The following is a 144,179-nucleotide window of genomic DNA, read 5'->3' on the forward strand; positions in this document are numbered from 1 at the left end:
AAAATTACATGAAGAAATCCCGTTTCCAACGAAGGCCTCAAAGAGGTCCATATATCCACTTGCAGACTTTACAAAGAGAGTGTTTCCAAACTGCTCTATGAAAAGAAAGGTTAAACTCTGTGAGCTGAACGCACATATCACAATGTAGTTTCTGAGAATGATTCTGTCTAGTTTTTATACGAAGATATTTCCTTTTCTACCAATGGCCTCAAATCGCTTGAAATCTCCAGTTGCAAATTCCACAAAAAGAGAGTTTCAAATCTGCTCTGTCCAAAGGAAGGTTCCACTCTGTGAGTTGAATACACACAACACAAATAAGTTATTGGGAATTCTTCTGTCCAGCATTCTATGAAGAAACCCCGTTTCCAACGAAGGCCTCAAAGAGATCCAAATATCCACTTGCAGACTTTACAAACAGAGTGTTTCCAAACTGCTCTATGAAAAGAAAGGTTAAACTCTGTGAGCTGAACGCACATATCACAATGCAGTTTCTGAGAATGATTCTGTCTGGTTTTTATATGAAGATATTTGCTTTTCTACCAATGGCCTCAAATCGCTTGAAATCTCCAATTGCAAATTCCACAAAAAGAGTGTTTCAAATCTACACTGTCTAAAGGATGGTTTAATTCTGTGAGGTGAATACACACAACACAAAGAAGTTACTGAGAATTCTTCTGTCTAGCATTCTATGAAGAAAACCCGTTTCCAACGAAGGACTCAAAGAGGTCCAAATATCCACTTGCAGACTTTTCAAACAGAGTGTTTCCAAACTGTTCTATGAAAACAAAGGATAAACTCTGTGAGCTGAATGCACACATCACAAAGCAGTTTCTGAGAATGATTCTGTCTAGTTTTTATATGAAGATATTTCCTTTTCTACCATTGGCCTCAAATCGCTTGAAATCTTCAATTGCAAATTCCACAAAAAGAGAGTTTCAAATCTGCTCTGTCCAAAGAAAGGTTCAATTCTGTGAGTTGAATACACACAACACAGAGAAGTTACTGGGAATTCTTCTGTCTAGCATTACATGAAGAAATCCCGTTTCCAACGAAGGCCTCAAAGAGGTCCAAATATCCACTTGCAGACTTTACAAACAGAGTGTTTCCAAACTGTTCTATGAAAAGAAAGATTAAACTCTGTGAGGTGAACGCACATATCACAATGCAGTTTCTGAGAATGATTCTGTCTAGTTTTTATACGAAGATGTTTTCTTTTCCATCATTGACCTCAAATCGCCTGAAATCTCCAGTTGCAAATTCCACAAAAAAGAGTTTCAAATCTGCTCGTTCCAAAGAAAGGTTCAACTCTGTGAGTTGAATACACACAACACAGAGAAGTTACTGGGAATTCTTCTGTCTAGCATTACATGAAGAAATCCCGTTTCCAACGAAGGCCTCAAAGAGGTCCAAATATCCACTTGCAGACTTTACAAAGAGAGTGTTTCCAAACTGCTCTATGAAAAGAAAGGTTAAACTCTGTGAGCTGAACGCACATATCACAATGTAGTTCCTGAGAATGATTCTGTCTAGTTTTTATACGAAGATATTTCCTTTTCTACCAATGGCCTCAAATCGCTTGAAATCTCCAGTTGCAAATTCCACAAAAAGAGAGTTTCAAATCTGCTCTGTCCAAAGGAAGGTTCAACTCTGTGAGTTGAATACACACAACACAAAGAAGTTACTGAGAATTCTTCTGTCTAGCATTCTATGAAGAAAACCCGTTTCCAACGAAGGACTCAAAGAGGTCCAAATATCCACTTGCAGACTTTTCAAACAGAGTGTTTCCAAACTGTTCTATGAAAACAAAGGATAAACTCTGTGAGCTGAATGCACACATCACAAAGCAGTTTCTGAGAATGATTCTGTCTAGTTTTTATATGAAGATATTTCCTTTTCTACCATTGGCCTCAAATCGCTTGAAATCTTCAATTGCAAATTCCACAAAAAGAGAGTTTCAAATCTGCTCTGTCCAAAGAAAGTTTAACTCTGTGAGTTGAATACACACAACACAGAGAAGTTACTGGGAATTCTTCTGTCTAGCATTACATGAAGAAATCCCGTTTCCAACGAAGGCCTCAAAGAGGTCCAAATATCCACTTGCAGACTTTACAAAGAGAGTGTTTCCAAACTGCTCTATGAAAAGAAAGGTTAAACTCTGTGAGCTGAACGCACATATCACAATGTAGTTTCTGAGAATGATTCTGTCTAGTTTTTATACGAAGATATTTCCTTTTCTACCAATGGCCTCAAATCGCTTGAAATCTCCAGTTGCAAATTCCACAAAAAGAGAGTTTCAAATCTGCTCTGTCCAAAGGAAGGTTCAACTCTGTGAGTTGAATACACACAACACAAATAAGTTATTGGGAATTCTTCTGTCTAGCATTCTATGAAGAAATCCCGTTTCCAACGAAGGACTCAAAGAGGTCCAAATATCCACTTGCAGACTTTTCAAACAGAGTGTTTCCAAACTGTTCTATGAAAACAAAGGATAAACTCTGTGAGCTGAATGCACACATCACAAAGCAGTTTCTGAGAATGATTCTGTCTAGTTTTTATATGAAGATATTTCCTTTTCTACCATTGGCCTCAAATCGCTTGAAATCTTCAATTGCAAATTCCACAAAAAGAGAGTTTCAAATCTGCTCTGTCCAAAGAAAGGTTCAATTCTGTGAGTTGAATACACACAACACAGAGAAGTTACTGGGAATTCTTCTGTCTAGCATTACATGAAGAAATCCCGTTTCCAACGAAGGCCTCAAAGAGGTCCAAATATCCACTTGCAGACTTTACAAACAGAGTGTTTCCAAACTGTTCTATGAAAAGAAAGATTAAACTCTGTGAGGTGAACGCACATATCACAATGCAGTTTCTGAGAATGATTCTGTCTAGTTTTTATACGAAGATGTTTTCTTTTCCATCATTGACCTCAAATCGCCTGAAATCTCCAGTTGCAAATTCCACAAAAAGAGAGTTTCAAATCTGCTCGTTCCAAAGAAAGGTTCAACTCTGTGAGTTGAATACACACAACACAGAGAAGTTACTGGGAATTCTTCTGTCTAGCATTACATGAAGAAATCCCGTTTCCAACGAAGGCCTCAAAGAGGTCCAAATATCCACTTGCAGACTTTACAAAGAGAGTGTTTCCAAACTGCTCTATGAAAAGAAAGGTAAAACTCTGTGAGCTGAACGCACATATCACAATGTAGTTCCTGAGAATGATTCTGTCTAGTTTTTATACGAAGATATTTCCTTTTCTACCAATGGCCTCAAATCGCTTGAAATCTCCAGTTGCAAATTCCACAAAAAGAGAGTTTCAAATCTGCTCTGTCCAAAGGAAGGTTCAACTCTGTGAGTTGAATACACACAACACAAAGAAGTTACTGAGAATTCTTCTGTCTAGCATTCTATGAAGAAATCCCATTTCCAACGAAGGACTCAAAGAGGTCCAAATATCCACTTGCAGACTTTTCAAACAGAGTGTTTCCAAACTGTTCTATGAAAACAAAGGATAAACTCTGTGAGCTGAATGCACACATCACAAAGCAGTTTCTGAGAATGATTCTGTCTAGTTTTTATACGAAGATATTTCCTTTTCTAACAACGGCCTCAAATCGCTTGAAATCTCCACATGCAAATTCCACAAAAAGAGTGTTTCAAATCTACTCTGTCTAAAGGATGATTCAACTCTGTGAGTTGAATACACACAACACAAAGAATTTACAGAGAATTCTTCTGTCTAGCATTCTATGAAGAAATCCCGTTTCCAACGAAGGCCTCAAAGAGGTCCAAATATCCACTTGCAGACTTTACAAACAGAGTGTTTCCAAACTGTTCTATGAAAAGAAAGGTTAAACTCTGTGAGCTGAACGCACACATCACAAAGCAGTTTCTGAGAATGATTCTGTCTAGTTTTTATACGAAGATGTTTTCTTTTCCACCATTGGCCTCAAATCGCCTGAAATCTCCAGTTGCAAATTCCACAAAAAGAGAGTTTCAAATCTGCTCTGTCCAAAGAAAGGTTCAACTCTGTGAGTTGAATACACACAACACAGAGAAGTTACTGGGAATTCTTCTGTCTAAAATTACATGAAGAAATCCCGTTTCCAACGAAGGCCTCAAAGAGGTCCATATATCCACTTGCAGACTTTACAAAGAGAGTGTTTCCAAACTGCTCTATGAAAAGAAAGGTTAAACTCTGTGAGCTGAACGCACATATCACAATGTAGTTTCTGAGAATGATTCTGTCTAGTTTTTATACGAAGATATTTCCTTTTCTACCAATGGCCTCAAATCGCTTGAAATCTCCAGTTGCAAATTCCACAAAAAGAGAGTTTCAAATCTGCTCTGTCCAAAGGAAGGTTCCACTCTGTGAGTTGAATACACACAACACAAATAAGTTATTGGGAATTCTTCTGTCCAGCATTCTATGAAGAAACCCCGTTTCCAACGAAGGCCTCAAAGAGATCCAAATATCCACTTGCAGACTTTACAAACAGAGTGTTTCCAAACTGCTCTATGAAAAGAAAGGTTAAACTCTGTGAGCTGAACGCACATATCACAATGCAGTTTCTGAGAATGATTCTGTCTAGTTTTTATATGAAGATATTTGCTTTTCTACCAATGGCCTCAAATCGCTTGAAATCTCCAATTGCAAATTCCACAAAAAGAGTGTTTCAAATCTACACTGTCTAAAGGATGGTTTAATTCTGTGAGGTGAATACACACAACACAAAGAAGTTACTGAGAATTCTTCTGTCTAGCATTCTATGAAGAAAACCCGTTTCCAACGAAGGACTCAAAGAGGTCCAAATATCCACTTGCAGACTTTTCAAACAGAGTGTTTCCAAACTGTTCTATGAAAACAAAGGATAAACTCTGTGAGCTGAATGCACACATCACAAAGCAGTTTCTGAGAATGATTCTGTCTAGTTTTTATATGAAGATATTTCCTTTTCTACCATTGGCCTCAAATCGCTTGAAATCTTCAATTGCAAATTCCACAAAAAGAGAGTTTCAAATCTGCTCTGTCCAAAGAAAGGTTCAATTCTGTGAGTTGAATACACACAACACAGAGAAGTTACTGGGAATTCTTCTGTCTAGCATTACATGAAGAAATCCCGTTTCCAACGAAGGCCTCAAAGAGGTCCAAATATCCACTTGCAGACTTTACAAACAGAGTGTTTCCAAACTGTTCTATGAAAAGAAAGATTAAACTCTGTGAGGTGAACGCACATATCACAATGCAGTTTCTGAGAATGATTCTGTCTAGTTTTTATACGAAGATGTTTTCTTTTCCATCATTGACCTCAAATCGCCTGAAATCTCCAGTTGCAAATTCCACAAAAAAGAGTTTCAAATCTGCTCGTTCCAAAGAAAGGTTCAACTCTGTGAGTTGAATACACACAACACAGAGAAGTTACTGGGAATTCTTCTGTCTAGCATTACATGAAGAAATCCCGTTTCCAACGAAGGCCTCAAAGAGGTCCAAATATCCACTTGCAGACTTTACAAAGAGAGTGTTTCCAAACTGCTCTATGAAAAGAAAGGTTAAACTCTGTGAGCTGAACGCACATATCACAATGTAGTTCCTGAGAATGATTCTGTCTAGTTTTTATACGAAGATATTTCCTTTTCTACCAATGGCCTCAAATCGCTTGAAATCTCCAGTTGCAAATTCCACAAAAAGAGAGTTTCAAATCTGCTCTGTCCAAAGGAAGGTTCAACTCTGTGAGTTGAATACACACAACACAAAGAAGTTACTGAGAATTCTTCTGTCTAGCATTCTATGAAGAAAACCCGTTTCCAACGAAGGACTCAAAGAGGTCCAAATATCCACTTGCAGACTTTTCAAACAGAGTGTTTCCAAACTGTTCTATGAAAACAAAGGATAAACTCTGTGAGCTGAATGCACACATCACAAAGCAGTTTCTGAGAATGATTCTGTCTAGTTTTTATATGAAGATATTTCCTTTTCTACCATTGGCCTCAAATCGCTTGAAATCTTCAATTGCAAATTCCACAAAAAGAGAGTTTCAAATCTGCTCTGTCCAAAGAAAGGTTTAACTCTGTGAGTTGAATACACACAACACAGAGAAGTTACTGGGAATTCTTCTGTCTAGCATTACATGAAGAAATCCCGTTTCCAACGAAGGCCTCAAAGAGGTCCAAATATCCACTTGCAGACTTTACAAAGAGAGTGTTTCCAAACTGCTCTATGAAAAGAAAGGTTAAACTCTGTGAGCTGAGCGCACATATCACAATGTAGTTTCTGAGAATGATTCTGTCTAGTTTTTATACGAAGATATTTCCTTTTCTACCAATGGCCTCAAATCGATTGAAATCTCCAGTTGCAAATTCCACAAAAAGAGAGTTTCAAATCTGCTCTGTCCAAAGGAAGGTTCAACTCTGTGAGTTGAATACACACAACACAAATAAGTTATTGGGAATTCTTCTGTCTAGCATTCTATGAAGAAATCCCGTTTCCAACGAAGGACTCAAAGAGGTCCAAATATCCACTTGCAGACTTTTCAAACAGAGTGTTTCCAAACTGTTCTATGAAAACAAAGGATAAACTCTGTGAGCTGAATGCACACATCACAAAGCAGTTTCTGAGAATGATTCTGTCTAGTTTTTATATGAAGATATTTCCTTTTCTACCATTGGCCTCAAATCGCTTGAAATCTTCAATTGCAAATTCCACAAAAAGAGAGTTTCAAATCTGCTCTGTCCAAAGAAAGGTTCAATTCTGTGAGTTGAATACACACAACACAGAGAAGTTACTGGGAATTCTTCTGTCTAGCATTACATGAAGAAATCCCGTTTCCAACGAAGGCCTCAAAGAGGTCCAAATATCCACTTGCAGACTTTACAAACAGAGTGTTTCCAAACTGTTCTATGAAAAGAAAGATTAAACTCTGTGAGGTGAACGCACATATCACAATGCAGTTTCTGAGAATGATTCTGTCTAGTTTTTATACGAAGATGTTTTCTTTTCCATCATTGACCTCAAATCGCCTGAAATCTCCAGTTGCAAATTCCACAAAAAGAGAGTTTCAAATCTGCTCGTTCCAAAGAAAGGTTCAACTCTGTGAGTTGAATACACACAACACAGAGAAGTTACTGGGAATTCTTCTGTCTAGCATTACATGAAGAAATCCCGTTTCCAACGAAGGCCTCAAAGAGGTCCAAATATCCACTTGCAGACTTTACAAAGAGAGTGTTTCCAAACTGCTCTATGAAAAGAAAGGTTAAACTCTGTGAGCTGAACGCACATATCACAATGTAGTTCCTGAGAATGATTCTGTCTAGTTTTTATACGAAGATATTTCCTTTTCTACCAATGGCCTCAAATCGCTTGAAATCTCCAGTTGCAAATTCCACAAAAAGAGAGTTTCAAATCTGCTCTGTCCAAAGGAAGGTTCAACTCTGTGAGTTGAATACACACAACACAAAGAAGTTACTGAGAATTCTTCTGTCTAGCATTCTATGAAGAAATCCCATTTCCAACGAAGGACTCAAAGAGGTCCAAATATCCACTTGCAGACTTTTCAAACAGAGTGTTTCCAAACTGTTCTATGAAAACAAAGGATAAACTCTGTGAGCTGAATGCACACATCACAAAGCAGTTTCTGAGAATGATTCTGTCTAGTTTTTATATGAAGATATTTCCTTTTCTACCATTGGCCTCAAATCGCTTGAAATCTTCAATTGCAAATTCCACAAAAAGAGAGTTTCAAATCTGCTCTGTCCAAAGAAAGGTTCAATTCTGTGAGTTGAATACACACAACACAGAGAAGTTACTGGGAATTCTTCTGTCTAGCATTACATGAAGAAATCCCGTTTCCAACGAAGGCCTCAAAGAGGTCCAAATATCCACTTGCAGACTTTACAAACAGAGTGTTTCCAAACTGTTCTATGAAAAGAAAGATTAAACTCTGTGAGGTGAACGCACATATCACAATGCAGTTTCTGAGAATGATTCTGTCTAGTTTTTATACGAAGATGTTTTCTTTTCCATCATTGACCTCAAATCGCCTGAAATCTCCAGTTGCAAATTCCACAAAAAAGAGTTTCAAATCTGCTCGTTCCAAAGAAAGGTTCAACTCTGTGAGTTGAATACACACAACACAGAGAAGTTACTGGGAATTCTTCTGTCTAGCATTACATGAAGAAATCCCGTTTCCAACGAAGGCCTCAAAGAGGTCCAAATATCCACTTGCAGACTTTACAAAGAGAGTGTTTCCAAACTGCTCTATGAAAAGAAAGGTTAAACTCTGTGAGCTGAACGCACATATCACAATGTAGTTCCTGAGAATGATTCTGTCTAGTTTTTATACGAAGATATTTCCTTTTCTACCAATGGCCTCAAATCGCTTGAAATCTCCAGTTGCAAATTCCACAAAAAGAGAGTTTCAAATCTGCTCTGTCCAAAGGAAGGTTCAACTCTGTGAGTTGAATACACACAACACAAAGAAGTTACTGAGAATTCTTCTGTCTAGCATTCTATGAAGAAAACCCGTTTCCAACGAAGGACTCAAAGAGGTCCAAATATCCACTTGCAGACTTTTCAAACAGAGTGTTTCCAAACTGTTCTATGAAAACAAAGGATAAACTCTGTGAGCTGAATGCACACATCACAAAGCAGTTTCTGAGAATGATTCTGTCTAGTTTTTATATGAAGATATTTCCTTTTCTACCATTGGCCTCAAATCGCTTGAAATCTTCAATTGCAAATTCCACAAAAAGAGAGTTTCAAATCTGCTCTGTCCAAAGAAAGTTTAACTCTGTGAGTTGAATACACACAACACAGAGAAGTTACTGGGAATTCTTCTGTCTAGCATTACATGAAGAAATCCCGTTTCCAACGAAGGCCTCAAAGAGGTCCAAATATCCACTTGCAGACTTTACAAAGAGAGTGTTTCCAAACTGCTCTATGAAAAGAAAGGTTAAACTCTGTGAGCTGAACGCACATATCACAATGTAGTTTCTGAGAATGATTCTGTCTAGTTTTTATACGAAGATATTTCCTTTTCTACCAATGGCCTCAAATCGCTTGAAATCTCCAGTTGCAAATTCCACAAAAAGAGAGTTTCAAATCTGCTCTGTCCAAAGGAAGGTTCAACTCTGTGAGTTGAATACACACAACACAAATAAGTTATTGGGAATTCTTCTGTCTAGCATTCTATGAAGAAATCCCGTTTCCAACGAAGGACTCAAAGAGGTCCAAATATCCACTTGCAGACTTTTCAAACAGAGTGTTTCCAAACTGTTCTATGAAAACAAAGGATAAACTCTGTGAGCTGAATGCACACATCACAAAGCAGTTTCTGAGAATGATTCTGTCTAGTTTTTATATGAAGATATTTCCTTTTCTACCATTGGCCTCAAATCGCTTGAAATCTTCAATTGCAAATTCCACAAAAAGAGAGTTTCAAATCTGCTCTGTCCAAAGAAAGGTTCAATTCTGTGAGTTGAATACACACAACACAGAGAAGTTACTGGGAATTCTTCTGTCTAGCATTACATGAAGAAATCCCGTTTCCAACGAAGGCCTCAAAGAGGTCCAAATATCCACTTGCAGACTTTACAAACAGAGTGTTTCCAAACTGTTCTATGAAAAGAAAGATTAAACTCTGTGAGGTGAACGCACATATCACAATGCAGTTTCTGAGAATGATTCTGTCTAGTTTTTATACGAAGATGTTTTCTTTTCCATCATTGACCTCAAATCGCCTGAAATCTCCAGTTGCAAATTCCACAAAAAGAGAGTTTCAAATCTGCTCGTTCCAAAGAAAGGTTCAACTCTGTGAGTTGAATACACACAACACAGAGAAGTTACTGGGAATTCTTCTGTCTAGCATTACATGAAGAAATCCCGTTTCCAACGAAGGCCTCAAAGAGGTCCAAATATCCACTTGCAGACTTTACAAAGAGAGTGTTTCCAAACTGCTCTATGAAAAGAAAGGTAAAACTCTGTGAGCTGAACGCACATATCACAATGTAGTTCCTGAGAATGATTCTGTCTAGTTTTTATACGAAGATATTTCCTTTTCTACCAATGGCCTCAAATCGCTTGAAATCTCCAGTTGCAAATTCCACAAAAAGAGAGTTTCAAATCTGCTCTGTCCAAAGGAAGGTTCAACTCTGTGAGTTGAATACACACAACACAAAGAAGTTACTGAGAATTCTTCTGTCTAGCATTCTATGAAGAAATCCCATTTCCAACGAAGGACTCAAAGAGGTCCAAATATCCACTTGCAGACTTTTCAAACAGAGTGTTTCCAAACTGTTCTATGAAAACAAAGGATAAACTCTGTGAGCTGAATGCACACATCACAAAGCAGTTTCTGAGAATGATTCTGTCTAGTTTTTATACGAAGATATTTCCTTTTCTAACAACGGCCTCAAATCGCTTGAAATCTCCACATGCAAATTCCACAAAAAGAGTGTTTCAAATCTACTCTGTCTAAAGGATGATTCAACTCTGTGAGTTGAATACACACAACACAAAGAATTTACAGAGAATTCTTCTGTCTAGCATTCTATGAAGAAATCCCGTTTCCAACGAAGGCCTCAAAGAGGTCCAAATATCCACTTGCAGACTTTACAAACAGAGTGTTTCCAAACTGTTCTATGAAAAGAAAGGTTAAACTCTGTGAGCTGAACGCACACATCACAAAGCAGTTTCTGAGAATGATTCTGTCTAGTTTTTATACGAAGATGTTTTCTTTTCCACCATTGGCCTCAAATCGCCTGAAATCTCCAGTTGCAAATTCCACAAAAAGAGAGTTTCAAATCTGCTCTGTCCAAAGAAAGGTTCAACTCTGTGAGTTGAATACACACAACACAGAGAAGTTACTGGGAATTCTTCTGTCTAAAATTACATGAAGAAATCCCGTTTCCAACGAAGGCCTCAAAGAGGTCCATATATCCACTTGCAGACTTTACAAAGAGAGTGTTTCCAAACTGCTCTATGAAAAGAAAGGTTAAACTCTGTGAGCTGAACGCACATATCACAATGTAGTTTCTGAGAATGATTCTGTCTAGTTTTTATACGAAGATATTTCCTTTTCTACCAATGGCCTCAAATCGCTTGAAATCTCCAGTTGCAAATTCCACAAAAAGAGAGTTTCAAATCTGCTCTGTCCAAAGGAAGGTTCCACTCTGTGAGTTGAATACACACAACACAAATAAGTTATTGGGAATTCTTCTGTCCAGCATTCTATGAAGAAACCCCGTTTCCAACGAAGGCCTCAAAGAGATCCAAATATCCACTTGCAGACTTTACAAACAGAGTGTTTCCAAACTGCTCTATGAAAAGAAAGGTTAAACTCTGTGAGCTGAACGCACATATCACAATGCAGTTTCTGAGAATGATTCTGTCTAGTTTTTATATGAAGATATTTGCTTTTCTACCAATGGCCTCAAATCGCTTGAAATCTCCAATTGCAAATTCCACAAAAAGAGTGTTTCAAATCTACACTGTCTAAAGGATGGTTTAATTCTGTGAGGTGAATACACACAACACAAAGAAGTTACTGAGAATTCTTCTGTCTAGCATTCTATGAAGAAAACCCGTTTCCAACGAAGGACTCAAAGAGGTCCAAATATCCACTTGCAGACTTTTCAAACAGAGTGTTTCCAAACTGTTCTATGAAAACAAAGGATAAACTCTGTGAGCTGAATGCACACATCACAAAGCAGTTTCTGAGAATGATTCTGTCTAGTTTTTATATGAAGATATTTCCTTTTCTACCATTGGCCTCAAATCGCTTGAAATCTTCAATTGCAAATTCCACAAAAAGAGAGTTTCAAATCTGCTCTGTCCAAAGAAAGGTTCAATTCTGTGAGTTGAATACACACAACACAGAGAAGTTACTGGGAATTCTTCTGTCTAGCATTACATGAAGAAATCCCGTTTCCAACGAAGGCCTCAAAGAGGTCCAAATATCCACTTGCAGACTTTACAAACAGAGTGTTTCCAAACTGTTCTATGAAAAGAAAGATTAAACTCTGTGAGGTGAACGCACATATCACAATGCAGTTTCTGAGAATGATTCTGTCTAGTTTTTATACGAAGATGTTTTCTTTTCCATCATTGACCTCAAATCGCCTGAAATCTCCAGTTGCAAATTCCACAAAAAAGAGTTTCAAATCTGCTCGTTCCAAAGAAAGGTTCAACTCTGTGAGTTGAATACACACAACACAGAGAAGTTACTGGGAATTCTTCTGTCTAGCATTACATGAAGAAATCCCGTTTCCAACGAAGGCCTCAAAGAGGTCCAAATATCCACTTGCAGACTTTACAAAGAGAGTGTTTCCAAACTGCTCTATGAAAAGAAAGGTTAAACTCTGTGAGCTGAACGCACATATCACAATGTAGTTCCTGAGAATGATTCTGTCTAGTTTTTATACGAAGATATTTCCTTTTCTACCAATGGCCTCAAATCGCTTGAAATCTCCAGTTGCAAATTCCACAAAAAGAGAGTTTCAAATCTGCTCTGTCCAAAGGAAGGTTCAACTCTGTGAGTTGAATACACACAACACAAATAAGTTATTGGGAATTCTTCTGTCTAGCATTCTATGAAGAAATCCCGTTTCCAACGAAGGACTCAAAGAGGTCCAAATATCCACTTGCAGACTTTTCAAACAGAGTGTTTCCAAACTGTTCTATGAAAACAAAGGATAAACTCTGTGAGCTGAATGCACACATCACAAAGCAGTTTCTGAGAATGATTCTGTCTAGTTTTTATATGAAGATATTTCCTTTTCTACCATTGGCCTCAAATCGCTTGAAATCTTCAATTGCAAATTCCACAAAAAGAGAGTTTCAAATCTGCTCTGTCCAAAGAAAGGTTCAATTCTGTGAGTTGAATACACACAACACAGAGAAGTTACTGGGAATTCTTCTGTCTAGCATTACATGAAGAAATCCCGTTTCCAACGAAGGCCTCAAAGAGGTCCAAATATCCACTTGCAGACTTTACAAACAGAGTGTTTCCAAACTGTTCTATGAAAAGAAAGATTAAACTCTGTGAGGTGAACGCACATATCACAATGCAGTTTCTGAGAATGATTCTGTCTAGTTTTTATACGAAGATGTTTTCTTTTCCATCATTGACCTCAAATCGCCTGAAATCTCCAGTTGCAAATTCCACAAAAAGAGAGTTTCAAATCTGCTCGTTCCAAAGAAAGGTTCAACTCTGTGAGTTGAATACACACAACACAGAGAAGTTACTGGGAATTCTTCTGTCTAGCATTACATGAAGAAATCCCGTTTCCAACGAAGGCCTCAAAGAGGTCCAAATATCCACTTGCAGACTTTACAAAGAGAGTGTTTCCAAACTGCTCTATGAAAAGAAAGGTTAAACTCTGTGAGCTGAACGCACATATCACAATGTAGTTCCTGAGAATGATTCTGTCTAGTTTTTATACGAAGATATTTCCTTTTCTACCAATGGCCTCAAATCGCTTGAAATCTCCAGTTGCAAATTCCACAAAAAGAGAGTTTCAAATCTGCTCTGTCCAAAGGAAGGTTCAACTCTGTGAGTTGAATACACACAACACAAAGAAGTTACTGAGAATTCTTCTGTCTAGCATTCTATGAAGAAATCCCATTTCCAACGAAGGACTCAAAGAGGTCCAAATATCCACTTGCAGACTTTTCAAACAGAGTGTTTCCAAACTGTTCTATGAAAACAAAGGATAAACTCTGTGAGCTGAATGCACACATCACAAAGCAGTTTCTGAGAATGATTCTGTCTAGTTTTTATATGAAGATATTTCCTTTTCTACCATTGGCCTCAAATCGCTTGAAATCTTCAATTGCAAATTCCACAAAAAGAGAGTTTCAAATCTGCTCTGTCCAAAGAAAGGTTCAATTCTGTGAGTTGAATACACACAACACAGAGAAGTTACTGGGAATTCTTCTGTCTAGCATTACATGAAGAAATCCCGTTTCCAACGAAGGCCTCAAAGAGGTCCAAATATCCACTTGCAGACTTTACAAACAGAGTGTTTCCAAAAAGAAAGATTAAACTCTGTGAGGTGAACGCACATATCACAATGCAGTTTCTGAGAATGATTCTGTCTAGTTTTTATACGAAGATGTTTTCTTTTCCATCATTGACCTCAAATCGCCTGAAATCTCCAGTTGCAAATTCCACAAAAAAGAGTTTCAAATCTGCTCGTTCCAAAGAAAGGTTCAACTCTGTGAGTTGAATACACACAACACAGAGAAGTTACTGGGAATTCTTCTGTCTAGCATTACATGAAGAAATCCCGTTTCCAACGAAGGCCTCAAAGAGGTCCAAATATCCACTTGCAGACTTTACAAAGAGAGTGTTTCCAAACTGCTCTATGAAAAGAAAGGTTAAACTCTGTGAGCTGAACGCACATATCACAATGTAGTTCCTGAGAATGATTCTGTCTAGTTTTTATACGAAGATATTTCCTTTTCTACCAATGGCCTCAAATCGCTTGAAATCTCCAGTTGCAAATTCCACAAAAAGAGAGTTTCAAATCTGCTCTGTCCAAAGGAAGGTTCAACTCTGTGAGTTGAATACACACAACACAAAGAAGTTACTGAGAATTCTTCTGTCTAGCATTCTATGAAGAAAACCCGTTTCCAACGAAGGACTCAAAGAGGTCCAAATATCCACTTGCAGACTTTTCAAACAGAGTGTTTCCAAACTGTTCTATGAAAACAAAGGATAAACTCTGTGAGCTGAATGCACACATCACAAAGCAGTTTCTGAGAATGATTCTGTCTAGTTTTTATATGAAGATATTTCCTTTTCTACCATTGGCCTCAAATCGCTTGAAATCTTCAATTGCAAATTCCACAAAAAGAGAGTTTCAAATCTGCTCTGTCCAAAGAAAGGTTTAACTCTGTGAGTTGAATACACACAACACAGAGAAGTTACTGGGAATTCTTCTGTCTAGCATTACATGAAGAAATCCCGTTTCCAACGAAGGCCTCAAAGAGGTCCAAATATCCACTTGCAGACTTTACAAAGAGAGTGTTTCCAAACTGCTCTATGAAAAGAAAGGTTAAACTCTGTGAGCTGAACGCACATATCACAATGTAGTTTCTGAGAATGATTCTGTCTAGTTTTTATACGAAGATATTTCCTTTTCTACCAATGGCCTCAAATCGATTGAAATCTCCAGTTGCAAATTCCACAAAAAGAGAGTTTCAAATCTGCTCTGTCCAAAGGAAGGTTCAACTCTGTGAGTTGAATACACACAACACAAATAAGTTATTGGGAATTCTTCTGTCTAGCATTCTATGAAGAAATCCCGTTTCCAACGAAGGACTCAAAGAGGTCCAAATATCCACTTGCAGACTTTTCAAACAGAGTGTTTCCAAACTGTTCTATGAAAACAAAGGATAAACTCTGTGAGCTGAATGCACACATCACAAAGCAGTTTCTGAGAATGATTCTGTCTAGTTTTTATATGAAGATATTTCCTTTTCTACCATTGGCCTCAAATCGCTTGAAATCTTCAATTGCAAATTCCACAAAAAGAGAGTTTCAAATCTGCTCTGTCCAAAGAAAGGTTCAATTCTGTGAGTTGAATACACACAACACAGAGAAGTTACTGGGAATTCTTCTGTCTAGCATTACATGAAGAAATCCCGTTTCCAACGAAGGCCTCAAAGAGGTCCAAATATCCACTTGCAGACTTTACAAACAGAGTGTTTCCAAACTGTTCTATGAAAAGAAAGATTAAACTCTGTGAGGTGAACGCACATATCACAATGCAGTTTCTGAGAATGATTCTGTCTAGTTTTTATACGAAGATGTTTTCTTTTCCATCATTGACCTCAAATCGCCTGAAATCTCCAGTTGCAAATTCCACAAAAAGAGAGTTTCAAATCTGCTCGTTCCAAAGAAAGGTTCAACTCTGTGAGTTGAATACACACAACACAGAGAAGTTACTGGGAATTCTTCTGTCTAGCATTACATGAAGAAATCCCGTTTCCAACGAAGGCCTCAAAGAGGTCCAAATATCCACTTGCAGACTTTACAAAGAGAGTGTTTCCAAACTGCTCTATGAAAAGAAAGGTAAAACTCTGTGAGCTGAACGCACATATCACAATGTAGTTCCTGAGAATGATTCTGTCTAGTTTTTATACGAAGATATTTCCTTTTCTACCAATGGCCTCAAATCGCTTGAAATCTCCAGTTGCAAATTCCACAAAAAGAGAGTTTCAAATCTGCTCTGTCCAAAGGAAGGTTCAACTCTGTGAGTTGAATACACACAACACAGAGAAGTTACTGAGAATTCTTCTGTCTAGCATTCTATGAAGAAATCCCATTTCCAACGAAGGACTCAAAGAGGTCCAAATATCCACTTGCAGACTTTTCAAACAGAGTGTTTCCAAACTGTTCTATGAAAACAAAGGATAAACTCTGTGAGCTGAATGCACACATCACAAAGCAGTTTCTGAGAATGATTCTGTCTAGTTTTTATACGAAGATATTTCCTTTTCTAACAACGGCCTCAAATCGCTTGAAATCTCCACATGCAAATTCCACAAAAAGAGTGTTTCAAATCTACTCTGTCTAAAGGATGATTCAACTCTGTGAGTTGAATACACACAACACAAAGAATTTACAGAGAATTCTTCTGTCTAGCATTCTATGAAGAAATCCCGTTTCCAACGAAGGCCTCAAAGAGGTCCAAATATCCACTTGCAGACTTTACAAACAGAGTGTTTCCAAACTGTTCTATGAAAAGAAAGGTTAAACTCTGTGAGCTGAACGCACATATCACAACGCAGTTTCTGAGAATGATTCTGTCTAGTTTTTATATGAAGATATTTGCTTTTCTACCAATGGCCTCAAATCGCTTGAAATCTCCAATTGCAAATTCCACAAAAAGAGTGTTTCAAATCTACACTGTCTAAAGGATGGTTTAATTCTGTGAGGTGAATACACACAACACAAAGAAGCTACTGAGAATTCTTCTGTCTAGCATTCTATGAAGAAATCCCGTTTCCAACGAAGGATTCAAAGAGGTCCAAATATCCACTTGCAGACTTTTCAAACGGAGTGTTTCCAAACTGTTCTATGAAAACAAAGGATAAACTCTGTGAGCTGAATGCAGACATCACAAAGCAGTTTCTGAGAATGATTCTGTCTAGTTTTTATATGAAGATATTTCCTTTTCTACCATTGGCCTCAAATCGCTTGAAATCTTCAATTGCAAATTCCACAAAAAGAGAGTTTCAAATCTGCTCTGTCCAAAGAAAGGTTGAACTCTGTGAGTTGAATACACACAACACAGAGAAGTTACTGGGAATTCTTCTGTCTAGCATTACATGAAGAAATCCCGTTTCCAACGAAGGCCTCAAAGAGGTCCAAATATCCACTTGCAGACTTTACAAAGAGAGTGTTTCCAAACTGATCTATGAAAAGAAAGGTTAAACTCTGTGAGCTGAACGCACATATCACAATGTAGTTTCTGAGAATGATTCTGTCTAGTTTTTATACGAAGATATTACCTTTTCTAACAACGGCCTCAAATCGCTTGAAATCTCCACATGCAAATTCCACAAAAAGAGTGTTTCAAATCTACTCTCTCTAAAGGATGATTCAACTCTGTGAGTTGAATACACACAACACAAAGAATTTACAGAGAATTCTTCTGTCTAGCATTATATGAAGAAATCCCGTTTCCAACGAAGGCCTCAAAGAGGTCCAAATATCCACTTGCAGACTTTAAAAACAGAGTGTTTCCCAACTGTTCTATGAAAAGAAAGGTTAAACTCTGTGAGCTGAATGCACACATCACAAAGCAGTTTCAGAGAATGATTCTGTCTAGTTTTTATATGAAGAGATTCCCTTTTCTACCATTGGCGTCAAATCGCTTGAAATCTTCAATTGCAAATTCTACAAAAAGAGTGTTTCAAATCTACTCTGTCTAAAGGATGATTCAACTCTGTGAGTTGAATACACACAACACAAAGAATTTACAGAGAATTCTTCTGTCTAGCATTACATGAAGAAATCCCGTTTCCAACGAAGGCCTCAAAGAGGTCCAAATATCCACTTGCAGACTTTACAAACAGAGTGTTTCCAAACTGTTCTATGAAAAGAAAGGTTAAACTCTGTGAGGTGAACGCACATATCACAATGCAGTTTCTGAGAATGATTCTGTCTAGTTTTTATACGAAGATGTTTTCTTTTCCATCATTGGCCTCAAATGGCCTGAAATCTCCAGTTGCAAATTCCACAAAAAGAGAGTTTCAAATCTGCTCGGTCCAAAGAAAGGTTCAACTCTGTGAGTTGAATACACACAACACAGAGAAGTTACTGGGAATTCTTCTGTCTAGCATTACATGAAGAAATCCCGTTTCCAACGAAGGCCTCAAAGAGGTCCAAATATCCACTTGCAGACTTTACAAAGAGAGTGTTTCCAAACTGCTCTATGAAAAGAAAGGTTAAACTCTGTGAGCTGAACGCACATATCACAATGTAGTTTCTGAGAATGATTCTGTCTAGTTTTTATACGAAGATATTTCCTTTTCTACCAACGGCCTCAAATCGCTTGAAATCTCCACATGCAAATTCCACAAAAAGAGTGTTTCAAATCTACTCTCTCTAAAGGATGATTCAACTCTGTGAGTTGAATACACACAACACAAAGAATTTACAGAGAATTCTTCTGTCTAGCATTATATGAAGAAATCCCGTTTCCAACGAAGGCCTCAAAGAGGTCCAAATATCCACTTGCAGACTTTACAAACAGAGTGTTTCCCAACTGTTCTATGAAAAGAAAGGTTAAACTCTGTGAGCTGAATGCACACATCACAAAGTAGTTTCTGAGAATGATTCTGTCTGGTTTTTATATGAAGATATTTCCTTTTCTACCATGGGCCTCAAATCGCTTGAAATCTCCAATTGCAAATTCCACAAAAAGAGTGTTTCAAATCTACACTGTCTAAAGGATGGTTTAATTCTGTGAGTTGAATACACACAACACAAAGAATTTACAGAGAATTCTTCTGTCTAGCATTCTATGAAGAAATCCCGTTTCCAACGAAGGCCTCAAAGAGGTCCAAATATCCACTTGCAGAATTTACAAACAGAGTGTTTCCAAACTGCTCTACGAAAACAAAGGATTAACTCTGTGAGCTGAATGCACACATCACAAAGCAGTTTCTGAGAATGATTCTGTCTAGTTTTTATATGAAGATATTTCCTTTTCTACCATTGGCCTCAAATCGCTTGAAATCTTCAATTGCAAATTCTACAAAAAGAGTGTTTCAAATCTACTCTGTCTAAAGGATGATTCAACTCTGTGAGTTGAATACACACAACACAAAGAATTTACAGAGAATTCTTCTGTCTAGCATTATATGAAGAAATCCCGTTTCCAACGAAGGCCTCAAAGAGGTCCAAATATCCACTTGCAGACTTTACAAACAGAGTGTTTCCAAACTGTTCTATGAAAAGAAAGGTTAAACTCTGTGAGCTGAACGCACACATCACAAAGCAGTTTCTGAGAATGATTCTGTCTAGTTTTTATACGAAGATGTTTTCTTTTCCACCATTGGCCTCAAATCGCCTGAAATCTCCAGTTGCAAATTCCACAAAAAGAGAGTTTCAAATCTGCTCTGTCCAAAGAAAGGTTCAACTCTGTGAGTTGAATACACACAACACAGAGAAGTTACTGGGAATTCTTCTGTCTAACATTACATGAAGAAATCCCGTTTCCAACGAAGGCCTCAAAGAGGTCCATATATCCACTTGCAGACTTTACAAAGAGAGGGTTTCCAAACTGCTCTATGAAAAGAAAGGTTAAACTCTGTGAGCTGAACGCACATATCACAATGCAGTTTCTGAGAATGATTCTGTCTAGTTTTTATATGAAGATATTTGCTTTTCTACCAATGGCCTCAAATCGCTTGAAATCTCCAATTGCAAATTCCACAAAAAGAGTGTTTCAAATCTACACTGTCTAAAGGATGGTTTAATTCTGTGAGGTGAATACACACAACACAAAGAAGTTACTGAGAATTCTTCTGTCTAGCATTCTATGAAGAAATCCCGTTTCCAACGAAGGACTCAAAGAGGTCCAAATATCCACTTGCAGACTTTTCAAACAGAGTGTTTCCAAACTGTTCTATGAAAACAAAGGATAAACTCTGTGAGCTGAATGCACACATCACAAAGCAGTTTCTGAGAATGATTCTGTCTAGTTTTTATATGAAGATATTTCCTTTTCTACCATTGGCCTCAAATCGTTGAAATCTTCAATTGCAAATTCCACAAAAAGAGAGTTTCAAATCTGCTCTGTCCAAAGAAAGGTTCAACTCTGTGAGTTGAATACACACAACACAGAGAAGTTACTGGGAATTCTTCTGTCTAGCATTACATGAAGAAATCCCGTTTCCAACGAAGGCCTCAAAGAGGTCCAAATATCCACTTGCAGACTTTACAAAGAGAGTGTTTCCAAACTGTTCTATGAAAAGAAAGGTTAAACTCTGTGAGCTGAACGCACATATCACAATGTAGTTTCTGAGAATGATTCTGTCTAGTTTTTATACGAAGATATTTCCTTTTCTACCAACGGCCTCAAATCGCTTGAAATCTCCACATGCAAATTCCACAAAAAGAGTGTTTCAAATCTACTCTCTCTAAAGGATGATTCAACTCTGTGAGTTGAATACACACAACACAAAGAATTTACAGAGAATTCTTCTGTCTAGCATTCTATGAAGAAATCCCGTTTCCAACGAAGGCCTCAAAGAGGTCCAAATATCCACTTGCAGACTTTACAAACAGAGTGTTTCCCAACTGTTCTATGAAAAGAAAGGTTAAACTCTGTGAGCTGAATGCACACATCACAAAGTAGTTTCTGAGAATGATTCTGTCTGGTTTTTATATGAAGATATTTCCTTTTCTACCATGGGCCTCAAATCGCTTGAAATCTCCAATTGCAAATTCCACAAAAAGAGTGTTTCAAATCTACACTGTCTAAAGGATGGTTTAATTCTGTGAGTTGAATACACACAACACAAAGAATTTACAGAGAATTCTTCTGTCTAGCATTCTATGAAGAAATCCCGTTTCCAACGAAGGCCTCAAAGAGGTCCAAATATCCACTTGCAGAATTTACAAACAGAGTGTTTCCAAACTGCTCTACGAAAACAAAGGATTAACTCTGTGAGCTGAATGCACACATCACAAAGCAGTTTCTGAGAATGATTCTGTCTAGTTTTTATATGAAGATATTTCCTTTTCTACCATTGGCCTCAAATCGCTTGAAATCTTGAATTGCAAATTCTACAAAAAGAGTGTTTCAAATCTACTCTGTCTAAAGGATGATTCAACTCTGTGAGTTGAATACACACAACACAAAGAATTTACAGAGAATTCTTCTGTCTAGCATTCTATGAAGAAATCCCGTTTCCAACGAAGGCCTCAAAGAGGTCCAAATATCCACTTGCAGACTTTACAAACAGAGTGTTTCCAAACTGTTCTATGAAAAGAAAGGTTAAACTCTGTGAGCTGAACGCACATATCACAATGCAGTTTCTGAGAATGATTCTGTCTAGTTTTTATATGAAGATATTTGCTTTTCTACCAATGGCCTCAAATCGCTTGAAATCTCCAATTGCAAATTCCACAAAAAGAGTGTTTCAAATCTACACTGTCTACAGGATGGTTTAATTCTGTGAGGTGAATACACACAACACAAAGAAGTTACTGAGAATTCTTCTGTCTAGCATTCTATGAAGAAATCCCGTTTCCAACGAAGGATTCAAAGAGGTCCAAATATCCACTTGCAGACTTTTCAAACGGAGTGTTTCCAAACTGTTCTATGAAAACAAAGGATAAACTCTGTGAGCTGAATGCAGACATCACAAAGCAGTTTCTGAGAATGATTCTGTCTAGTTTTTATATGAAGATATTTCCTTTTCTACCATTGGCCTCAAATCGCTTGAAATCTTCAATTGCAAATTCCACAAAAAGAGAGTTTCAAATCTGCTCTGTCCAAAGAAAGGTTGAACTCTGTGAGTTGAATACACACAACACAGAGAAGTTACTGGGAATTCTTCTGTCTAGCATTACATGAAGAAATCCCGTTTCCAACGAAGGCCTCAAAGAGGTCCAAATATCCACTTGCAGACTTTACAAAGAGAGTGTTTCCAAACTGATCTATGAAAAGAAAGGTTAAACTCTGTGAGCTGAACGCACATATCACAATGTAGTTTCTGAGAATGATTCTGTCTAGTTTTTATACGAAGATATTACCTTTTCTAACAACGGCCTCAAATCGCTTGAAATCTCCACATGCAAATTCCACAAAAAGAGTGTTTCAAATCTACTCTCTCTAAAGGATGATTCAACTCTGTGAGTTGAATACACACAACACAAAGAATTTACAGAGAATTCTTCTGTCTAGCATTATATGAAGAAATCCCGTTTCCAACGAAGGCCTCAAAGAGGTCCAAATATCCACTTGCAGACTTTAAAAACAGAGTGTTTCCCAACTGTTCTATGAAAAGAAAGGTTAAACTCTGTGAGCTGAATGCACACATCACAAAGCAGTTTCAGAGAATGATTCTGTCTAGTTTTTATATGAAGAGATTCCCTTTTCTACCATTGGCGTCAAATCGCTTGAAATCTTCAATTGCAAATTCTACAAAAAGAGTGTTTCAAATCTACTCTGTCTAAAGGATGATTCAACTCTGTGAGTTGAATACACACAACACAAAGAATTTACAGAGAATTCTTCTGTCTAGCATTACATGAAGAAATCCCGTTTCCAACGAAGGCCTCAAAGAGGTCCAAATATCCACTTGCAGACTTTACAAACAGAGTGTTTCCAAACTGTTCTATGAAAAGAAAGGTTAAACTCTGTGAGGTGAACGCACATATCACAATGCAGTTTCTGAGAATGATTCTGTCTAGTTTTTATACGAAGATGTTTTCTTTTCCATCATTGGCCTCAAATGGCCTGAAATCTCCAGTTGCAAATTCCACAAAAAGAGAGTTTCAAATCTGCTCGGTCCAAAGAAAGGTTCAACTCTGTGAGTTGAATACACACAACACAGAGAAGTTACTGGGAATTCTTCTGTCTAGCATTACATGAAGAAATCCCGTTTCCAACGAAGGCCTCAAAGAGGTCCAAATATCCACTTGCAGACTTTACAAAGAGAGTGTTTCCAAACTGCTCTATGAAAAGAAAGGTTAAACTCTGTGAGCTGAACGCACATATCACAATGTAGTTTCTGAGAATGATTCTGTCTAGTTTTTATACGAAGATATTTCCTTTTCTACCAACGGCCTCAAATCGCTTGAAATCTCCACATGCAAATTCCACAAAAAGAGTGTTTCAAATCTACTCTCTCTAAAGGATGATTCAACTCTGTGAGTTGAATACACACAACACAAAGAATTTACAGAGAATTCTTCTGTCTAGCATTATATGAAGAAATCCCGTTTCCAACGAAGGCCTCAAAGAGGTCCAAATATCCACTTGCAGACTTTACAAACAGAGTGTTTCCCAACTGTTCTATGAAAAGAAAGGTTAAACTCTGTGAGCTGAATGCACACATCACAAAGCAGTTTCTGAGAATGATTCTGTCTGGTTTTTATATGAAGATATTTCCTTTTCTACCATGGGCCTCAAATCGCTTGAAATCTCCAATTGCAAATTCCACAAAAAGAGTGTTTCAAATCTACACTGTCTAAAGGATGGTTTAATTCTGTGAGTTGAATACACACAACACAAAGAATTTACAGAGAATTCTTCTGTCTAGCATTCTATGAAGAAATCCCGTTTCCAACGAAGGCCTCAAAGAGGTCCAAATATCCACTTGCAGAATTTACAAACAGAGTGTTTCCAAACTGCTCTACGAAAACAAAGGATTAACTCTGTGAGCTGAATGCACACATCACAAAGCAGTTTCTGAGAATGATTCTGTCTAGTTTTTATATGAAGATATTTCCTTTTCTACCATTGGCCTCAAATCGCTTGAAATCTTCAATTGCAAATTCTACAAAAAGAGTGTTTCAAATCTACTCTGTCTAAAGGATGATTCAACTCTGTGAGTTGAATACACACAACACAAAGAATTTACAGAGAATTCTTCTGTCTAGCATTCTATGAAGAAATCCCGTTTCCAACGAAGGCCTCAAAGAGGTCCAAATATCCACTTGCAGACTTTACAAACAGAGTGTTTCCAAACTGTTCTATGAAAAGAAAGGTTAAACTCTGTGAGCTGAACGCACACATCACAAAGCAGTTTCTGAGAATGATTCTGTCTAGTTTTTATACGAAGATGTTTTCTTTTCCACCATTGGCCTCAAATCGCCTGAAATCTCCAGTTGCAAATTCCACAAAAAGAGAGTTTCAAATCTGCTCTGTCCAAAGAAAGGTTCAACTCTGTGAGTTGAATACACACAACACAGAGAAGTTACTGGGAATTCTTCTGTCTAACATTACATGAAGAAATCCCGTTTCCAACGAAGGCCTCAAAGAGGTCCATATATCCACTTGCAGACTTTACAAAGAGAGGGTTTCCAAACTGCTCTATGAAAAGAAAGGTTAAACTCTGTGAGCTGAACGCACATATCACAATGCAGTTTCTGAGAATGATTCTGTCTAGTTTTTATATGAAGATATTTGCTTTTCTACCAATGGCCTCAAATCGCTTGAAATCTCCAATTGCAAATTCCACAAAAAGAGTGTTTCAAATCTACACTGTCTAAAGGATGGTTTAATTCTGTGAGGTGAATACACACAACACAAAGAAGTTACTGAGAATTCTTCTGTCTAGCATTCTATGAAGAAATCCCGTTTCCAACGAAGGACTCAAAGAGGTCCAAATATCCACTTGCAGACTTTTCAAACAGAGTGTTTCCAAACTGTTCTATGAAAACAAAGGATAAACTCTGTGAGCTGAATGCACACATCACAAAGCAGTTTCTGAGAATGATTCTGTCTAGTTTTTATATGAAGATATTTCCTTTTCTACCATTGGCCTCAAATCGTTGAAATCTTCAATTGCAAATTCCACAAAAAGAGAGTTTCAAATCTGCTCTGTCCAAAGAAAGGTTCAACTCTGTGAGTTGAATACACACAACACAGAGAAGTTACTGGGAATTCTTCTGTCTAGCATTACATGAAGAAATCCCGTTTCCAACGAAGGCCTCAAAGAGGTCCAAATATCCACTTGCAGACTTTACAAAGAGAGTGTTTCCAAACTGTTCTATGAAAAGAAAGGTTAAACTCTGTGAGCTGAACGCACATATCACAATGTAGTTTCTGAGAATGATTCTGTCTAGTTTTTATACGAAGATATTTCCTTTTCTACCAACGGCCTCAAATCGCTTGAAATCTCCACATGCAAATTCCACAAAAAGAGTGTTTCAAATCTACTCTCTCTAAAGGATGATTCAACTCTGTGAGTTGAATACACACAACACAAAGAATTTACAGAGAATTCTTCTGTCTAGCATTCTATGAAGAAATCCCGTTTCCAACGAAGGCCTCAAAGAGGTCCAAATATCCACTTGCAGACTTTACAAACAGAGTGTTTCCCAACTGTTCTATGAAAAGAAAGGTTAAACTCTGTGAGCTGAATGCACACATCACAAAGTAGTTTCTGAGAATGATTCTGTCTGGTTTTTATATGAAGATATTTCCTTTTCTACCATGGGCCTCAAATCGCTTGAAATCTCCAATTGCAAATTCCACAAAAAGAGTGTTTCAAATCTACACTGTCTAAAGGATGGTTTAATTCTGTGAGTTGAATACACACAACACAAAGAATTTACAGAGAATTCTTCTGTCTAGCATTCTATGAAGAAATCCCGTTTCCAACGAAGGCCTCAAAGAGGTCCAAATATCCACTTGCAGAATTTACAAACAGAGTGTTTCCAAACTGCTCTACGAAAACAAAGGATTAACTCTGTGAGCTGAATGCACACATCACAAAGCAGTTTCTGAGAATGATTCTGTCTAGTTTTTATATGAAGATATTTCCTTTTCTACCATTGGCCTCAAATCGCTTGAAATCTTGAATTGCAAATTCTACAAAAAGAGTGTTTCAAATCTACTCTATCTAAAGGATGATTCAACTCTGTGAGTTGAATACACACAACACAAAGAATTTACAGAGAATTCTTCTGTCTAGCATTCTATGAAGAAATCCCGTTTCCAACGAAGGCCTCAAAGAGGTCCAAATATCCACTTGCAGACTTTACAAACAGAGTGTTTCCAAACTGTTCTATGAAAAGAAAGGTTAAACTCTGTGAGCTGAACGCACATATCACAATGCAGTTTCTGAGAATGATTCTGTCTAGTTTTTATATGAAGATATTTGCTTTTCTACCAATGGCCTCAAATCGCTTGAAATCTCCAATTGCAAATTCCACAAAAAGAGTGTTTCAAATCTACACTGTCTACAGGATGGTTTAATTCTGTGAGGTGAATACACACAACACAAAGAAGTTACTGAGAATTCTTCTGTCTAGCATTCTATGAAGAAATCCCGTTTCCAACGAAGGATTCAAAGAGGTCCAAATATCCACTTGCAGACTTTTCAAACGGAGTGTTTCCAAACTGTTCTATGAAAACAAAGGATAAACTCTGTGAGCTGAATGCAGACATCACAAAGCAGTTTCTGAGAATGATTCTGTCTAGTTTTTATATGAAGATATTTCCTTTTCTACCATTGGCCTCAAATCGCTTGAAATCTTCAATTGCAAATTCCACAAAAAGAGAGTTTCAAATCTGCTCTGTCCAAAGAAAGGTTGAACTCTGTGAGTTGAATACACACAACACAGAGAAGTTACTGGGAATTCTTCTGTCTAGCATTACATGAAGAAATCCCGTTTCCAACGAAGGCCTCAAAGAGGTCCAAATATCCACTTGCAGACTTTACAAAGAGAGTGTTTCCAAACTGATCTATGAAAAGAAAGGTTAAACTCTGTGAGCTGAACGCACATATCACAATGTAGTTTCTGAGAATGATTCTGTCTAGTTTTTATACGAAGATATTACCTTTTCTAACAACGGCCTCAAATCGCTTGAAATCTCCACATGCAAATTCCACAAAAAGAGTGTTTCAAATCTACTCTCTCTAAAGGATGATTCAACTCTGTGAGTTGAATACACACAACACAAAGAATTTACAGAGAATTCTTCTGTCTAGCATTATATGAAGAAATCCCGTTTCCAACGAAGGCCTCAAAGAGGTCCAAATATCCACTTGCAGACTTTAAAAACAGAGTGTTTCCCAACTGTTCTATGAAAAGAAAGGTTAAACTCTGTGAGCTGAATGCACACATCACAAAGCAGTTTCAGAGAATGATTCTGTCTAGTTTTTATATGAAGAGATTCCCTTTTCTACCATTGGCGTCAAATCGCTTGAAATCTTCAATTGCAAATTCTACAAAAAGAGTGTTTCAAATCTACTCTGTCTAAAGGATGATTCAACTCTGTGAGTTGAATACACACAACACAAAGAATTTACAGAGAATTCTTCTGTCTAGCATTACATGAAGAAATCCCGTTTCCAACGAAGGCCTCAAAGAGGTCCAAATATCCACTTGCAGACTTTACAAACAGAGTGTTTCCAAACTGTTCTATGAAAAGAAAGGTTAAACTCTGTGAGGTGAACGCACATATCACAATGCAGTTTCTGAGAATGATTCTGTCTAGTTTTTATACGAAGATGTTTTCTTTTCCATCATTGGCCTCAAATGGCCTGAAATCTCCAGTTGCAAATTCCACAAAAAGAGAGTTTCAAATCTGCTCGGTCCAAAGAAAGGTTCAACTCTGTGAGTTGAATACACACAACACAGAGAAGTTACTGGGAATTCTTCTGTCTAGCATTACATGAAGAAATCCCGTTTCCAACGAAGGCCTCAAAGAGGTCCAAATATCCACTTGCAGACTTTACAAAGAGAGTGTTTCCAAACTGCTCTATGAAAAGAAAGGTTAAACTCTGTGAGCTGAACGCACATATCACAATGTAGTTTCTGAGAATGATTCTGTCTAGTTTTTATACGAAGATATTTCCTTTTCTACCAACGGCCTCAAATCGCTTGAAATCTCCACATGCAAATTCCACAAAAAGAGTGTTTCAAATCTACTCTCTCTAAAGGATGATTCAACTCTGTGAGTTGAATACACACAACACAAATAATTTACAGAGAATTCTTCTGTCTAGCATTATATGAAGAAATCCCGTTTCCAACGAAGGCCTCAAAGAGGTCCAAATATCCACTTGCAGACTTTACAAACAGAGTGTTTCCCAACTGTTCTATGAAAAGAAAGGTTAAACTCTGTGAGCTGAATGCACACATCACAAAGTAGTTTCTGAGAATGATTCTGTCTGGTTTTTATATGAAGATATTTCCTTTTCTACCATGGGCCTCAAATCGCTTGAAATCTCCAATTGCAAATTCCACAAAAAGAGTGTTTCAAATCTACACTGTCTAAAGGATGGTTTAATTCTGTGAGTTGAATACACACAACACAAAGAATTTACAGAGAATTCTTCTGTCTAGCATTCTATGAAGAAATCCCGTTTCCAACGAAGGCCTCAAAGAGGTCCAAATATCCACTTGCAGAATTTACAAACAGAGTGTTTCCAAACTGCTCTACGAAAACAAAGGATTAACTCTGTGAGCTGAATGCACACATCACAAAGCAGTTTCTGAGAATGATTCTGTCTAGTTTTTATATGAAGATATTTCCTTTTCTACCATTGGCCTCAAATCGCTTGAAATCTTGAATTGCAAATTCTACAAAAAGAGTGTTTCAAATCTACTCTGTCTAAAGGATGATTCAACTCTGTGAGTTGAATACACACAACACAAAGAATTTACAGAGAATTCTTCTGTCTAGCATTATATGAAGAAATCCCGTTTCCAACGAAGGCCTCAAAGAGGTCCAAATATCCACTTGCAGACTTTACAAACAGAGTGTTTCCAAACTGTTCTATGAAAAGAAAGGTTAAACTCTGTGAGCTGAACGCACACATCACAAAGCAGTTTCTGAGAATGATTCTGTCTAGTTTTTATACGATGTTTTCTTTTCCACCATTGGCCTCAAATCGCCTGAAATCTCCAGTTGCAAATTCCACAAAAAGAGAGTTTCAAATCTGCTCTGTCCAAAGAAAGGTTCAACTCTGTGAGTTGAATACACACAACACAGAGAAGTTACTGGGAATTCTTCTGTCTAACATTACATGAAGAAATCCCGTTTCCAACGAAGGCCTCAAAGAGGTCCATATATCCACTTGCAGACTTTACAAAGAGAGTGTTTCCAAACTGCTCTATGAAAAGAAAGGTTAAACTCTGTGAGCTGAACGCACATATCACAATGTAGTTTCTGAGAATGATTCTGTCTAGTTTTTATACGAAGATATTTCCTTTTCTACCAATGGCCTCAAATCGCTTGAAATCTCCAGTTGCAAATTCCACAAAAAGAGAGTTTCAAATCTGCTCTGTCCAAAGGAAGGTTCAACTCTGTGAGTTGAATACACACAACACAAAGAAGTTATTGGGAATTCTTCTGTCTAGCATTCTATGAAGAAATCCCGTTTCCAACGAAGGCCTCAAAGAGATCCAAATATCCACTTGCAGACTTTACAAACAGAGTGTTTCCAAACTGCTCTATGAAAAGAAAGTTTAAACTCTGTGAGCTGAACGCACATATCACAATGCAGTTTCTGAGAATGATTCTGTCTAGTTTTTATATGAAGATATTTGCTTTTCTACCAATGGCCTCAAATCGCTTGAAATCTCCAATTGCAAATTCCACAAAAAGAGCGTTTCAAATCTACACTGTCTAAAGGATGGTTTAATTCTGTGAGGTGAATACACACAACACAAAGAAGTTACTGAGAATTCTTCTGTCTAGCATTCTATGAAGAAATCCCGTTTCCAACGAAGGATTCAAAGAGGTCCAAATATCCACTTGCAGACTTTTCAAACGGAGTGTTTCCAAACTGTTCTATGAAAACAAAGGATAAACTCTGTGAGCTGAATGCAGACATCACAAAGCAGTTTCTGAGAATGATTCTGTCTAGTTTTTATATGAAGATATTTCCTTTTCTACCATTGGCCTCAAATCGCTTGAAATCTTCAATTGCAAATTCCACAAAAAGAGAGTTTCAAATCTGCTCTGTCCAAAGAAAGGTTGAACTCTGTGAGTTGAATACACACAACACAGAGAAGTTACTGGGAATTCTTCTGTCTAGCATTACATGAAGAAATCCCGTTTCCAACGAAGGCCTCAAAGAGGTCCAAATATCCACTTGCAGACTTTACAAAGAGAGTGTTTCCAAACTGATCTATGAAAAGAAAGGTTAAACTCTGTGAGCTGAACGCACATATCACAATGTAGTTTCTGAGAATGATTCTGTCTAGTTTTTATACGAAGATATTACCTTTTCTAACAACGGCCTCAAATCGCTTGAAATCTCCACATGCAAATTCCACAAAAAGAGTGTTTCAAATCTACTCTCTCTAAAGGATGATTCAACTCTGTGAGTTGAATACACACAACACAAAGAATTTACAGAGAATTCTTCTGTCTAGCATTATATGAAGAAATCCCGTTTCCAACGAAGGCCTCAAAGAGGTCCAAATATCCACTTGCAGACTTTAAAAACAGAGTGTTTCCCAAATGTTCTATGAAAAGAAAGGTTAAACTCTGTGAGCTGAATGCACACATCACAAAGCAGTTTCAGAGAATGATTCTGTCTAGTTTTTATATGAAGAGATTCCCTTTTCTACCATTGGCGTCAAATCGTTTGAAATCTTCAATTGCAAATTCTACAAAAAGAGTGTTTCAAATCTACTCTGTCTAAAGGATGATTCAGCTCTGTGAGTTGAATACACACAACACAAAGAATTTACAGAGAATTCTTCTGTCTAGCATTACATGAAGAAATCCCGTTTCCAACGAAGGCCTCAAAGAGGTCCAAATATCCACTTGCAGACTTTACAAACAGAGTGTTTCCAAACTGTTCTATGAAAAGAAAGGTTAAACTCTGTGAGGTGAACGCACATATCACAATGCAGTTTCTGAGAATGATTCTGTCTAGTTTTTATACGAAGATGTTTTCTTTTCCATCATTGGCCTCAAATGGCCTGAAATCTCCAGTTGCAAATTCCACAAAAAGAGAGTTTCAAATCTGCTCGGTCCAAAGAAAGGTTCAACTCTGTGAGTTGAATACACACAACACAGAGAAGTTACTGGGAATTCTTCTGTCTAGCATTACATGAAGAAATCCCGTTTCCAACGAAGGCCTCAAAGAGGTCCAAATATCCACTTGCAGACTTTACAAAGAGAGTGTTTCCAAACTGCTCTATGAAAAGAAAGGTTAAACTCTGTGAGCTGAACGCACATATCACAATGTAGTTTCTGAGAATGATTCTGTCTAGTTTTTATACGAAGATATTTCCTTTTCTACCAACGGCCTCAAATCGCTTGAAATCTCCACATGCAAATTCCACAAAAAGAGTGTTTCAAATCTACTCTCTCTAAAGGATGATTCAACTCTGTGAGTTGAATACACACAACACAAATAATTTACAGAGAATTCTTCTGTCTAGCATTATATGAAGAAATCCCGTTTCCAACGAAGGCCTCAAAGAGGTCCAAATATCCACTTGCAGACTTTACAAACAGAGTGTTTCCCAACTGTTCTATGAAAAGAAAGGTTAAACTCTGTGAGCTGAATGCACACATCACAAAGTAGTTTCTGAGAATGATTCTGTCTGGTTTTTATATGAAGATATTTCCTTTTCTACCATGGGCCTCAAATCGCTTGAAATCTCCAATTGCAAATTCCACAAAAAGAGTGTTTCAAATCTACACTGTCTAAAGGATGGTTTAATTCTGTGAGTTGAATACACACAACACAAAGAATTTACAGAGAATTCTTCTGTCTAGCATTCTATGAAGAAATCCCGTTTCCAACGAAGGCCTCAAAGAGGTCCAAATATCCACTTGCAGAATTTACAAACAGAGTGTTTCCAAACTGCTCTACGAAAACAAAGGATTAACTCTGTGAGCTGAATGCACACATCACAAAGCAGTTTCTGAGAATGATTCTGTCTAGTTTTTATATGAAGATATTTCCTTTTCTACCATTGGCCTCAAATCGCTTGAAATCTTGAATTGCAAATTCTACAAAAAGAGTGTTTCAAATCTACTCTGTCTAAAGGATGATTCAACTCTGTGAGTTGAATACACACAACACAAAGAATTTACAGAGAATTCTTCTGTCTAGCATTCTATGAAGAAATCCCGTTTCCAACGAAGGCCTCAAAGAGGTCCAAATATCCACTTGCAGACTTTACAAACAGAGTGTTTCCAAACTGTTCTATGAAAAGAAAGGTTAAACTCTGTGAGCTGAACGCACACATCACAAAGCAGTTTCTGAGAATGATTCTGTCTAGTTTTTATACGATGTTTTCTTTTCCACCATTGGCCTCAAATCGCCTGAAATCTCCAGTTGCAAATTCCACAAAAAGAGAGTTTCAAATCTGCTCTGTCCAAAGAAAGGTTCAACTCTGTGAGTTGAATACACACAACACAGAGAAGTTACTGGGAATTCTTCTGTCTAACATTACATGAAGAAATCCCGTTTCCAACGAAGGCCTCAAAGAGGTCCATATATCCACTTGCAGACTTTACAAAGAGAGTGTTTCCAAACTGCTCTATGAAAAGAAAGGTTAAACTCTGTGAGCTGAACGCACATATCACAATGTAGTTTCTGAGAATGATTCTGTCTAGTTTTTATACGAAGATATTTCCTTTTCTACCAATGGCCTCAAATCGCTTGAAATCTCCAGTTGCAAATTCCACAAAAAGAGAGTTTCAAATCTGCTCTGTCCAAAGGAAGGTTCAACTCTGTGAGTTGAATACACACAACACAAAGAAGTTATTGGGAATTCTTCTGTCTAGCATTCTATGAAGAAATCCCGTTTCCAACGAAGGCCTCAAAGAGATCCAAATATCCACTTGCAGACTTTACAAACAGAGTGTTTCCAAACTGCTCTATGAAAAGAAAGGTTAAACTCTGTGAGCTGAACGCACATATCACAATGCAGTTTCTGAGAATGATTCTCTCTAGTTTTTATATGAAGATATTTGCTTTTCTACCAATGGCCTCAAATCGCTTGAAATCTCCAATTGCAAATTCCACAAAAAGAGTGTTTCAAATCTACTCTGTCTAAAGGATGGTTTAATTCTGTGAGGTGAATACACACAACACAAAGAAGTTACTGAGAATTCTTCTGTCTAGCATTACATGAAGAAATCCCGTTTCCAACGAAGGCCTCAAAGAGGTCCAAATATCCACTTGCAGACTTTACAAAGAGAGTGTTTCCAAACTGTTCTATGAAAAGAAAGGTTAAACTCTGTGAGCTGAACGCACATATCACAATGTAGTTTCTGAGAATGATTCTGTCTAGTTTTTATACGAAGATATTTCCTTTTCTACCAACGGCCTCAAATCGCTTGAAATCTCCACATGCAAATTCCACAAAAAGAGTGTTTCAAATCTACTCTCTCTAAAGGATGATTCAACTCTGTGAGTTGAATACACACAACACAAAGAATTTACAGAGAATTCTTCTGTCTAGCATTCTATGAAGAAATCCCGTTTCCAACGAAGGCCTCAAAGAGGTCCAAATATCCACTTGCAGACTTTACAAACAGAGTGTTTCCCAACTGTTCTATGAAAAGAAAGGTTAAACTCTGTGAGCTGAATGCACACATCACAAAGTAGTTTCTGAGAATGATTCTGTCTGGTTTTTATATGAAGATATTTCCTTTTCTACCATGGGCCTCAAATCGCTTGAAATCTCCAATTGCAAATTCCACAAAAAGAGTGTTTCAAATCTACACTGTCTAAAGGATGGTTTAATTCTGTGAGTTGAATACACACAACACAAAGAATTTACAGAGAATTCTTCTGTCTAGCATTCTATGAAGAAATCCCGTTTCCAACGAAGGCCTCAAAGAGGTCCAAATATCCACTTGCAGAATTTACAAACAGAGTGTTTCCAAACTGCTCTACGAAAACAAAGGATTAACTCTGTGAGCTGAATGCACACATCACAAAGCAGTTTCTGATAATGATTCTGTCTAGTTTTTATATGAAGATATTTCCTTTTCTACCATTGGCCTCAAATCGCTTGAAATCTTCAATTGCAAATTCTACAAAAAGAGTGTTTTAAATCTACTCTGTCTAAAGGATGATTCAACTCTGTGAGTTGAATACACACAACACAAAGAATTTACAGAGAATTCTTCTGTCTAGCATTATATGAAGAAATCCCGTTTCCAACGAAGGCCTCAAAGAGGTCCAAATATCCACTTGCAGACTTTACAAACAGAGTGTTTCCAAACTGTTCTATGAAAAGAAAGGTTAAACTCTGTGAGCTGAACGCACACATCACAAAGAAGTTTCTGAGAATGATTCTGTCTAGTTTTTATACGAAGATGTTTTCTTTTCCACCATTGGCCTCAAATCGCCTGAAATCTCCAGTTGCAAATTCCACAAAAAGAGAGTTTCAAATCTGCTCTGTCCAAAGAAAGGTTCAACTCTGTGAGTTGAATACACACAACACAGAGAAGTTACTGGGAATTCTTCTATCTAACATTACATGAAGAAATCCCGTTTCCAACGAAGGCCTCAAAGAGGTCCATATATCCACTTGCAGACTTTACAAAGAGAGTGTTTCCAAACTGCTCTATGAAAAGAAAGGTTAAACTCTGTGAGCTGAACGCACATATCACAATGCAGTTTCTGAGAATGATTCTGTCTAGTTTTTATATGAAGATATTTGCTTTTCTACCAATGGCCTCAAATCGCTTGAAATCTCCAATTGCAAATTCCACAAAAAGAGTGTTTCAAATCTACACTGTCTAAAGGATGGTTTAATTCTGTGAGGTGAATACACACAACACAAAGAAGTTACTGAGAATTCTTCTGTCTAGCATTCTATGAAGAAATCCCGTTTCCAACGAAGGACTCAAAGAGGTCCAAATATCCACTTGCAGACTTTTCAAACAGAGTGTTTCCAAACTGTTCTATGAAAACAAAGGATAAACTCTGTGAGCTGAATGCACACATCACAAAGCAGTTTCTGAGAATGATTCTGTCTAGTTTTTATATGAAGATATTTCCTTTTCTACCATTGGCCTCAAATCGTTGAAATCTTCAATTGCAAATTCCACAAAAAGAGAGTTTCAAATCTGCTCTGTCCAAAGAAAGGTTCAACTCTGTGAGTTGAATACACACAACACAGAGAAGTTACTGGGAATTCTTCTGTCTAGCATTACATGAAGAAATCCCGTTTCCAACGAAGGCCTCAAAGAGGTCCAAATATCCACTTGCAGACTTTACAAAGAGAGTGTTTCCAAACTGTTCTATGAAAAGAAAGGTTAAACTCTGTGAGCTGAACGCACATATCACAATGTAGTTTCTGAGAATGATTCTGTCTAGTTTTTATACGAAGATATTTCCTTTTCTACCAACGGCCTCAAATCGCTTGAAATCTCCACATGCAAATTCCACAAAAAGAGTGTTTCAAATCTACTCTCTCTAAAGGATGATTCAACTCTGTGAGTTGAATACACACAACACAAAGAATTTACAGAGAATTCTTCTGTCTAGCATTCTATGAAGAAATCCCGTTTCCAACGAAGGCCTCAAAGAGGTCCAAATATCCACTTGCAGACTTTACAAACAGAGTGTTTCCCAACTGTTCTATGAAAAGAAAGGTTAAACTCTGTGAGCTGAATGCACACATCACAAAGTAGTTTCTGAGAATGATTCTGTCTGGTTTTTATATGAAGATATTTCCTTTTCTACCATGGGCCTCAAATCGCTTGAAATCTCCAATTGCAAATTCCACAAAAAGAGTGTTTCAAATCTACACTGTCTAAAGGATGGTTTAATTCTGTGAGTTGAATACACACAACACAAAGAATTTACAGAGAATTCTTCTGTCTAGCATTCTATGAAGAAATCCCGTTTCCAACGAAGGCCTCAAAGAGGTCCAAATATCCACTTGCAGAATTTACAAACAGAGTGTTTCCAAACTGCTCTACGAAAACAAAGGATTAACTCTGTGAGCTGAATGCACACATCACAAAGCAGTTTCTGATAATGATTCTGTCTAGTTTTTATATGAAGATATTTCCTTTTCTACCATTGGCCTCAAATCGCTTGAAATCTTCAATTGCAAATTCTACAAAAAGAGTGTTTTAAATCTACTCTGTCTAAAGGATGATTCAACTCTGTGAGTTGAATACACACAACACAAAGAATTTACAGAGAATTCTTCTGTCTAGCATTATATGAAGAAATCCCGTTTCCAACGAAGGCCTCAAAGAGGTCCAAATATCCACTTGCAGACTTTACAAACAGAGTGTTTCCAAACTGTTCTATGAAAAGAAAGGTTAAACTCTGTGAGCTGAACGCACACATCACAAAGAAGTTTCTGAGAATGATTCTGTCTAGTTTTTATACGAAGATGTTTTCTTTTCCACCATTGGCCTCAAATCGCCTGAAATCTCCAGTTGCAAATTCCACAAAAAGAGAGTTTCAAATCTGCTCTGTCCAAAGAAAGGTTCAACTCTGTGAGTTGAATACACACAACACAGAGAAGTTACTGGGAATTCTTCTATCTAACATTACATGAAGAAATCCCGTTTCCAACGAAGGCCTCAAAGAGGTCCATATATCCACTTGCAGACTTTACAAAGAGAGGGTTTCCAAACTGCTCTATGAAAAGAAAGGTTAAACTCTGTGAGCTGAACGCACATATCACAATGCAGTTTCTGAGAATGATTCTGTCTAGTTTTTATATGAAGATATTTGCTTTTCTACCAATGGCCTCAAATCGCTTGAAATCTCCAATTGCAAATTCCACAAAAAGAGTGTTTCAAATCTACACTGTCTAAAGGATGGTTTAATTCTGTGAGGTGAATACACACAACACAAAGAAGTTACTGAGAATTCTTCTGTCTAGCATTCTATGAAGAAATCCCGTTTCCAACGAAGGACTCAAAGAGGTCCAAATATCCACTTGCAGACTTTTCAAACAGAGTGTTTCCAAACTGTTCTATGAAAACAAAGGATAAACTCTGTGAGCTGAATGCACACATCACAAAGCAGTTTCTGAGAATGATTCTGTCTAGTTTTTATATGAAGATATTTCCTTTTCTACCATTGGCCTCAAATCGTTGAAATCTTCAATTGCAAATTCCACAAAAAGAGAGTTTCAAATCTGCTCTGTCCAAAGAAAGGTTCAACTCTGTGAGTTGAATACACACAACACAGAGAAGTTACTGGGAATTCTTCTGTCTAGCATTACATGAAGAAATCCCGTTTCCAACGAAGGCCTCAAAGAGGTCCAAATATCCACTTGCAGACTTTACAAAGAGAGTGTTTCCAAACTGTTCTATGAAAAGAAAGGTTAAACTCTGTGAGCTGAACGCACATATCACAATGTAGTTTCTGAGAATGATTCTGTCTAGTTTTTATACGAAGATATTTCCTTTTCTACCAACGGCCTCAAATCGCTTGAAATCTCCACATGCAAATTCCACAAAAAGAGTGTTTCAAATCTACTCTCTCTAAAGGATGATTCAACTCTGTGAGTTGAATACACACAACACAAAGAATTTACAGAGAATTCTTCTGTCTAGCATTATATGAAGAAATCCCGTTTCCAACGAAGGCCTCAAAGAGGTCCAAATATCCACTTGCAGACTTTACAAACAGAGTGTTTCCCAACTGTTCTATGAAAAGAAAGGTTAAACTCTGTGAGCTGAATGCACACATCACAAAGTAGTTTCTGAGAATGATTCTGTCTGGTTTTTATATGAAGATATTTCCTTTTCTACCATGGGCCTCAAATCGCTTGAAATCTCCAATTGCAAATTCCACAAAAAGAGTGTTTCAAATCTACACTGTCTAAAGGATGGTTTAATTCTGTGAGTTGAATACACACAACACAAAGAATTTACAGAGAATTCTTCTGTCTAGCATTCTATGAAGAAATCCCGTTTCCAACGAAGGCCTCAAAGAGGTCCAAATATCCACTTGCAGAATTTACAAACAGAGTGTTTCCAAACTGCTCTACGAAAACAAAGGATTAACTCTGTGAGCTGAATGCACACATCACAAAGCAGTTTCTGAGAATGATTCTGTCTAGTTTTTATAAGAAGATATTTCCTTTTCTACCATTGGCCTCAAATCGCTTGAAATCTTCAATTGCAAATTCTACAAAAAGAGTGTTTCAAATCTACTCTGTCTAAAGGATGATTCAACTCTGTGAGTTGAATACACACAACACAAAGAATTTACAGAGAATTCTTCTGTCTAGCATTCTATGAAGAAATCCCGTTTCCAACGAAGGCCTCAAAGAGGTCCAAATATCCACTTGCAGACTTTACAAACAGAGTGTTTCCAAACTGTTCTATGAAAAGAAAGGTTAAACTCTGTGAGCTGAACGCACACAAAACAAAGAAGTTTCTGAGAATGATTCTGTCTAGTTTTTATACGAAGATGTTTTCTTTTCCACCATTGGCCTCAAATCGCCTGAAATCTCCAGTTGCAAATTCCACAAAAAGAGAGTTTCAAATCTGCTCTGTCCAAAGAAAGGTTCAACTCTGTGAGTTGAATACACACAACACAGAGAAGTTACTGGGAATTCTTCTGTCTAACATTACATGAAGAAATCCCGTTTCCAACGAAGGCCTCAAAGAGGTCCATATATCCACTTGCAGACTTTACAAAGAGAGGGTTTCCAAACTGTTCTATGAAAAGAAAGGTTAAACTCTGTGAGCTGAACGCACATATCACAATGCAGTTTCTGAGAATGATTCTGTCTAGTTTTTATATGAAGATATTTGCTTTTCTACCAATGGCCTCAAATCGCTTGAAATCTCCAATTGCAAATTCCACAAAAAGAGTGTTTCAAATCTACACTGTCTAAAGGATGGTTTAATTCTGTGAGGTGAATACACACAACACAAAGAAGTTACTGAGAATTCTTCTGTCTAGCATTCTATGAAGAAATCCCGTTTCCAACGAAGGACTCAAAGAGGTCCAAATATCCACTTGCAGACTTTTCAAACAGAGTGTTTCCAAACTGTTCTATGAAAACAAAGGATAAACTCTGTGAGCTGAATGCACACATCACAAAGCAGTTTCTGAGAATGATTCTGTCTAGTTTTTATATGAAGATATTTCCTTTTCTACCATTGGCCTCAAATCGTTGAAATCTTCAATTGCAAATTCCACAAAAAGAGAGTTTCAAATCTGCTCTGTCCAAAGAAAGGTTCAACTCTGTGAGTTGAATACACACAACACAGAGAAGTTACTGGGAATTCTTCTGTCTAGCATTACATGAAGAAATCCCGTTTCCAACGAAGGCCTCAAAGAGGTCCAAATATCCACTTGCAGACTTTACAAAGAGAGTGTTTCCAAACTGTTCTATGAAAAGAAAGGTTAAACTCTGTGAGCTGAACGCACATATCACAATGTAGTTTCTGAGAATGATTCTGTCTAGTTTTTATACGAAGATATTTCCTTTTCTACCAACGGCCTCAAATCGCTTGAAATCTCCACATGCAAATTCCACAAAAAGAGTGTTTCAAATCTACTCTCTCTAAAGGATGATTCAACTCTGTGAGTTGAATACACACAACACAAAGAATTTACAGAGAATTCTTCTGTCTAGCATTCTATGAAGAAATCCCGTTTCCAACGAAGGCCTCAAAGAGGTCCAAATATCCACTTGCAGACTTTACAAACAGAGTGTTTCCCAACTGTTCTATGAAAAGAAAGGTTAAACTCTGTGAGCTGAATGCACACATCACAAAGTAGTTTCTGAGAATGATTCTGTCTGGTTTTTATATGAAGATATTTCCTTTTCTACCATGGGCCTCAAATCGCTTGAAATCTCCAATTGCAAATTCCACAAAAAGAGTGTTTCAAATCTACACTGTCTAAAGGATGGTTTAATTCTGTGAGTTGAATACACACAACACAAAGAATTTACAGAGAATTCTTCTGTCTAGCATTCTATGAAGAAATCCCGTTTCCAACGAAGGCCTCAAAGAGGTCCAAATATCCACTTGCAGAATTTACAAACAGAGTGTTTCCAAACTGCTCTACGAAAACAAAGGATTAACTCTGTGAGCTGAATGCACACATCACAAAGCAGTTTCTGAGAATGATTCTGTCTAGTTTTTATATGAAGATATTTCCTTTTCTACCATTGGCCTCAAATCGCTTGAAATCTTCAATTGCAAATTCTACAAAAAGAGTGTTTTAAATCTACTCTGTCTAAAGGATGATTCAACTCTGTGAGTTGAATACACACAACACAAAGAATTTACAGAGAATTCTTCTGTCTAGCATTATATGAAGAAATCCCGTTTCCAACGAAGGCCTCAAAGAGGTCCAAATATCCACTTGCAGACTTTACAAACAGAGTGTTTCCAAACTGTTCTATGAAAAGAAAGGTTAAACTCTGTGAGCTGAACGCACACATCACAAAGAAGTTTCTGAGAATGATTCTGTCTAGTTTTTATACGAAGATGTTTTCTTTTCCACCATTGGCCTCAAATCGCCTGAAATCTCCAGTTGCAAATTCCACAAAAAGAGAGTTTCAAATCTGCTCTGTCCAAAGAAAGGTTCAACTCTGTGAGTTGAATACACACAACACAGAGAAGTTACTGGGAATTCTTCTATCTAACATTACATGAAGAAATCCCGTTTCCAACGAAGGCCTCAAAGAGGTCCATATATCCACTTGCAGACTTTACAAAGAGAGGGTTTCCAAACTGCTCTATGAAAAGAAAGGTTAAACTCTGTGAGCTGAACGCACATATCACAATGCAGTTTCTGAGAATGATTCTGTCTAGTTTTTATATGAAGATATTTGCTTTTCTACCAATGGCCTCAAATCGCTTGAAATCTCCAATTGCAAATTCCACAAAAAGAGTGTTTCAAATCTACACTGTCTAAAGGATGGTTTAATTCTGTGAGGTGAATACACACAACACAAAGAAGTTACTGAGAATTCTTCTGTCTAGCATTCTATGAAGAAATCCCGTTTCCAACGAAGGACTCAAAGAGGTCCAAATATCCACTTGCAGACTTTTCAAACAGAGTGTTTCCAAACTGTTCTATGAAAACAAAGGATAAACTCTGTGAGCTGAATGCACACATCACAAAGCAGTTTCTGAGAATGATTCTGTCTAGTTTTTATATGAAGATATTTCCTTTTCTACCATTGGCCTCAAATCGTTGAAATCTTCAATTGCAAATTCCACAAAAAGAGAGTTTCAAATCTGCTCTGTCCAAAGAAAGGTTCAACTCTGTGAGTTGAATACACACAACACAGAGAAGTTACTGGGAATTCTTCTGTCTAGCATTACATGAAGAAATCCCGTTTCCAACGAAGGCCTCAAAGAGGTCCAAATATCCACTTGCAGACTTTACAAAGAGAGTGTTTCCAAACTGTTCTATGAAAAGAAAGGTTAAACTCTGTGAGCTGAACGCACATATCACAATGTAGTTTCTGAGAATGATTCTGTCTAGTTTTTATACGAAGATATTTCCTTTTCTACCAACGGCCTCAAATCGCTTGAAATCTCCACATGCAAATTCCACAAAAAGAGTGTTTCAAATCTACTCTCTCTAAAGGATGATTCAACTCTGTGAGTTGAATACACACAACACAAAGAATTTACAGAGAATTCTTCTGTCTAGCATTCTATGAAGAAATCCCGTTTCCAACGAAGGCCTCAAAGAGGTCCAAATATCCACTTGCAGACTTTACAAACAGAGTGTTTCCCAACTGTTCTATGAAAAGAAAGGTTAAACTCTGTGAGCTGAATGCACACATCACAAAGTAGTTTCTGAGAATGATTCTGTCTGGTTTTTATATGAAGATATTTCCTTTTCTACCATGGGCCTCAAATCGCTTGAAATCTCCAATTGCAAATTCCACAAAAAGAGTGTTTCAAATCTACACTGTCTAAAGGATGGTTTAATTCTGTGAGTTGAATACACACAACACAAAGAATTTACAGAGAATTCTTCTGTCTAGCATTCTATGAAGAAATCCCGTTTCCAACGAAGGCCTCAAAGAGGTCCAAATATCCACTTGCAGAATTTACAAACAGAGTGTTTCCAAACTGCTCTACGAAAACAAAGGATTAACTCTGTGAGCTGAATGCACACATCACAAAGCAGTTTCTGAGAATGATTCTGTCTAGTTTTTATAAGAAGATATTTCCTTTTCTACCATTGGCCTCAAATCGCTTGAAATCTTCAATTGCAAATTCTACAAAAAGAGTGTTTCAAATCTACTCTGTCTAAAGGATGATTCAACTCTGTGAGTTGAATACACACAACACAAAGAATTTACAGAGAATTCTTCTGTCTAGCATTCTATGAAGAAATCCCGTTTCCAACGAAGGCCTCAAAGAGGTCCAAATATCCACTTGCAGACTTTACAAACAGAGTGTTTCCAAACTGTTCTATGAAAAGAAAGGTTAAACTCTGTGAGCTGAACGCACACAAAACAAAGAAGTTTCTGAGAATGATTCTGTCTAGTTTTTATACGAAGATGTTTTCTTTTCCACCATTGGCCTCAAATCGCCTGAAATCTCCAGTTGCAAATTCCACAAAAAGAGAGTTTCAAATCTGCTCTGTCCAAAGAAAGGTTCAACTCTGTGAGTTGAATACACACAACACAGAGAAGTTACTGGGAATTCTTCTGTCTAACATTACATGAAGAAATCCCGTTTCCAACGAAGGCCTCAAAGAGGTCCATATATCCACTTGCAGACTTTACAAAGAGAGGGTTTCCAAACTGTTCTATGAAAAGAAAGGTTAAACTCTGTGAGCTGAATGCACACATCACAAAGCAGTTTCTGAGAATGATTCTGTCTAGTTTTTATATGAAGATATTTCCTTTTCTACCATTGGCTTCAAATCGCTTGAAATCTTCAATTGCAAATTCTACAAAAAGAGTGTTTCAAATCTACTCTGTCTAAAGGATGATTCAACTCTGTGAGTTGAATACACACAACACAAGGAATTTACAGAGAATTCTTCTGTCTAGCATTCTATGAAGAAATCCCGTTTCCAACGAAGGCCTCAAAGAGGTCCAAATATCCACTTGCAGACTTTACAAACAGAGTGTTTCCAAACTGTTCTATGAAAAGAAAGGTTAAACTCTGTGAGCTGAACGCACATATCACAATGCAGTTTCTGAGAATGATTCTGTCTAGTTTTTATATGAAGATATTTGCTTTTCTACCAATGGCCTCAAATCGCTTGAAATCTCCAATTGCAAATTCCACAAAAAGAGTGTTTCAAATCTACACTGTCTAAAGGATGGTTTAATTCTGTGAGGTGAATACACACAACACAAAGAAGTTACTGAGAATTCTTCTGTCTAGCATTCTATGAAGAAATCCCGTTTCCAACGAAGGCCTCAAAGAGGTCCAAATATCCACTTGCAGACTTTTCAAAAAGAGTGTTTCCAAACTGTTCCATGAAAACAAAGGATAAACTCTGTGAGCTGAATGCAGACATCACAAAGCAGTTTCTGAGAATGATTCTGTCTAGTTTTTATATGAAGATATTTCCTTTTCTACCATTGGCCTCAAAACGCTTGAAATCTTCAATTGCAAATTCCACAAAAAGAGAGTTTCAAATCTGCTCTGTCCAAAGAATGGTTCAATTCTGTGAGTTGAATACACACAACACAGAGAAGTTACTGGGAATTCTTCTGTCTAGCATTACATGAAGAAATCCCGTTTCCAACGAAGGCCTCAAAGAGGTCCAAATATCCACTTGCAGACTTTACAAAGAGAGTGTTTCCAAACTGCTCTATGAAAAGAAAGGTTAAACTCTGTGAGCTGAACGCACATATCACAATGTAGTTTCTGAGAATGATTCTGTCTAGTTTTTATACGAAGATATTTCCTTTTCTAACAACGTCCTCAAATCGCTTGAAATCTCCACATGCAAATTCCACAAAAAGAGTGTTTCAAATCTACTCTCTCTAAAGGATGATTCAACTCTGTGAGTTGAATACACACAACACAAAGAATTTACAGAGAATTCTTCTGTCTAGCATTATATGAAGAAATCTCGTTTCCAACGAAGGCCTCAAAGAGGTCCAAATATCCACTTGCAGACTTTACAAACAGAGTGTTTCCCAACTGTTCTATGAAAAGAAAGGTTAAACTCTGTGAGCTGAATGAACACATCACAAAGTAGTTTCTGAGAATGATTCTGTCTGGTTTTTATATGAAGATATTTCTTTTTCTACCATGGGCCTCAAATCGCTTGAAATCTCCAATTGCAAATTCCACAAAAAGAGTGTTTCAAATCTACACTGTCTAAAGGATGGTTTAATTCTGTGAGTTGAATACACACAACACAAAGAATTTACAGAGAATTCTTCTGTCTAGCATTCTATGAAGAAATCCCGTTTCCAACGAAGGCCTCAAAGAGGTCCAAATATCCACTTGCAGAATTTACAAACAGAGTGTTTCCAAACTGCTCTACGAAAACAAAGGATTAACTCTGTGAGCTGAATGCACACATCACAAAGCAGTTTCTGAGAATGATTCTGTCTAGTTTTTATATGAAGATATTTCCTTTTCTACCATTGGCCTCAAATCGCTTGAAATCTCCAATTGCAAATTCTACAAAAAGAGTGTTTCAAATCTACTCTGTCTAAAGGATGATTCAACTCTGTGAGTTGAATACACACAACACAAAGAATTTACAGAGAATTCTTCTGTCTAGCATTATATGAAGAAATCCCGTTTCCAACGAAGGCCTCAAAGAGATCCAAATATCCACTTGCAGACTTTACAAACAGAGTGTTTCCAAACTGCTCTATGAAAAGAAAGGTTAAACTCTGTGAGCTGAACGAACACATCACAATGAAGTTTCTGAGAATGATTCTGTCTAGTTTTTATACGAAGATGTTTTCTTTTCCACCATTGGCCTCAAATCGCCTGAAATCTCCAGTTGCAAATTCCACAAAAAGAGAATTTCAAATCTGCTCTGTCCAAAGAAAGGTTCAACTCTGTGAGTTGAATACACACTACACAGAGAAGTTACTGGGAATTCTTCTGTCTAACATTACATGAAGAAATCCCGTTTCCAACGAAGGCCTCAAAGAGGTCCATATATCCACTTGCAGACTTTACAAAGAGAGGGTTTCCAAACTGCTCTATGAAAAGAAAGGTTAAACTCTGTGAGCTGAACGCACATATCACAATGCAGTTTCTGAGAATGATTCTGTCTAGTTTTTATATGAAGATATTTGCTTTTCTACCAATGGCCTCAAATCGCTTGAAATCTCCAATTGAAAATTCCACAAAAAGAGTGTTTCAAATCTACACTGTCTAAAGGATGGTTTAATTCTGTGAGGTGAATACACACAACACAAAGAAGTTACTGAGAATTCTTCTGTCTAGCATTCTATGAAGAAATCCCGTTTCCAACGAAGGACTCAAAGAGGTCCAAATATCCACTTGCAGACTTTTCAAACAGAGTGTTTCCAAACTGTTCTATGAAAACAAAGGATAAACTCTTTGAGCTGAATGCACACATCACAAAGCAGTTTCTGAGAATGATTCTGTCTAGTTTTTATATGAAGATATTTCCTTTTCTACCATTGGCCTCAAATCGTTGAAATCTTCAATTGCAAATTCCACAAAAAGAGAGTTTCAAATCTGCTCTGTCCAAAGAAAGGTTTAACTCTGTGAGTTGAATACACACAACACAGAGAAGTTACTGGGAATTCTTCTGTCTAGCATTACATGAAGAAATCCCATTTCCAACGAAGGCCTCAAAGAGGTCCAAATATCCACTTGCAGACTTTACAAAGAGAGTGTTTCCAAACTGCTCTATGAAAAGAAAGGTTAAACTCTGTGAGCTGAACGCACATATCACAATGTAGTTTCTGAGAATGATTCTGTCTAGTTTTTATACGAAGATATTTCCTTTTCTACCAACGGCCTCAAATCGCTTGAAATCTCCACATGCAAATTCCACAAAAAGAGTGTTTCAAATCTACTCTCTCTAAAGGATGATTCAACTCTGTGAGTTGAATACACACAACACAAAGAATTTACAGAGAATTCTTCTGTCTAGCATTATATGAAGAAATCCCGTTTCCAACGAAGGCCTCAAAGAGGTCCAAATATCCACTTGCAGACTTTACAAACAGAGTTTTTCCAAACTGCTCTATGAAAAGAAAGGTTAAACTCTGTGAGCTGAATGCACACATCACAAAGTAGTTTCTGAGAATGATTCTGTCTGGTTTTTATATGAAGATATTTCCTTTTCTACCATGGGCCTCAAATCGCTTGAAATCTCCAATTGCAAATTCCACAAAAAGAGTGTTTCAAATCTACACTGTCTAAAGGATGGTTTAATTCTGTGAGTTGAATACACACAACACAAAGAATTTACAGAGAATTCTTCTGTCTAGCATTCTATGAAGAAATCCCGTTTCCAACGAAGGCCTCAAAGAGGTCCAAATATCCACTTGCAGACTTTACAAAGAGAGTGTTTCCAAACTGCTCTATGAAAAGAAAGGTTAAATTCTGTGAGCTGAACGCACATATCACAATGTAGTTTCTGAGAATGATTCTGTCTAGTTTTTATACGAAGATATTTCCTTTTCTAACAACGTCCTCAAATCGCTTGAAATCTCCACATGCAAATTCCACAAAAAGAGTGTTTCAAATCTACTCTCTCTAAAGGATGATTCAACTCTGTGAGTTGAATACACACAACACAAACAATTTACAGAGAATTCTTCTGTCTAGCATTATATGAAGAAATCCCGTTTCCAACGAAGGCCTCAAAGAGGTCCAAATATCCACTTGCAGAATTTACAAACAGAGTGTTTCCAAACTGCTCTACGAAAACAAAGGATTAACTCTGTGAGCTGAATGCACACATCACAAAGCAGTTTCTGTGAATGATTCTGTCTAGTTTTTATACGAAGATGTTTTCTTTTCTACCATTGGCCTCAAATCGCTTGAAATCTTCAATTGCAAATTCTACAAAAAGAGTGTTTCAAATCTACTCTGTCTAAAGGATGATTCAACTCTGTGAGTTGAATACACACAACACAAAGAATTTACAGAGAATTCTTCTGTCTAGCATTATATGAAGAAATCCCGTTTCCAACGAAGGCCTCAAAGAGGTCCAAATATCCACTTGCAGACTTTACAAACAGAGTGTTTCCAAACTGTTCTATGAAAAGAAAGGTTAAACTCTGTGAGCTGAACGCACACATCACAAAGCAGTTTCTGAGAATGATTCTGTCTAGTTTTTATACGAAGATGTTTTCTTTTCCACCATTGGCCTCAAATCGCCTGAAATCTCCAGTTGCAAATTCCACAAAAAGAGAGTTTCAAATCTGCTCTGTCCAAAGAAAGGTTCAACTCTGTGAGTTGAATACACACAACACAGAGAAGTTACTGGGAATTCTTCTGTCTAACATTACATGAAGAAATCCCGTTTCCAAAGAAGGCCTCATAGAGGTCCATATATCCACTTGCAGACTTTACAAAGAGAGTGTTTCCAAACTGCTCTATGAAAAGAAAGGTTAAACTCTGTGAGCTGAACGCACATATCACAATGTAGTTTCTGAGAATGATTCTGTCTAGTTTTTATACGAAGATATTTCCTTTTCTACCAATGGCCTCAAATCGCTTGAAATCTCCAGTTGCAAATTCCACAAAAAGAGAGTTTCAAATCTGCTCTGTCCAAAGGAAGGTTCAACTCTGTGAGTTGAATACACACAACACAAAGAAGTTATTGGGAATTCTTCTGTCTAGCATTCTATGAAGAAATCCCGTTTCCAACGAAGGCCTCAAAGAGATCCAAATATCCACTTGCAGACTTTACAAACAGAGTGTTTCCAAACTGCTCTATGAAAAGAAAGGTTAAACTCTGTGAGCTGAACGCACATATCACAATGCAGTTTCTGAGAATGATTCTCTCTAGTTTTTATATGAAGATATTTGCTTTTCTACCAATGGCCTCAAATCGCTTGAAATCTCCAATTGCAAATTCCACAAAAAGAGTGTTTCAAATCTACACTGTCTAAAGGATGGTTTAATTCTGTGAGGTGAATACACACAACACAAAGAAGTTACTGAGAATTCTTCTGTCTAGCATTCTATGAAGAAATCCCGTTTCCAACGAAGGACTCAAAGAGGTCCAAATATCCACTTGCAGACTTTTCAAACAGAGTGTTTCCAAACTGTTCTATGAAAACAAAGGATAAACTCTGTGAGCTGAATGCACACATCACAAAGCAGTTTCTGAGAATGATTCTGTCTAGTTTTTATATGAAGATATTTCCTTTTCTACCATTGGCCTCAAATCGCTTGAAATCTTCAATTGCAAATTCCACAAAAAGAGAGTTTCAAATCTGCTCTGTCCAAAGAAAGGTTCAATTCTGTGAGTTGAATACACACAACACAGAGAAGTTACTGGGAATTCTTCTGTCTAGCATTACATGAAGAAATCCCGTTTCCAACGAAGGCCTCAAAGAGATCGAAATATCCACTTGCAGACTTTACAAACAGAGTGTTTCCAAACTGCTCTATGAAAAGAAAGGTTAAACTCTGTGAGCTGAACGCACACATCACAAAGCAGTTTCTGAGAATGATTCTGTCTAGTTTTTATACGAAGATGTTTTCTTTTCCACCTTTGGCCTCAAATCGCCGGAAATCTCCAGTTGCAAATTCCACAAAAAGAGAGTTTCAAATCTGCTCTGTCCAAAGAAAGGTTCAACTCTGTGAGTTGAATACACACAACACAGAGAAGTTACTGGGAATTCTTCTGTCTAGCATTACATGAAGAAATCCCGTTTCCAACGAAGGCCTCAAAGAGGTCCAAATATCCACTTGCAGACTTTACAAAGAGAGTGTTTCAAAACTGCTCTATGAAAAGAAAGGTTAAACTCTGTGAGCTGAACGCACATATCACAATGTAGTTCCTGAGAATGATTCTGTCTAGTTTTTATACGAAGATATTTCCTTTTCTACCAATGGCCTCAAATCGCTTGAAATCTCCAGTTGCAAATTCCACAAAAAGAGAGTTTCAAATCTGCTCTGTCCAAAGGAAGGTTCAACTCTGTGAGTTGAATACACACAACACAAAGAAGTTACTGAGAATTCTTCTGTCTAGCATTACATCAAGAAATCCCGTTTCCAACGAAGGACTCAAAGAGGTCCAAATATCCACTTGCAGACTTTTCAAACAGAGTGTTTCCAAACTGTTCTATGAAAACAAAGGAGAAACTCTGTGAGCTGAATGCACACATCACAAAGCAGTTTCTGAGAATGATTCTGTCTAGTTTTTATATGAAGATATTTCCTTTTCTACCATTGGCCTCAAATCGTTGAAATCTTCAATTGCAAATTCCACAAAAAGAGAGTTTCAAATCTGCTCTGTCCAAAGAAAGGTTTAACTCTGTGAGTTGAATACACACAACACAGAGAAGTTACTGGGAATTCTTCTGTCTAGCATTACATGAAGAAATCCCGTTTCCAACGAAGGCCTCAAAGAGGTCCAAATATCCACTTGCAGACTTTACAAAGAGAGTGTTTCCAAACTGCTCTATGAAAAGAAAGGTTAAACTCTGTGAGCTGAACGCACATATCACAATGTAGTTTCTGAGAATGATTCTGTCTAGTTTTTATACGAAGATATATCCTTTTCTACCAACGGCCTCAAATCGCTTGAAATCTCCACATGCAAATTCCACAAAAAGAGTGTTTCAAATCTACTCTCTCTAAAGGATGATTCAACTCTGTGAGTTGAATACACACAACACAAAGAATTTACAGAGAATTCTTCTGTCTAGCATTATATGAAGAAATCCCGTTTCCAACGAAGGCCTCAAAGAGGTCCAAATATCCACTTGCAGACTTTACAAACAGAGTGTTTCCCAACTGTTCTATGAAAAGAAAGGTTAAACTCTGTGAGCTGAATGCACACATCACAAAGTAGTTTCTGAGAATGATTCTGTCTGGTTTTTATATGAAGATATTTCCTTTTCTACCATGGGCCTCAAATCGCTTGAAATCTCCAATTGCAAATTCCACAAAAAGAGTGTTTCAAATCTACACTGTCTAAAGGATGGTTTAATTCTGTGTGTTGAATACACACAACACAAAGAATTTACAGAGAATTCTTCTGTCTAGCATTCTATGAAGAAATCCCGTTTCCAACGAAGGCCTCAAAGAGGTCCAAATATCCACTTGCAGAATTTACAAACAGAGTGTTTCCAAACTGCTCTACGAAAACAAAGGATTAACTCTGTGAGCTGAATGCACACATCACAAAGCAGTTTCTGAGAATGATTCTGTCTAGTTTTTATATGCAGATATTTCCTATTCTACCAATGGCCTCAAATCGCTTGAAATCTCCACATGCAAATTCCACAAAAAGAGTGTTTCAAATCTACTCTCTCTAAAGGATGATTCAACTCTGTGAGTTGAATACACACAACACAAAGAATTTACAGAGAATTCTTCTGTCTAGCATTATATGAAGAAATCCCGTTTCCAACGAAGGCCTCAAAGAGGTCCAAATATCCACTTGCAGACTTTACAAACAGAGTGTTTCCAAACTGTTCTATGAAAAGAAAGGTTAAACTCTGTGAGCTGAACGCACATATCACAATGCAGTTTCTGAGAATGATTCTGTCTAGTTTTTATATGAAGATATTTGCTTTTCTACCAATGGCCTCAAATCGCTTGAAATCTCCAATTGCAAATTCCACAAAAAGAGTGTTTCAAATCTACACTGTCTAAAGGATGGTTTAATTCTGTGAGGTGAATACACACAACACAAAGAAGTTACTGAGAATTCTTCTGTCTAGCATTCTATGAAGAAATCCCGTTTCCAACGAAGGACTCAAAGAGGTCCAAATATCCACTTGCAGACTTTTCAAACAGAGTGTTTCCAAACTGTTCTATGAAAACAAAGGAGAAACTCTGTGAGCTGAATGCAAACATCACAAAGCAGTTTCTGAGAATGATCCTGTCTAGTTTTTATATGAAGATATTTCCTTTTCTACCATTGGCCTCAAATCGCTTGAAATCTTCAATTGCAAATTCTACAAAAAGAGAGTTTCAAATCTGCTCTGTCCAAAGGAAGGTTCAACTCTGTGAGTTGAATACACACAACACAAAGAACTTACTGGGAATTCTTCTGTCTAGCATTCTATGAAGAAATCCCCTTTCCAACGAAGGCCTCAAAGAGGTCCAAATATCCACTTGCAGACTTTACAAACAGAGTGTTTCCAAACTGCTCTATGAAAAGAAAGGTTAAACTCTGTGAGCTGAACGCACATATCACAATGCAGTTTCTGAGAATGATTCTGTCTAGTTTTTATAAACTCTGTGAGGTGAACGCACATATCACAATGCAGTTTCTGAGAATGATTCTGTCTAGTTTTTATACGAAGATGTTTTCTTTTCCATCATTGACCTCAAATCGCCTGAAATCTCCAGTTGCAAATTCCACAAAAAGAGAGTTTCAAATCTGCTCGGTCCAAAGAAAGGTTCAACTCTGTGAGTTGAATACACACAACACAGAGAAGTTACTGGGAATTCTTCTGTCTAGCATTACATGAAGAAATCCCGTTTCCAACGAAGGCCTCAAAGAGGTCCAAATATCCACTTGCAGACTTTACAAAGAGAGTGTTTCCAAACTGCTCTATGAAAAGAAAGGTTAAACTCTGTGAGCTGAACGCACATATCACAATGTAGTTCCTGAGAATGATTCTGTCTAGTTTTTATACGAAGATATTTCCTTTTCTACCAATGGCCTCAAATCGCTTGAAATCTCCAGTTGCAAATTCCACAAAAAGAGAGTTTCAAATCTGCTCTGTCCAAAGGAAGGTTCAACTCTGTGAGTTGAATACACACAACACAAAGAAGTTACTGAGAATTCTTCTGTCTAGCATTCTATGAAGAAATCCCGTTTCCAACGAAGAACTCAAAGAGGTCCAAATATCCACTTGCAGACTTTTCAAACAGAGTGTTTCCAAACTGTTCTATGAAAACAAAGGATAAACTCTGTGAGCTGAATGCACACATCACAAAGCAGTTTCTGAGAATGATTCTGTCTAGTTTTTATATGAAGATATTTCCTTTTCTACCATTGGCCTCAAATCGCTTGAAATCTTCAATTGCAAATTCCACAAAAAGAGAGTTTCAGATCTGCTCTGTCCAAAGAAAGGTTCAATTCTGTGAGTTGAATACACACAACACAGAGCAGTTACTGGGAATTCTTCTGTCTAGCATTACATGAAGAAAACCCGTTTCCAACGAAGGCCTCAAAGAGGTCCAAATATCCACTTGCAGACTTTACAAACAGAGTGTTTCCAAACTGTTCTATGAAAAGAAAGATTAAACTCTGTGAGGTGAACGCACATATCACAATGCAGTTTCTGAGAATGATTCTGTCTAGTTTTTATACGAAGATGTTTTCTTTTCCATCATTGACCTCAAATCGCCTGTAATCTCCAGTTGCAAATTCCACAAAAAGAGAGTTTCAAATCTGCTCGGTCCAAAGAAAGGTTCAACTCTGTGAGTTGAATACACACAACACAGAGAAGTTACTGGGAATTCTTCTGTCTAGCATTACATGAAGAAATCCCGTTTCCAACGAAGGCCTCAAAGAGGTCCAAATATCCACTTGCAGACTTTACAAAGAGAGTGTTTCCAAACTGCTCTATGAAAAGAAAGGTTAAACTCTGTGAGCTGAACGCACATATCACAATGTAGTTCCTGAGAATGATTCTGTCTAGTTTTTATACGAAGATATTTCCTTTTCTACCAATGGCCTCAAATCGCTTGAAATCTCCAGTTGCAAATTCCACAAAAAGAGAGTTTCAAATCTGCTCTGTCCAAAGGAAGGTTCAACTCTGTGAGTTGAATACACACAACACAAAGAAGTTACTGAGAATTCTTCTGTCTAGCATTCTATGAAGAAATCCCGTTTCCAACGAAGAACTCAAAGAGGTCCAAATATCCACTTGCAGACTTTTCAAACAGAGTGTTTCCAAACTGTTCTATGAAAACAAAGGATAAACTCTGTGAGCTGAATGCACACATCACAAAGCAGTTTCTGAGAATGATTCTGTCTAGTTTTTATATGAAGATATTTCCTTTTCTACCATTGGCCTCAAATCGCTTGAAATCTTCAATTGCAAATTCCACAAAAAGAGAGTTTCAGATCTGCCCTGTCCAAAGAAAGGTTCAATTCTGTGAGTTGAATACACACAACACAGAGCAGTTACTGGGAATTCTTCTGTCTAGCATTACATGAAGAAATCCCGTTTCCAACGAAGGCCTCAAAGAGGTCCAAATATCCACTTGCAGACTTTACAAACAGAGTGTTTCCAAACTGTTCTATGAAAAGAAAGATTAAACTCTGTGAGGTGAACGCACATATCACAATGCAGTTTCTGAGAATGATTCTGTCTAGTTTTTATACGAAGATGTTTTCTTTTCCATCATTGACCTCAAATCGCCTGAAATCTCCAGTTGCAAATTCCACAAAAAGAGAGTTTCAAATCTGCTCTGTCCAAAGGAAGGTTCAGCTCTGTGAGTTGCATACACACAACACAAAGAAGTTATTGGGAATTCTTCTGTCTAGCATTCTATGAAGAAATCCCGTTTCCAACGAAGGCCTCAAAGAGATCGAAATATCCACTTGCAGACTTTACAAACAGAGTGTTTCCAAACTGCTCTATGAAAAGAAAGGTTAAACTCTGTGAGCTGAACGCACATATCACAATGCAGTTTCTGAGAATGATTCTGTCTAGTTTTTTATGAAGATATTTGCTTTTCTACCAATGGCCTCAAATCGCTTGAAATCTCCAATTGCAAATTCCACAAAAAGAGTGTTTCAAATCTACACTGTCTAAAGGATGGTTTAATTCTGTGAGGTGAATACACACAACACAAAGAAGTTACTGAGAATTCTTCTGTCTAGCATTCTATGAAGAAATCCCGTTTCCAACGAAGGCCTCAAAGAGGTCCAAATATAAACTTGCAGACTTTTCAAACAGAGTGTTTCCAAACTGTTCTATGAAAACAAAGGATAAACTCTGTGAGCTGAATGCACACATCACAAAGCAGTTTCTGAGAATGATTCTGTCTAGTTTTTATATGAAGATATTTCCTTTTCTACCATTGGCCTCAAATCGCTTGAAATCTTCAATTGCAAATTCCACAAAAAGAGAGTTTCAAATCTGCTCTGTCCAAAGAAAGGTTGAACTCTGTGAGTTGAATACACACAACACAGAGAAGTTACTGGGAATTCTTCTGTCTAGCATTACATGAAGAAATCCCGTTTCCAACGAAGGCCTCAAAGAGGTCCAAATATCCACTTGCAGACTTTACAAAGAGAGTGTTTCCAAACTGCTCTATGAAAAGAAAGCTTAAACTCTGTGAGCTGAACGCACATATCACAATGTAGTTCCTGAGAATGATTCTGTCTAGTTTTTATACGAAGATATTTCCTTTTCTACCAATGGCCTCAAATCGCTTGAAATCTCCAGTTGCAAATTCCACAAAAAGAGAGTTTCAAATCTGCTCTGTCCAAAGGAAGGTTCAACTCTGTGAGTTGAATACACACAACACAAAGAAGTTACTGAGAATTCTTCTGTCTAGCATTCTATGAAGAAATCCCGTTTCCAACGAAGAACTCAAAGAGGTCCAAATATCCACTTGCAGACTTTTCAAACAGAGTGTTTCCAAACTGTTCTATGAAAACAAAGGATAAACTCTGTGAGCTGAATGCACACATCACAAAGCAGTTTCTGAGAATGATTCTGTCTAGTTTTTATATGAAGATATTTCCTTTTCTACCATTGGCCTCAAATCGCTTGAAATCTTCAATTGCAAATTCCACAAAAAGAGAGTTTCAGATCTGCTCTGTCCAAAGAAAGGTTCAATTCTGTGAGTTGAATACACACAACACAGAGCAGTTACTGGGAATTCTTCTGTCTAGCATTACATGAAGAAAACCCGTTTCCAACGAAGGCCTCAAAGAGGTCCAAATATCCACTTGCAGACTTTACAAACAGAGTGTTTCCAAACTGTTCTATGAAAAGAAAGATTAAACTCTGTGAGGTGAACGCACATATCACAATGCAGTTTCTGAGAATGATTCTGTCTAGTTTTTATACGAAGATGTTTTCTTTTCCATCATTGACCTCAAATCGCCTGTAATCTCCAGTTGCAAATTCCACAAAAAGAGAGTTTCAAATCTGCTCGGTCCAAAGAAAGGTTCAACTCTGTGAGTTGAATACACACAACACAGAGAAGTTACTGGGAATTCTTCTGTCTAGCATTACATGAAGAAATCCCGTTTCCAACGAAGGCCTCAAAGAGGTCCAAATATCCACTTGCAGACTTTACAAAGAGAGTGTTTCCAAACTGCTCTATGAAAAGAAAGGTTAAACTCTGTGAGCTGAACGCACATATCACAATGTAGTTCCTGAGAATGATTCTGTCTAGTTTTTATACGAAGATATTTCCTTTTCTACCAATGGCCTCAAATCGCTTGAAATCTCCAGTTGCAAATTCCACAAAAAGAGAGTTTCAAATCTGCTCTGTCCAAAGGAAGGTTCAACTCTGTGAGTTGAATACACACAACACAAAGAAGTTACTGAGAATTCTTCTGTCTAGCATTCTATGAAGAAATCCCGTTTCCAACGAAGAACTCAAAGAGGTCCAAATATCCACTTGCAGACTTTTCAAACAGAGTGTTTCCAAACTGTTCTATGAAAACAAAGGATAAACTCTGTGAGCTGAATGCACACATCACAAAGCAGTTTCTGAGAATGATTCTGTCTAGTTTTTATATGAAGATATTTCCTTTTCTACCATTGGCCTCAAATCGCTTGAAATCTTCAATTGCAAATTCCACAAAAAGAGAGTTTCAGATCTGCCCTGTCCAAAGAAAGGTTCAATTCTGTGAGTTGAATACACACAACACAGAGCAGTTACTGGGAATTCTTCTGTCTAGCATTACATGAAGAAATCCCGTTTCCAACGAAGGCCTCAAAGAGGTCCAAATATCCACTTGCAGACTTTACAAACAGAGTGTTTCCAAACTGTTCTATGAAAAGAAAGATTAAACTCTGTGAGGTGAACGCACATATCACAATGCAGTTTCTGAGAATGATTCTGTCTAGTTTTTATACGAAGATGTTTTCTTTTCCATCATTGACCTCAAATCGCCTGAAATCTCCAGTTGCAAATTCCACAAAAAGAGAGTTTCAAATCTGCTCTGTCCAAAGGAAGGTTCAGCTCTGTGAGTTGCATACACACAACACAAAGAAGTTATTGGGAATTCTTCTGTCTAGCATTCTATGAAGAAATCCCGTTTCCAACGAAGGCCTCAAAGAGATCGAAATATCCACTTGCAGACTTTACAAACAGAGTGTTTCCAAACTGCTCTATGAAAAGAAAGGTTAAACTCTGTGAGCTGAACGCACATATCACAATGCAGTTTCTGAGAATGATTCTGTCTAGTTTTTTATGAAGATATTTGCTTTTCTACCAATGGCCTCAAATCGCTTGAAATCTCCAATTGCAAATTCCACAAAAAGAGTGTTTCAAATCTACACTGTCTAAAGGATGGTTTAATTCTGTGAGGTGAATACACACAACACAAAGAAGTTACTGAGAATTCTTCTGTCTAGCATTCTATGAAGAAATCCCGTTTCCAACGAAGGCCTCAAAGAGGTCCAAATATAAACTTGCAGACTTTTCAAACAGAGTGTTTCCAAACTGTTCTATGAAAACAAAGGATAAACTCTGTGAGCTGAATGCACACATCACAAAGCAGTTTCTGAGAATGATTCTGTCTAGTTTTTATATGAAGATATTTCCTTTTCTACCATTGGCCTCAAATCGCTTGAAATCTTCAATTGCAAATTCCACAAAAAGAGAGTTTCAAATCTGCTCTGTCCAAAGAAAGGTTGAACTCTGTGAGTTGAATACACACAACACAGAGAAGTTACTGGGAATTCTTCTGTCTAGCATTACATGAAGAAATCCCGTTTCCAACGAAGGCCTCAAAGAGGTCCAAATATCCACTTGCAGACTTTACAAAGAGAGTGTTTCCAAACTGCTCTATGAAAAGAAAGCTTAAACTCTGTGAGCTGAACGCACATATCACAATGTAGTTTCTGAGAATGATTCTGTCTAGTTTTTATACGAAGATATTTCCTTTTCTACCAATGGCCTCAAATCGCTTGAAATCTCCAGTTGCAAATTCCACAAAAAGAGAGTTTCAAATCTGCTCTGTCCAAAGGAAGGTTCAACTCTGTGAGTTGAATACACACAACACAAATAAGTTATTGGGAATTCTTCTGTCTAGCATTCTATGAAGAAATCCCGTTTCCAACGAAGGCCTCAAAGAGATCCAAATATCCACTTGCAGACTTTACAAACAGAGTGTTTCCAAACTGCTCTATGAAAAGAAAGGTTAAACTGTGTGAGCTGAACGCACATATCACAATGCAGTTTCTGAGAATGATTCTCTCTAGTTTTTATATGAAGATATTTGCTTTTCTACCAATGGCCTCAAATCGCTTGAAATCTCCAATTGCAAATTCCACAAAAAGAGTGTTTCAAATCTACACTGTCTAAAGGATGGTTTAATTCTGTGAGGTGAATACACACAACACAAAGAAGTTACTGAGAATTCTTCTGTCTAGCATTCTATGAAGAAATCCCGTTTCCAACGAAGGACTCAAAGAGGTCCAAATATCCACTTGCAGACTTTTCAAACAGAGTGTTTCCAAACTGTTCTATGAAAACAAAGGATAAACTCTGTGAGCTGAATGCACACATCACAAAGCAGTTTCTGAGAATGATTCTGTCTAGTTTTTATATGAAGATATTTCCTTTTCTACCATTGGCCTCAAATCGCTTGAAATCTTCAATTGCAAATTCCACAAAAAGAGAGTTTCAGATCTGCTCTGTCCAAAGAAAGGTTCAATTCTGTGAGTTGAATACACACAACACAGAGCAGTTACTGGGAATTCTTCTGTCTAGCATTACATGAAGAAAACCCGTTTCCAACGAAGGCCTCAAAGAGGTCCAAATATCCACTTGCAGACTTTACAAACAGAGTGTTTCCAAACTGTTCTATGAAAAGAAAGATTAAACTCTGTGAGGTGAACGCACATATCACAATGCAGTTTCTGAGAATGATTCTGTCTAGTTTTTATACGAAGATGTTTTCTTTTCCATCATTGACTTCAAATCGCCTGAAATCTCCAGTTGCAAATTCCACAAAAAGAGAGTTTCAAATCTGCTCGGTCCAAAGAAAGGTTCAACTCTGTGAGTTGAATACACACAACACAGAGAAGTTACTGGGAATTCTTCTGTCTAGCATTACATGAAGAAATCCCGTTTCCAACGAAGGCCTCAAAGAGGTCCAAATATCCACTTGCAGACTTTACAAAGAGAGTGTTTCCAAACTGCTCTATGAAAAGAAAGGTTAAACTCTGTGAGCTGAACGCACATATCACAATGTAGTTCCTGAGAATGATTCTGTCTAGTTTTTATACGAAGATATTTCCTTTTCTACCAATGGCCTCAAATCGCTTGAAATCTCCAGTTGCAAATTCCACAAAAAGAGAGTTTCAAATCTGCTCTGTCCAAAGGAAGGTTCAACTCTGTGAGTTGAATACACACAACACAAAGAAGTTACTGAGAATTCTTCTGTCTAGCATTCTATGAAGAATTCCCGTTTCCAACGAAGAACTCAAAGAGGTCCAAATATCCACTTGCAGACTTTTCAAACAGAGTGTTTCCAAACTGTTCTATGAAAACAAAGGATAAACTCTGTGAGCTGAACGCACATATCACAATGTAGTTTCTGAGAATGATTCTGTCTAATTTTTACAAGAAGATATTTCCTTTTCTACCAATGGCCTCAAATCGGTTGAAATCTCCAGTTGCAAATTCCACAAAAAGAGTGTTTCAAATCTACACTGTCTAAAGGATGGTTTAATTCTGTGAGGTGAATACACACAACACAAAGAAGTTACTGAGAATTCTTCTGTCTAGCATTCTATGAAGAAATCCCGTTTCCAACGAAGGCCTCAAAGAGGTCCAAATATAAACTTGCAGACTTTTCAAACAGAGTGTTTCCAAACTGTTCTATGAAAACAAAGGATAAACTCTGTGAGCTGAATGCACACATCACAAAGCAGTTTCTGAGAATGATTCTGTCTAGTTTTTATATGAAGATGTTTCCTTTTCTACCATTGGCCTCAAATCGCTTGAAATCTTCAATTGCAAATTCCACAAAAAGAGAGTTTCAAATCTGCTCTGTCCAAAGAAAGGTTGAACTCTGTGAGTTGAATACACACAACACAGAGAAGTTACTGGGAATTCTTCTGTCTAGCATTACATGAAGAAATCCCGTTTCCAACGAAGGCCTCAAAGAGGTCCAAATATCCACTTGCAGACTTTACAAAGAGAGTGTTTCCAAACTGCTCTATGAAAAGAAAGGTTAAACTCTGTGAGCTGAACGCACATATCACAATGTAGTTTCTGAGAATGATTCTGTGTAGTTTTTATACGAAGATATTTCCTTTTCTACCAATGGCCTCAAATCGCTTGAAATCTCCAGTTGCAAATTCCACAAAAAGAGAGTTTCAAATCTGCTCTGTCCAAAGGAAGGTTCCACTCTGTGAGTTGAATACACACAACACAAATAAGTTATTGGGAATTCTTCTGTCCAGCATTCTATGAAGAAACCCCGTTTCCAACGAAGGCCTCAAAGAGATCCAAATATCCACTTGCAGACTTTACAAACAGAGTGTTTCCAAACTGCTCTATGAAAAGAAAGGTTAAACTCTGTGAGCTGAACGCACATATCACAATGCAGTTTCTGAGAATGATTCTGTCTAGTTTTTATATGAAGATATTTGCTTTTCTACCAATGGCCTCAAATCGCTTGAAATCTCCAATTGCAAATTCCACAAAAAGAGTGTTTCAAATCTACACTGTCTAAAGGATGGTTTAATTCTGTGAGGTGAATACACACAACACAAAGAAGTTACTGAGAATTCTTCTGTCTAGCATTCTATGAAGAAATCCCGTTTCCAACGAAGGACTCAAAGAGGTCCAAATATCCACTTGCAGACTTTTCAAACAGAGTGTTTCCAAACTGTTCTATGAAAACAAAGGATAAACTCTGTGAGCTGAATGCACACATCACAAAGCAGTTTCTGAGAATGATTCTGTCTAGTTTTTATATGAAGATATTTCCTTTTCTACCATTGGCCTCAAATCGCTTGAAATCTTCAATTGCAAATTCCACAAAAAGAGAGTTTCAGATCTGCTCTGTCCAAAGAAAGGTTCAATTCTGTGAGTTGAATACACACAACACAGAGCAGTTACTGGGAATTCTTCTGTCTAGCATTACATGAAGAAAACCCGTTTCCAACGAAGGCCTCAAAGAGGTCCAAATATCCACTTGCAGACTTTACAAACAGAGTGTTTCCAAACTGTTCTATGAAAAGAAAGATTAAACTCTGTGAGGTGAACGCACATATCACAATGCAGTTTCTGAGAATGATTCTGTCTAGTTTTTATACGAAGATGTTTTCTTTTCCATCATTGACCTCAAATCGCCTGAAATCTCCAGTTGCAAATTCCACAAAAAGGGAGTTTCAAATCTGCTCGGTCCAAAGAAAGGTTCAACTCTGTGAGTTGAATACACACAACACAGAGAAGTTACTGGGAATTCTTCTGTCTAGCATTACATGAAGAAATCCCGTTTCCAACGAAGGCCTCAAAGAGGTCCAAATATCCACTTGCAGACTTTACAAAGAGAGTGTTTCCAAACTGCTCTATGAAAAGAAAGGTTAAACTCTGTGAGCTGAACGCACATATCACAATGTAGTTCCTGAGAATGATTCTGTCTAGTTTTTATACGAAGATATTTCCTTTTCTACCAATGGCCTCAAATCGCTTGAAATCTCCAGTTGCAAATTCCACAAAAAGAGAGTTTCAAATCTGCTCTGTCCAAAGGAAGGATCAACTCTGTGAGTTGAATACACACAACACAAAGAAGTTACTGAGAATTCTTCTGTCTAGCATTCTATGAAGAATTCCCGTTTCCAACGAAGAACTCAAAGAGGTCCAAATATCCACTTGCAGACTTTTCAAACAGAGTGTTTCCAAACTGTTCTATGAAAACAAAGGATAAACACTGTGAGCTGAATGCAAACATCACAAAGCAGTTTCTGAGAATGATTCTGTCTAGTTTTTATATGAAGATATTTCCTTTCTTACCATTGGCCTCAAATCGCTTGAAATCTTCAATGGCAAATTCCACAAAAAGAGAGTTTCAAATCTGCTCTGTCCAAAGAAAGGTTGAACTCTGTGAGTTGAATACACACAACACAGAGAAGTTACTGGGAATTCTTCTGTCTAGCATTACATGAAGAAATCCCGTTTCCAACGAAGGACTCAAAGAGGTCCAAATATCCACTTGCAGACTTTACAAAGAGAGTGTTTCCAAACTGCTCTATGAAAAGAAAGCTTAAACTCTGTGAGCTGAACGCACATATCACAATGTAGTTTCTGAGAATGATTCTGTCTAATTTTTACAAGAAGATATTTCCTTTTCTACCAATGGCCTCAAATCGGTTGAAATCTCCAGTTGCAAATTCCACAAAAAGAGTGTTTCAAATCTACACTGTCTAAAGGATGGTTTAATTCTGTGAGGTGAATACACACAACACAAAGAAGTTACTGAGAATTCTTCTGTCTAGCATTCTATGAAGAAATCCCGTTTCCAACGAAGGCCTCAAAGAGGTCCAAATATAAACTTGCAGACTTTTCAAACAGAGTGTTTCCAAACTGTTCTATGAAAACAAAGGATAAACTCTGTGAGCTGAATGCACACATCACAAAGCAGTTTCTGAGAATGATTCTGTCTAGTTTTTATATGAAGATATTTCCTTTTCTACCATTGGCCTCAAATCGCTTGAAATCTTCAATTGCAAATTCCACAAAAAGAGAGTTTCAAATCTGCTCTGTCCAAAGAAAGGTTGAACTCTGTGAGTTGAATACACACAACACAGAGAAGTTACTGGGAATTCTTCTGTCTAGCATTACATGAAGAAATCCCGTTTCCAACGAAGGCCTCAAAGAGGTCCAAATATCCACTTGCAGACTTTACAAAGAGAGTGTTTCCAAACTGCTCTATGAAAAGAAAGGTTAAACTCTGTGAGCTGAACGCACATATCACAATGTAGTTTCTGAGAATGATTCTGTCTAGTTTTTATACGAAGATATTTCCTTTTCTACCAATGGCCTCAAATCGCTTGAAATCTCCAGTTGCAAATTCCACAAAAAGAGAGTTTCAAATCTGCTCTGTCCAAAGGAAGGTTCAACTCTGTGAGTTGAATACACACAACACAAATAAGTTATTGGGAATTCTTCTGTCTAGCATTCTATGAAGAAATCCCGTTTCCAACGAAGGCCTCAAAGAGGTCCAAATATCCACTTGCAGACTTTACAAACAGAGTGTTTCCAAACTGCTCTATGAAAAGAAAGGTTAAACTGTGTGAGCTGAACGCACATATCACAATGCAGTTTCTGAGAATGATTCTGTCTAGTTTTTATATGAAGATATTTGCTTTTCTACCAATGGCCTCAAATCGCTTGAAATCTCCAATTGCAAATTCCACAAAAAGAGTGTTTCAAATCTACACTGTCTAAAGGATGGTTTAATTCTGTGAGGTGAATACACACAACACAAAGAAGTTACTGAGAATTCTTCTGTCTAGCATTCTATGAAGAAATCCCGTTTCCAACGAAGGACTCAAAGAGGTCCAAATATCCACTTGCAGACTTTTCAAACAGAGTGTTTCCAAACTGTTCTATGAAAACAAAGGATAAACTCTGTGAGCTGAATGCACACATCACAAAGCAGTTTCTGAGAATGATTCTGTCTAGTTTTTATATGAAGATATTTCCTTTTCTACCATTGGCCTCAAATCGCTTGAAATCTTCAATTGCAAATTCCACAAAAAGAGAGTTTCAGATCTGCTCTGTCCAAAGAAAGGTTCAATTCTGTGAGTTGAATACACACAACACAGAGAAGTTACTGGGAATTCTTCTGTCTAGCATTACATGAAGAAAACCCGTTTCCAACGAAGGCCTCAAAGAGGTCCAAATATCCACTTGCAGACTTTACAAACAGAGTGTTTCCAAACTGTTCTATGAAAAGAAAGATTAAACTCTGTGAGGTGAACGCACATATCACAATGCAGTTTCTGAGAATGATTCTGTCTAGTTTTTATACGAAGATGTTTTCTTTTCCATCATTGACCTCAAATCGCCTGAAATCTCCAGTTGCAAATTCCACAAAAAGAGAGTTTCAAATCTGCTCGGTCCAAAGAAAGGTTCAACTCTGTGAGTTGAATACACACAACACAGAGAAGTTACTGGGAATTCTTCTGTCTAGCATTACATGAAGAAATCCCGTTTCCAACGAAGGCCTCAAAGAGGTCCAAATATCCACTTGCAGACTTTACAAAGAGAGTGTTTCCAAACTGCTCTATGAAAAGAAAGGTTAAACTCTGTGAGCTGAACGCACATATCACAATGTAGTTCCTGAGAATGATTCTGTCTAGTTTTTATACGAAGATATTTCCTTTTCTACCAATGGCCTCAAATCGCTTGAAATCTCCAGTTGCAAATTCCACAAAAAGAGAGTTTCAAATCTGCTCTGTCCAAAGGAAGGTTCAACTCTGTGAGTTGAATACACACAACACAAAGAAGTTACTGAGAATTCTTCTGTCTAGCATTCTATGAAGAAATCCCGTTTCCAACGAAGAACTCAAAGAGGTCCAAATATCCACTTGCAGACTTTTCAAACAGAGTGTTTCCAAACTGTTCTATGAAAACAAAGGATAAACTCTGTGAGCTGAATGCACACATCACAAAGCAGTTTCTGAGAATGATTCTGTCTAGTTTTTATATGAAGATATTTCCTTTTCTACCATTGGCCTCAAATCGCTTGAAATCTTCAATTGCAAATTCCACAAAAAGAGAGTTTCAGATCTGCTCTGTCCAAAGAAAGGTTCAATTCTGTGAGTTGAATACACACAACACAGAGCAGTTACTGGGAATTCTTCTGTCTAGCATTACATGAAGAAAACCCGTTTCCAACGAAGGCCTCAAAGAGGTCCAAATATCCACTTGCAGACTTTACAAACAGAGTGTTTCCAAACTGTTCTATGAAAAGAAAGATTAAACTCTGTGAGGTGAACGCACATATCACAATGCAGTTTCTGAGAATGATTCTGTCTAGTTTTTATACGAAGATGTTTTCTTTTCCATCATTGACCTCAAATCGCCTGAAATCTCCAGTTGCAAATTCCACAAAAAGAGAGTTTCAAATCTGCTCTGTCCAAAGGAAGGTTCAGCTCTGTGAGTTGCATACACACAACACAAAGAAGTTATTGGGAATTCTTCTGTCTAGCATTCTATGAAGAAATCCCGTTTCCAACGAAGGCCTCAAAGAGATCGAAATATCCACTTGCAGACTTTACAAACAGAGTGTTTCCAAACTGCTCTATGAAAAGAAAGGTTAAACTCTGTGAGCTGAACGCACATATCACAATGCAGTTTCTGAGAATGATTCTGTCTAGTTTTTATATGAAGATATTTGCTTTTCTACCAATGGCCTCAAATCGCTTGAAATCTCCAATTGCAAATTCCACAAAAAGAGTGTTTCAAATCGACACTGTCTAAAGGATGGTTTAATTCTGTGAGGTGAATACACACAACACAAAGAAGTTACTGAGAATTCTTCTGTCTAGCATTCTATGAAGAAATCCCGTTTCCAACGAAGGCCTCAAAGAGGTCCAAATATAAACTTGCAGACTTTTCAAACAGAGTGTTTCCAAACTGTTCTATGAAAACAAAGGATAAACTCTGTGAGCTGAATGCACACATCACAAAGCAGTTTCTGAGAATGATTCTGTCTAGTTTTTATATGAAGATATTTCCTTTTCTACCATTGGCCTCAAATCGCTTGAAATCTTCAATTGCAAATTCCACAAAAAGAGAGTTTCAAATCTGCTCTGTCCAAAGAAAGGTTGAACTCTGTGAGTTGAATACACACAACACAGAGAAGTTACTGGGAATTCTTCTGTCTAGCATTACATGAAGAAATCCCGTTTCCAACGAAGGCCTCAAAGAGGTCCAAATATCCACTTGCAGACTTTACAAAGAGAGTGTTTCCAAACTGCTCTATGAAAAGAAAGGTTAAACTCTGTGAGCTGAACGCACATATCACAATGTAGTTTCTGAGAATGATTCTGTCTAGTTTTTATACGAAGATATTTCCTTTTCTACCAATGGCCTCAAATCGCTTGAAATCTCCAGTTGCAAATTCCACAAAAAGAGAGTTTCAAATCTGCTCTGTCCAAAGGAAGGTTCAACTCTGTGAGTTGAATACACACAACACAAATAAGTTATTGGGAATTCTTCTGTCTAGCATTCTATGAAGAAATCCCGTTTCCAACGAAGGCCTCAAAGAGATCCAAATATCCACTTGCAGACTTTACAAACAGAGTGTTTCCAAACTGCTCTATGAAAAGAAAGGTTAAACTGTGTGAGCTGAACGCACATATCACAATGCAGTTTCTGAGAATGATTCTCTCTAGTTTTTATATGAAGATATTTGCTTTTCTACCAATGGACTCAAATCGCTTGAAATCTCCAATTGCAAATTCCACAAAAAGAGTGTTTCAAATCTACACTGTCTAAAGGATGGTTTAATTCTGTGAGGTGAATACACACAACACAAAGAAGTTACTGAGAATTCTTCTGTCTAGCATTCTATGAAGAAATCCCGTTTCCAACGAAGGACTCAAAGAGGTCCAAATATCCACTTGCAGACTTTTCAAACAGAGTGTTTCCAAACTGTTCTATGAAAACAAAGGATAAACTCTGTGAGCTGAATGCACACATCACAAAGCAGTTTCTGAGAATGATTCTGTCTAGTTTTTATATGAAGATATTTCCTTTTCTACCATTGGCCTCAAATCGCTTGAAATCTTCAATTGCAAATTCCACAAAAAGAGAGTTTCAGATCTGCTCTGTCCAAAGAAAGGTTCAATTCTGTGAGTTGAATACACACAACACAGAGAAGTTACTGGGAATTCTTCTGTCTAGCATTACATGAAGAAAACCCGTTTCCAACGAAGGCCTCAAAGAGGTCCAAATATCCACTTGCAGACTTTACAAACAGAGTGTTTCCAAACTGTTCTATGAAAAGAAAGATTAAACTCTGTGAGGTGAACGCACATATCACAATGCAGTTTCTGAGAATGATTCTGTCTAGTTTTTATACGAAGATGTTTTCTTTTCCATCATTGACCTCAAATCGCCTGAAATCTCCAGTTGCAAATTCCACAAAAAGGGAGTTTCAAATCTGCTCGGTCCAAAGAAAGGTTCAACTCTGTGAGTTGAATACACACAACACAGAGAAGTTACTGGGAATTCTTCTGTCTAGCATTACATGAAGAAATCCCGTTTCCAACGAAGGCCTCAAAGAGGTCCAAATATCCACTTGCAGACTTTACAAAGAGAGTGTTTCCAAACTGCTCTATGAAAAGAAAGGTTAAACTCTGTGAGCTGAACGCACATATCACAATGTAGTTCCTGAGAATGATTCTGTCTAGTTTTTATACGAAGATATTTCCTTTTCTACCAATGGCCTCAAATCGCTTGAAATCTCCAGTTGCAAATTCCACAAAAAGAGAGTTTCAAATCTGCTCTGTCCAAAGGAAGGTTCAACTCTGTGAGTTGAATACACACAACACAAAGAAGTTACTGAGAATTCTTCTGTCTAGCATTCTATGAAGAAATCCCGTTTCCAACGAAGAACTCAAAGAGGTCCAAATATCCACTTGCAGACTTTTCAAACAGAGTGTTTCCAAACTGTTCTATGAAAACAAAGGATAAACTCTGTGAGCTGAATGCACACATCACAAAGCAGTTTCTGAGAATGATTCTGTCTAGTTTTTATATGAAGATATTTCCTTTTCTACCATTGGCCTCAAATCGCTTGAAATCTTCAATTGCAAATTCCACAAAAAGAGAGTTTCAGATCTGCTCTGTCCAAAGAAAGGTTCAATTCTGTGAGTTGAATACACACAACACAGAGCAGTTACTGGGAATTCTTCTGTCTAGCATTACATGAAGAAAACCCGTTTCCAACGAAGGCCTCAAAGAGGTCCAAATATCCACTTGCAGACTTTACAAACAGAGTGTTTCCAAACTGTTCTATGAAAAGAAAGATTAAACTCTGTGAGGTGAACGCACATATCACAATGCAGTTTCTGAGAATGATTCTGTCTAGTTTTTATACGAAGATGTTTTCTTTTCCATCATTGACCTCAAATCGCCTGAAATCTCCAGTTGCAAATTCCACAAAAAGAGAGTTTCAAATCTGCTCTGTCCAAAGGAAGGTTCAGCTCTGTGAGTTGCATACACACAACACAAAGAAGTTATTGGGAATTCTTCTGTCTAGCATTCTATGAAGAAATCCCGTTTCCAACGAAGGCCTCAAAGAGATCGAAATATCCACTTGCAGACTTTACAAACAGAGTGTTTCCAAACTGCTCTATGAAAAGAAAGGTTAAACTCTGTGAGCTGAACGCACATATCACAATGCAGTTTCTGAGAATGATTCTGTCTAGTTTTTATATGAAGATATTTGCTTTTCTACCAATGGCCTCAAATCGCTTGAAATCTCCAATTGCAAATTCCACAAAAAGAGTGTTTCAAATCGACACTGTCTAAAGGATGGTTTAATTCTGTGAGGTGAATACACACAACACAAAGAAGTTACTGAGAATTCTTCTGTCTAGCATTCTATGAAGAAATCCCGTTTCCAACGAAGGCCTCAAAGAGGTCCAAATATAAACTTGCAGACTTTTCAAACAGAGTGTTTCCAAACTGTTCTATGAAAACAAAGGATAAACTCTGTGAGCTGAATGCACACATCACAAAGCAGTTTCTGAGAATGATTCTGTCTAGTTTTTATATGAAGATATTTCCTTTTCTACCATTGGCCTCAAATCGCTTGAAATCTTCAATTGCAAATTCCACAAAAAGAGAGTTTCAAATCTGCTCTGTCCAAAGAAAGGTTGAACTCTGTGAGTTGAATACACACAACACAGAGAAGTTACTGGGAATTCTTCTGTCTAGCATTACATGAAGAAATCCCGTTTCCAACGAAGGCCTCAAAGAGGTCCAAATATCCACTTGCAGACTTTACAAAGAGAGTGTTTCCAAACTGCTCTATGAAAAGAAAGGTTAAACTCTGTGAGCTGAACGCACATATCACAATGTAGTTTCTGAGAATGATTCTGTCTAGTTTTTATACGAAGATATTTCCTTTTCTACCAATGGCCTCAAATCGCTTGAAATCTCCAGTTGCAAATTCCACAAAAAGAGAGTTTCAAATCTGCTCTGTCCAAAGGAAGGTTCAACTCTGTGAGTTGAATACACACAACACAAATAAGTTATTGGGAATTCTTCTGTCTAGCATTCTATGAAGAAATCCCGTTTCCAACGAAGGCCTCAAAGAGATCCAAATATCCACTTGCAGACTTTACAAACAGAGTGTTTCCAAACTGCTCTATGAAAAGAAAGGTTAAACTGTGTGAGCTGAACGCACATATCACAATGCAGTTTCTGAGAATGATTCTCTCTAGTTTTTATATGAAGATATTTGCTTTTCTACCAATGGACTCAAATCGCTTGAAATCTCCAATTGCAAATTCCACAAAAAGAGTGTTTCAAATCTACACTGTCTAAAGGATGGTTTAATTCTGTGAGGTGAATACACACAACACAAAGAAGTTACTGAGAATTCTTCTGTCTAGCATTCTATGAAGAAATCCCGTTTCCAACGAAGGACTCAAAGAGGTCCAAATATCCACTTGCAGACTTTTCAAACAGAGTGTTTCCAAACTGTTCTATGAAAACAAAGGATAAACTCTGTGAGCTGAATGCACACATCACAAAGCAGTTTCTGAGAATGATTCTGTCTAGTTTTTATATGAAGATATTTCCTTTTCTACCATTGGCCTCAAATCGCTTGAAATCTTCAATTGCAAATTCCACAAAAAGAGAGTTTCAGATCTGCTCTGTCCAAAGAAAGGTTCAATTCTGTGAGTTGAATACACACAACACAGAGCAGTTACTGGGAATTCTTCTGTCTAGCATTACATGAAGAAAACCCGTTTCCAACGAAGGCCTCAAAGAGGTCCAAATATCCACTTGCAGACTTTACAAACAGAGTGTTTCCAAACTGTTCTATGAAAAGAAAGATTAAACTCTGTGAGGTGAACGCACATATCACAATGCAGTTTCTGAGAATGATTCTGTCTAGTTTTTATACGAAGATGTTTTCTTTTCCATCATTGACCTCAAATCGCCTGAAATCTCCAGTTGCAAATTCCACAAAAAGGGAGTTTCAAATCTGCTCGGTCCAAAGAAAGGTTCAACTCTGTGAGTTGAATACACACAACACAGAGAAGTTACTGGGAATTCTTCTGTCTAGCATTACATGAAGAAATCCCGTTTCCAACGAAGGCCTCAAAGAGGTCCAAATATCCACTTGCAGACTTTACAAAGAGAGTGTTTCCAAACTGCTCTATGAAAAGAAAGGTTAAACTCTGTGAGCTGAACGCACATATCACAATGTAGTTCCTGAGAATGATTCTGTCTAGTTTTTATACGAAGATATTTCCTTTTCTACCAATGGCCTCAAATCGCTTGAAATCTCCAGTTGCAAATTCCACAAAAAGAGAGTTTCAAATCTGCTCTGTCCAAAGGAAGGTTCAACTCTGTGAGTTGAATACACACAACACAAAGAAGTTACTGAGAATTCTTCTGTCTAGCATTCTATGAAGAATTCCCGTTTCCAACGAAGAACTCAAAGAGGTCCAAATATCCACTTGCAGACTTTTCAAACAGAGTGTTTCCAAACTGTTCTATGAAAACAAAGGATAAACTCTGTGAGCTGAATGCAAACATCACAAAGCAGTTTCTGAGAATGATTCTGTCTAGTTTTTATATGAAGATATTTCCTTTCTTACCATTGGCCTCAAATCGCTTGAAATCTTCAATGGCAAATTCCACAAAAAGAGAGTTTCAAATCTGCTCTGTCCAAAGAAAGGTTGAACTCTGTGAGTTGAATACACACAACACAGAGAAGTTACTGGGAATTCTTCTGTCTAGCATTACATGAAGAAATCCCGTTTCCAACGAAGGACTCAAAGAGGTCCAAATATCCACTTGCAGACTTTACAAAGAGAGTGTTTCCAAACTGCTCTATGAAAATAAAGCTTAAACTCTGTGAGCTGAACGCACATATCACAATGTAGTTTCTGAGAATGATTCTGTCTAATTTTTACAAGAAGATATTTCCTTTTCTACCAATGGCCTCAAATCGGTTGAAATCTCCAGTTGCAAATTCCACAAAAAGAGTGTTTCAAATCTACACTGTCTAAAGGATGGTTTAATTCTGTGAGGTGAATACACACAACACAAAGAAGTTACTGAGAATTCTTCTGTCTAGCATTCTATGAAGAAATCCCGTTTCCAACGAAGGCCTCAAAGAGGTCCAAATATAAACTTGCAGACTTTTCAAACAGAGTGTTTCCAAACTGTTCTATGAAAACAAAGGATAAACTCTGTGAGCTGAATGCACACATCACAAAGCAGTTTCTGAGAATGATTCTGTCTAGTTTTTATATGAAGATATTTCCTTTTCTACCATTGGCCTCAAATCGCTTGAAATCTTCAATTGCAAATTCCACAAAAAGAGAGTTTCAAATCTGCTCTGTCCAAAGAAAGGTTGAACTCTGTGAGTTGAATACACACAACACAGAGAAGTTACTGGGAATTCTTCTGTCTAGCATTACATGAAGAAATCCCGTTTCCAACGAAGGCCTCAAAGAGGTCCAAATATCCACTTGCAGACTTTACAAAGAGAGTGTTTCCAAACTGCTCTATGAAAAGAAAGGTTAAACTCTGTGAGCTGAACGCACATATCACAATGTAGTTTCTGAGAATGATTCTGTCTAGTTTTTATACGAAGATATTTCCTTTTCTACCAATGGCCTCAAATCGCTTGAAATCTCCAGTTGCAAATTCCACAAAAAGAGAGTTTCAAATCTGCTCTGTCCAAAGGAAGGTTCAACTCTGTGAGTTGAATACACACAACACAAATAAGTTATTGGGAATTCTTCTGTCTAGCATTCTATGAAGAAATCCCGTTTCCAACGAAGGCCTCAAAGAGGTCCAAATATCCACTTGCAGACTTTACAAACAGAGTGTTTCCAAACTGCTCTATGAAAAGAAAGGTTAAACTGTGTGAGCTGAACGCACATATCACAATGCAGTTTCTGAGAATGATTCTCTCTAGTTTTTATATGAAGATATTTGCTTTTCTACCAATGGCCTCAAATCGCTTGAAATCTCCAATTGCAAATTCCACAAAAAGAGTGTTTCAAATCTACACTGTCTAAAGGATGGTTTAATTCTGTGAGGTGAATACACACAACACAAAGAAGTTACTGAGAATTCTTCTGTCTAGCATTCTATGAAGAAATCCCGTTTCCAACGAAGGACTCAAAGAGGTCCAAATATCCACTTGCAGACTTTTCAAACAGAGTGTTTCCAAACTGTTCTATGAAAACAAAGGATAAACTCTGTGAGCTGAATGCACACATCACAAAGCAGTTTCTGAGAATGATTCTGTCTAGTTTTTATATGAAGATATTTCCTTTTCTACCATTGGCCTCAAATCGCTTGAAATCTTCAATTGCAAATTCCACAAAAAGAGAGTTTCAGATCTGCTCTGTCCAAAGAAAGGTTCAATTCTGTGAGTTGAATACACACAACACAGAGCAGTTACTGGGAATTCTTCTGTCTAGCATTACATGAAGAAAACCCGTTTCCAACGAAGGCCTCAAAGAGGTCCAAATATCCACTTGCAGACTTTACAAACAGAGTGTTTCCAAACTGTTCTATGAAAAGAAAGATTAAACTCTGTGAGGTGAACGCACATATCACAATGCAGTTTCTGAGAATGATTCTGTCTAGTTTTTATACGAAGATGTTTTCTTTTCCATCATTGACCTCAAATCGCCTGAAATCTCCAGTTGCAAATTCCACAAAAAGGGAGTTTCAAATCTGCTCGGTCCAAAGAAAGGTTCAACTCTGTGAGTTGAATACACACAACACAGAGAAGTTACTGGGAATTCTTCTGTCTAGCATTACATGAAGAAATCCCGTTTCCAACGAAGGCCTCAAAGAGGTCCAAATATCCACTTGCAGACTTTACAAAGAGAGTGTTTCCAAACTGCTCTATGAAAAGAAAGGTTAAACTCTGTGAGCTGAACGCACATATCACAATGTAGTTCCTGAGAATGATTCTGTCTAGTTTTTATACGAAGATATTTCCTTTTCTACCAATGGCCTCAAATCGCTTGAAATCTCCAGTTGCAAATTCCACAAAAAGAGAGTTTCAAATCTGCTCTGTCCAAAGGAAGGTTCAACTCTGTGAGTTGAATACACACAACACAAAGAAGTTACTGAGAATTCTTCTGTCTAGCATTCTATGAAGAATTCCCGTTTCCAACGAAGAACTCAAAGAGGTCCAAATATCCACTTGCAGACTTTTCAAACAGAGTGTTTCCAAACTGTTCTATGAAAACAAAGGATAAACTCTGTGAGCTGAATGCAAACATCACAAAGCAGTTTCTGAGAATGATTCTGTCTAGTTTTTATATGAAGATATTTCCTTTTCTACCATTGGCCTCAAATCGTTGAAATCTTCAATTGCAAATTCCACAAAAAGGGAGTTTCAAATCTGCTCGGTCCAAAGAAAGGTTCAACTCTGTGAGTTGAATACACACAACACAGAGAAGTTACTGGGAATTCTTCTGTCTAGCATTACATGAAGAAATCCCGTTTCCAACGAAGGCCTCAAAGAGGTCCAAATATCCACTTGCAGACTTTACAAAGAGAGTGTTTCCAAACTGCTCTATGAAAAGAAAGGTTAAACTCTGTGAGCTGAACGCACATATCACAATGTAGTTCCTGAGAATGATTCTGTCTAGTTTTTATACGAAGATATTTCCTTTTCTACCAATGGCCTCAAATCGCTTGAAATCTCCAGTTGCAAATTCCACAAAAAGAGAGTTTCAAATCTGCTCTGTCCAAAGGAAGGTTCAACTCTGTGAGTTGAATACACACAACACAAAGAAGTTACTGAGAATTCTTCTGTCTAGCATTCTATGAAGAATTCCCGTTTCCAACGAAGAACTCAAAGAGGTCCAAATATCCACTTGCAGACTTTTCAAACAGAGTGTTTCCAAACTGTTCTATGAAAACAAAGGATAAACACTGTGAGCTGAATGCAAACATCACAAAGCAGTTTCTGAGAATGATTCTGTCTAGTTTTTATATGAAGATATTTCCTTTCTTACCATTGGCCTCAAATCGCTTGAAATCTTCAATGGCAAATTCCACAAAAAGAGAGTTTCAAATCTGCTCTGTCCAAAGAAAGGTTGAACTCTGTGAGTTGAATACACACAACACAGAGAAGTTACTGGGAATTCTTCTGTCTAGCATTACATAAAGAAATCCCGTTTCCAACGAAGGACTCAAAGAGGTCCAAATATCCACTTGCAGACTTTACAAAGAGAGTGTTTCCAAACTGCTCTATGAAAAGAAAGCTTAAACTCTGTGAGCTGAACGCACATATCACAATGTAGTTTCTGAGAATGATTCTGTCTAATTTTTACAAGAAGATATTTCCTTTTCTACCAATGGCCTCAAATCGGTTGAAATCTCCAGTTGCAAATTCCACAAAAAGAGTGTTTCAAATCTACACTGTCTAAAGGATGGTTTAATTCTGTGAGGTGAATACACACAACACAAAGAAGTTACTGAGAATTCTTCTGTCTAGCATTCTATGAAGAAATCCCGTTTCCAACGAAGGCCTCAAAGAGGTCCAAATATAAACTTGCAGACTTTTCAAACAGAGTGTTTCCAAACTGTTCTATGAAAACAAAGGATAAACTCTGTGAGCTGAATGCACACATCACAAAGCAGTTTCTGAGAATGATTCTGTCTAGTTTTTATATGAAGATATTTCCTTTTCTACCATTGGCCTCAAATCGCTTGAAATCTTCAATTGCAAATTCCACAAAAAGAGAGTTTCAAATCTGCTCTGTCCAAAGAAAGGTTGAACTCTGTGAGTTGAATACACACAACACAGAGAAGTTACTGGGAATTCTTCTGTCTAGCATTACATGAAGAAATCCCGTTTCCAACGAAGGCCTCAAAGAGGTCCAAATATCCACTTGCAGACTTTACAAAGAGAGTGTTTCCAAACTGCTCTATGAAAAGAAAGGTTAAACTCTGTGAGCTGAACGCACATATCACAATGTAGTTTCTGAGAATGATTCTGTCTAGTTTTTATACGAAGATATTTCCTTTTCTACCAATGGCCTCAAATCGCTTGAAATCTCCAGTTGCAAATTCCACAAAAAGAGAGTTTCAAATCTGCTCTGTCCAAAGGAAGGTTCAACTCTGTGAGTTGAATACACACAACACAAATAAGTTATTGGGAATTCTTCTGTCTAGCATTCTATGAAGAAATCCCGTTTCCAACGAAGGCCTCAAAGAGGTCCAAATATCCACTTGCAGACTTTACAAACAGAGTGTTTCCAAACTGCTCTATGAAAAGAAAGGTTAAACTGTGTGAGCTGAACGCACATATCACAATGCAGTTTCTGAGAATGATTCTCTCTAGTTTTTATATGAAGATATTTGCTTTTCTACCAATGGCCTCAAATCGCTTGAAATCTCCAATTGCAAATTCCACAAAAAGAGTGTTTCAAATCTACACTGTCTAAAGGATGGTTTAATTCTGTGAGGTGAATACACACAACACAAAGAAGTTACTGAGAATTCTTCTGTCTAGCATTCTATGAAGAAATCCCGTTTCCAACGAAGGACTCAAAGAGGTCCAAATATCCACTTGCAGACTTTTCAAACAGAGTGTTTCCAAACTGTTCTATGAAAACAAAGGATAAACTCTGTGAGCTGAATGCACACATCACAAAGCAGTTTCTGAGAATGATTCTGTCTAGTTTTTATATGAAGATATTTCCTTTTCTACCATTGGCCTCAAATCGCTTGAAATCTTCAATTGCAAATTCCACAAAAAGAGAGTTTCAGATCTGCTCTGTCCAAAGAAAGGTTCAATTCTGTGAGTTGAATACACACAACACAGAGAAGTTACTGGGAATTCTTCTGTCTAGCATTACATGAAGAAAACCCGTTTCCAACGAAGGCCTCAAAGAGGTCCAAATATCCACTTGCAGACTTTACAAACAGAGTGTTTCCAAACTGTTCTATGAAAAGAAAGATTAAACTCTGTGAGGTGAACGCACATATCACAATGCAGTTTCTGAGAATGATTCTGTCTAGTTTTTATACGAAGATGTTTTCTTTTCCATCATTGACCTCAAATCGCCTGAAATCTCCAGTTGCAAATTCCACAAAAAGAGAGTTTCAAATCTGCTCGGTCCAAAGAAAGGTTCAACTCTGTGAGTTGAATACACACAACACAGAGAAGTTACTGGGAATTCTTCTGTCTAGCATTACATGAAGAAATCCCGTTTCCAACGAAGGCCTCAAAGAGGTCCAAATATCCACTTGCAGACTTTACAAAGAGAGTGTTTCCAAACTGCTCTATGAAAAGAAAGGTTAAACTCTGTGAGCTGAACGCACATATCACAATGTAGTTCCTGAGAATGATTCTGTCTAGTTTTTATACGAAGATATTTCCTTTTCTACCAATGGCCTCAAATCGCTTGAAATCTCCAGTTGCAAATTCCACAAAAAGAGAGTTTCAAATCTGCTCTGTCCAAAGGAAGGTTCAACTCTGTGAGTTGAATACACACAACACAAAGAAGTTACTGAGAATTCTTCTGTCTAGCATTCTATGAAGAAATCCCGTTTCCAACGAAGAACTCAAAGAGGTCCAAATATCCACTTGCAGACTTTTCAAACAGAGTGTTTCCAAACTGTTCTATGAAAACAAAGGATAAACTCTGTGAGCTGAATGCACACATCACAAAGCAGTTTCTGAGAATGATTCTGTCTAGTTTTTATATGAAGATATTTCCTTTTCTACCATTGGCCTCAAATCGCTTGAAATCTTCAATTGCAAATTCCACAAAAAGAGAGTTTCAGATCTGCTCTGTCCAAAGAAAGGTTCAATTCTGTGAGTTGAATACACACAACACAGAGCAGTTACTGGGAATTCTTCTGTCTAGCATTACATGAAGAAAACCCGTTTCCAACGAAGGCCTCAAAGAGGTCCAAATATCCACTTGCAGACTTTACAAACAGAGTGTTTCCAAACTGTTCTATGAAAAGAAAGATTAAACTCTGTGAGGTGAACGCACATATCACAATGCAGTTTCTGAGAATGATTCTGTCTAGTTTTTATACGAAGATGTTTTCTTTTCCATCATTGACCTCAAATCGCCTGAAATCTCCAGTTGCAAATTCCACAAAAAGAGAGTTTCAAATCTGCTCTGTCCAAAGGAAGGTTCAGCTCTGTGAGTTGCATACACACAACACAAAGAAGTTATTGGGAATTCTTCTGTCTAGCATTCTATGAAGAAATCCCGTTTCCAACGAAGGCCTCAAAGAGATCGAAATATCCACTTGCAGACTTTACAAACAGAGTGTTTCCAAACTGCTCTATGAAAAGAAAGGTTAAACTCTGTGAGCTGAACGCACATATCACAATGCAGTTTCTGAGAATGATTCTGTCTAGTTTTTATATGAAGATATTTGCTTTTCTACCAATGGCCTCAAATCGCTTGAAATCTCCAATTGCAAATTCCACAAAAAGAGTGTTTCAAATCGACACTGTCTAAAGGATGGTTTAATTCTGTGAGGTGAATACACACAACACAAAGAAGTTACTGAGAATTCTTCTGTCTAGCATTCTATGAAGAAATCCCGTTTCCAACGAAGGCCTCAAAGAGGTCCAAATATAAACTTGCAGACTTTTCAAACAGAGTGTTTCCAAACTGTTCTATGAAAACAAAGGATAAACTCTGTGAGCTGAATGCACACATCACAAAGCAGTTTCTGAGAATGATTCTGTCTAGTTTTTATATGAAGATATTTCCTTTTCTACCATTGGCCTCAAATCGCTTGAAATCTTCAATTGCAAATTCCACAAAAAGAGAGTTTCAAATCTGCTCTGTCCAAAGAAAGGTTGAACTCTGTGAGTTGAATACACACAACACAGAGAAGTTACTGGGAATTCTTCTGTCTAGCATTACATGAAGAAATCCCGTTTCCAACGAAGGCCTCAAAGAGGTCCAAATATCCACTTGCAGACTTTACAAAGAGAGTGTTTCCAAACTGCTCTATGAAAAGAAAGGTTAAACTCTGTGAGCTGAACGCACATATCACAATGTAGTTTCTGAGAATGATTCTGTCTAGTTTTTATACGAAGATATTTCCTTTTCTACCAATGGCCTCAAATCGCTTGAAATCTCCAGTTGCAAATTCCACAAAAAGAGAGTTTCAAATCTGCTCTGTCCAAAGGAAGGTTCAACTCTGTGAGTTGAATACACACAACACAAATAAGTTATTGGGAATTCTTCTGTCTAGCATTCTATGAAGAAATCCCGTTTCCAACGAAGGCCTCAAAGAGATCCAAATATCCACTTGCAGACTTTACAAACAGAGTGTTTCCAAACTGCTCTATGAAAAGAAAGGTTAAACTGTGTGAGCTGAACGCACATATCACAATGCAGTTTCTGAGAATGATTCTCTCTAGTTTTTATATGAAGATATTTGCTTTTCTACCAATGGACTCAAATCGCTTGAAATCTCCAATTGCAAATTCCACAAAAAGAGTGTTTCAAATCTACACTGTCTAAAGGATGGTTTAATTCTGTGAGGTGAATACACACAACACAAAGAAGTTACTGAGAATTCTTCTGTCTAGCATTCTATGAAGAAATCCCGTTTCCAACGAAGGACTCAAAGAGGTCCAAATATCCACTTGCAGACTTTTCAAACAGAGTGTTTCCAAACTGTTCTATGAAAACAAAGGATAAACTCTGTGAGCTGAATGCACACATCACAAAGCAGTTTCTGAGAATGATTCTGTCTAGTTTTTATATGAAGATATTTCCTTTTCTACCATTGGCCTCAAATCGCTTGAAATCTTCAATTGCAAATTCCACAAAAAGAGAGTTTCAGATCTGCTCTGTCCAAAGAAAGGTTCAATTCTGTGAGTTGAATACACACAACACAGAGCAGTTACTGGGAATTCTTCTGTCTAGCATTACATGAAGAAAACCCGTTTCCAACGAAGGCCTCAAAGAGGTCCAAATATCCACTTGCAGACTTTACAAACAGAGTGTTTCCAAACTGTTCTATGAAAAGAAAGATTAAACTCTGTGAGGTGAACGCACATATCACAATGCAGTTTCTGAGAATGATTCTGTCTAGTTTTTATACGAAGATGTTTTCTTTTCCATCATTGACCTCAAATCGCCTGAAATCTCCAGTTGCAAATTCCACAAAAAGGGAGTTTCAAATCTGCTCGGTCCAAAGAAAGGTTCAACTCTGTGAGTTGAATACACACAACACAGAGAAGTTACTGGGAATTCTTCTGTCTAGCATTACATGAAGAAATCCCGTTTCCAACGAAGGCCTCAAAGAGGTCCAAATATCCACTTGCAGACTTTACAAAGAGAGTGTTTCCAAACTGCTCTATGAAAAGAAAGGTTAAACTCTGTGAGCTGAACGCACATATCACAATGTAGTTCCTGAGAATGATTCTGTCTAGTTTTTATACGAAGATATTTCCTTTTCTACCAATGGCCTCAAATCGCTTGAAATCTCCAGTTGCAAATTCCACAAAAAGAGAGTTTCAAATCTGCTCTGTCCAAAGGAAGGTTCAACTCTGTGAGTTGAATACACACAACACAAAGAAGTTACTGAGAATTCTTCTGTCTAGCATTCTATGAAGAATTCCCGTTTCCAACGAAGAACTCAAAGAGGTCCAAATATCCACTTGCAGACTTTTCAAACAGAGTGTTTCCAAACTGTTCTATGAAAACAAAGGATAAACTCTGTGAGCTGAATGCAAACATCACAAAGCAGTTTCTGAGAATGATTCTGTCTAGTTTTTATATGAAGATATTTCCTTTCTTACCATTGGCCTCAAATCGCTTGAAATCTTCAATGGCAAATTCCACAAAAAGAGAGTTTCAAATCTGCTCTGTCCAAAGAAAGGTTGAACTCTGTGAGTTGAATACACACAACACAGAGAAGTTACTGGGAATTCTTCTGTCTAGCATTACATGAAGAAATCCCGTTTCCAACGAAGGACTCAAAGAGGTCCAAATATCCACTTGCAGACTTTACAAAGAGAGTGTTTCCAAACTGCTCTATGAAAATAAAGCTTAAACTCTGTGAGCTGAACGCACATATCACAATGTAGTTTCTGAGAATGATTCTGTCTAATTTTTACAAGAAGATATTTCCTTTTCTACCAATGGCCTCAAATCGGTTGAAATCTCCAGTTGCAAATTCCACAAAAAGAGTGTTTCAAATCTACACTGTCTAAAGGATGGTTTAATTCTGTGAGGTGAATACACACAACACAAAGAAGTTACTGAGAATTCTTCTGTCTAGCATTCTATGAAGAAATCCCGTTTCCAACGAAGGCCTCAAAGAGGTCCAAATATAAACTTGCAGACTTTTCAAACAGAGTGTTTCCAAACTGTTCTATGAAAACAAAGGATAAACTCTGTGAGCTGAATGCACACATCACAAAGCAGTTTCTGAGAATGATTCTGTCTAGTTTTTATATGAAGATATTTCCTTTTCTACCATTGGCCTCAAATCGCTTGAAATCTTCAATTGCAAATTCCACAAAAAGAGAGTTTCAAATCTGCTCTGTCCAAAGAAAGGTTGAACTCTGTGAGTTGAATACACACAACACAGAGAAGTTACTGGGAATTCTTCTGTCTAGCATTACATGAAGAAATCCCGTTTCCAACGAAGGCCTCAAAGAGGTCCAAATATCCACTTGCAGACTTTACAAAGAGAGTGTTTCCAAACTGCTCTATGAAAAGAAAGGTTAAACTCTGTGAGCTGAACGCACATATCACAATGTAGTTTCTGAGAATGATTCTGTCTAGTTTTTATACGAAGATATTTCCTTTTCTACCAATGGCCTCAAATCGCTTGAAATCTCCAGTTGCAAATTCCACAAAAAGAGAGTTTCAAATCTGCTCTGTCCAAAGGAAGGTTCAACTCTGTGAGTTGAATACACACAACACAAATAAGTTATTGGGAATTCTTCTGTCTAGCATTCTATGAAGAAATCCCGTTTCCAACGAAGGCCTCAAAGAGGTCCAAATATCCACTTGCAGACTTTACAAACAGAGTGTTTCCAAACTGCTCTATGAAAAGAAAGGTTAAACTGTGTGAGCTGAACGCACATATCACAATGCAGTTTCTGAGAATGATTCTCTCTAGTTTTTATATGAAGATATTTGCTTTTCTACCAATGGCCTCAAATCGCTTGAAATCTCCAATTGCAAATTCCACAAAAAGAGTGTTTCAAATCTACACTGTCTAAAGGATGGTTTAATTCTGTGAGGTGAATACACACAACACAAAGAAGTTACTGAGAATTCTTCTGTCTAGCATTCTATGAAGAAATCCCGTTTCCAACGAAGGACTCAAAGAGGTCCAAATATCCACTTGCAGACTTTACAAACAGAGTGTTTCCAAACTGTTCTATGAAAACAAAGGATAAACTCTGTGAGCTGAATGCACACATCACAAAGCAGTTTCTGAGAATGATTCTGTCTAGTTTTTATATGAAGATATTTCCTTTTCTACCATTGGCCTCAAATCGCTTGAAATCTTCAATTGCAAATTCCACAAAAAGAGAGTTTCAGATCTGCTCTGTCCAAAGAAAGGTTCAATTCTGTGAGTTGAATACACACAACACAGAGCAGTTACTGGGAATTCTTCTGTCTAGCATTACATGAAGAAAACCCGTTTCCAACGAAGGCCTCAAAGAGGTCCAAATATCCACTTGCAGACTTTACAAACAGAGTGTTTCCAAACTGTTCTATGAAAAGAAAGATTAAACTCTGTGAGGTGAACGCACATATCACAATGCAGTTTCTGAGAATGATTCTGTCTAGTTTTTATACGAAGATGTTTTCTTTTCCATCATTGACCTCAAATCGCCTGAAATCTCCAGTTGCAAATTCCACAAAAAGAGAGTTTCAAATCTGCTCGGTCCAAAGAAAGGTTCAACTCTGTGAGTTGAATACACACAACACAGAGAAGTTACTGGGAATTCTTCTGTCTAGCATTACATGAAGAAATCCCGTTTCCAACGAAGGCCTCAAAGAGGTCCAAATATCCACTTGCAGACTTTACAAAGAGAGTGTTTCCAAACTGCTCTATGAAAAGAAAGGTTAAACTCTGTGAGCTGAACGCACATATCACAATGTAGTTCCTGAGAATGATTCTGTCTAGTTTTTATACGAAGATATTTCCTTTTCTACCAATGGCCTCAAATCGCTTGAAATCTCCAGTTGCAAATTCCACAAAAAGAGAGTTTCAAATCTGCTCTGTCCAAAGGAAGGTTCAACTCTGTGAGTTGAATACACACAACACAAAGAAGTTACTGAGAATTCTTCTGTCTAGCATTCTATGAAGAAATCCCGTTTCCAACGAAGAACTCAAAGAGGTCCAAATATCCACTTGCAGACTTTTCAAACAGAGTGTTTCCAAACTGTTCTATGAAAACAAAGGATAAACTCTGTGAGCTGAATGCACACATCACAAAGCAGTTTCTGAGAATGATTCTGTCTAGTTTTTATATGAAGATATTTCCTTTTCTACCATTGGCCTCAAATCGCTTGAAATCTTCAATTGCAAATTCCACAAAAAGAGAGTTTCAGATCTGCTCTGTCCAAAGAAAGGTTCAATTCTGTGAGTTGAATACACACAACACAGAGCAGTTACTGGGAATTCTTCTGTCTAGCATTACATGAAGAAAACCCGTTTCCAACGAAGGCCTCAAAGAGGTCCAAATATCCACTTGCAGACTTTACAAACAGAGTGTTTCCAAACTGTTCTATGAAAAGAAAGATTAAACTCTGTGAGGTGAACGCACATATCACAATGCAGTTTCTGAGAATGATTCTGTCTAGTTTTTATACGAAGATGTTTTCTTTTCCATCATTGACCTCAAATCGCCTGTAATCTCCAGTTGCAAATTCCACAAAAAGAGAGTTTCAAATCTGCTCGGTCCAAAGAAAGGTTCAACTCTGTGAGTTGAATACACACAACACAGAGAAGTTACTGGGAATTCTTCTGTCTAGCATTACATGAAGAAATCCCGTTTCCAACGAAGGCCTCAAAGAGGTCCAAATATCCACTTGCAGACTTTACAAAGAGAGTGTTTCCAAACTGCTCTATGAAAAGAAAGGTTAAACTCTGTGAGCTGAACGCACATATCACAATGTAGTTCCTGAGAATGATTCTGTCTAGTTTTTATACGAAGATATTTCCTTTTCTACCAATGGCCTCAAATCGCTTGAAATCTCCAGTTGCAAATTCCACAAAAAGAGAGTTTCAAATCTGCTCTGTCCAAAGGAAGGTTCAACTCTGTGAGTTGAATACACACAACACAAAGAAGTTACTGAGAATTCTTCTGTCTAGCATTCTATGAAGAAATCCCGTTTCCAACGAAGAACTCAAAGAGGTCCAAATATCCACTTGCAGACTTTTCAAACAGAGTGTTTCCAAACTGTTCTATGAAAACAAAGGATAAACTCTGTGAGCTGAATGCACACATCACAAAGCAGTTTCTGAGAATGATTCTGTCTAGTTTTTATATGAAGATATTTCCTTTTCTACCATTGGCCTCAAATCGCTTGAAATCTTCAATTGCAAATTCCACAAAAAGAGAGTTTCAGATCTGCCCTGTCCAAAGAAAGGTTCAATTCTGTGAGTTGAATACACACAACACAGAGCAGTTACTGGGAATTCTTCTGTCTAGCATTACATGAAGAAATCCCGTTTCCAACGAAGGCCTCAAAGAGGTCCAAATATCCACTTGCAGACTTTACAAACAGAGTGTTTCCAAACTGTTCTATGAAAAGAAAGATTAAACTCTGTGAGGTGAACGCACATATCACAATGCAGTTTCTGAGAATGATTCTGTCTAGTTTTTATACGAAGATGTTTTCTTTTCCATCATTGACCTCAAATCGCCTGAAATCTCCAGTTGCAAATTCCACAAAAAGAGAGTTTCAAATCTGCTCTGTCCAAAGGAAGGTTCAGCTCTGTGAGTTGCATACACACAACACAAAGAAGTTATTGGGAATTCTTCTGTCTAGCATTCTATGAAGAAATCCCGTTTCCAACGAAGGCCTCAAAGAGATCCAAATATCCACTTGCAGACTTTACAAACAGAGTGTTTCCAAACTGCTCTATGAAAAGAAAGGTTAAACTGTGTGAGCTGAACGCACATATCACAATGCAGTTTCTGAGAATGATTCTCTCTAGTTTTTATATGAAGATATTTGCTTTTCTACCAATGGACTCAAATCGCTTGAAATCTCCAATTGCAAATTCCACAAAAAGAGTGTTTCAAATCTACACTGTCTAAAGGATGGTTTAATTCTGTGAGGTGAATACACACAACACAAAGAAGTTACTGAGAATTCTTCTGTCTAGCATTCTATGAAGAAATCCCGTTTCCAACGAAGGACTCAAAGAGGTCCAAATATCCACTTGCAGACTTTTCAAACAGAGTGTTTCCAAACTGTTCTATGAAAACAAAGGATAAACTCTGTGAGCTGAATGCACACATCACAAAGCAGTTTCTGAGAATGATTCTGTCTAGTTTTTATATGAAGATATTTCCTTTTCTACCATTGGCCTCAAATCGCTTGAAATCTTCAATTGCAAATTCCACAAAAAGAGAGTTTCAGATCTGCTCTGTCCAAAGAAAGGTTCAATTCTGTGAGTTGAATACACACAACACAGAGCAGTTACTGGGAATTCTTCTGTCTAGCATTACATGAAGAAAACCCGTTTCCAACGAAGGCCTCAAAGAGGTCCAAATATCCACTTGCAGACTTTACAAACAGAGTGTTTCCAAACTGTTCTATGAAAAGAAAGATTAAACTCTGTGAGGTGAACGCACATATCACAATGCAGTTTCTGAGAATGATTCTGTCTAGTTTTTATACGAAGATGTTTTCTTTTCCATCATTGACCTCAAATCGCCTGAAATCTCCAGTTGCAAATTCCACAAAAAGGGAGTTTCAAATCTGCTCGGTCCAAAGAAAGGTTCAACTCTGTGAGTTGAATACACACAACACAGAGAAGTTACTGGGAATTCTTCTGTCTAGCATTACATGAAGAAATCCCGTTTCCAACGAAGGCCTCAAAGAGGTCCAAATATCCACTTGCAGACTTTACAAAGAGAGTGTTTCCAAACTGCTCTATGAAAAGAAAGGTTAAACTCTGTGAGCTGAACGCACATATCACAATGTAGTTCCTGAGAATGATTCTGTCTAGTTTTTATACGAAGATATTTCCTTTTCTACCAATGGCCTCAAATCGCTTGAAATCTCCAGTTGCAAATTCCACAAAAAGAGAGTTTCAAATCTGCTCTGTCCAAAGGAAGGTTCAACTCTGTGAGTTGAATACACACAACACAAAGAAGTTACTGAGAATTCTTCTGTCTAGCATTCTATGAAGAATTCCCGTTTCCAACGAAGAACTCAAAGAGGTCCAAATATCCACTTGCAGACTTTTCAAACAGAGTGTTTCCAAACTGTTCTATGAAAACAAAGGATAAACTCTGTGAGCTGAATGCAAACATCACAAAGCAGTTTCTGAGAATGATTCTGTCTAGTTTTTATATGAAGATATTTCCTTTCTTACCATTGGCCTCAAATCGCTTGAAATCTTCAATGGCAAATTCCACAAAAAGAGAGTTTCAAATCTGCTCTGTCCAAAGAAAGGTTGAACTCTGTGAGTTGAATACACACAACACAGAGAAGTTACTGGGAATTCTTCTGTCTAGCATTACATGAAGAAATCCCGTTTCCAACGAAGGACTCAAAGAGGTCCAAATATCCACTTGCAGACTTTACAAAGAGAGTGTTTCCAAACTGCTCTATGAAAAGAAAGCTTAAACTCTGTGAGCTGAACGCACATATCACAATGTAGTTTCTGAGAATGATTCTGTCTAATTTTTACAAGAAGATATTTCCTTTTCTACCAATGGCCTCAAATCGGTTGAAATCTCCAGTTGCAAATTCCACAAAAAGAGTGTTTCAAATCTACACTGTCTAAAGGATGGTTTAATTCTGTGAGGTGAATACACACAACACAAAGAAGTTACTGAGAATTCTTCTGTCTAGCATTCTATGAAGAAATCCCGTTTCCAACGAAGGCCTCAAAGAGGTCCAAATATAAACTTGCAGACTTTTCAAACAGAGTGTTTCCAAACTGTTCTATGAAAACAAAGGATAAACTCTGTGAGCTGAATGCACACATCACAAAGCAGTTTCTGAGAATGATTCTGTCTAGTTTTTATATGAAGATATTTCCTTTTCTACCATTGGCCTCAAATCGCTTGAAATCTTCAATTGCAAATTCCACAAAAAAGAGAGTTTCAAATCTGCTCTGTCCAAAGAAAGGTTGAACTCTGTGAGTTGAATACACACAACACAGAGAAGTTACTGGGAATTCTTCTGTCTAGCATTACATGAAGAAATCCCGTTTCCAACGAAGGCCTCAAAGAGGTCCAAATATCCACTTGCAGACTTTACAAAGAGAGTGTTTCCAAACTGCTCTATGAAAAGAAAGGTTAAACTCTGTGAGCTGAACGCACATATCACAATGTAGTTTCTGAGAATGATTCTGTCTAGTTTTTATACGAAGATATTTCCTTTTCTACCAATGGCCTCAAATCGCTTGAAATCTCCAGTTGCAAATTCCACAAAAAGAGAGTTTCAAATCTGCTCTGTCCAAAGGAAGGTTCAACTCTGTGAGTTGAATACACACAACACAAATAAGTTATTGGGAATTCTTCTGTCTAGCATTCTATGAAGAAATCCCGTTTCCAACGAAGGCCTCAAAGAGGTCCAAATATCCACTTGCAGACTTTACAAACAGAGTGTTTCCAAACTGCTCTATGAAAAGAAAGGTTAAACTGTGTGAGCTGAACGCACATATCACAATGCAGTTTCTGAGAATGATTCTCTCTAGTTTTTATATGAAGATATTTGCTTTTCTACCAATGGCCTCAAATCGCTTGAAATCTCCAATTGCAAATTCCACAAAAAGAGTGTTTCAAATCTACACTGTCTAAAGGATGGTTTAATTCTGTGAGGTGAATACACACAACACAAAGAAGTTACTGAGAATTCTTCTGTCTAGCATTCTATGAAGAAATCCCGTTTCCAACGAAGGACTCAAAGAGGTCCAAATATCCACTTGCAGACTTTTCAAACAGAGTGTTTCCAAACTGTTCTATGAAAACAAAGGATAAACTCTGTGAGCTGAATGCACACATCACAAAGCAGTTTCTGAGAATGATTCTGTCTAGTTTTTATATGAAGATATTTCCTTTTCTACCATTGGCCTCAAATCGCTTGAAATCTTCAATTGCAAATTCCACAAAAAGAGAGTTTCAGATCTGCTCTGTCCAAAGAAAGGTTCAATTCTGTGAGTTGAATACACACAACACAGAGCAGTTACTGGGAATTCTTCTGTCTAGCATTACATGAAGAAAACCCGTTTCCAACGAAGGCCTCAAAGAGGTCCAAATATCCACTTGCAGACTTTACAAACAGAGTGTTTCCAAACTGTTCTATGAAAAGAAAGATTAAACTCTGTGAGGTGAACGCACATATCACAATGCAGTTTCTGAGAATGATTCTGTCTAGTTTTTATACGAAGATGTTTTCTTTTCCATCATTGACCTCAAATCGCCTGAAATCTCCAGTTGCAAATTCCACAAAAAGAGAGTTTCAAATCTGCTCGGTCCAAAGAAAGGTTCAACTCTGTGAGTTGAATACACACAACACAGAGAAGTTACTGGGAATTCTTCTGTCTAGCATTACATGAAGAAATCCCGTTTCCAACGAAGGCCTCAAAGAGGTCCAAATATCCACTTGCAGACTTTACAAAGAGAGTGTTTCCAAACTGCTCTATGAAAAGAAAGGTTAAACTCTGTGAGCTGAACGCACATATCACAATGTAGTTCCTGAGAATGATTCTGTCTAGTTTTTATACGAAGATATTTCCTTTTCTACCAATGGCCTCAAATCGCTTGAAATCTCCAGTTGCAAATTCCACAAAAAGAGAGTTTCAAATCTGCTCTGTCCAAAGGAAGGTTCAACTCTGTGAGTTGAATACACACAACACAAAGAAGTTACTGAGAATTCTTCTGTCTAGCATTCTATGAAGAAATCCCGTTTCCAACGAAGAACTCAAAGAGGTCCAAATATCCACTTGCAGACTTTTCAAACAGAGTGTTTCCAAACTGTTCTATGAAAACAAAGGATAAACTCTGTGAGCTGAATGCACACATCACAAAGCAGTTTCTGAGAATGATTCTGTCTAGTTTTTATATGAAGATATTTCCTTTTCTACCATTGGCCTCAAATCGCTTGAAATCTTCAATTGCAAATTCCACAAAAAGAGAGTTTCAGATCTGCTCTGTCCAAAGAAAGGTTCAATTCTGTGAGTTGAATACACACAACACAGAGCAGTTACTGGGAATTCTTCTGTCTAGCATTACATGAAGAAAACCCGTTTCCAACGAAGGCCTCAAAGAGGTCCAAATATCCACTTGCAGACTTTACAAACAGAGTGTTTCCAAACTGTTCTATGAAAAGAAAGATTAAACTCTGTGAGGTGAACGCACATATCACAATGCAGTTTCTGAGAATGATTCTGTCTAGTTTTTATACGAAGATGTTTTCTTTTCCATCATTGACCTCAAATCGCCTGTAATCTCCAGTTGCAAATTCCACAAAAAGAGAGTTTCAAATCTGCTCGGTCCAAAGAAAGGTTCAACTCTGTGAGTTGAATACACACAACACAGAGAAGTTACTGGGAATTCTTCTGTCTAGCATTACATGAAGAAATCCCGTTTCCAACGAAGGCCTCAAAGAGGTCCAAATATCCACTTGCAGACTTTACAAAGAGAGTGTTTCCAAACTGCTCTATGAAAAGAAAGGTTAAACTCTGTGAGCTGAACGCACATATCACAATGTAGTTCCTGAGAATGATTCTGTCTAGTTTTTATACGAAGATATTTCCTTTTCTACCAATGGCCTCAAATCGCTTGAAATCTCCAGTTGCAAATTCCACAAAAAGAGAGTTTCAAATCTGCTCTGTCCAAAGGAAGGTTCAACTCTGTGAGTTGAATACACACAACACAAAGAAGTTACTGAGAATTCTTCTGTCTAGCATTCTATGAAGAAATCCCGTTTCCAACGAAGAACTCAAAGAGGTCCAAATATCCACTTGCAGACTTTTCAAACAGAGTGTTTCCAAACTGTTCTATGAAAACAAAGGATAAACTCTGTGAGCTGAATGCACACATCACAAAGCAGTTTCTGAGAATGATTCTGTCTAGTTTTTATATGAAGATATTTCCTTTTCTACCATTGGCCTCAAATCGCTTGAAATCTTCAATTGCAAATTCCACAAAAAGAGAGTTTCAGATCTGCCCTGTCCAAAGAAAGGTTCAATTCTGTGAGTTGAATACACACAACACAGAGCAGTTACTGGGAATTCTTCTGTCTAGCATTACATGAAGAAATCCCGTTTCCAACGAAGGCCTCAAAGAGGTCCAAATATCCACTTGCAGACTTTACAAACAGAGTGTTTCCAAACTGTTCTATGAAAAGAAAGATTAAACTCTGTGAGGTGAACGCACATATCACAATGCAGTTTCTGAGAATGATTCTGTCTAGTTTTTATACGAAGATGTTTTCTTTTCCATCATTGACCTCAAATCGCCTGAAATCTCCAGTTGCAAATTCCACAAAAAGAGAGTTTCAAATCTGCTCTGTCCAAAGGAAGGTTCAGCTCTGTGAGTTGCATACACACAACACAAAGAAGTTATTGGGAATTCTTCTGTCTAGCATTCTATGAAGAAATCCCGTTTCCAACGAAGGCCTCAAAGAGATCGAAATATCCACTTGCAGACTTTACAAACAGAGTGTTTCCAAACTGCTCTATGAAAAGAAAGGTTAAACTCTGTGAGCTGAACGCACATATCACAATGCAGTTTCTGAGAATGATTCTGTCTAGTTTTTATATGAAGATATTTGCTTTTCTACCAATGGCCTCAAATCGCTTGAAATCTCCAATTGCAAATTCCACAAAAAGAGTGTTTCAAATCTACACTGTCTAAAGGATGGTTTAATTCTGTGAGGTGAATACACACAACACAAAGAAGTTACTGAGAATTCTTCTGTCTAGCATTCTATGAAGAAATCCCGTTTCCAACGAAGGCCTCAAAGAGGTCCAAATATAAACTTGCAGACTTTTCAAACAGAGTGTTTCCAAACTGTTCTATGAAAACAAAGGATAAACTCTGTGAGCTGAATGCACACATCACAAAGCAGTTTCTGAGAATGATTCTGTCTAGTTTTTATATGAAGATATTTCCTTTTCTACCATTGGCCTCAAATCGCTTGAAATCTTCAATTGCAAATTCCACAAAAAGAGAGTTTCAAATCTGCTCTGTCCAAAGAAAGGTTGAACTCTGTGAGTTGAATACACACAACACAGAGAAGTTACTGGGAATTCTTCTGTCTAGCATTACATGAAGAAATCCCGTTTCCAACGAAGGCCTCAAAGAGGTCCAAATATCCACTTGCAGACTTTACAAAGAGAGTGTTTCCAAACTGCTCTATGAAAAGAAAGCTTAAACTCTGTGAGCTGAACGCACATATCACAATGTAGTTTCTGAGAATGATTCTGTCTAGTTTTTATACGAAGATATTTCCTTTTCTACCAATGGCCTCAAATCGCTTGAAATCTCCAGTTGCAAATTCCACAAAAAGAGAGTTTCAAATCTGCTCTGTACAAAGGAAGGTTCAACTCTGTGAGTTGAATACACACAACACAAATAAGTTATTGGGAATTCTTCTGTCTAGCATTCTATGAAGAAATCCCGTTTCCAACGAAGGCCTCAAAGAGATCCAAATATCCACTTGCAGACTTTACAAACAGAGTGTTTCCAAACTGCTCTATGAAAAGAAAGGTTAAACTGTGTGAGCTGAACGCACATATCACAATGCAGTTTCTGAGAATGATTCTCTCTAGTTTTTATATGAAGATATTTGCTTTTCTACCAATGGCCTCAAATCGCTTGAAATCTCCAATTGCAAATTCCACAAAAAGAGTGTTTCAAATCTACACTGTCTAAAGGATGGTTTAATTCTGTGAGGTGAATACACACAACACAAAGAAGTTACTGAGAATTCTTCTGTCTAGCATTCTATGAAGAAATCCCGTTTCCAACGAAGGACTCAAAGAGGTCCAAATATCCACTTGCAGACTTTTCAAACAGAGTGTTTCCAAACTGTTCTATGAAAACAAAGGATAAACTCTGTGAGCTGAATGCACACATCACAAAGCAGTTTCTGAGAATGATTCTGTCTAGTTTTTATATGAAGATATTTCCTTTTCTACCATTGGCCTCAAATCGCTTGAAATCTTCAATTGCAAATTCCACAAAAAGAGAGTTTCAGATCTGCTCTGTCCAAAGAAAGGTTCAATTCTGTGAGTTGAATACACACAACACAGAGCAGTTACTGGGAATTCTTCTGTCTAGCATTACATGAAGAAAACCCGTTTCCAACGAAGGCCTCAAAGAGGTCCAAATATCCACTTGCAGACTTTACAAACAGAGTGTTTCCAAACTGTTCTATGAAAAGAAAGATTAAACTCTGTGAGGTGAACGCACATATCACAATGCAGTTTCTGAGAATGATTCTGTCTAGTTTTTATACGAAGATGTTTTCTTTTCCATCATTGACTTCAAATCGCCTGAAATCTCCAGTTGCAAATTCCACAAAAAGAGAGTTTCAAATCTGCTCGGTCCAAAGAAAGGTTCAACTCTGTGAGTTGAATACACACAACACAGAGAAGTTACTGGGAATTCTTCTGTCTAGCATTACATGAAGAAATCCCGTTTCCAACGAAGGCCTCAAAGAGGTCCAAATATCCACTTGCAGACTTTACAAAGAGAGTGTTTCCAAACTGCTCTATGAAAAGAAAGGTTAAACTCTGTGAGCTGAACGCACATATCACAATGTAGTTCCTGAGAATGATTCTGTCTAGTTTTTATACGAAGATATTTCCTTTTCTACCAATGGCCTCAAATCGCTTGAAATCTCCAGTTGCAAATTCCACAAAAAGAGAGTTTCAAATCTGCTCTGTCCAAAGGAAGGTTCAACTCTGTGAGTTGAATACACACAACACAAAGAAGTTACTGAGAATTCTTCTGTCTAGCATTCTATGAAGAATTCCCGTTTCCAACGAAGAACTCAAAGAGGTCCAAATATCCACTTGCAGACTTTTCAAACAGAGTGTTTCCAAACTGTTCTATGAAAACAAAGGATAAACTCTGTGAGCTGAACGCACATATCACAATGTAGTTTCTGAGAATGATTCTGTCTAATTTTTACAAGAAGATATTTCCTTTTCTACCAATGGCCTCAAATCGGTTGAAATCTCCAGTTGCAAATTCCACAAAAAGAGTGTTTCAAATCTACACTGTCTAAAGGATGGTTTAATTCTGTGAGGTGAATACACACAACACAAAGAAGTTACTGAGAATTCTTCTGTCTAGCATTCTATGAAGAAATCCCGTTTCCAACGAAGGCCTCAAAGAGGTCCAAATATAGACTTGCAGACTTTTCAAACAGAGTGTTTCCAAACTGTTCTATGAAAACAAAGGATAAACTCTGTGAGCTGAATGCACACATCACAAAGCAGTTTCTGAGAATGATTCTGTCTAGTTTTTATATGAAGATGTTTCCTTTTCTACCATTGGCCTCAAATCGCTTGAAATCTTCAATTGCAAATTCCACAAAAAGAGAGTTTCAAATCTGCTCTGTCCAAAGAAAGGTTGAACTCTGTGAGTTGAATACACACAACACAGAGAAGTTACTGGGAATTCTTCTGTCTAGCATTACATGAAGAAATCCCGTTTCCAACGAAGGCCTCAAAGAGGTCCAAATATCCACTTGCAGACTTTACAAAGAGAGTGTTTCCAAACTGCTCTATGAAAAGAAAGGTTAAACTCTGTGAGCTGAACGCACATATCACAATGTAGTTTCTGAGAATGATTCTGTGTAGTTTTTATACGAAGATATTTCCTTTTCTACCAATGGCCTCAAATCGCTTGAAATCTCCAGTTGCAAATTCCACAAAAAGAGAGTTTCAAATCTGCTCTGTCCAAAGGAAGGTTCCACTCTGTGAGTTGAATACACACAACACAAATAAGTTATTGGGAATTCTTCCGTCCAGCATTCTATGAAGAAACCCCGTTTCCAACGAAGGCCTCAAAGAGATCCAAATATCCACTTGCAGACTTTACAAACAGAGTGTTTCCAAACTGCTCTATGAAAAGAAAGGTTAAACTCTGTGAGCTGAACGCACATATCACAATGCAGTTTCTGAGAATGATTCTGTCTAGTTTTTATATGAAGATATTTGCTTTTCTACCAATGGCCTCAAATCGCTTGAAATCTCCAATTGCAAATTCCACAAAAAGAGTGTTTCAAATCTACACTGTCTAAAGGATGGTTTAATTCTGTGAGGTGAATACACACAACACAAAGAAGTTACTGAGAATTCTTCTGTCTAGCATTCTATGAAGAAATCCCGTTTCCAACGAAGGACTCAAAGAGGTCCAAATATCCACTTGCAGACTTTTCAAACAGAGTGTTTCCAAACTGTTCTATGAAAACAAAGGATAAACTCTGTGAGCTGAATGCACACATCACAAAGCAGTTTCTGAGAATGATTCTGTCTAGTTTTTATATGAAGATATTTCCTTTTCTACCATTGGCCTCAAATCGCTTGAAATCTTCAATTGCAAATTCCACAAAAAGAGAGTTTCAGATCTGCTCTGTCCAAAGAAAGGTTCAATTCTGTGAGTTGAATACACACAACACAGAGCAGTTACTGGGAATTCTTCTGTCTAGCATTACATGAAGAAAACCCGTTTCCAACGAAGGCCTCAAAGAGGTCCAAATATCCACTTGCAGACTTTACAAACAGAGTGTTTCCAAACTGTTCTATGAAAAGAAAGATTAAACTCTGTGAGGTGAACGCACATATCACAATGCAGTTTCTGAGAATGATTCTGTCTAGTTTTTATACGAAGATGTTTTCTTTTCCATCATTGACCTCAAATCGCCTGAAATCTCCAGTTGCAAATTCCACAAAAAGGGAGTTTCAAATCTGCTCGGTCCAAAGAAAGGTTCAACTCTGTGAGTTGAATACACACAACACAGAGAAGTTACTGGGAATTCTTCTGTCTAGCATTACATGAAGAAATCCCGTTTCCAACGAAGGCCTCAAAGAGGTCCAAATATCCACTTGCAGACTTTACAAAGAGAGTGTTTCCAAACTGCTCTATGAAAAGAAAGGTTAAACTCTGTGAGCTGAACGCACATATCACAATGTAGTTCCTGAGAATGATTCTGTCTAGTTTTTATACGAAGATATTTCCTTTTCTACCAATGGCCTCAAATCGCTTGAAATCTCCAGTTGCAAATTCCACAAAAAGAGAGTTTCAAATCTGCTCTGTCCAAAGGAAGGTTCAACTCTGTGAGTTGAATACACACAACACAAAGAAGTTACTGAGAATTCTTCTGTCTAGCATTCTATGAAGAATTCCCGTTTCCAACGAAGAACTCAAAGAGGTCCAAATATCCACTTGCAGACTTTTCAAACAGAGTGTTTCCAAACTGTTCTATGAAAACAAAGGATAAACTCTGTGAGCTGAATGCAAACATCACAAAGCAGTTTCTGAGAATGATTCTGTCTAGTTTTTATATGAAGATATTTCCTTTCTTACCATTGGCCTCAAATCGCTTGAAATCTTCAATGGCAAATTCCACAAAAAGAGAGTTTCAAATCTGCTCTGTCCAAAGAATGGTTGAACTCTGTGAGTTGAATACACACAACACAGAGAAGTTACTGGGAATTCTTCTGTCTAGCATTACATGAAGAAATCCCGTTTCCAACGAAGGACTCAAAGAGGTCCAAATATCCACTTGCAGACTTTACAAAGAGAGTGTTTCCAAACTGCTCTATGAAAAGAAAGCTTAAACTCTGTGAGCTGAACGCACATATCACAATGTAGTTTCTGAGAATGATTCTGTCTAATTTTTACAAGAAGATATTTCCTTTTCTACCAATGGCCTCAAATCGGTTGAAATCTCCAGTTGCAAATTCCACAAAAAGAGTGTTTCAAATCTACACTGTCTAAAGGATGGTTTAATTCTGTGAGGTGAATACACACAACACAAAGAAGTTACTGAGAATTCTTCTGTCTAGCATTCTATGAAGAAATCCCGTTTCCAACGAAGGCCTCAAAGAGGTCCAAATATAAACTTGCAGACTTTTCAAACAGAGTGTTTCCAAACTGTTCTATGAAAACAAAGGATAAACTCTGTGAGCTGAATGCACACATCACAAAGCAGTTTCTGAGAATGATTCTGTCTAGTTTTTATATGAAGATATTTCCTTTTCTACCATTGGCCTCAAATCGCTTGAAATCTTCAATTGCAAATTCCACAAAAAGAGAGTTTCAAATCTGCTCTGTCCAAAGAAAGGTTGAACTCTGTGAGTTGAATACACACAACACAGAGAAGTTACTGGGAATTCTTCTGTCTAGCATTACATGAAGAAATCCCGTTTCCAACGAAGGCCTCAAAGAGGTCCAAATATCCACTTGCAGACTTTACAAAGAGAGTGTTTCCAAACTGCTCTATGAAAAGAAAGGTTAAACTCTGTGAGCTGAACGCACATATCACAATGTAGTTTCTGAGAATGATTCTGTCTAGTTTTTATACGAAGATATTTCCTTTTCTACCAATGGCCTCAAATCGCTTGAAATCTCCAGTTGCAAATTCCACAAAAAGAGAGTTTCAAATCTGCTCTGTCCAAAGGAAGGTTCAACTCTGTGAGTTGAATACACACAACACAAATAAGTTATTGGGAATTCTTCTGTCTAGCATTCTATGAAGAAATCCCGTTTCCAACGAAGGCCTCAAAGAGGTCCAAATATCCACTTGCAGACTTTACAAACAGAGTGTTTCCAAACTGCTCTATGAAAAGAAAGGTTAAACTGTGTGAGCTGAACGCACATATCACAATGCAGTTTCTGAGAATGATTCTCTCTAGTTTTTATATGAAGATATTTGCTTTTCTACCAATGGCCTCAAATCGCTTGAAATCTCCAATTGCAAATTCCACAAAAAGAGTGTTTCAAATCTACACTGTCTAAAGGATGGTTTAATTCTGTGAGGTGAATACACACAACACAAAGAAGTTACTGAGAATTCTTCTGTCTAGCATTCTATGAAGAAATCCCGTTTCCAACGAAGGACTCAAAGAGGTCCAAATATCCACTTGCAGACTTTTCAAACAGAGTGTTTCCAAACTGTTCTATGAAAACAAAGGATAAACTCTGTGAGCTGAATGCACACATCACAAAGCAGTTTCTGAGAATGATTCTGTCTAGTTTTTATATGAAGATATTTCCTTTTCTACCATTGGCCTCAAATCGCTTGAAATCTTCAATTGCAAATTCCACAAAAAGAGAGTTTCAGATCTGCTCTGTCCAAAGAAAGGTTCAATTCTGTGAGTTGAATACACACAACACAGAGCAGTTACTGGGAATTCTTCTGTCTAGCATTACATGAAGAAAACCCGTTTCCAACGAAGGCCTCAAAGAGGTCCAAATATCCACTTGCAGACTTTACAAACAGAGTGTTTCCAAACTGTTCTATGAAAAGAAAGATTAAACTCTGTGAGGTGAACGCACATATCACAATGCAGTTTCTGAGAATGATTCTGTCTAGTTTTTATACGAAGATGTTTTCTTTTCCATCATTGACCTCAAATCGCCTGAAATCTCCAGTTGCAAATTCCACAAAAAGAGAGTTTCAAATCTGCTCGGTCCAAAGAAAGGTTCAACTCTGTGAGTTGAATACACACAACACAGAGAAGTTACTGGGAATTCTTCTGTCTAGCATTACATGAAGAAATCCCGTTTCCAACGAAGGCCTCAAAGAGGTCCAAATATCCACTTGCAGACTTTACAAAGAGAGTGTTTCCAAACTGCTCTATGAAAAGAAAGGTTAAACTCTGTGAGCTGAACGCACATATCACAATGTAGTTCCTGAGAATGATTCTGTCTAGTTTTTATACGAAGATATTTCCTTTTCTACCAATGGCCTCAAATCGCTTGAAATCTCCAGTTGCAAATTCCACAAAAAGAGAGTTTCAAATCTACTCTGTCCAAAGGAAGGTTCAACTCTGTGAGTTGAATACACACAACACAAAGAAGTTACTGAGAATTCTTCTGTCTAGCATTCTATGAAGAAATCCCGTTTCCAACGAAGAACTCAAAGAGGTCCAAATATCCACTTGCAGACTTTTCAAACAGAGTGTTTCCAAACTGTTCTATGAAAACAAAGGATAAACTCTGTGAGCTGAATGCACACATCACAAAGCAGTTTCTGAGAATGATTCTGTCTAGTTTTTATATGAAGATATTTCCTTTTCTACCATTGGCCTCAAATCGCTTGAAATCTTCAATTGCAAATTCCACAAAAAGAGAGTTTCAGATCTGCTCTGTCCAAAGAAAGGTTCAATTCTGTGAGTTGAATACACACAACACAGAGCAGTTACTGGGAATTCTTCTGTCTAGCATTACATGAAGAAAACCCGTTTCCAACGAAGGCCTCAAAGAGGTCCAAATATCCACTTGCAGACTTTACAAACAGAGTGTTTCCAAACTGTTCTATGAAAAGAAAGATTAAACTCTGTGAGGTGAACGCACATATCACAATGCAGTTTCTGAGAATGATTCTGTCTAGTTTTTATACGAAGATGTTTTCTTTTCCATCATTGACCTCAAATCGCCTGTAATCTCCAGTTGCAAATTCCACAAAAAGAGAGTTTCAAATCTGCTCGGTCCAAAGAAAGGTTCAACTCTGTGAGTTGAATACACACAACACAGAGAAGTTACTGGGAATTCTTCTGTCTAGCATTACATGAAGAAATCCCGTTTCCAACGAAGGCCTCAAAGAGGTCCAAATATCCACTTGCAGACTTTACAAAGAGAGTGTTTGCAAACTGCTCTATGAAAAGAAAGGTTAAACTCTGTGAGCTGAACGCACATATCACAATGTAGTTTCTGAGAATGATTCTGTCTAGTTTTTATACGAAGATATTTCCTTTTCTACCAATGGCCTCAAATCGCTTGAAATCTCCAGTTGCAAATTCCACAAAAAGAGAGTTTCAAATCTGCTCTGTCCAAAGGAAGGTTCCACTCTGTGAGTTGAATACACACAACACAAATAAGTTATTGGGAATTCTTCTGTCCAGCATTCTATGAAGAAACCCCGTTTCCAACGAAGGCCTCAAAGAGATCCAAATATCCACTTGCAGACTTTACAAACAGAGTGTTTCCAAACTGCTCTATGAAAAGAAAGGTTAAACTCTGTGAGCTGAACGCACATATCACAATGCAGTTTCTGAGAATGATTCTGTCTAGTTTTTATATGAAGATATTTGCTTTTCTACCAATGGCCTCAAATCGCTTGAAATCTCCAATTGCAAATTCCACAAAAAGAGTGTTTCAAATCTACACTGTCTAAAGGATGGTTTAATTCTGTGAGGTGAATACACACAACACAAAGAAGTTACTGAGAATTCTTCTGTCTAGCATTCTATGAAGAAATCCCGTTTCCAACGAAGGACTCAAAGAGGTCCAAATATCCACTTGCAGACTTTTCAAACAGAGTGTTTCCAAACTGTTCTATGAAAACAAAGGATAAACTCTGTGAGCTGAATGCAAACATCACAAAGCAGTTTCTGAGAATGATTCTGTCTAGTTTTTATATGAAGATATTTCCTTTTCTACCATTGGCCTCAAATCGCTTGAAATCTTCAATGGCAAATTCCACAAAAAGAGAGTTTCAAATCTGCTCTGTCCAAAGAAAGGTTGAACTCTGTGAGTTGAATACACACAACACAGAGAAGTTACTGGGAATTCTTCTGTCTAGCATTACATGAAGAAATCCCGTTTCCAACGAAGGCCTCAAAGAGGTCCAAATATCCACTTGCAGACTTTACAAAGAGAGTGTTTCCAAACTGCTCTATGAAAAGAAAGCTTAAACTCTGTGAGCTGAACGCACATATCACAATGTAGTTTCTGAGAATGATTCTGTCTAATTTTTACAAGAAGATACTTCCTTTTCTACCAATGGCCTCAAATCGGTTGAAATCTCCAGTTGCAAATTCCACAAAAAGAGAGTTTCAAATCTGCTCTGTCCAAAGGAAGGTTCAACTCTGTGAGTTGAATACACACAACACAAAGAAGTTACTGGGATTTCTTCTGTCTAGCATTATATGAAGAAATCCCGTTTCCAACGAAGGCCTCAAAGAGGTCCAAATATCCACTTGCAGACTTTACAAAGAGAGTGTTTCCAAACTGCTCTATGAAAAGAAAGCTTAAACTCTGTGAGCTGAACGCACATATCACAATGTAGTTTCTGAGAATGATTCTGTCTAGTTTTTATACGAAGATATTTCCTTTTCTACCAACGGCCTCAGATCGCTTGAAATCTCCACATGCAAATTCCACAAAAAGAGTGTTTCAAATCTACTCTCTCTAAAGGATGATTCAACTCTGTGAGTTGAATACACACAACACAAAGAATTTACAGAGAATTCTTCTGTCTAGCATTATATGAAGAAATCCCGTTTCCAACGAAGGCCTCAAAGAGGTCCAAATATCCACTTGCAGACTTTACAAACAGAGTGTTTCCCAACTGTTCTATGAAAAGAAAGGTTAAACTCTGTGAGTTGAATGCACACATCACAAAGTAGTTTCTGAGAATGATTCTGTCTGGTTTTTATACGAAGATATTTCCTTTTCTACCATGGGCGTCAAATATCTTGAAATCTCCAATTGCAAATTCCACAAAAAGAGTGTTTCAAATCTACGCTGTCTAAAGTATGTTTTAATTCTGTGAGTTGAATACACACAACACAAAGAATTTACAGAGAATTCTTCTGTCTAGCATTCTATGAAGAAATCCCGTTTCCAACGAAGGCCTCAAAGAGGTCCAAATATCCACTTGCAGACTTTACAAACAGAGTGTTTCCAAACTGCTCTATGAAAACAAAGGATAAACTCTGTGAGCTGAATGCACACATCACAAAGCAGTTTCAGAGAATGATTCTGTCCAGTTTTTATATGAAGATATTTCCTTTTCTACCATTGGCCTCAAATCGCTTGAAATCTTCAATTGCAAATTCTACAAAAAGAGTGTTTCAAATCTACTCTGTCTAAAGGATGATTCAACTCTGTGAGTTGAATACACACAACACAAAGAATTTACAGAGAATTCTTCTGTCTAGCATTATATGAAGAAATCCCGTTTCCAACGAAGGCCTCAAAGAGGTCCAAATATCCACTTGCAGACTTTACAAAGAGAGTGTTTCCAAAATGTTCTATGAAAAGAAAGGTTAAACTCTGTGAGGTGAACGCACACATCACAAAGCAGTTTCTGCGAATGATTCTGTCTAGTTTTTATACGAAGATGTTTTCTTTTCCACCATTGGCCTCAAATCGCCTGAAATCTCCAGTTGCAAATTCCACAAAAAGAGAGTTTCAAATCTGCTCTGTCCAAAGAAAGGTTCAACTCTGTGAGTTGAATACACACAACACAGAGAAGTTACTGGGAATTCTTCTGTCTAGCATTACATGAAGAAATCCCGTTTCCAACGAAGGCCTCAAAGAGGTCCAAATATCCACTTGCAGACTTTACAAACAGAGTGTTTCCAAACTGTTCTATGAAAAGAAAGGTTAAACTCTGTGAGCTGAATGCACACATCACAAAGTAGTTTCTGAGAATGATTCTGTCTGGTTTTGATACGAAGATATTTCCTTTTCTACCATGGGCCTCAAATCGCTTGAAATCTCCAATTGCAAATTCCACAAAAAGAGTGTTTCAAATCTACACTGTCTAAAGGATGGTTTAATTCTGTGAGGTGAATACACACAACACAAAGAAGTTACTGAGAATTCTTCTGTCTAGCATTCTACGAAGAAATCCCGTTTCCAACGAAGGCCTCAAAGAGGTCCAAATATCCACTTGCAGAATTTACAAACAGAGTGTTTCCAAACTGCTCTATGAAAACAAAGGATTAACTCTGTGAGCTGAATGCACACATCACAAAGCAGTTTCTGAGAATGATTCTGTCTAGTTTTTATATGAAGATATTTCCTTTTCTACCATTGGCCTCAAATCGCTTGAAATCTTCAATTGCAAATTCTACAAAAAGAGTGTTTCAAATCTACTCTGTCTAAAGGATGATTCAACTCTGTGAGTTGAATACACACAACACAAAGAATTTACAGAGAATTCTTCTGTCTAGCATTCTATGAAGAAATCCCGTTTCCAACGAAGGCCTCAAAGAGGTCCAAATATCCACTTGCAGACTTTACAAACAGAGTGTTTCCAAACTGTTCTATGAAAAGAAAGGTTAAACTCTGTGAGCTGAACGCACACATCACAAAGCAGTTTCTGAGAATGATTCTGTCTAGTTTTTATACGAAGATGTTTTCTTTTCCACCATTGGCCTCAAATCGCCTGAAATCTCCAGTTGCAAATTCCACAAAAAGAGAGTTTCAAATCTGCTCTGTCCAAAGAAAGGTTCAACTCTGTGAGTTGAATACACACAACACAGAGAAGTTACTGGGAATTCTTCTGTCTAGCATTACATGAAGAAATCCCGTTTCCAACGAAGGCCTCAAAGAGGTCCAAATATCCACTTGCAGACTTTACAAAGAGAGTGTTTCCAAACTGCTCTATGAAAAGAAAGCTTAAACTCTGTGAGCTGAACGCACATATCACAATGTAGTTTCTGAGAATGATTCTGTCTAGTTTTTATACGAAGATATTTCCTTTTCTACCAATGGCCTCAAATCGGTTGAAATCTCCAGTTGCAAATTCCACAAAAAGAGAGTTTCAAATCTGCTCTCTCCAAAGGAAGGTTCAACTCTGTGAGTTGAATACACACAACACAAAGAAGTTTCTGGTATTTCTTCTGTCTAGCATTATATGAAGAAATCCCGTTTCCAACGAAGGCCTCAAAGAGGTCCAAATATCCACTTGCAGACTTCACAAACAGAGTGTTTCCAAACTGCTCTATGAAAACAAAGGTTAAACTCTGTGAGCTGAACGCACATATCACAATGCAGTTTCTGAGAATGATTCTGTCTAGTTTTTATATGAAGATATTTGCTTTTCTACCAATGGCCTCAAATCGCTTTAAATCTCCAATTGCAAATTCCACAAAAAGAGTGTTTCAAATCTACACTGTCTAAAGGATGGTTTAATTCTGTGAGGTGAATACACACAACACAAAGAAGTTACTGAGAATTCTTCTGTCTAGCATTCTATGAAGAAATCCCGTTTCCAACGAAGGACACAAAGAGGTCCAAATATCCACTTGCAGACTTTTCAAACAGAGTGTTTCCAAACTGTTCTATGAAAACAAAGGATAAACTCTGTGAGCTGAATGCACACATCACAAAGCAGTTTCTGAGAATGATTCTGTCTAGTTTTTATATGAAGATATTTCCTTTTCTACCATTGGCCTCAAATCGCTTGAAATCTTCAATTGCAAATTCCACAAAAAGAGAGTTTCAAATCTGCTCTGTCCAAAGAAAGGTTGAACTCTGTGAGTTGAATACACACAACACAGAGAAGTTACTGGGAATTCTTCTGTCTAGCATTACATGAAGAAATCCCGTTTCCAACGAAGGCCTCAAAGAGGTCCAAATATCCACTTGCAGACTTTACAAAGAGAGTGTTTCCAAACTGCTCTATGAAAAGAAAGCTTAAACTCTGTGAGCTGAACGCACATATCACAATGTAGTTTCTGAGAATGATTCTGTCTAGTTTTTATACGAAGATATTTCCTTTTCTACCAACGGCCTCAAATAGCTTGAAATCTCCACATGCAAATTCCACAAAAAGAGTGTTTCAAATCTACTCTCTCTAAAGGATGATTCAACTCTGTGAGTTGAATACACACAACACAAAGAATTTACAGAGAATTCTTCTGTCTAGCATTATATGAAGAAATCCCGTTTCCAACGAAGGCCTCAAAGAGGTCCAAATATCCACTTGCAGACTTTACAAACAGAGTGTTTCCCAACTGTTCTATGAAAAGAAAGGTTAAACTCTGTGAGCTGAATGCACACATCACAAAGTAGTTTCTGAGAATGATTCTGTCTGGTTTTTATATGAAGATATTTCCTTTTCTACCATGGGCCTCAAATCGCTTGAAATCTCCAATTGCAAATTCCACAAAAAGAGTGTTTCAAATCTACACTGTCTAAAGGATGGTTTAATTCTGTGAGTTGAATACACACAACACAAAGAATTTACAGAGAATTCTTCTGTCTAGCATTCTATGAAGAAATCCCGTTTCCAACGAAGGCCTCAAAGAGGTCCAAATATCCACTTGCAGAATTTACAAACAGAGTGTTTCCAAACTGCTCTACGAAAACAAAGGATTAACTCTGTGAGCTGAATGCACACATCACAAAGCAGTTTCTGAGAATGATTCTGTCTAGTTTTTATATGAAGATATTTCCTTTTCTACCATTGGCCTCAACTCGCTTGAAATCTTCAATTGCAAATTCTACAAAAAGAGTGTTTCAAATCTACTCTGTCTAAAGGATGATTCAACTCTGTGAGTTGAATACACACAACACAAAGAATTTACAGAGAATTCTTCTGTCTAGCATTATATGAAGAAATCCCGTTTCCAACGAAGGCCTCAAAGAGGTCCAAATATCCACTTGCAGACTTTACAAACAGAGTGTTTCCAAACTGTTCTATGAAAAGAAAGGTTAAACTCTGTGAGCTGAACGCACACATCACAAAGCAGTTTCTGAGAATGATTCTGTCTAGTTTTTATACGAAGATGTTTTCTTTTCCACCATTGGCCTCAAATCGCCTGAAATCTCCAGTTGCAAATTCCACAAAAAGAGAGTTTCAAATCTGCTCTGTCCAAAGAAAGGTTCAACTCTGTGAGTTGAATACACACAACACAGAGAAGTTACTGGGAATTCTTCTGTCTAAAATTACATGAAGAAATCCCGTTTCCAACGAAGGCCTCAAAGAGGTCCATATATCCACTTGCAGACTTTACAAAGAGAGTGTTTCCAAACTGCTCTATGAAAAGAAAGGTTAAACTCTGTGAGCTGAACGCACATATCACAATGTAGTTTCTGAGAATGATTCTGTCTAGTTTTTATACGAAGATATTTCCTTTTCTACCAATGGCCTCAAATCGCTTGAAATCTCCAGTTGCAAATTCCACAAAAAGAGAGTTTCAAATCTGCTCTGTCCAAAGGAAGGTTCCACTCTGTGAGTTGAATACACACAACACAAATAAGTTATTGGGAATTCTTCTGTCCAGCATTCTATGAAGAAACCCCGTTTCCAACGAAGGCCTCAAAGAGATCCAAATATCCACTTGCAGACTTTACAAACAGAGTGTTTCCAAACTGCTCTATGAAAAGAAAGGTTAAACTCTGTGAGCTGAACGCACATATCACAATGCAGTTTCTGAGAATGATTCTGTCTAGTTTTTATATGAAGATATTTGCTTTTCTACCAATGGCCTCAAATCGCTTGAAATCTCCAATTGAAAATTCCACAAAAAGAGTGTTTCAAATCTACACTGTCTAAAGGATGGTTTAATTCTGTGAGGTGAATACACACAACACAAAGAAGTTACTGAGAATTCTTCTGTCTAGCATTCTATGAAGAAATCCCGTTTCCAACGAAGGACTCAAAGAGGTCCAAATATCCACTTGCAGACTTTTCAAACAGAGTGTTTCCAAACTGTTCTATGAAAACAAAGGATAAACTCTGTGAGCTGAATGCAAACATCACAAAGCAGTTTCTGAGAATGATTCTGTCTAGTTTTTATATGAAGATATTTCCTTTTCTACCATTGGCCTCAAATCGCTTGAAATCTTCAATGGCAAATTCCACAAAAAGAGAGTTTCAAATCTGCTCTGTCCAAAGAAAGGTTGAACTCTGTGAGTTGAATACACACAACACAGAGAAGTTACTGGGAATTCTTCTGTCTAGCATTACATGAAGAAATCCCGTTTCCAACGAAGGCCTCAAAGAGGTTCAAATATCCACTTGCAGACTTTACAAAGAGAGTGTTTCCAAACTGCTCTATGAAAAGAAAGCTTAAACTCTGTGAGCTGAACGCACATATCACAATGTAGTTTCTGAGAATGATTCTGTCTAATTTTTACAAGAAGATACTTCCTTTTCTACCAATGGCCTCAAATCGGTTGAAATCTCCAGTTGCAAATTCCACAAAAAGAGAGTTTCAAATCTGCTCTGTCCAAAGGAAGGTTCAACTCTGTGAGTTGAATACACACAACACAAAGAAGTTACTGGGATTTCTTCTGTCTAGCATTATATGAAGAAATCCCGTTTCCAACGAAGGCCTCAAAGAGGTCCAAATATCCACTTGCAGACTTTACAAAGAGAGTGTTTCCAAACTGCTCTATGAAAAGAAAGCTTAAACTCTGTGAGCTGAACGCACATATCACAATGTAGTTTCTGAGAATGATTCTGTCTAGTTTTTATACGAAGATATTTCCTTTTCTACCAACGGCCTCAGATCGCTTGAAATCTCCACATGCAAATTCCACAAAAAGAGTGTTTCAAATCTACTCTCTCTAAAGGATGATTCAACTCTGTGAGTTGAATACACACAACACAAAGAATTTACAGAGAATTCTTCTGTCTAGCATTATATGAAGAAATCCCGTTTCCAACGAAGGCCTCAAAGAGGTCCAAATATCCACTTGCAGACTTTACAAACAGAGTGTTTCCCAACTGTTCTATGAAAAGAAAGGTTAAACTCTGTGAGTTGAATGCACACATCACAAAGTAGTTTCTGAGAATGATTCTGTCTGGTTTTTATACGAAGATATTTCCTTTTCTACCATGGGCGTCAAATCTCTTGAAATCTCCAATTGCAAATTCCACAAAAAGAGTGTTTCAAATCTACGCTGTCTAAAGTATGGTTTAATTCTGTGAGTTGAATACACACAACACAAAGAATTTACAGAGAATTCTTCTGTCTAGCATTCTATGAAGAAATCCCGTTTCCAACGAAGGCCTCAAAGAGGTCCAAATATCCACTTGCAGACTTTACAAACAGAGTGTTTCCAAACTGCTCTATGAAAACAAAGGATAAACTCTGTGAGCTGAATGCACACATCACAAAGCAGTTTCAGAGAATGATTCTGTCCAGTTTTTATATGAAGATATTTCCTTTTCTACCATTGGCCTCAAATCGCTTGAAATCTTCAATTGCAAATTCTACAAAAAGAGTGTTTCAAATCTACTCTGTCTAAAGGATGATTCAACTCTGTGAGTTGAATACACACAACACAAAGAATTTACAGAGAATTCTTCTGTCTAGCATTATATGAAGAAATCCCGTTTCCAACGAAGGCCTCAAAGAGGTCCAAATATCCACTTGCAGACTTTACAAAGAGAGTGTTTCCAAAATGTTCTATGAAAAGAAAGGTTAAACTCTGTGAGGTGAACGCACACATCACAAAGCAGTTTCTGCGAATGATTCTGTCTAGTTTTTATACGAAGATGTTTTCTTTTCCACCATTGGCCTCAAATCGCCTGAAATCTCCAGTTGCAAATTCCACAAAAAGAGAGTTTCAAATCTGCTCTGTCCAAAGAAAGGTTCAACTCTGTGAGTTGAATACACACAACACAGAGAAGTTACTGGGAATTCTTCTGTCTAGCATTACATGAAGAAATCCCGTTTCCAACGAAGGCCTCAAAGAGGTCCAAATATCCACTTGCAGACTTTACAAACAGAGTGTTTCCAAACTGTTCTATGAAAAGAAAGGTTAAACTCTGTGAGCTGAATGCACACATCACAAAGTAGTTTCTGAGAATGATTCTGTCTGGTTTTGATACGAAGATATTTCCTTTTCTACCATGGGCCTCAAATCGCTTGAAATCTCCAATTGCAAATTCCACAAAAAGAGTGTTTCAAATCTACACTGTCTAAAGGATGGTTTAATTCTGTGAGGTGAATACACACAACACAAAGAAGTTACTGAGAATTCTTCTGTCTAGCATTCTACGAAGAAATCCCGTTTCCAACGAAGGCCTCAAAGAGGTCCAAATATCCACTTCCAGAATTTACAAACAGAGTGTTTCCAAACTGCTCTATGAAAACAAAGGATTAACTCTGTGAGCTGAATGCACACATCACAAAGCAGTTTCTGAGAATGATTCTGTCTAGTTTTTATATGAAGATATTTCCTTTTCTACCATTGGCCTCAAATCGCTTGAAATCTTCAATTGCAAATTCTACAAAAAGAGTGTTTCAAATCTACTCTGTCTAAAGGATGATTCAACTCTGTGAGTTGAATACACACAACACAAAGAATTTACAGAGAATTCTTCTGTCTAGCATTCTATGAAGAAATCCCGTTTCCAACGAAGGCCTCAAAGAGGTCCAAATATCCACTTGCAGACTTTACAAACAGAGTGTTTCCAAACTGTTCTATGAAAAGAAAGGTTAAACTCTGTGAGCTGAACGCACACATCACAAAGCAGTTTCTGAGAATGATTCTGTCTAGTTTTTATACGAAGATGTTTTCTTTTCCACCATTGGCCTCAAATCGCCTGAAATCTCCAGTTGCAAATTCCACAAAAAGAGAGTTTCAAATCTGCTCTGTCCAAAGAAAGGTTCAACTCTGTGAGTTGAATACACACAACACAGAGAAGTTACTGGGAATTCTTCTGTCTAGCATTACATGAAGAAATCCCGTTTCCAACGAAGGCCTCAAAGAGGTCCAAATATCCACTTGCAGACTTTACAAAGAGAGTGTTTCCAAACTGCTCTATGAAAAGAAAGCTTAAACTCTGTGAGCTGAACGCACATATCACAATGTAGTTTCTGAGAATGATTCTGTCTAGTTTTTATACGAAGATATTTCCTTTTCTACCAATGGCCTCAAATCGGTTGAAATCTCCAGTTGCAAATTCCACAAAAAGAGAGTTTCAAATCTGCTCTCTCCAAAGGAAGGTTCAACTCTGTGAGTTGAATACACACAACACAAAGAAGTTTCTGGTATTTCTTCTGTCTAGCATTATATGAAGAAATCCCGTTTCCAACGAAGGCCTCAAAGAGGTCCAAATATCCACTTGCAGACTTCACAAACAGAGTGTTTCCAAACTGCTCTATGAAAACAAAGGTTAAACTCTGTGAGCTGAACGCACATATCACAATGCAGTTTCTGAGAATGATTCTGTCTAGTTTTTATATGAAGATATTTGCTTTTCTACCAATGGCCTCAAATCGCTTTAAATCTCCAATTGCAAATTCCACAAAAAGAGTGTTTCAAATCTACACTGTCTAAAGGATGGTTTAATTCTGTGAGGTGAATACACACAACACAAAGAAGTTACTGAGAATTCTTCTGTCTAGCATTCTATGAAGAAATCCCGTTTCCAACGAAGGACACAAAGAGGTCCAAATATCCACTTGCAGACTTTTCAAACAGAGTGTTTCCAAACTGTTCTATGAAAACAAAGGATAAACTCTGTGAGCTGAATGCACACATCACAAAGCAGTTTCTGAGAATGATTCTGTCTAGTTTTTATATGAAGATATTTCCTTTTCTACCATTGGCCTCAAATCGCTTGAAATCTTCAATTGCAAATTCCACAAAAAGAGAGTTTCAAATCTGCTCTGTCCAAAGAAAGGTTGAACTCTGTGAGTTGAATACACACAACACAGAGAAGTTACTGGGAATTCTTCTGTCTAGCATTACATGAAGAAATCCCGTTTCCAACGAAGGCCTCAAAGAGGTCCAAATATCCACTTGCAGACTTTACAAAGAGAGTGTTTCCAAACTGCTCTATGAAAAGAAAGCTTAAACTCTGTGAGCTGAACGCACATATCACAATGTAGTTTCTGAGAATGATTCTGTCTAGTTTTTATACGAAGATATTTCCTTTTCTACCAACGGCCTCAAATAGCTTGAAATCTCCACATGCAAATTCCACAAAAAGAGTGTTTCAAATCTACTCTCTCTAAAGGATGATTCAACTCTGTGAGTTGAATACACACAACACAAAGAATTTACAGAGAATTCTTCTGTCTAGCATTATATGAAGAAATCCCGTTTCCAACGAAGGCCTCAAAGAGGTCCAAATATCCACTTGCAGACTTTACAAACAGAGTGTTTCCCAACTGTTCTATGAAAAGAAAGGTTAAACTCTGTGAGCTGAATGCACACATCACAAAGTAGTTTCTGAGAATGATTCTGTCTGGTTTTGATACGAAGATATTTCCTTTTCTACCATGGGCCTCAAATCGCTTGAAATCTCCAATTGCAAATTCCACAAAAAGAGTGTTTCAAATCTACACTGTCTAAAGGATGGTTTAATTCTGTGAGTTGAATACACACAACACAAAGAATTTACAGAGAATTCTTCTGTCTAGCATTCTACGAAGAAATCCCGTTTCCAACGAAGGCCTCAAAGAGGTCCAAATATCCACTTGCAGAATTTACAAACAGAGTGTTTCCAATCTGCTCTATGAAAACAAAGGATTAACTCTGTGAGCTGAATGCACACATCACAAAGCAGTTTCTGAGAATGATTCTGTCTAGTTTTTATATGAAGATATTTCCTTTTCTACCATTGGCCTCAACTCGCTTGAAATCTTCAATTGCAAATTCTACAAAAAGAGTGTTTCAAATCTACTCTGTCTAAAGGATGATTCAACTCTGTGAGTTGAATACACACAACACAAAGAATTTACAGAGAATTCTTCTGTCTAGCATTCTATGAAGAAATCCCGTTTCCAACGAAGGCCTCAAAGAGGTCCAAATATCCACTTGCAGACTTTACAAACAGAGTGTTTCCAAACTGTTCTATGAAAAGAAAGGTTAAACTCTGTGAGCTGAACGCACACATCACAAAGCAGTTTCTGAGAATGATTCTGTCTAGTTTTTATACGAAGATGTTTTCTTTTCCACCATTGGCCTCAAATCGCCTGAAATCTCCAGTTGCAAATTCCACAAAAAGAGAGTTTCAAATCTGCTCTGTCCAAAGAAAGGTTCAACTCTGTGAGTTGAATACACACAACACAGAGAAGTTACTGGGAATTCTTCTGTCTAAAATTACATGAAGAAATCCCGTTTCCAACGAAGGCCTCAAAGAGGTCCATATATCCACTTGCAGACTTTACAAAGAGAGTGTTTCCAAACTGCTCTATGAAAAGAAAGGTTAAACTCTGTGAGCTGAACGCACATATCACAATGTAGTTTCTGAGAATGATTCTGTCTAGTTTTTATACGAAGATATTTCCTTTTCTACCAATGGCCTCAAATCGCTTGAAATCTCCAGTTGCAAATTCCACAAAAAGAGAGTTTCAAATCTGCTCTGTCCAAAGGAAGGTTCCACTCTGTGAGTTGAATACACACAACACAAATAAGTTATTGGGAATTCTTCTGTCCAGCATTCTATGAAGAAACCCCGTTTCCAACGAAGGCCTCAAAGAGATCCAAATATCCACTTGCAGACTTTACAAACAGAGTGTTTCCAAACTGCTCTATGAAAAGAAAGGTTAAACTCTGTGAGCTGAACGCACATATCACAATGCAGTTTCTGAGAATGATTCTGTCTAGTTTTTATATGAAGATATTTGCTTTTCTACCAATGGCCTCAAATCGCTTGAAATCTCCAATTGAAAATTCCACAAAAAGAGTGTTTCAAATCTACACTGTCTAAAGGATGGTTTAATTCTGTGAGGTGAATACACACAACACAAAGAAGTTACTGAGAATTCTTCTGTCTAGCATTCTATGAAGAAATCCCGTTTCCAACGAAGGACTCAAAGAGGTCCAAATATCCACTTGCAGACTTTTCAAACAGAGTGTTTCCAAACTGTTCTATGAAAACAAAGGATAAACTCTGTGAGCTGAATGCAAACATCACAAAGCAGTTTCTGAGAATGATTCTGTCTAGTTTTTATATGAAGATATTTCCTTTTCTACCATTGGCCTCAAATCGCTTGAAATCTTCAATGGCAAATTCCACAAAAAGAGAGTTTCAAATCTGCTCTGTCCAAAGAAAGGTTGAACTCTGTGAGTTGAATACACACAACACAGAGAAGTTACTGGGAATTCTTCTGTCTAACATTACATGAAGAAATCCCGTTTCCAACGAAGGCCTCAAAGAGGTCCAAATATCCACTTGCAGACTTTACAAAGAGAGTGTTTCCAAACTGCTCTATGAAAAGAAAGCTTAAACTCTGTGAGCTGAACGCACATATCACAATGTAGTTTCTGAGAATGATTCTGTCTAATTTTTACAAGAAGATACTTCCTTTTCTACCAATGGCCTCAAATCGGTTGAAATCTCCAGTTGCAAATTCCACAAAAAGAGAGTTTCAAATCTGCTCTGTCCAAAGGAAGGTTCAACTCTGTGAGTTGAATACACACAACACAAAGAAGTTACTGGGATTTCTTCTGTCTAGCATTATATGAAGAAATCCCGTTTCCAACGAAGGCCTCAAAGAGGTCCAAATATCCACTTGCAGACTTTACAAAGAGAGTGTTTCCAAACTGCTCTATGAAAAGAAAGCTTAAACTCTGTGAGCTGAACGCACATATCACAATGTAGTTTCTGAGAATGATTCTGTCTAGTTTTTATACGAAGATATTTCCTTTTCTACCAACGGCCTCAGATCGCTTGAAATCTCCACATGCAAATTCCACAAAAAGAGTGTTTCAAATCTACTCTCTCTAAAGGATGATTCAACTCTGTGAGTTGAATACACACAACACAAAGAATTTACAGAGAATTCTTCTGTCTAGCATTATATGAAGAAATCCCGTTTCCAACGAAGGCCTCAAAGAGGTCCAAATATCCACTTGCAGACTTTACAAGCAGAGTGTTTCCCAACTGTTCTATGAAAAGAAAGGTTAAACTCTGTGAGTTGAATGCACACATCACAAAGTAGTTTCTGAGAATGATTCTGTCTGGTTTTTATACGAAGATATTTCCTTTTCTACCATGGGCGTCAAATCTCTTGAAATCTCCAATTGCAAATTCCACAAAAAGAGTGTTTCAAATCTACGCTGTCTAAAGTATGGTTTAATTCTGTGAGTTGAATACACACAACACAAAGAATTTACAGAGAATTCTTCTGTCTAGCATTCTATGAAGAAATCCCGTTTCCAACGAAGGCCTCAAAGAGGTCCAAATATCCACTTGCAGACTTTACAAACAGAGTGTTTCCAAACTGCTCTATGAAAACAAAGGATAAACTCTGTGAGCTGAATGCACACATCACAAAGCAGTTTCAGAGAATGATTCTGTCCAGTTTTTATATGAAGATATTTCCTTTTCTACCATTGGCCTCAAATCGCTTGAAATCTTCAATTGCAAATTCTACAAAAAGAGTGTTTCAAATCTACTCTGTCTAAAGGATGATTCAACTCTGTGAGTTGAATACACACAACACAAAGAATTTACAGAGAATTCTTCTGTCTAGCATTATATGAAGAAATCCCGTTTCCAACGAAGGCCTCAAAGAGGTCCAAATATCCACTTGCAGACTTTACAAAGAGAGTGTTTCCAAAATGTTCTATGAAAAGAAAGGTTAAACTCTGTGAGGTGAACGCACACATCACAAAGCAGTTTCTGCGAATGATTCTGTCTAGTTTTTATACGAAGATGTTTTCTTTTCCACCATTGGCCTCAAATCGCCTGAAATCTCCAGTTGCAAATTCCACAAAAAGAGAGTTTCAAATCTGCTCTGTCCAAAGAAAGGTTCAACTCTGTGAGTTGAATACACACAACACAGAGAAGTTACTGGGAATTCTTCTGTCTAGCATTACATGAAGAAATCCCGTTTCCAACGAAGGCCTCAAAGAGGTCCAAATATCCACTTGCAGACTTTTCAAACAGAGTGTTTCCAAACTGTTCTATGAAAAGAAAGGTTAAACTCTGTGAGCTGAATGCACACATCACAAAGTAGTTTCTGAGAATGATTCTGTCTGGTTTTGATACGAAGATATTTCCTTTTCTACCATGGGCCTCAAATCGCTTGAAATCTCCAATTGCAAATTCCACAAAAAGAGTGTTTCAAATCTACACTGTCTAAAGGATGGTTTAATTCTGTGAGTTGAATACACACAACACAAAGAATTTACAGAGAATTCTTCTGTCTAGCATTCTACGAAGAAATCCCGTTTCCAACGAAGGCCTCAAAGAGGTCCAAATATCCACTTGCAGAATTTACAAACAGAGTGTTTCCAAACTGCTCTATGAAAACAAAGGATTAACTCTGTGAGCTGAATGCACACATCACAAAGCAGTTTCTGAGAATGATTCTGTCTAGTTTTTATATGAAGATATTTCCTTTTCTACCATTGGCCTCAAATCGCTTGAAATCTTCAATTGCAAATTCTACAAAAAGAGTGTTTCAAATCTACTCTGTCTAAAGGATGATTCAACTCTGTGAGTTGAATACACACAACACAAAGAATTTACAGAGAATTCTTCTGTCTAGCATTCTATGAAGAAATCCCGTTTCCAACGAAGGCCTCAAAGAGGTCCAAATATCCACTTGCAGACTTTACAAACAGAGTGTTTCCAAACTGTTCTATGAAAAGAAAGGTTAAACTCTGTGAGCTGAACGCACACATCACAAAGCAGTTTCTGAGAATGATTCTGTCTAGTTTTTATACGAAGATGTTTTCTTTTCCACCATTGGCCTCAAATCGCCTGAAATCTCCAGTTGCAAATTCCACAAAAAGAGAGTTTCAAATCTGCTCTGTCCAAAGAAAGGTTCAACTCTGTGAGTTGAATACACACAACACAGAGAAGTTACTGGGAATTCTTCTGTCTAAAATTACATGAAGAAATCCCGTTTCCAACGAAGGCCTCAAAGAGGTCCATATATCCACTTGCAGACTTTACAAAGAGAGTGTTTCCAAACTGCTCTATGAAAAGAAAGGTTAAACTCTGTGAGCTGAACGCACATATCACAATGTAGTTTCTGAGAATGATTCTGTCTAGTTTTTATACGAAGATATTTCCTTTTCTACCAATGGCCTCAAATCGCTTGAAATCTCCAGTTGCAAATTCCACAAAAAGAGAGTTTCAAATCTGCTCTGTCCAAAGGAAGGTTCCACTCTGTGAGTTGAATACACACAACACAAATAAGTTATTGGGAATTCTTCTGTCCAGCATTCTATGAAGAAACCCCGTTTCCAACGAAGGCCTCAAAGAGATCCAAATATCCACTTGCAGACTTTACAAACAGAGTGTTTCCAAACTGCTCTATGAAAAGAAAGGTTAAACTCTGTGAGCTGAACGCACATATCACAATGCAGTTTCTGAGAATGATTCTGTCTGGTTTTTATATGAAGATATTTGCTTTTCTACCAATGGCCTCAATTCGCTTGAAATCTCCAATTGCAAATTCCACAAAAAGAGTGTTTCAAATCTACACTGTCTAAAGGATGGTTTAATTCTGTGAGGTGAATACACACAACACAAAGAAGTTACTGAGAATTCTTCTGTCTAGCATTCTATGAAGAAAACCCGTTTCCAACGAAGGACTCAAAGAGGTCCAAATATCCACTTGCAGACTTTTCAAACAGAGTGTTTCCAAACTGTTCTATGAAAACAAAGGATAAACTCTGTGAGCTGAATGCACACATCACAAAGCAGTTTCTGAGAATGATTCTGTCTAGTTTTTATATGAAGATATTTCCTTTTCTACCATTGGCCTCAAATCGCTTGAAATCTTCAATTGCAAATTCCACAAAAAGAGAGTTTCAAATCTGCTCTGTCCAAAGAAAGGTTCAATTCTGTGAGTTGAATACACACAACACAGAGAAGTTACTGGGAATTCTTCTGTCTAGCATTACATGAAGAAATCCCGTTTCCAACGAAGGCCTCAAAGAGGTCCAAATATCCACTTGCAGACTTTACAAACAGAGTGTTTCCAAACTGTTCTATGAAAAGAAAGATTAAACTCTGTGAGGTGAACGCACATATCACAATGCAGTTTCTGAGAATGATTCTGTCTAGTTTTTATACGAAGATGTTTTCTTTTCCATCATTGACCTCAAATCGCCTGAAATCTCCAGTTGCAAATTCCACAAAAAAGAGTTTCAAATCTGCTCGTTCCAAAGAAAGGTTCAACTCTGTGAGTTGAATACACACAACACAGAGAAGTTACTGGGAATTCTTCTGTCTAGCATTACATGAAGAAATCCCGTTTCCAACGAAGGCCTCAAAGAGGTCCAAATATCCACTTGCAGACTTTACAAAGAGAGTGTTTCCAAACTGCTCTATGAAAAGAAAGGTTAAACTCTGTGAGCTGAACGCACATATCACAATGTAGTTCCTGAGAATGATTCTGTCTAGTTTTTATACGAAGATATTTCCTTTTCTACCAATGGCCTCAAATCGCTTGAAATCTCCAGTTGCAAATTCCACAAAAAGAGAGTTTCAAATCTGCTCTGTCCAAAGGAAGGTTCAACTCTGTGAGTTGAATACACACAACACAAAGAAGTTACTGAGAATTCTTCTGTCTAGCATTCTATGAAGAAAACCCGTTTCCAACGAAGGACTCAAAGAGGTCCAAATATCCACTTGCAGACTTTTCAAACAGAGTGTTTCCAAACTGTTCTATGAAAACAAAGGATAAACTCTGTGAGCTGAATGCACACATCACAAAGCAGTTTCTGAGAATGATTCTGTCTAGTTTTTATATGAAGATATTTCCTTTTCTACCATTGGCCTCAAATCGCTTGAAATCTTCAATTGCAAATTCCACAAAAAGAGAGTTTCAAATCTGCTCTGTCCAAAGAAAGTTTAACTCTGTGAGTTGAATACACACAACACAGAGAAGTTACTGGGAATTCTTCTGTCTAGCATTACATGAAGAAATCCCGTTTCCAACGAAGGCCTCAAAGAGGTCCAAATATCCACTTGCAGACTTTACAAAGAGAGTGTTTCCAAACTGCTCTATGAAAAGAAAGGTTAAACTCTGTGAGCTGAACGCACATATCACAATGTAGTTTCTGAGAATGATTCTGTCTAGTTTTTATACGAAGATATTTCCTTTTCTACCAATGGCCTCAAATCGCTTGAAATCTCCAGTTGCAAATTCCACAAAAAGAGAGTTTCAAATCTGCTCTGTCCAAAGGAAGGTTCAACTCTGTGAGTTGAATACACACAACACAAATAAGTTATTGGGAATTCTTCTGTCTAGCATTCTATGAAGAAATCCCGTTTCCAACGAAGGACTCAAAGAGGTCCAAATATCCACTTGCAGACTTTTCAAACAGAGTGTTTCCAAACTGTTCTATGAAAACAAAGGATAAACTCTGTGAGCTGAATGCACACATCACAAAGCAGTTTCTGAGAATGATTCTGTCTAGTTTTTATATGAAGATATTTCCTTTTCTACCATTGGCCTCAAATCGCTTGAAATCTTCAATTGCAAATTCCACAAAAAGAGAGTTTCAAATCTGCTCTGTCCAAAGAAAGGTTCAATTCTGTGAGTTGAATACACACAACACAGAGAAGTTACTGGGAATTCTTCTGTCTAGCATTACATGAAGAAATCCCGTTTCCAACGAAGGCCTCAAAGAGGTCCAAATATCCACTTGCAGACTTTACAAACAGAGTGTTTCCAAACTGTTCTATGAAAAGAAAGATTAAACTCTGTGAGGTGAACGCACATATCACAATGCAGTTTCTGAGAATGATTCTGTCTAGTTTTTATACGAAGATGTTTTCTTTTCCATCATTGACCTCAAATCGCCTGAAATCTCCAGTTGCAAATTCCACAAAAAGAGAGTTTCAAATCTGCTCGTTCCAAAGAAAGGTTCAACTCTGTGAGTTGAATACACACAACACAGAGAAGTTACTGGGAATTCTTCTGTCTAGCATTACATGAAGAAATCCCGTTTCCAACGAAGGCCTCAAAGAGGTCCAAATATCCACTTGCAGACTTTACAAAGAGAGTGTTTCCAAACTGCTCTATGAAAAGAAAGGTAAAACTCTGTGAGCTGAACGCACATATCACAATGTAGTTCCTGAGAATGATTCTGTCTAGTTTTTATACGAAGATATTTCCTTTTCTACCAATGGCCTCAAATCGCTTGAAATCTCCAGTTGCAAATTCCACAAAAAGAGAGTTTCAAATCTGCTCTGTCCAAAGGAAGGTTCAACTCTGTGAGTTGAATACACACAACACAAAGAAGTTACTGAGAATTCTTCTGTCTAGCATTCTATGAAGAAATCCCATTTCCAACGAAGGACTCAAAGAGGTCCAAATATCCACTTGCAGACTTTTCAAACAGAGTGTTTCCAAACTGTTCTATGAAAACAAAGGATAAACTCTGTGAGCTGAATGCACACATCACAAAGCAGTTTCTGAGAATGATTCTGTCTAGTTTTTATACGAAGATATTTCCTTTTCTAACAACGGCCTCAAATCGCTTGAAATCTCCACATGCAAATTCCACAAAAAGAGTGTTTCAAATCTACTCTGTCTAAAGGATGATTCAACTCTGTGAGTTGAATACACACAACACAAAGAATTTACAGAGAATTCTTCTGTCTAGCATTCTATGAAGAAATCCCGTTTCCAACGAAGGCCTCAAAGAGGTCCAAATATCCACTTGCAGACTTTACAAACAGAGTGTTTCCAAACTGTTCTATGAAAAGAAAGGTTAAACTCTGTGAGCTGAACGCACACATCACAAAGCAGTTTCTGAGAATGATTCTGTCTAGTTTTTATACGAAGATGTTTTCTTTTCCACCATTGGCCTCAAATCGCCTGAAATCTCCAGTTGCAAATTCCACAAAAAGAGAGTTTCAAATCTGCTCTGTCCAAAGAAAGGTTCAACTCTGTGAGTTGAATACACACAACACAGAGAAGTTACTGGGAATTCTTCTGTCTAAAATTACATGAAGAAATCCCGTTTCCAACGAAGGCCTCAAAGAGGTCCATATATCCACTTGCAGACTTTACAAAGAGAGTGTTTCCAAACTGCTCTATGAAAAGAAAGGTTAAACTCTGTGAGCTGAACGCACATATCACAATGTAGTTTCTGAGAATGATTCTGTCTAGTTTTTATACGAAGATATTTCCTTTTCTACCAATGGCCTCAAATCGCTTGAAATCTCCAGTTGCAAATTCCACAAAAAGAGAGTTTCAAATCTGCTCTGTCCAAAGGAAGGTTCCACTCTGTGAGTTGAATACACACAACACAAATAAGTTATTGGGAATTCTTCTGTCCAGCATTCTATGAAGAAACCCCGTTTCCAACGAAGGCCTCAAAGAGATCCAAATATCCACTTGCAGACTTTACAAACAGAGTGTTTCCAAACTGCTCTATGAAAAGAAAGGTTAAACTCTGTGAGCTGAACGCACATATCACAATGCAGTTTCTGAGAATGATTCTGTCTAGTTTTTATATGAAGATATTTGCTTTTCTACCAATGGCCTCAAATCGCTTGAAATCTCCAATTGCAAATTCCACAAAAAGAGTGTTTCAAATCTACACTGTCTAAAGGATGGTTTAATTCTGTGAGGTGAATACACACAACACAAAGAAGTTACTGAGAATTCTTCTGTCTAGCATTCTATGAAGAAAACCCGTTTCCAACGAAGGACTCAAAGAGGTCCAAATATCCACTTGCAGACTTTTCAAACAGAGTGTTTCCAAACTGTTCTATGAAAACAAAGGATAAACTCTGTGAGCTGAATGCACACATCACAAAGCAGTTTCTGAGAATGATTCTGTCTAGTTTTTATATGAAGATATTTCCTTTTCTACCATTGGCCTCAAATCGCTTGAAATCTTCAATTGCAAATTCCACAAAAAGAGAGTTTCAAATCTGCTCTGTCCAAAGAAAGGTTCAATTCTGTGAGTTGAATACACACAACACAGAGAAGTTACTGGGAATTCTTCTGTCTAGCATTACATGAAGAAATCCCGTTTCCAACGAAGGCCTCAAAGAGGTCCAAATATCCACTTGCAGACTTTACAAACAGAGTGTTTCCAAACTGTTCTATGAAAAGAAAGATTAAACTCTGTGAGGTGAACGCACATATCACAATGCAGTTTCTGAGAATGATTCTGTCTAGTTTTTATACGAAGATGTTTTCTTTTCCATCATTGACCTCAAATCGCCTGAAATCTCCAGTTGCAAATTCCACAAAAAAGAGTTTCAAATCTGCTCGTTCCAAAGAAAGGTTCAACTCTGTGAGTTGAATACACACAACACAGAGAAGTTACTGGGAATTCTTCTGTCTAGCATTACATGAAGAAATCCCGTTTCCAACGAAGGCCTCAAAGAGGTCCAAATATCCACTTGCAGACTTTACAAAGAGAGTGTTTCCAAACTGCTCTATGAAAAGAAAGGTTAAACTCTGTGAGCTGAACGCACATATCACAATGTAGTTCCTGAGAATGATTCTGTCTAGTTTTTATACGAAGATATTTCCTTTTCTACCAATGGCCTCAAATCGCTTGAAATCTCCAGTTGCAAATTCCACAAAAAGAGAGTTTCAAATCTGCTCTTTCCAAAGGAAGGTTCAACTCTGTGAGTTGAATACACACAACACAAAGAAGTTACTGAGAATTCTTCTGTCTAGCATTCTATGAAGAAAACCCGTTTCCAACGAAGGACTCAAAGAGGTCCAAATATCCACTTGCAGACTTTTCAAACAGAGTGTTTCCAAACTGTTCTATGAAAACAAAGGATAAACTCTGTGAGCTGAATGCACACATCACAAAGCAGTTTCTGAGAATGATTCTGTCTAGTTTTTATATGAAGATATTTCCTTTTCTACCATTGGCCTCAAATCGCTTGAAATCTTCAATTGCAAATTCCACAAAAAGAGAGTTTCAAATCTGCTCTGTCCAAAGAAAGGTTTAACTCTGTGAGTTGAATACACACAACACAGAGAAGTTACTGGGAATTCTTCTGTCTAGCATTACATGAAGAAATCCCGTTTCCAACGAAGGCCTCAAAGAGGTCCAAATATCCACTTGCAGACTTTACAAAGAGAGTGTTTCCAAACTGCTCTATGAAAAGAAAGGTTAAACTCTGTGAGCTGAACGCACATATCACAATGTAGTTTCTGAGAATGATTCTGTCTAGTTTTTATACGAAGATATTTCCTTTTCTACCAATGGCCTCAAATCGCTTGAAATCTCCAGTTGCAAATTCCACAAAAAGAGAGTTTCAAATCTGCTCTGTCCAAAGAAAGGTTCAACTCTGTGAGTTGAATACACACAACACAAATAAGTTATTGGGAATTCTTCTGTCTAGCATTCTATGAAGAAATCCCGTTTCCAACGAAGGACTCAAAGAGGTCCAAATATCCACTTGCAGACTTTTCAAACAGAGTGTTTCCAAACTGTTCTATGAAAACAAAGGATAAACTCTGTGAGCTGAATGCACACATCACAAAGCAGTTTCTGAGAATGATTCTGTCTAGTTTTTATATGAAGATATTTCCTTTTCTACCATTGGCCTCAAATCGCTTGAAATCTTCAATTGCAAATTCCACAAAAAGAGAGTTTCAAATCTGCTCTGTCCAAAGAAAGGTTCAATTCTGTGAGTTGAATACACACAACACAGAGAAGTTACTGGGAATTCTTCTGTCTAGCATTACATGAAGAAATCCCGTTTCCAACGAAGGCCTCAAAGAGGTCCAAATATCCACTTGCAGACTTTACAAACAGAGTGTTTCCAAACTGTTCTATGAAAAGAAAGATTAAACTCTGTGAGGTGAACGCACATATCACAATGCAGTTTCTGAGAATGATTCTGTCTAGTTTTTATACGAAGATGTTTTCTTTTCCATCATTGACCTCAAATCGCCTGAAATCTCCAGTTGCAAATTCCACAAAAAGAGAGTTTCAAATCTGCTCGTTCCAAAGAAAGGTTCAACTCTGTGAGTTGAATACACACAACACAGAGAAGTTACTGGGAATTCTTCTATCTAGCATTACATGAAGAAATCCCGTTTCCAACGAAGGCCTCAAAGAGGTCCAAATATCCACTTGCAGACTTTACAAAGAGAGTGTTTCCAAACTGCTCTATGAAAAGAAAGGTAAAACTCTGTGAGCTGAACGCACATATCACAATGTAGTTCCTGAGAATGATTCTGTCTAGTTTTTATACGAAGATATTTCCTTTTCTACCAATGGCCTCAAATCGCTTGAAATCTCCAGTTGCAAATTCCACAAAAAGAGAGTTTCAAATCTGCTCTGTCCAAAGGAAGGTTCAACTCTGTGAGTTGAATACACACAACACAAAGAAGTTACTGAGAATTCTTCTGTCTAGCATTCTATGAAGAAATCCCATTTCCAACGAAGGACTCAAAGAGGTCCAAATATCCACTTGCAGACTTTTCAAACAGAGTGTTTCCAAACTGTTCTATGAAAACAAAGGATAAACTCTGTGAGCTGAATGCACACATCACAAAGCAGTTTCTGAGAATGATTCTGTCTAGTTTTTATACGAAGATATTTCCTTTTCTAACAACGGCCTCAAATCGCTTGAAATCTCCACATGCAAATTCCACAAAAAGAGTGTTTCAAATCTACTCTGTCTAAAGGATGATTCAACTCTGTGAGTTGAATACACACAACACAAAGAATTTACAGAGAATTCTTCTGTCTAGCATTCTATGAAGAAATCCCGTTTCCAACGAAGGCCTCAAAGAGGTCCAAATATCCACTTGCAGACTTTACAAACAGAGTGTTTCCAAACTGTTCTATGAAAAGAAAGGTTAAACTCTGTGAGCTGAACGCACACATCACAAAGCAGTTTCTGAGAATGATTCTGTCTAGTTTTTATACGAAGATGTTTTCTTTTCCACCATTGGCCTCAAATCGCCTGAAATCTCCAGTTGCAAATTCCACAAAAAGAGAGTTTCAAATCTGCTCTGTCCAAAGAAAGGTTCAACTCTGTGAGTTGAATACACACAACACAGAGAAGTTACTGGGAATTCTTCTGTCTAAAATTACATGAAGAAATCCCGTTTCCAACGAAGGCCTCAAAGAGGTCCATATATCCACTTGCAGACTTTACAAAGAGAGTGTTTCCAAACTGCTCTATGAAAAGAAAGGTTAAACTCTGTGAGCTGAACGCACATATCACAATGTAGTTTCTGAGAATGATTCTGTCTAGTTTTTATACGAAGATATTTCCTTTTCTACCAATGGCCTCAAATCGCTTGAAATCTCCAGTTGCAAATTCCACAAAAAGAGAGTTTCAAATCTGCTCTGTCCAAAGGAAGGTTCCACTCTGTGAGTTGAATACACACAACACAAATAAGTTATTGGGAATTCTTCTGTCCAGCATTCTATGAAGAAACCCCGTTTCCAACGAAGGCCTCAAAGAGATCCAAATATCCACTTGCAGACTTTACAAACAGAGTGTTTCCAAACTGCTCTATGAAAAGAAAGGTTAAACTCTGTGAGCTGAACGCACATATCACAATGCAGTTTCTGAGAATGATTCTGTCTAGTTTTTATATGAAGATATTTGCTTTTCTACCAATGGCCTCAAATCGCTTGAAATCTCCAATTGCAAATTCCACAAAAAGAGTGTTTCAAATCTACACTGTCTAAAGGATGGTTTAATTCTGTGAGGTGAATACACACAACACAAAGAAGTTACTGAGAATTCTTCTGTCTAGCATTCTATGAAGAAAACCCGTTTCCAACGAAGGACTCAAAGAGGTCCAAATATCCACTTGCAGACTTTTCAAACAGAGTGTTTCCAAACTGTTCTATGAAAACAAAGGATAAACTCTGTGAGCTGAATGCACACATCACAAAGCAGTTTCTGAGAATGATTCTGTCTAGTTTTTATATGAAGATATTTCCTTTTCTACCATTGGCCTCAAATCGCTTGAAATCTTCAATTGCAAATTCCACAAAAAGAGAGTTTCAAATCTGCTCTGTCCAAAGAAAGGTTCAATTCTGTGAGTTGAATACACACAACACAGAGAAGTTACTGGGAATTCTTCTGTCTAGCATTACATGAAGAAATCCCGTTTCCAACGAAGGCCTCAAAGAGGTCCAAATATCCACTTGCAGACTTTACAAACAGAGTGTTTCCAAACTGTTCTATGAAAAGAAAGATTAAACTCTGTGAGGTGAACGCACATATCACAATGCAGTTTCTGAGAATGATTCTGTCTAGTTTTTATACGAAGATGTTTTCTTTTCCATCATTGACCTCAAATCGCCTGAAATCTCCAGTTGCAAATTCCACAAAAAAGAGTTTCAAATCTGCTCGTTCCAAAGAAAGGTTCAACTCTGTGAGTTGAATACACACAACACAGAGAAGTTACTGGGAATTCTTCTGTCTAGCATTACATGAAGAAATCCCGTTTCCAACGAAGGCCTCAAAGAGGTCCAAATATCCACTTGCAGACTTTACAAAGAGAGTGTTTCCAAACTGCTCTATGAAAAGAAAGGTTAAACTCTGTGAGCTGAACGCACATATCACAATGTAGTTCCTGAGAATGATTCTGTCTAGTTTTTATACGAAGATATTTCCTTTTCTACCAATGGCCTCAAATCGCTTGAAATCTCCAGTTGCAAATTCCACAAAAAGAGAGTTTCAAATCTGCTCTTTCCAAAGGAAGGTTCAACTCTGTGAGTTGAATACACACAACACAAAGAAGTTACTGAGAATTCTTCTGTCTAGCATTCTATGAAGAAAACCCGTTTCCAACGAAGGACTCAAAGAGGTCCAAATATCCACTTGCAGACTTTTCAAACAGAGTGTTTCCAAACTGTTCTATGAAAACAAAGGATAAACTCTGTGAGCTGAATGCACACATCACAAAGCAGTTTCTGAGAATGATTCTGTCTAGTTTTTATATGAAGATATTTCCTTTTCTACCATTGGCCTCAAATCGCTTGAAATCTTCAATTGCAAATTCCACAAAAAGAGAGTTTCAAATCTGCTCTGTCCAAAGAAAGGTTTAACTCTGTGAGTTGAATACACACAACACAGAGAAGTTACTGGGAATTCTTCTGTCTAGCATTACATGAAGAAATCCCGTTTCCAACGAAGGCCTCAAAGAGGTCCAAATATCCACTTGCAGACTTTACAAAGAGAGTGTTTCCAAACTGCTCTATGAAAAGAAAGGTTAAACTCTGTGAGCTGAACGCACATATCACAATGTAGTTTCTGAGAATGATTCTGTCTAGTTTTTATACGAAGATATTTCCTTTTCTACCAATGGCCTCAAATCGATTGAAATCTCCAGTTGCAAATTCCACAAAAAGAGAGTTTCAAATCTGCTCTGTCCAAAGAAAGGTTCAACTCTGTGAGTTGAATACACACAACACAAATAAGTTATTGGGAATTCTTCTGTCTAGCATTCTATGAAGAAATCCCGTTTCCAACGAAGGACTCAAAGAGGTCCAAATATCCACTTGCAGACTTTTCAAACAGAGTGTTTCCAAACTGTTCTATGAAAACAAAGGATAAACTCTGTGAGCTGAATGCACACATCACAAAGCAGTTTCTGAGAATGATTCTGTCTAGTTTTTATATGAAGATATTTCCTTTTCTACCATTGGCCTCAAATCGCTTGAAATCTTCAATTGCAAATTCCACAAAAAGAGAGTTTCAAATCTGCTCTGTCCAAAGAAAGGTTCAATTCTGTGAGTTGAATACACACAACACAGAGAAGTTACTGGGAATTCTTCTGTCTAGCATTACATGAAGAAATCCCGTTTCCAACGAAGGCCTCAAAGAGGTCCAAATATCCACTTGCAGACTTTACAAACAGAGTGTTTCCAAACTGTTCTATGAAAAGAAAGATTAAACTCTGTGAGGTGAACGCACATATCACAATGCAGTTTCTGAGAATGATTCTGTCTAGTTTTTATACGAAGATGTTTTCTTTTCCATCATTGACCTCAAATCGCCTGAAATCTCCAGTTGCAAATTCCACAAAAAGAGAGTTTCAAATCTGCTCGTTCCAAAGAAAGGTTCAACTCTGTGAGTTGAATACACACAACACAGAGAAGTTACTGGGAATTCTTCTATCTAGCATTACATGAAGAAATCCCGTTTCCAACGAAGGCCTCAAAGAGGTCCAAATATCCACTTGCAGACTTTACAAAGAGAGTGTTTCCAAACTGCTCTATGAAAAGAAAGGTTAAACTCTGTGAGCTGAACGCACATATCACAATGTAGTTCCTGAGAATGATTCTGTCTAGTTTTTATACGAAGATATTTCCTTTTCTACCAATGGCCTCAAATCGCTTGAAATCTCCAGTTGCAAATTCCACAAAAAGAGAGTTTCAAATCTGCTCTGTCCAAAGGAAGGTTCAACTCTGTGAGTTGAATACACACAACACAAAGAAGTTACTGAGAATTCTTCTGTCTAGCATTCTATGAAGAAATCCCATTTCCAACGAAGGACTCAAAGAGGTCCAAATATCCACTTGCAGACTTTTCAAACAGAGTGTTTCCAAACTGTTCTATGAAAACAAAGGATAAACTCTGTGAGCTGAATGCACACATCACAAAGCAGTTTCTGAGAATGATTCTGTCTAGTTTTTATATGAAGATATTTCCTTTTCTACCATTGGCCTCAAATCGCTTGAAATCTTCAATTGCAAATTCCACAAAAAGAGAGTTTCAAATCTGCTCTGTCCAAAGAAAGGTTCAATTCTGTGAGTTGAATACACACAACACAGAGAAGTTACTGGGAATTCTTCTGTCTAGCATTACATGAAGAAATCCCGTTTCCAACGAAGGCCTCAAAGAGGTCCAAATATCCACTTGCAGACTTTACAAACAGAGTGTTTCCAAACTGTTCTATGAAAAGAAAGATTAAACTCTGTGAGGTGAACGCACATATCACAATGCAGTTTCTGAGAATGATTCTGTCTAGTTTTTATACGAAGATGTTTTCTTTTCCATCATTGACCTCAAATCGCCTGAAATCTCCAGTTGCAAATTCCACAAAAAAGAGTTTCAAATCTGCTCGTTCCAAAGAAAGGTTCAACTCTGTGAGTTGAATACACACAACACAGAGAAGTTACTGGGAATTCTTCTGTCTAGCATTACATGAAGAAATCCCGTTTCCAACGAAGGCCTCAAAGAGGTCCAAATATCCACTTGCAGACTTTACAAAGAGAGTGTTTCCAAACTGCTCTATGAAAAGAAAGGTTAAACTCTGTGAGCTGAACGCACATATCACAATGTAGTTCCTGAGAATGATTCTGTCTAGTTTTTATACGAAGATATTTCCTTTTCTACCAATGGCCTCAAATCGCTTGAAATCTCCAGTTGCAAATTCCACAAAAAGAGAGTTTCAAATCTGCTCTGTCCAAAGGAAGGTTCAACTCTGTGAGTTGAATACACACAACACAAAGAAGTTACTGAGAATTCTTCTGTCTAGCATTCTATGAAGAAATCCCATTTCCAACGAAGGACTCAAAGAGGTCCAAATATCCACTTGCAGACTTTTCAAACAGAGTGTTTCCAAACTGTTCTATGAAAACAAAGGATAAACTCTGTGAGCTGAATGCACACATCACAAAGCAGTTTCTGAGAATGATTCTGTCTAGTTTTTATACGAAGATATTTCCTTTTCTAACAACGGCCTCAAATCGCTTGAAATCTCCACATGCAAATTCCACAAAAAGAGTGTTTCAAATCTACTCTGTCTAAAGGATGATTCAACTCTGTGAGTTGAATACACACAACACAAAGAATTTACAGAGAATTCTTCTGTCTAGCATTCTATGAAGAAATCCCGTTTCCAACGAAGGCCTCAAAGAGGTCCAAATATCCACTTGCAGACTTTACAAACAGAGTGTTTCCAAACTGTTCTATGAAAAGAAAGGTTAAACTCTGTGAGCTGAACGCACACATCACAAAGCAGTTTCTGAGAATGATTCTGTCTAGTTTTTATACGAAGATGTTTTCTTTTCCACCATTGGCCTCAAATCGCCTGAAATCTCCAGTTGCAAATTCCACAAAAAGAGAGTTTCAAATCTGCTCTGTCCAAAGAAAGGTTCAACTCTGTGAGTTGAATACACACAACACAGAGAAGTTACTGGGAATTCTTCTGTCTAAAATTACATGAAGAAATCCCGTTTCCAACGAAGGCCTCAAAGAGGTCCATATATCCACTTGCAGACTTTACAAAGAGAGTGTTTCCAAACTGCTCTATGAAAAGAAAGGTTAAACTCTGTGAGCTGAACGCACATATCACAATGTAGTTTCTGAGAATGATTCTGTCTAGTTTTTATACGAAGATATTTCCTTTTCTACCAATGGCCTCAAATCGCTTGAAATCTCCAGTTGCAAATTCCACAAAAAGAGAGTTTCAAATCTGCTCTGTCCAAAGGAAGGTTCCACTCTGTGAGTTGAATACACACAACACAAATAAGTTATTGGGAATTCTTCTGTCCAGCATTCTATGAAGAAACCCCGTTTCCAACGAAGGCCTCAAAGAGATCCAAATATCCACTTGCAGACTTTACAAACAGAGTGTTTCCAAACTGCTCTATGAAAAGAAAGGTTAAACTCTGTGAGCTGAACGCACATATCACAATGCAGTTTCTGAGAATGATTCTGTCTAGTTTTTATATGAAGATATTTGCTTTTCTACCAATGGCCTCAAATCGCTTGAAATCTCCAATTGCAAATTCCACAAAAAGAGTGTTTCAAATCTACACTGTCTAAAGGATGGTTTAATTCTGTGAGGTGAATACACACAACACAAAGAAGTTACTGAGAATTCTTCTGTCTAGCATTCTATGAAGAAAACCCGTTTCCAACGAAGGACTCAAAGAGGTCCAAATATCCACTTGCAGACTTTTCAAACAGAGTGTTTCCAAACTGTTCTATGAAAACAAAGGATAAACTCTGTGAGCTGAATGCACACATCACAAAGCAGTTTCTGAGAATGATTCTGTCTAGTTTTTATATGAAGATATTTCCTTTTCTACCATTGGCCTCAAATCGCTTGAAATCTTCAATTGCAAATTCCACAAAAAGAGAGTTTCAAATCTGCTCTGTCCAAAGAAAGGTTCAATTCTGTGAGTTGAATACACACAACACAGAGAAGTTACTGGGAATTCTTCTGTCTAGCATTACATGAAGAAATCCCGTTTCCAACGAAGGCCTCAAAGAGGTCCAAATATCCACTTGCAGACTTTACAAACAGAGTGTTTCCAAACTGTTCTATGAAAAGAAAGATTAAACTCTGTGAGGTGAACGCACATATCACAATGCAGTTTCTGAGAATGATTCTGTCTAGTTTTTATACGAAGATGTTTTCTTTTCCATCATTGACCTCAAATCGCCTGAAATCTCCAGTTGCAAATTCCACAAAAAAGAGTTTCAAATCTGCTCGTTCCAAAGAAAGGTTCAACTCTGTGAGTTGAATACACACAACACAGAGAAGTTACTGGGAATTCTTCTGTCTAGCATTACATGAAGAAATCCCGTTTCCAACGAAGGCCTCAAAGAGGTCCAAATATCCACTTGCAGACTTTACAAAGAGAGTGTTTCCAAACTGCTCTATGAAAAGAAAGGTTAAACTCTGTGAGCTGAACGCACATATCACAATGTAGTTCCTGAGAATGATTCTGTCTAGTTTTTATACGAAGATATTTCCTTTTCTACCAATGGCCTCAAATCGCTTGAAATCTCCAGTTGCAAATTCCACAAAAAGAGAGTTTCAAATCTGCTCTTTCCAAAGGAAGGTTCAACTCTGTGAGTTGAATACACACAACACAAAGAAGTTACTGAGAATTCTTCTGTCTAGCATTCTATGAAGAAAACCCGTTTCCAACGAAGGACTCAAAGAGGTCCAAATATCCACTTGCAGACTTTTCAAACAGAGTGTTTCCAAACTGTTCTATGAAAACAAAGGATAAACTCTGTGAGCTGAATGCACACATCACAAAGCAGTTTCTGAGAATGATTCTGTCTAGTTTTTATATGAAGATATTTCCTTTTCTACCATTGGCCTCAAATCGCTTGAAATCTTCAATTGCAAATTCCACAAAAAGAGAGTTTCAAATCTGCTCTGTCCAAAGAAAGGTTTAACTCTGTGAGTTGAATACACACAACACAGAGAAGTTACTGGGAATTCTTCTGTCTAGCATTACATGAAGAAATCCCGTTTCCAACGAAGGCCTCAAAGAGGTCCAAATATCCACTTGCAGACTTTACAAAGAGAGTGTTTCCAAACTGCTCTATGAAAAGAAAGGTTAAACTCTGTGAGCTGAACGCACATATCACAATGTAGTTTCTGAGAATGATTCTGTCTAGTTTTTATACGAAGATATTTCCTTTTCTACCAATGGCCTCAAATCGATTGAAATCTCCAGTTGCAAATTCCACAAAAAGAGAGTTTCAAATCTGCTCTGTCCAAAGAAAGGTTCAACTCTGTGAGTTGAATACACACAACACAAATAAGTTATTGGGAATTCTTCTGTCTAGCATTCTATGAAGAAATCCCGTTTCCAACGAAGGACTCAAAGAGGTCCAAATATCCACTTGCAGACTTTTCAAACAGAGTGTTTCCAAACTGTTCTATGAAAACAAAGGATAAACTCTGTGAGCTGAATGCACACATCACAAAGCAGTTTCTGAGAATGATTCTGTCTAGTTTTTATATGAAGATATTTCCTTTTCTACCATTGGCCTCAAATCGCTTGAAATCTTCAATTGCAAATTCCACAAAAAGAGAGTTTCAAATCTGCTCTGTCCAAAGAAAGGTTCAATTCTGTGAGTTGAATACACACAACACAGAGAAGTTACTGGGAATTCTTCTGTCTAGCATTACATGAAGAAATCCCGTTTCCAACGAAGGCCTCAAAGAGGTCCAAATATCCACTTGCAGACTTTACAAACAGAGTGTTTCCAAACTGTTCTATGAAAAGAAAGATTAAACTCTGTGAGGTGAACGCACATATCACAATGCAGTTTCTGAGAATGATTCTGTCTAGTTTTTATACGAAGATGTTTTCTTTTCCATCATTGACCTCAAATCGCCTGAAATCTCCAGTTGCAAATTCCACAAAAAGAGAGTTTCAAATCTGCTCGTTCCAAAGAAAGGTTCAACTCTGTGAGTTGAATACACACAACACAGAGAAGTTACTGGGAATTCTTCTATCTAGCATTACATGAAGAAATCCCGTTTCCAACGAAGGCCTCAAAGAGGTCCAAATATCCACTTGCAGACTTTACAAAGAGAGTGTTTCCAAACTGCTCTATGAAAAGAAAGGTTAAACTCTGTGAGCTGAACGCACATATCACAATGTAGTTCCTGAGAATGATTCCGTCTAGTTTTTATACGAAGATATTTCCTTTTCTACCAATGGCCTCAAATCGCTTGAAATCTCCAGTTGCAAATTCCACAAAAAGAGAGTTTCAAATCTGCTCTGTCCAAAGGAAGGTTCAACTCTGTGAGTTGAATACACACAACACAAAGAAGTTACTGAGAATTCTTCTGTCTAGCATTCTATGAAGAAATCCCATTTCCAACGAAGGACTCAAAGAGGTCCAAATATCCACTTGCAGACTTTTCAAACAGAGTGTTTCCAAACTGTTCTATGAAAACAAAGGATAAACTCTGTGAGCTGAATGCACACATCACAAAGCAGTTTCTGAGAATGATTCTGTCTAGTTTTTATATGAAGATATTTCCTTTTCTACCATTGGCCTCAAATCGCTTGAAATCTTCAATTGCAAATTCCACAAAAAGAGAGTTTCAAATCTGCTCTGTCCAAAGAAAGGTTCAATTCTGTGAGTTGAATACACACAACACAGAGAAGTTACTGGGAATTCTTCTGTCTAGCATTACATGAAGAAATCCCGTTTCCAACGAAGGCCTCAAAGAGGTCCAAATATCCACTTGCAGACTTTACAAACAGAGTGTTTCCAAACTGTTCTATGAAAAGAAAGATTAAACTCTGTGAGGTGAACGCACATATCACAATGCAGTTTCTGAGAATGATTCTGTCTAGTTTTTATACGAAGATGTTTTCTTTTCCATCATTGACCTCAAATCGCCTGAAATCTCCAGTTGCAAATTCCACAAAAAAGAGTTTCAAATCTGCTCGTTCCAAAGAAAGGTTCAACTCTGTGAGTTGAATACACACAACACAGAGAAGTTACTGGGAATTCTTCTGTCTAGCATTACATGAAGAAATCCCGTTTCCAACGAAGGCCTCAAAGAGGTCCAAATATCCACTTGCAGACTTTACAAAGAGAGTGTTTCCAAACTGCTCTATGAAAAGAAAGGTTAAACTCTGTGAGCTGAACGCACATATCACAATGTAGTTCCTGAGAATGATTCTGTCTAGTTTTTATACGAAGATATTTCCTTTTCTACCAATGGCCTCAAATCGCTTGAAATCTCCAGTTGCAAATTCCACAAAAAGAGAGTTTCAAATCTGCTCTGTCCAAAGGAAGGTTCAACTCTGTGAGTTGAATACACACAACACAAAGAAGTTACTGAGAATTCTTCTGTCTAGCATTCTATGAAGAAAACCCGTTTCCAACGAAGGACTCAAAGAGGTCCAAATATCCACTTGCAGACTTTTCAAACAGAGTGTTTCCAAACTGTTCTATGAAAACAAAGGATAAACTCTGTGAGCTGAATGCACACATCACAAAGCAGTTTCTGAGAATGATTCTGTCTAGTTTTTATATGAAGATATTTCCTTTTCTACCATTGGCCTCAAATCGCTTGAAATCTTCAATTGCAAATTCCACAAAAAGAGAGTTTCAAATCTGCTCTGTCCAAAGAAAGGTTTAACTCTGTGAGTTGAATACACACAACACAGAGAAGTTACTGGGAATTCTTCTGTCTAGCATTACATGAAGAAATCCCGTTTCCAACGAAGGCCTCAAAGAGGTCCAAATATCCACTTGCAGACTTTACAAAGAGAGTGTTTCCAAACTGCTCTATGAAAAGAAAGGTTAAACTCTGTGAGCTGAACGCACATATCACAATGTAGTTTCTGAGAATGATTCTGTCTAGTTTTTATACGAAGATATTTCCTTTTCTACCAATGGCCTCAAATCGATTGAAATCTCCAGTTGCAAATTCCACAAAAAGAGAGTTTCAAATCTGCTCTGTCCAAAGGAAGGTTCAACTCTGTGAGTTGAATACACACAACACAAATAAGTTATTGGGAATTCTTCTGTCTAGCATTCTATGAAGAAATCCCGTTTCCAACGAAGGACTCAAAGAGGTCCAAATATCCACTTGCAGACTTTTCAAACAGAGTGTTTCCAAACTGTTCTATGAAAACAAAGGATAAACTCTGTGAGCTGAATGCACACATCACAAAGCAGTTTCTGAGAATGATTCTGTCTAGTTTTTATATGAAGATATTTCCTTTTCTACCATTGGCCTCAAATCGCTTGAAATCTTCAATTGCAAATTCCACAAAAAGAGAGTTTCAAATCTGCTCTGTCCAAAGAAAGGTTCAATTCTGTGAGTTGAATACACACAACACAGAGAAGTTACTGGGAATTCTTCTGTCTAGCATTACATGAAGAAATCCCGTTTCCAACGAAGGCCTCAAAGAGGTCCAAATATCCACTTGCAGACTTTACAAACAGAGTGTTTCCAAACTGTTCTATGAAAAGAAAGATTAAACTCTGTGAGGTGAACGCACATATCACAATGCAGTTTCTGAGAATGATTCTGTCTAGTTTTTATACGAAGATGTTTTCTTTTCCATCATTGACCTCAAATCGCCTGAAATCTCCAGTTGCAAATTCCACAAAAAGAGAGTTTCAAATCTGCTCGTTCCAAAGAAAGGTTCAACTCTGTGAGTTGAATACACACAACACAGAGAAGTTACTGGGAATTCTTCTGTCTAGCATTACATGAAGAAATCCCGTTTCCAACGAAGGCCTCAAAGAGGTCCAAATATCCACTTGCAGACTTTACAAAGAGAGTGTTTCCAAACTGCTCTATGAAAAGAAAGGTAAAACTCTGTGAGCTGAACGCACATATCACAATGTAGTTCCTGAGAATGATTCTGTCTAGTTTTTATACGAAGATATTTCCTTTTCTACCAATGGCCTCAAATCGCTTGAAATCTCCAGTTGCAAATTCCACAAAAAGAGAGTTTCAAATCTGCTCTGTCCAAAGGAAGGTTCAACTCTGTGAGTTGAATACACACAACACAGAGAAGTTACTGAGAATTCTTCTGTCTAGCATTCTATGAAGAAATCCCATTTCCAACGAAGGACTCAAAGAGGTCCAAATATCCACTTGCAGACTTTTCAAACAGAGTGTTTCCAAACTGTTCTATGAAAACAAAGGATAAACTCTGTGAGCTGAATGCACACATCACAAAGCAGTTTCTGAGAATGATTCTGTCTAGTTTTTATACGAAGATATTTCCTTTTCTAACAACGGCCTCAAATCGCTTGAAATCTCCACATGCAAATTCCACAAAAAGAGTGTTTCAAATCTACTCTGTCTAAAGGATGATTCAACTCTGTGAGTTGAATACACACAACACAAAGAATTTACAGAGAATTCTTCTGTCTAGCATTCTATGAAGAAATCCCGTTTCCAACGAAGGCCTCAAAGAGGTCCAAATATCCACTTGCAGACTTTACAAACAGAGTGTTTCCAAACTGTTCTATGAAAAGAAAGGTTAAACTCTGTGAGCTGAACGCACATATCACAACGCAGTTTCTGAGAATGATTCTGTCTAGTTTTTATATGAAGATATTTGCTTTTCTACCAATGGCCTCAAATCGCTTGAAATCTCCAATTGCAAATTCCACAAAAAGAGTGTTTCAAATCTACACTGTCTAAAGGATGGTTTAATTCTGTGAGGTGAATACACACAACACAAAGAAGTTACTGAGAATTCTTCTGTCTAGCATTCTATGAAGAAATCCCGTTTCCAACGAAGGATTCAAAGAGGTCCAAATATCCACTTGCAGACTTTTCAAACGGAGTGTTTCCAAACTGTTCTATGAAAACAAAGGATAAACTCTGTGAGCTGAATGCAGACATCACAAAGCAGTTTCTGAGAATGATTCTGTCTAGTTTTTATATGAAGATATTTCCTTTTCTACCATTGGCCTCAAATCGCTTGAAATCTTCAATTGCAAATTCCACAAAAAGAGAGTTTCAAATCTGCTCTGTCCAAAGAAAGGTTGAACTCTGTGAGTTGAATACACACAACACAGAGAAGTTACTGGGAATTCTTCTGTCTAGCATTACATGAAGAAATCCCGTTTCCAACGAAGGCCTCAAAGAGGTCCAAATATCCACTTGCAGACTTTACAAAGAGAGTGTTTCCAAACTGATCTATGAAAAGAAAGGTTAAACTCTGTGAGCTGAACGCACATATCACAATGTAGTTTCTGAGAATGATTCTGTCTAGTTTTTATACGAAGATATTACCTTTTCTAACAACGGCCTCAAATCGCTTGAAATCTCCACATGCAAATTCCACAAAAAGAGTGTTTCAAATCTACTCTCTCTAAAGGATGATTCAACTCTGTGAGTTGAATACACACAACACAAAGAATTTACAGAGAATTCTTCTGTCTAGCATTATATGAAGAAATCCCGTTTCCAACGAAGGCCTCAAAGAGGTCCAAATATCCACTTGCAGACTTTAAAAACAGAGTGTTTCCCAACTGTTCTATGAAAAGAAAGGTTAAACTCTGTGAGCTGAATGCACACATCACAAAGCAGTTTCAGAGAATGATTCTGTCTAGTTTTTATATGAAGAGATTCCCTTTTCTACCATTGGCGTCAAATCGCTTGAAATCTTCAATTGCAAATTCTACAAAAAGAGTGTTTCAAATCTACTCTGTCTAAAGGATGATTCAACTCTGTGAGTTGAATACACACAACACAAAGAATTTACAGAGAATTCTTCTGTCTAGCATTACATGAAGAAATCCCGTTTCCAACGAAGGCCTCAAAGAGGTCCAAATATCCACTTGCAGACTTTACAAACAGAGTGTTTCCAAACTGTTCTATGAAAAGAAAGGTTAAACTCTGTGAGGTGAACGCACATATCACAATGCAGTTTCTGAGAATGATTCTGTCTAGTTTTTATACGAAGATGTTTTCTTTTCCATCATTGGCCTCAAATGGCCTGAAATCTCCAGTTGCAAATTCCACAAAAAGAGAGTTTCAAATCTGCTCGGTCCAAAGAAAGGTTCAACTCTGTGAGTTGAATACACACAACACAGAGAAGTTACTGGGAATTCTTCTGTCTAGCATTACATGAAGAAATCCCGTTTCCAACGAAGGCCTCAAAGAGGTCCAAATATCCACTTGCAGACTTTACAAAGAGAGTGTTTCCAAACTGCTCTATGAAAAGAAAGGTTAAACTCTGTGAGCTGAACGCACATATCACAATGTAGTTTCTGAGAATGATTCTGTCTAGTTTTTATACGAAGATATTTCCTTTTCTACCAACGGCCTCAAATCGCTTGAAATCTCCACATGCAAATTCCACAAAAAGAGTGTTTCAAATCTACTCTCTCTAAAGGATGATTCAACTCTGTGAGTTGAATACACACAACACAAAGAATTTACAGAGAATTCTTCTGTCTAGCATTATATGAAGAAATCCCGTTTCCAACGAAGGCCTCAAAGAGGTCCAAATATCCACTTGCAGACTTTACAAACAGAGTGTTTCCCAACTGTTCTATGAAAAGAAAGGTTAAACTCTGTGAGCTGAATGCACACATCACAAAGTAGTTTCTGAGAATGATTCTGTCTGGTTTTTATATGAAGATATTTCCTTTTCTACCATGGGCCTCAAATCGCTTGAAATCTCCAATTGCAAATTCCACAAAAAGAGTGTTTCAAATCTACACTGTCTAAAGGATGGTTTAATTCTGTGAGTTGAATACACACAACACAAAGAATTTACAGAGAATTCTTCTGTCTAGCATTCTATGAAGAAATCCCGTTTCCAACGAAGGCCTCAAAGAGGTCCAAATATCCACTTGCAGAATTTACAAACAGAGTGTTTCCAAACTGCTCTACGAAAACAAAGGATTAACTCTGTGAGCTGAATGCACACATCACAAAGCAGTTTCTGAGAATGATTCTGTCTAGTTTTTATATGAATATATTTCCTTTTCTACCATTGGCCTCAAATCGCTTGAAATCTTCAATTGCAAATTCTACAAAAAGAGTGTTTCAAATCTACTCTGTCTAAAGGATGATTCAACTCTGTGAGTTGAATACACACAACACAAAGAATTTACAGAGAATTCTTCTGTCTAGCATTATATGAAGAAATCCCGTTTCCAACGAAGGCCTCAAAGAGGTCCAAATATCCACTTGCAGACTTTACAAACAGAGTGTTTCCAAACTGTTCTATGAAAAGAAAGGTTAAACTCTGTGAGCTGAACGCACACATCACAAAGCAGTTTCTGAGAATGATTCTGTCTAGTTTTTATACGAAGATGTTTTCTTTTCCACCATTGGCCTCAAATCGCCTGAAATCTCCAGTTGCAAATTCCACAAAAAGAGAGTTTCAAATCTGCTCTGTCCAAAGAAAGGTTCAACTCTGTGAGTTGAATACACACAACACAGAGAAGTTACTGGGAATTCTTCTGTCTAACATTACATGAAGAAATCCCGTTTCCAACGAAGGCCTCAAAGAGGTCCATATATCCACTTGCAGACTTTACAAAGAGAGGGTTTCCAAACTGCTCTATGAAAAGAAAGGTTAAACTCTGTGAGCTGAACGCACATATCACAATGCAGTTTCTGAGAATGATTCTGTCTAGTTTTTATATGAAGATATTTGCTTTTCTACCAATGGCCTCAAATCGCTTGAAATCTCCAATTGCAAATTCCACAAAAAGAGTGTTTCAAATCTACACTGTCTAAAGGATGGTTTAATTCTGTGAGGTGAATACACACAACACAAAGAAGTTACTGAGAATTCTTCTGTCTAGCATTCTATGAAGAAATCCCGTTTCCAACGAAGGACTCAAAGAGGTCCAAATATCCACTTGCAGACTTTTCAAACAGAGTGTTTCCAAACTGTTCTATGAAAACAAAGGAGAAACTCTGTGAGCTGAATGCACACATCACAAAGCAGTTTCTGAGAATGATTCTGTCTAGTTTTTATATGAAGATATTTCCTTTTCTACCATTGGCCTCAAATCGTTGAAATCTTCAATTGCAAATTCCACAAAAAGAGAGTTTCAAATCTGCTCTGTCCAAAGAAAGGTTCAACTCTGTGAGTTGAATACACACAACACAGAGAAGTTACTGGGAATTCTTCTGTCTAGCATTACATGAAGAAATCCCGTTTCCAACGAAGGCCTCAAAGAGGTCCAAATATCCACTTGCAGACTTTACAAAGAGAGTGTTTCCAAACTGTTCTATGAAAAGAAAGGTTAAACTCTGTGAGCTGAACGCACATATCACAATGTAGTTTCTGAGAATGATTCTGTCTAGTTTTTATACGAAGATATTTCCTTTTCTACCAACGGCCTCAAATCGCTTGAAATCTCCACATGCAAATTCCACAAAAAGAGTGTTTCAAATCTACTCTCTCTAAAGGATGATTCAACTCTGTGAGTTGAATACACACAACACAAAGAATTTACAGAGAATTCTTCTGTCTAGCATTCTATGAAGAAATCCCGTTTCCAACGAAGGCCTCAAAGAGGTCCAAATATCCACTTGCAGACTTTACAAACAGAGTGTTTCCCAACTGTTCTATGAAAAGAAAGGTTAAACTCTGTGAGCTGAATGCACACATCACAAAGTAGTTTCTGAGAATGATTCTGTCTGGTTTTTATATGAAGATATTTCCTTTTCTACCATGGGCCTCAAATCGCTTGAAATCTCCAATTGCAAATTCCACAAAAAGAGTGTTTCAAATCTACACTGTCTAAAGGATGGTTTAATTCTGTGAGTTGAATACACACAACACAAAGAATTTACAGAGAATTCTTCTGTCTAGCATTCTATGAAGAAATCCCGTTTCCAACGAAGGCCTCAAAGAGGTCCAAATATCCACTTGCAGAATTTACAAACAGAGTGTTTCCAAACTGCTCTACGAAAACAAAGGATTAACTCTGTGAGCTGAATGCACACATCACAAAGCAGTTTCTGAGAATGATTCTGTCTAGTTTTTATATGAAGATATTTCCTTTTCTACCATTGGCCTCAAATCGCTTGAAATCTTGAATTGCAAATTCTACAAAAAGAGTGTTTCAAATCTACTCTGTCTAAAGGATGATTCAACTCTGTGAGTTGAATACACACAACACAAAGAATTTACAGAGAATTCTTCTGTCTAGCATTCTATGAAGAAATCCCGTTTCCAACGAAGGCCTCAAAGAGGTCCAAATATCCACTTGCAGACTTTACAAACAGAGTGTTTCCAAACTGTTCTATGAAAAGAAAGGTTAAACTCTGTGAGCTGAACGCACATATCACAATGCAGTTTCTGAGAATGATTCTGTCTAGTTTTTATATGAAGATATTTGCTTTTCTACCAATGGCCTCAAATCGCTTGAAATCTCCAATTGCAAATTCCACAAAAAGAGTGTTTCAAATCTACACTGTCTACAGGATGGTTTAATTCTGTGAGGTGAATACACACAACACAAAGAAGTTACTGAGAATTCTTCTGTCTAGCATTCTATGAAGAAATCCCGTTTCCAACGAAGGATTCAAAGAGGTCCAAATATCCACTTGCAGACTTTTCAAACGGAGTGTTTCCAAACTGTTCTATGAAAACAAAGGATAAACTCTGTGAGCTGAATGCAGACATCACAAAGCAGTTTCTGAGAATGATTCTGTCTAGTTTTTATATGAAGATATTTCCTTTTCTACCATTGGCCTCAAATCGCTTGAAATCTTCAATTGCAAATTCCACAAAAAGAGAGTTTCAAATCTGCTCTGTCCAAAGAAAGGTTGAACTCTGTGAGTTGAATACACACAACACAGAGAAGTTACTGGGAATTCTTCTGTCTAGCATTACATGAAGAAATCCCGTTTCCAACGAAGGCCTCAAAGAGGTCCAAATATCCACTTGCAGACTTTACAAAGAGAGTGTTTCCAAACTGATCTATGAAAAGAAAGGTTAAACTCTGTGAGCTGAACGCACATATCACAATGTAGTTTCTGAGAATGATTCTGTCTAGTTTTTATACGAAGATATTACCTTTTCTAACAACGGCCTCAAATCGCTTGAAATCTCCACATGCAAATTCCACAAAAAGAGTGTTTCAAATCTACTCTCTCTAAAGGATGATTCAACTCTGTGAGTTGAATACACACAACACAAAGAATTTACAGAGAATTCTTCTGTCTAGCATTATATGAAGAAATCCCGTTTCCAACGAAGGCCTCAAAGAGGTCCAAATATCCACTTGCAGACTTTAAAAACAGAGTGTTTCCCAACTGTTCTATGAAAAGAAAGGTTAAACTCTGTGAGCTGAATGCACACATCACAAAGCAGTTTCAGAGAATGATTCTGTCTAGTTTTTATATGAAGAGATTCCCTTTTCTACCATTGGCGTCAAATCGCTTGAAATCTTCAATTGCAAATTCTACAAAAAGAGTGTTTCAAATCTACTCTGTCTAAAGGATGATTCAACTCTGTGAGTTGAATACACACAACACAAAGAATTTACAGAGAATTCTTCTGTCTAGCATTACATGAAGAAATCCCGTTTCCAACGAAGGCCTCAAAGAGGTCCAAATATCCACTTGCAGACTTTACAAACAGAGTGTTTCCAAACTGTTCTATGAAAAGAAAGGTTAAACTCTGTGAGGTGAACGCACATATCACAATGCAGTTTCTGAGAATGATTCTGTCTAGTTTTTATACGAAGATGTTTTCTTTTCCATCATTGGCCTCAAATGGCCTGAAATCTCCAGTTGCAAATTCCACAAAAAGAGAGTTTCAAATCTGCTCGGTCCAAAGAAAGGTTCAACTCTGTGAGTTGAATACACACAACACAGAGAAGTTACTGGGAATTCTTCTGTCTAGCATTACATGAAGAAATCCCGTTTCCAACGAAGGCCTCAAAGAGGTCCAAATATCCACTTGCAGACTTTACAAAGAGAGTGTTTCCAAACTGCTCTATGAAAAGAAAGGTTAAACTCTGTGAGCTGAACGCACATATCACAATGTAGTTTCTGAGAATGATTCTGTCTAGTTTTTATACGAAGATATTTCCTTTTCTACCAACGGCCTCAAATCGCTTGAAATCTCCACATGCAAATTCCACAAAAAGAGTGTTTCAAATCTACTCTCTCTAAAGGATGATTCAACTCTGTGAGTTGAATACACACAACACAAAGAATTTACAGAGAATTCTTCTGTCTAGCATTATATGAAGAAATCCCGTTTCCAACGAAGGCCTCAAAGAGGTCCAAATATCCACTTGCAGACTTTACAAACAGAGTGTTTCCCAACTGTTCTATGAAAAGAAAGGTTAAACTCTGTGAGCTGAATGCACACATCACAAAGTAGTTTCTGAGAATGATTCTGTCTGGTTTTTATATGAAGATATTTCCTTTTCTACCATGGGCCTCAAATCGCTTGAAATCTCCAATTGCAAATTCCACAAAAAGAGTGTTTCAAATCTACACTGTCTAAAGGATGGTTTAATTCTGTGAGTTGAATACACACAACACAAAGAATTTACAGAGAATTCTTCTGTCTAGCATTCTATGAAGAAATCCCGTTTCCAACGAAGGCCTCAAAGAGGTCCAAATATCCACTTGCAGAATTTACAAACAGAGTGTTTCCAAACTGCTCTACGAAAACAAAGGATTAACTCTGTGAGCTGAATGCACACATCACAAAGCAGTTTCTGAGAATGATTCTGTCTAGTTTTTATATGAAGATATTTCCTTTTCTACCATTGGCCTCAAATCGCTTGAAATCTTCAATTGCAAATTCTACAAAAAGAGTGTTTCAAATCTACTCTGTCTAAAGGATGATTCAACTCTGTGAGTTGAATACACACAACACAAAGAATTTACAGAGAATTCTTCTGTCTAGCATTCTATGAAGAAATCCCGTTTCCAACGAAGGCCTCAAAGAGGTCCAAATATCCACTTGCAGACTTTACAAACAGAGTGTTTCCAAACTGTTCTATGAAAAGAAAGGTTAAACTCTGTGAGCTGAACGCACATATCACAATGCAGTTTCTGAGAATGATTCTGTCTAGTTTTTATATGAAGATATTTGCTTTTCTACCAATGGCCTCAAATCGCTTGAAATCTCCAATTGCAAATTCCACAAAAAGAGTGTTTCAAATCTACACTGTCTACAGGATGGTTTAATTCTGTGAGGTGAATACACACAACACAAAGAAGTTACTGAGAATTCTTCTGTCTAGCATTCTATGAAGAAATCCCGTTTCCAACGAAGGATTCAAAGAGGTCCAAATATCCACTTGCAGACTTTTCAAACGGAGTGTTTCCAAACTGTTCTATGAAAACAAAGGATAAACTCTGTGAGCTGAATGCAGACATCACAAAGCAGTTTCTGAGAATGATTCTGTCTAGTTTTTATATGAAGATATTTCCTTTTCTACCATTGGCCTCAAATCGCTTGAAATCTTCAATTGCAAATTCCACAAAAAGAGAGTTTCAAATCTGCTCTGTCCAAAGAAAGGTTGAACTCTGTGAGTTGAATACACACAACACAGAGAAGTTACTGGGAATTCTTCTGTCTAGCATTACATGAAGAAATCCCGTTTCCAACGAAGGCCTCAAAGAGGTCCAAATATCCACTTGCAGACTTTACAAAGAGAGTGTTTCCAAACTGATCTATGAAAAGAAAGGTTAAACTCTGTGAGCTGAACGCACATATCACAATGTAGTTTCTGAGAATGATTCTGTCTAGTTTTTATACGAAGATATTACCTTTTCTAACAACGGCCTCAAATCGCTTGAAATCTCCACATGCAAATTCCACAAAAAGAGTGTTTCAAATCTACTCTCTCTAAAGGATGATTCAACTCTGTGAGTTGAATACACACAACACAAAGAATTTACAGAGAATTCTTCTGTCTAGCATTATATGAAGAAATCCCGTTTCCAACGAAGGCCTCAAAGAGGTCCAAATATCCACTTGCAGACTTTAAAAACAGAGTGTTTCCCAACTGTTCTATGAAAAGAAAGGTTAAACTCTGTGAGCTGAATGCACACATCACAAAGCAGTTTCAGAGAATGATTCTGTCTAGTTTTTATATGAAGAGATTCCCTTTTCTACCATTGGCGTCAAATCGCTTGAAATCTTCAATTGCAAATTCTACAAAAAGAGTGTTTCAAATCTACTCTGTCTAAAGGATGATTCAACTCTGTGAGTTGAATACACACAACACAAAGAATTTACAGAGAATTCTTCTGTCTAGCATTACATGAAGAAATCCCGTTTCCAACGAAGGCCTCAAAGAGGTCCAAATATCCACTTGCAGACTTTACAAACAGAGTGTTTCCAAACTGTTCTATGAAAAGAAAGGTTAAACTCTGTGAGGTGAACGCACATATCACAATGCAGTTTCTGAGAATGATTCTGTCTAGTTTTTATACGAAGATGTTTTCTTTTCCATCATTGGCCTCAAATGGCCTGAAATCTCCAGTTGCAAATTCCACAAAAAGAGAGTTTCAAATCTGCTCGGTCCAAAGAAAGGTTCAACTCTGTGAGTTGAATACACACAACACAGAGAAGTTACTGGGAATTCTTCTGTCTAGCATTACATGAAGAAATCCCGTTTCCAACGAAGGCCTCAAAGAGGTCCAAATATCCACTTGCAGACTTTACAAAGAGAGTGTTTCCAAACTGCTCTATGAAAAGAAAGGTTAAACTCTGTGAGCTGAACGCACATATCACAATGTAGTTTCTGAGAATGATTCTGTCTAGTTTTTATACGAAGATATTTCCTTTTCTACCAACGGCCTCAAATCGCTTGAAATCTCCACATGCAAATTCCACAAAAAGAGTGTTTCAAATCTACTCTCTCTAAAGGATGATTCAACTCTGTGAGTTGAATACACACAACACAAATAATTTACAGAGAATTCTTCTGTCTAGCATTATATGAAGAAATCCCGTTTCCAACGAAGGCCTCAAAGAGGTCCAAATATCCACTTGCAGACTTTACAAACAGAGTGTTTCCCAACTGTTCTATGAAAAGAAAGGTTAAACTCTGTGAGCTGAATGCACACATCACAAAGTAGTTTCTGAGAATGATTCTGTCTGGTTTTTATATGAAGATATTTCCTTTTCTACCATGGGCCTCAAATCGCTTGAAATCTCCAATTGCAAATTCCACAAAAAGAGTGTTTCAAATCTACACTGTCTAAAGGATGGTTTAATTCTGTGAGTTGAATACACACAACACAAAGAATTTACAGAGAATTCTTCTGTCTAGCATTCTATGAAGAAATCCCGTTTCCAACGAAGGCCTCAAAGAGGTCCAAATATCCACTTGCAGAATTTACAAACAGAGTGTTTCCAAACTGCTCTACGAAAACAAAGGATTAACTCTGTGAGCTGAATGCACACATCACAAAGCAGTTTCTGAGAATGATTCTGTCTAGTTTTTATATGAAGATATTTCCTTTTCTACCATTGGCCTCAAATCGCTTGAAATCTTGAATTGCAAATTCTACAAAAAGAGTGTTTCAAATCTACTCTGTCTAAAGGATGATTCAACTCTGTGAGTTGAATACACACAACACAAAGAATTTACAGAGAATTCTTCTGTCTAGCATTATATGAAGAAATCCCGTTTCCAACGAAGGCCTCAAAGAGGTCCAAATATCCACTTGCAGACTTTACAAACAGAGTGTTTCCAAACTGTTCTATGAAAAGAAAGGTTAAACTCTGTGAGCTGAACGCACACATCACAAAGCAGTTTCTGAGAATGATTCTGTCTAGTTTTTATACGATGTTTTCTTTTCCACCATTGGCCTCAAATCGCCTGAAATCTCCAGTTGCAAATTCCACAAAAAGAGAGTTTCAAATCTGCTCTGTCCAAAGAAAGGTTCAACTCTGTGAGTTGAATACACACAACACAGAGAAGTTACTGGGAATTCTTCTGTCTAACATTACATGAAGAAATCCCGTTTCCAACGAAGGCCTCAAAGAGGTCCATATATCCACTTGCAGACTTTACAAAGAGAGTGTTTCCAAACTGCTCTATGAAAAGAAAGGTTAAACTCTGTGAGCTGAACGCACATATCACAATGTAGTTTCTGAGAATGATTCTGTCTAGTTTTTATACGAAGATATTTCCTTTTCTACCAATGGCCTCAAATCGCTTGAAATCTCCAGTTGCAAATTCCACAAAAAGAGAGTTTCAAATCTGCTCTGTCCAAAGGAAGGTTCAACTCTGTGAGTTGAATACACACAACACAAAGAAGTTATTGGGAATTCTTCTGTC

This window comes from Pan troglodytes, chromosome 17, assembly GCF_028858775.2.
Source record: "Pan troglodytes isolate AG18354 chromosome 17, NHGRI_mPanTro3-v2.0_pri, whole genome shotgun sequence".
In the NCBI taxonomy this organism is placed as follows: domain Eukaryota; kingdom Metazoa; phylum Chordata; class Mammalia; order Primates; family Hominidae; genus Pan; species Pan troglodytes.